This window comes from Staurois parvus, unplaced genomic scaffold (genome assembly GCF_062004578.1).
Source record: "Staurois parvus isolate SC_StPar_1 unplaced genomic scaffold, SC_StPar_1.0 ptg000147l, whole genome shotgun sequence".
NCBI lineage: Eukaryota > Metazoa > Chordata > Amphibia > Anura > Ranidae > Staurois > Staurois parvus.
This window is the reverse complement of record NW_028317943.1, coordinates 23,207,026-23,339,161: the sequence shown is the minus strand read 5'-3', so window position 1 is coordinate 23,339,161 and position 132,136 is coordinate 23,207,026. Positions and strand designations below refer to the sequence as shown.

The window sequence follows — 132,136 nt, the reverse complement described above, 5'->3', positions numbered from 1 at the left end:
TCCTGTCACCGCAGAGCACCTTCCGAGTCCTCCCAAACCCCCCCTCCCTATCCTTCTCCTCCTTCGAGGCCCACTGCGTCCGACTATTCTCCCCAACCCCCCTGAAGATTGCTGTGATATACCAGCCTCCTGGATCCATACCCCGCTTCCTGGATGACTTCTCCTCCTGGCTACCCTTCTTCCTCTCCTCTGAGCTACCCACCATAATTCTTGGGGATTTTAACATCCCTGTCAACCTCGACATCCCTGTCAACCTCGACAACCCGGACACAGCCCGTCTCCTCCACCTAACCTCCTCCTTTGCACTTGCACAGTGCATACAATCCACCACCCACTCCGACGGAAATATCCTTGATCTTGTCTTCTCCAACCGATGCGCTCCCCACAACCTCACTAACACCCCCTTCCCTCTCTCTGACCACAACCTGATCACCTTCTCTATCTCCTCGTCCTCCAACGCCTACCCCTCCAAATGTCACACTACTACCAGCCGTAACCTCCGCAACCTTAACCCTGCCTCCCTCCACTCTGCAGCTGATCAACTCCACGACCGCATCCTCCCCCTGTCCTGCCCCGACTTGGCTTTGACCGCCTACAACAATGCGCTCTCAACAGCCCTTGACTCACTAGCGCCTTTAACCACACGCAACACCAGACCCCGACCGCTCCAGCCCTGGCAGACTGATCACACCAAAACCCTCAAACGACAAAGTCGTGCCCTAGAGCGACTATGGCGCAAAACCAAATCCAAACAAGCCTTCACCCGCTACAAATCTGCCTTCCGCACCTACACCTCCTCCCTCCATGCTGCCAAACAGGCCTACTTCTTGACCCTCATCAAGGCCCTCTCCTCCAATCCTCGCCGACTCTTCTCTGCCTTCAACTCTCTACTCTCTCCACCCCCACCTCCACCCAGCACCTCACTCACTGCCCTTGAGATTGCCAATCACTTCAAAAACAAAATTGACACAATTCGCAAGGACATTGCCGCAACTCACACGCCCTCTCAACCTGTCCCCTCTCACACAGCTACCCCCTTATCCCCCCTCCCCCTCGACATAACCCGCAGGGACTTCGTCGCTGCTCAAACTCTCTCCAACCCCCTTCACCCTCACTCAGCTACCCCCTCATCACCCCTCTCCCACGGCCCCACCACTGCTCTGACCTCCTCTTCCACCCCACCCTACATTCCTCATACTGAAGCTCCCCCAACACTCCACACCTTTGACCTTACTACCATCGAGGAAGTCTCCAAGACCCTCTCTGATGCCCGCCTCACCACCTGCCCCCTCGACCCTATCCCCTCACAACTCCTACGACCTTCCTCCTCCTCCATCCTACGCTCCCTCACCCACATCTTCAATCTCTCCCTCTCCTCAGGCACCTTCCCCTCCCCTCTGAAACATGCACACATCACCCCCATACTTAAAAAGCCCTCCCTGGACCCCAATGACCCGAACAACCTCAGACCCATCTCCCTGCTCCCATTTACATCTAAACTCCTCGAGCGCCTAGTCTACACCCGCCTATGCTCTCACCTCAACGACAACAACCTCCTCGATCCCCTACAGTCCGGCTTCCGTCCCCTACACTCCACCGAAACTGCCTTACTCAAACTCTCCAACGACCTGCTAACCGCCAAAGCTAATGGACACTATTCAGTGCTCCTACTCCTTGACCTCTCTGCGGCCTTCGACACAGTCGACCACCCCCTCCTCCTCAAAAAACTACACTCCCTCGGCCTCAGAGATTCTGCTCTCTCCTGGATCTCATCCTACCTGTCACAACGCTCTTTCAGCGTTACCTATAATGCTACCACCTCCCCCTCACTCCCCCGTCCTCGGGCCCCTTCTCTTCTCCATCTATACCTCCTCCCTTGGTCAACTCATACACTCTCACGGCTTCAACTACCACCTCTATGCCGACAACACACAAATCTATCTCTCAACCCCCCACCTCACCCCCTTGGTCTCAGCCCGAATCACACACCTACTGAGCGACATATCAGACTGGATGTCGCTCCACTTCCTTAAATTGAACCTCTCCAAAACCGAGTTTCTTGTCTTCCCCCCAGCCCGGACACCACCCCCCATTGATTTCTCCGTCACATCCAACAACGCTACCATCAAACCCGCCCTGCAGGCCAGAGTACTGGGTGTCATTCTGGACTCCAACCTATCCTTCCAGCCCCAAGTCCAATCTTTAACAAACTCGTGCAGACTCCACCTCCGCAACATCGCCAAAATCCGCACGTTCCTAACCCCAGAAACCACTAAACAGCTCATCCACTCCCTCATCATATCACGACTCGACTACTGCAACTCCCTCCTCACTGGCCTGCCTCGCCGCTGGCTATCCCCTCTTCAGTCCATCCTGAACACGGCTGCCAGACTCATTCACCTTTCCAACCGCTCTGTCTCCGCCACCCCCCTCTGCCAATCCCTCCACTGGCTTCCGATTGCGCAACGGATCAAATTCAAAATCCTAACGCTGACATACAAAGCTGTCCACCATACTGCCCCGAACTACATCACTGACCTAATATCCAAGTACCGCCCAGCACGCACACTCCGCTCCTCACAAGACCTCCTTCTCTCTAGTTCCCTGGTCTCCTCCTCCCATGCCCGCCTCCAGGACTTCTCCAGGGTGTCACCCATCCTCTGGAACTCCCTGCCCCAACCCATCAGATTATCACCTACTCTCCTCTCCTTTAGGCGCACCCTGAAAACCCATCTCTTCAGGGAAGCCTACCCCACCCCCTGCTAACTTGCCTCCCTCCTCCACTCTTCCTACCACTCCATCCCCCACAGCTATCTCCTCCTGTGCCACCACCCCCTCCCTCCTAGATTGTAAGCTTGAAAGAGCAGGGCCCTTGATCCCCTCATGTTTTGCATTGTATTGGTATTGTTCTGTCACATGTTCTGTCTCCCTTTGTAATGTACAGCGCTGAGCGAACTATTGGCGCTTTATAAATACTGTATAATAATAATAATAATGTCCTCCGGACTAAAGAGGAAAGGAAACATTCCAGCTTGCTATCAGTTCTCAGTTCAAAAGGCTGCAGCTCTGAGGGTATGGGGGTGTATTATAGTGCTTGCACAGCTGGAAAGGCACTAGCAATGCTGAAAGATATATCCAAGTTTTAAAGCAGCACATGCTCCCATCCAGACAATGTCTTATTCAAGGAAGGCCTTTAATAGTTCAGCAGGACAAAGCTAATCTGCACCTCTGACAACAGCATAGCTTCACAGTAGAAGAAAACCAAAATATATGTATATAATACTCCTGCACAACCTGGTAATGAAAAAAAGCTAATGCAATGAAAGCTCATGCTGGCAACTGATGTGTCACGCTGATGCATGTATATCAATTATTGTGAAAATACAAGTATTGTGAAAATTTATTACCCAAATGGATAAAGTATAAGGCTCCATGCACACGGGGTGTTTTAATAACACTGCTAACATTAGCTGTGTAAAGTCGCATTAAAAGCGTGAGGTTTTTCAGCGTATTTTAATAGTTTTTGCATTAGTGTTTACCACGTTTGCTTTTTTTTTTTTAAAACATTATTTAGCGTTTTGCCAAAAAAAAACTTTGGTGTGTCACGTTTTTACAGCTAAAGAAACTCCTTCAGAAACCCACTAGATCTGGGTTTTTTTCAGGCCAAAAAAAAAAAACATTAATTACACTCTGTGTGTGCATGAACACAAAGGATACCATGCTGGGGGGTTTACTGGCTGTAGAAAAAAATGCCAAAAACAGCTGTAAAAACATCCAGTGTACATGAGGACTAAATATAATTACTCTAGTAAGATATACTAACATGTATAAATTGGTAAAACATACATAAACAAGTGAACCACAAATAAAATGTGATCTTCCACTCAATGTGCCATTCAAAAGCGAACAAAAAAAAAAAAAACTTGTATTGTTCTCCAGTGCTGTACACCAATGCTCAGAAATACACATGCTCTACCTCAGTTAAACTATTGCCCTCACCTGCAGACTATGGCCCACACCAAATAGGTCCTAAAGCACATAAGGACACTTCCAGGGGTACCAAAATCAGGGATGTTGAATTATATATCACCCAATACATGTAGTTCCAGGTGCATACTGCCGGGAAGGCAGTATTTTGTTTTCGTTAACCCTTGCAGGCAAGCAGCAGGGCTCACCTGTCAGGTGAAAGCATTCGGGCGGCCGCGTTGCTGCCCGATTGCTTCCACACAGCCTACACCCCACCCCCCACACGTAAACCCTTCCCACCCACTATGTCTCTGGGGCTCGGCTTACCCATCTGCAGGCTCAGGCCTAGTTCCTTCCGTCAGCTAGAGGGGATGGAGGGGAGGGGAGCGGACACATTTGCTCCCCTCCCCTTCTTGTCCTGACATGGAATGACGTTATGATGTCACGTCCGGGTCCCCATTGAAAGATTTCCCGGGAAAGAAAGTAATGGGGTGCGATGTGCAGTATAGTACAAAGTGACAGGTTCAGTGTAGTACAAAGTTAAAGAGAACCTGTCACCAAAAATCATCACATAGGGAACAAGGAAAAAAAAAGTTAAAAACTTTTTTTGAACTTGTAAAGAATTTAAAGCATATAACATCCCCTCGGAAAAAAAAAATTGAGGCCCCACCCACCCCTCCATATATGCACATAAAAGTACACAATGTGGAGCCTATGCATGAAAACGTCAATTGTGATACACGTTACATATTGCCACACCCGCCAGAATGAGAGCAATAATTCTAGCACATCCTCCGTAACAGTATATTGATGACCTATAAGCCTTAGTTCACACTAATGTGGTGCAGCACATCACATGTGATTGTCACAGGAATGCGGTGCGGTTCCTGTGCAAATCACATGCGATCTCTGTGCAGTGTGATTTGAGCCATACACCAAATCGCATCGCATCCACACCAAGGTGCAGGACCCTTTATTTCCCCTGCACCTGATTCGCATCGCATGGGTGTTCACACCCATGTGATGCAAATTCTGGCAATCGCACTGCATTTCGTGATCTGATTTGGGGTGTCTTTAATTTAACATTGATACCCGTACCAGATTGCAATGCTGTGTGGGAAACGCACAAGATTTGCTGCGTTTCCAGTACCGCATTAGTGTGAAGCAAGGCCGAGGGGCTTTAAAAGTGTCGACCTATAGAAAATATAGGGTAGTGAAGTTCGTTGCCATTTCACAGGTGCACGCAACTTTAAGGTTTGACGTGTTGGATATCTATTTACTCGGTGCAACCTCATCTTTAATATTTTACAAAAAAAAAGTTAATTTATTGCTTTTATGTGCCCTAAAATTACGTAAGTGTATTTTTTACTGAAATATCGTGTGACATAAAAAATTGAAACTACCAATATTTTATTTTCTAGGGTCTCAGATTTCAGTAAATATATCATGTTTTGGAGTTTTGTGTAATCTTCAGGCCTAAAATTATTTTTAAACTTGTGCAAAAACGGCCCTGGCAGCGAAAGGGATAAAGGACAAGCCTGACTCTCCCCTTTCCTGAGGAGCACCAAATTGGTGCTCATTACAGTGTAAGGTCTCTCTGCTCCCTGCTAGACCCCGGGTGCGGTGCTGGAGCCACGCAGGGAGGGGAAGAGGAGATAAACAGCACAATGTTAAAAAAAAAATAAACTTTTAAGTCGCCCTAAAGCCCCTTTTGTTTTTAAAAGCCCCAGACATTCCTAAAAGCACTTTAGATTTAAATGTTTTTTTTTTTATCTGGACAAGTACATTGTCATGAGGGACAAGTAGATTGAAACGCAAGTTTAGTCCCTGGACAAGTAGTTTTTAAAAAAAATTTCAACACCCCTGAAAAATGCCTCACATGTGGGGCATATGTGTTTCTGAGCATTGGTGTGCAGCACTGGAGGTGTGCTAACACATTATTATTATACAGGATTTATATAGCGTCAACAGTTTGCTCAGCACTTTACAACACATCATGTAAAGGAGGGAAGAGTCTTATTTATGTGTTGGACTTTATTATTCACTTTTGAATGAGAAGATCACATTTTAATTGTGGTTCACATGATACCACTTGATTTCTATTTATTTATAAAAGAGTCTGGGTGCTTAACTGTCTCAGTCCAGACTTTTCACCAACGCAAAAAATATCTTGAAGAAAAAAAAAACACCCCCAAAAAAAACAGGGTGGTTGGGAGGAAACCCCTCCCGCTGTCTGTAAAAGTCACCCAGCAGCTAATACATGATTTGGCATCAAGTGGTTAAAAATTAATTAAAAAAAAAAAAAAAAAAAAAAAAAAACACACCACAAGTGTTAACCCCTTCCTACCTTAGGCCTCATGCACACTGGGCATTTTTGCAGCCACTTTTAGGGGCAATCAGCATTTTTTTTTTTCGTCTTTTCTACAGCCTCCAAATGCCCCACCATGTTATCTTATGTGTCCAAGCATACATAGACTTTTAGAAGCTTTTAGTGGCAGAGGCTTTTAGGAGCTGTAAAAAAACCAAACACTGCCAGTGCATCCAGGAGCAGCAGCGTTTTGGCAGAAAAACATTTGACACGTCTAAATGCTAAACGAGAGAGAGACCCGGTCCAGTAGGGCCACATATACGCATACAGTGGGTAAATATCACTTTAACCAAGGACAAGATAGTGTTGAGGTCCAGAACCTTCTACCTTTCACCTCAACCAGGACATCATTAATCCATCCCTTTGTTTGGCTCCAATTTATTGGGAGATTTCTCTGCATTGCCTGGACATAGCTCATGTTCGTTTATCGTGCAATCACTGCTTTCTTCAGAACATTCTGTCATTCCCGACCCCATAAGCATAAACAAGCTTCTCATTTCACTATTTCTCAGTAGCTCAGACAGGTTATCAGTCAGGCTTACTGTTTTCAGAGTCAGGTCTCCCCTCTGTCAAGGCACACTCAGATAGATCAACAAGTGCCTCTTGAAATCTTTGGCATGAGGCCACTGTCTCTCAGAGTTGCAAGGTTGCCACCTGATCTTCTGTACACATTCCCTAAGTTTTACCTGGTGGATATTTAGGCTTCATCTGCTGCCAGCTTTGGACAGAAGGTCCTATGTGCTGCTCTTCGAGCTACAGGTAGTTCCAAGTTTATGCCCATAAGCATTTTGGATGCTGGTGCTCAGCCATCAGTTGGATTGTCTTTGGACATCTTGAATGTACAGATTTCCCGTTTCTCTCAATGAACGATAAAGAAAATAAAGAGTTTTGTACTCACTGTAAGATCCTTGAGTCCATTGAGGGAATCATTATGCTATTGCAGGAGTCAGCAATCACTAGATCGCAATCTACTGGTAGATCACTGTCTGGACTTGCTGACCTGCCATCCCAGAGCATCAGAGTGCAGAGAGACTACTTATAAAGTTGGAGCTGTAGTAGGGAACAAGAGCTGCATAAGCCGATGTCTCCTCTGTAGTGCTGGTTACTACGACCTGTCATGGTTGGTGGGTGTAGCACCTGCCAAACATGACCCATTCAAGTGAATGAGGCCACTCTGCAAGTGCCCTGCAACCATTTACTTGAATGGGTCTCAACTGACAGGCTGTAGCACTCACCAAATACAACAGGGAGTGTAATTACTGCAGCAGCATGTTTACACCTTTGGCTGCTCCCTCAGCAGCTAAAGAGGGTAGGGATTGTGGGTGGTAAAACCAGTACTCAACCACAGGGTTTTACCACCCCCAACTTTACATGAGAACGAGTCCTAAGAGTGCCGCTGCCGGATGCAACTAAGGGATCATTCACAAGTGCAGATGGGACTGCTGCTCCTCTGAAAAGCGATCAAAGTCTGTATTGATTTTTGTAAAAATAAAGATTGAAAAAGAAGAAAAGCAATCCAAGTGTGTTTGACCAGTGGTGAGGAGGCGATATGTTGCCTCCTCTCCACTTGATTTAAACCCATGATTGCCCTGCAATGCACGTGATTGTGACACAGTAGTTCGCCAATTAGTGGTTTCAATCAGGTGTGAGGAGGTGACACTGTGCCCGGTGACCTTTGACTTCTCCCATGCTTGTTCAGGTAGATCTCCACCTCTTTAAGATTGCCTACCCCTGTGCTATTGGTTAAGCTTTGCTACAAATTGGAGGCATAGTGGGAGTGGGGGTTATCTTGGTCTGACATACGACTGCCAGTATACAATCCACCTGTGGGTGGAAGTATAACCTGACAGCCTGACCATCAAGACTTTGTGTCTTTTGATGAGGGCCAACAAAAAGATTTTACAGCAAGTACAGAATTTGTTTATTCTGAAAGGTTGTTTTTCCTTATTCTTATAGTTATTAGCAGCTTGGTATAAAATTTTAAAGCAATATATACACACACATGCTCGTTGCAATCATGATGCTCCCATGTCTTCATATATTCTACATCCCTCATCTGGAAAAAATAAAGCCCACTCTGAAGTGGCAGCCTGCCTATTTTTCTCAGTACAGGTCTCCCTTACAGTCTACTGGCACTGCATAGACTGTCCAAAGTAATGTTTTTGTCAGTCATCCTCATGGTAAGGTATAATTAGGTTAAGTATTTATACAATGCATTTAACATATACAAGTTACATAACAGCTTATCCTTATATCCACCTTGTAAAACTTTACACCTTGAAAACATTAAATATATCCCTAAAATAGCCTTTAAAATATTTTCAGGAATTATATTTAAACTTAGAGAACAGTCTAAAATGGTCATGAAAATAAGTCCAAAAACGAATAAACTTTTCTTTTATAAACATCTGAACAAGTACATTTTGTTACACCCACTTGATCTGAACACATGATGATGCATATGTCACTAGATCAAAGAATGTTGAAAACCCATTAGTCAATAACATTTGCATTTGATAGATTCCTGATTCACACAGTAACTGCCTGAGTTAATCTGTGCTCACACTTGAGCGACTTGTAGCTTGAAGCTCAAAAAAAGGTCAAACTTAAAAAATCAATTGTCCTCTATGGTGCCTGTTCACACTTGATCATGTGAACAGGCACCATACAGAACAATTGATTTTTGGAGCGTTTTTGAAGCTTCATGCTACAAATCACTTGAGTGTGAATACAGTTTTAGACCTAAATGAGAATCTGGAAAACCTACACACAGCCATTCAGCAAAGGAGACTTCAACTCCCTTGTAAACAGAGGATTTTGGATTCAAAAAGTCAAATTTATTGGTTTATCTTTTTTTTTTTTCGCTTTAAAAAAAACCAAAAAAAAACCCCCACGTTTCCAAGGAGTTAAAATGCAATGCTAGCATCTGCAGAAACTAGTTCAAGAAACTTGTGCTAATATATTTGAATATAAATACTTCGAAAGCATCTCATATGCAAAATATTTTAAACATGAAATTTAGCATAATTAGCATTCCCCTGAACCAGCGAGCTGAAGAAATACTCTGTTTTAAAAGGTCTGAAAGTTAGCCTTGCCCAATGTTAGTAAAGCTATGCCTTTAATCCACATTTATTCCAATTTGATGTGCGGACATTAGGAAATCACTTCTCCCAATTATTCTTACAATATGCTCCCACAGAAGCCATATTTAGAGACAGGCAGCAGCAAATTCAACATCAGCTTTAATAGTCATCTCCTCGGCTCACAACTTCCTTGCAGGTTGGGCGCAATAGAATGGTATGTTCAAACTGTGCTGTATAGGAGCCTTTGATATCACAGAGGGGTGGGTAGGGGTCCACTATACCCAAATCACACAGGTTCTTAAGTGCCATCAGATACTTGCTCTCTCCAAGTCGATCCAGCCATCGGCGACAAAAAGCAAGAGTGCCGAAGTTCTCATTGATGACATTTAACAAGTGTTTAGCTCTTGGAAGTCTGAAAAAGGGGGGAAAAAACACAAGTAAAAAAAAAAAAAAAGCAACACTGAAATATCAGTTGGAATGAAGTTTAGCACTACAGTTGGATAATAAATCTCAACCTATGAGCTTAAATGTCACTTCTTTTATTTCTTCTAAATTTTAGCTTCCCAATGTACCAATATACCATTAATGTATAGTACCTCTGTTGCAGAAAAGAAAAAGTTGTCCCTATGTTCTGAAGCAGGCTCCCACCTCAGCTTTCTTCTATATAAAAGTCCTGCACAACTTCCTGGTATCCTTCCTGCAGGATATCAGAGTCCTTAGTGGGTCGAGGAAACTCTTCAGCAGTTGACCTAATTAACACACCATGCTCCTGCCCTCCCCCTCTAGAATATTGCTCCCGTCCATCTCTCTACTACCTTCGTTCAACCCAGTGCTTTCTGAAATGTGGTCCAGAGAGGTAACTCATGCCCTATTCTGCAGTAAAGCAGCACATGATTGGATATGAAGTTTCTTAGTTGGTCACATGATGCTACAGGAAGTCTGGTTCAGAATGTATTTTTTTTTTTTTTTAATTTTGAAAAGAGTACAGATTCAAGGCAGCCATTGACTAGATAAGTGAGAGATCAGCACATTAGGATGGCTTGGGCAGAAATGACATTAGAAAAGGCTTCTATTATGAAAATTCGGCTTTAACCACAAACCTACAGGGCACTTATATTTCCTTCCTGCCCAGGCCAATTTCCAGCATTCAGCGCTGTTGCACTTTGAATGACAATTGCGGTCATGCAACACTGTACCCATACAAAATTTTTATCTTTTTTTGCGACAGAGAGCTTTATTGCGGTGGTATTTAATCACCTCTGGGTTTTTTATTTTTTGTTAAGCCAAAAACCACTGAATATTTTGAGAAAAAAAAATGTTTTTTCTTAGTTTTTGTTATAAAATCTTGTAAATAAGTGATTTTTCTCCTTCACTGAAGTGCGCTAATGAGGCTGCACTGATGGACACTGATAGGTGGCACTGATGAGGAGGCACTGACAGGCATTACTGATGGGCACTGAAAGGCACATTGATATATGGTACTGATAGGCGGCACTGACGGGCACTGATAGGTGGCACTGACTGGCACTGATGGGTGACAGTGGCAGCTCAGATGGGCACTGATATGTGGCATTGATGTGCACTGGTAGGAACTGATATGTGGCACTGATGGGCACTGGCACGAGGTAGTGATGGACACTGACAGGTGGCACTGCTGGGGCTACACTGATCATCAGGGCACACTGATCATCATGATCAGTGTACATGTCCCCTCCGTGGAAAGCCGATTACCGGCTCTCCTCTCGAGCGGTCAGCGTGAGAGCTCGAGAGGAGAGAAATGCCAATAACCGGCATTTCCCTGTTTACATGTGATCAGCTGTGATTGGACACAGCTGACCACATGACCGAGCCGACATCTTCAGCTCTTTCCGTGATCGGTGATCTGCTGTGTCCGAGAGACACAGCGCACCGCTGATCACCGCGCACTCCCACTCCCTGAGCCACGCATGCGTGATGAGAATGGGAGGACATCATATGACGTTCTCCCAGAATGTGAGAACCACCCTGCGTCCGTCTTTTTACTATATGGCGGGTGGGAGGTGGTTAAAAAGGTGAATTCAGCCTTTAACGAGACACAGGTAATTCCGTAATTATCAATGCTAGCTGCTTAGATGTGTTATAGACAGTGAAAGTGAGCAGTGCATCTCTGCCTTTCCTTTTTCAAATAAACTTCATTTAGAATGTATCTTACATCCAGCAAACCATCAGATCAAAACCACAGCCAGTGGAGGTATCTAGAGTGATACAGCTTCTGCATAGGAGGTAGTATGTTCCCCTCACTGGAAACCCTAGGTTTTACTGCCCTCTTTCTTTTCAGCGCACCCTCCACAAGTCTACAACATTAAAGGATAAGTTCACCTTTTGGACAAAAATAATAAATGCACATTTTTTGCAGGTAAAAAAATGTGCATTTTATTATTTTTGTCCAAAGGAGCCTGGAAAGCATTAGAGCAGCGATCAGTAGATTGCTGATGCCTTGCAGGTCTCCTGCAGACCTGTCAGAATATCTGCTAGCCGTACTTGATGTACAGCCAAGCAGATATTCTGACAGGAAGCTTGCATGAACTAGCATGGTGCTCTACAGCGCCCCTTGTGATTCCATCTAACTTGAGAGATACTAACCCTTCAGCATTCCACAGTCTTCCTTATGAGTGTGAGGGCTCACTGCGCAGGCAATACCAGCATTTAGATATAAGCACCAAAACAGGCTGTGGGCTCTGGGGGAGGGGGATGTATGTGTAATTGTAATGGGGGAAAGAAGAAAGCTTCCCACTTTTTGCCTATGCTGTATAAAAAGAAAAAATGGCAGTGGGAAAAAGCAATACATCCTAAGCGTTTGATCTCAGGAAGGGCACACATACACCAGAATATTTGTGTTCATTGTTAGCAGAAAGGTAGCATCCTTGTAGCCATTCTTTTTTTCCCCACATAAAATAAAAGCTTTGTTCATCGCATTTCATTTAATAAACACTGAACACTGGTCAGAAAGATTTGGAAGACTACAAAGATGTAAAGATACTAAAATAAAAAAAACCTTTAGCATTGCTGCACAACAGTATTTTTATTTAAACACATCAAAATTCGGAAGAGACTCCTACCTAATTGGCACATGCCCGACATCAAAGTTTTTCATGTAGTGAGAACATTCCATGTCGTCGTGAACCACTCCCTTCCCAGTGCTACCGAAAGTCTCTATTGCATACACTTCACCCTCCTGAAAAAATAATTTTTGTCATTTTCTTTTCAGAATATTTTAATGAGAAAAGATAAAAAGTGCCATCAACTGCAAAAATGTACCTCCATTCGTGTTGCTTCACCACCTTTCACAATGGGCACAGTTTTTCCACCATGTATTCTATAAGGGCCAATAGAATGACCATTCAGATTTCGAATGGGTTTCACTTAATAAAAAGAAAAAAAGTCAAGTTACAAAAAGTTAAGAGACATAACAAATACACACATTATCCAAACTGTGAGACAGAAAAAAAAAAAAAAGCAGCAGTACAGAGGTATACATATTTTGTGCACAGTGCAGCAAAAATGATTCCCCTCACCCAAATCACGTTCGGTGAACATTATTGGTGCCAAACATAAGCTATACAAGTGAATGGGGCCACACAGCAAACATTATGTTCATGACGTGGTATTTTCATAGGAAAAAATCCATTCAGCGGTCATATAAACCAGGCATTCAAGGGGCGGCAGTATGGCCCCCTGCACGTCTGCTGCCCAGTTGCAGCACCGTGCAAGAGATCCACCATGGATTGCTTTTCACAGACAACACAAAGGTAAACAAGCCCTAAGGGCTAGTGTTGCCCTACAGGAAGGACAAATAAAAAAAAAAAAACTAATTCCAGATAAAAGGCATATACAAGAAACCCTTACAAAGTATAGAAATTTGGCTTATAGAAAAGACATTTTCCAAAGCTTAAAGTGTATATAAACTAACCATAATTCTGTGAGCTGATAACTTTGTGTTCTCTGCCTCTGGACTGTATATAAAATGTATAAATGGCACAGTTTCCTGCTTATGTGGAATACATGTTCCACTGTCATGTACTCTTTATCCTAAGGTGACATCACTGCTCAGTACCGCTGGAAGTTTAGGACAGGAGTGTGTTGTTGATGGCAAGATTACCATTTAATCTTCTTCCAGTAATAAGATTATTTACCTGAAATAAAACCTTCTATAACTCTCATGCTTTAATATGAAATAGATATAAATAGAAGAATCAATGATGGTTTATTAACAAGCACCCTACAGTATTCAGACCACTGTTAATTTTTACATCAAATTTCAATTTAGTTTTAGTCCTAAGCCTTTGACTAAAGTGCCATTTTAATTTTAGTTATATTTTAAGTAATGTGAATTATTTTAGTTATATTTTAGTCAACTAAAATCTCTAGTACTCGATCGGCAAGCTGAACTCGCTGAGAGATGCAGTCACCCTCTGTCAGTTGCCTGGGAGGTAATGGAACAATGCCCTGCAAACCACAGATGAGGAACTTCTGTGACGTGGTTTGTGTTTCCCCTCCCAGCAAGGTAGCAGTGCTTAGCACTATGTAAAATAACAGCCTCCCCAGACCATCCAGTTCTCTGCCCTGTCCACGCCCTCATTCCCACTTACTTACCCACCCCCACTTACAGGTCACCTCACCATCAACAAAACGCAGTTATTTACCTGTTAACTGTATTTCCAGGAATCTTCTAGGACAGCTCACTTGAGAGATAGGCTCCTCCCAGGAAACACCCGCTCCACCTTTTTCCTCTATAAGTAGCCTCTCTCCCAGGGGACCCTCAGTATAAGAATATGACCGAAGGCCTAGGAGAAAGCATAAAAATGGTAGTAGAGACACAATGACGATTTCAAGCATGACGAAACCCTAGTACATAATCACACAGCAATCGGGAGGGAGTTACGCTGTCCTAGAAGATTCCTGGAAATACAGTTAACAGGTAAATAACTGCGTTTTCCCGAGTCATCTTCTAGGACAGCTCACTTGAGAGGAGTAGAATAGAAATACATGCTCTAGGGTGGGCCCTTTGTCCGTAGGACCTTCCTGCCGAACACCTGGTCCTTGCTGCCGATTAGGTCAAATCTGGAGTGTCTAGCGAAGGTGGCGAAACTGGACCATGTTGCGGCATTGCCGATCTGTCCAGGGGAGGCCCCTGCCTTTTCCGCCCAGGTGGCTGCGGTGGCCCTGGTCGAATGCGCCTTTAGGCTGGCCGGTGGTGACAGACGCAGCTCTATAACCTTCAGAAATGGCCTCTCCTACCCATCTTGTGATGGTGCCTTTGGAGGCACTGTCCCCCTTCCTTGGATCATCAATTCTGCTGTAGTCTCCCTCCAGGGATGGTATTATTTCTTCCTGCGACTTATGAGAATGTGACGCAACCTTAGGTAGAAACGCCGGATCCGTGCGGAGGATGGTTCTGTCCCGCAGGCTAGTGCAGTATGGTTCTATTACCAACCGATCTTGCAGTTCGCTGACTCTGCGGGCAGACGTAATTGCTACAAGCAGGATGGTTTTAGGAGTCAAAAAGTCTAAAGGAGCACACCTCCAAAGGCTCAAAAAGGTTCTTGCTGAAAAAACTCGTCAGAACTGTGCCCAGGTCCCATGTAGGGTGCTTCGGCGTGGGCAGGACTCGGCGCCTAGAGATAGCTCTCAGGGACCTGATTACTAATGGGTCTGCCGCCAATCCTAATTCCAGAAAGTTTGATAGTGCTGCTACCTGCACCTTAAGGGAATTTGCAGCCAGGTTCTTATCTACCCCGGCTTGGAGGAATTCCCATGCTGTATTCAAGATGGGAGCCCCCGGCGACCCATTCCTATCTTTCCAGGCGGAGAACTTCTTCCAAGTTAATCATATACGGTGTTTGTCGATTTCTTCCTTCTGTCTAAGATGGTGGCGACCACTTTCTCTGACAGGCCTTTCCTGGCTAGCCTGTCCCACTCAGAAGCCACGCTGCTAGGGAGAGTTCTCCTGGGTGAGGGTGTAGCACCTCCCCTTGCCCCCCGTAAATCGTGTGAGGGCGGTATCATCCATGGGTCCGTTGAGCTTACTTCCTTCAGCTGGGCAAACCATGGCCCTTTGGGCCAAAACGGTACAATCAGGATGACTTTGGCTTGGGATGACTGAATCTTCTGCATCACTTCCGGCAACAGTCTGAACGGAGGAAACCCATAGAGAAGGTCTCCCTCCCAATGCGGGGCTAATGCATCTCTCCCTGCACTCCTGGGGTCCTTCTGCAGGCTGCAGTACCTCCCCAGTTTTGTATTTTGGCTGTTGGTGAAGAGATCCGCGGAGGGAGTGCCCCATCTGGCGCAGGTTTGATTGAATGCTGTACGGCTGAGGCACCACTCTGTCTGAGTGACCTCTCTCCGGCTCATTTGGTCCGCCAACTGTTTGAGATAGCCTTTCAGATGCGCTGCTATGATGGACTCTAGGTTTGTCTCTGCCCAGCTCAGGAGGGTTTCTGCCAGATCCATCAGTCTCGGGGCCCTCGTGCCCCCCCTATCTGTTTAAGTACGTGACAACCGTTGTGTTGTCGGATAAGATCTGAACTTCCTTCCCCTCTCGTACCCTGGAAAGCCAAGAATTCCTTGTAGTTTGATGATCTGTCCGAGATTTCCGCGTCCCACCTGCCCTGGGCCAGGCGGTCTTCCATGTGAGCACCCCACTCAGACATACTCACATCTGTGGTGATTCTTTCCGGGCTGACCTGCAGCCATTTTCTCCCAGCCTCTAAGGTGTGGATGTTCTCCCCCCCCCCCCTTTAGCGAATTCCTCATGCGTGTGAGGCGGATCCTGGAATCTAAGGCTGCTTGGCTGCCATCCCAGTGGGAGAGGACATGGTCCTGCAGTATTCTGGAGTGAAACTGTGCCCATTGCACTCCGGGTATGGCAGCTGTCATGCGCCCCACTAACCTCATTGCAGCACTGGCATACTAGGGCCAATTAACCTACCAGCATGTCTTCGGAGTGTGGGAGTAAACCCACGCAGTCACAGGGAGAACATGCAAACTCCAGGCAGGTGGTGCTGTGGCTGGGATTTGAACCAACGACCCGAGTACTGTCAGGCGGAAGTTCTAACCATTTAGCCACTGTGCTGCCCATCCGTGCAGGTCGCCATCCCCCGTTAGGTATAAGCAGGTATTCTTGGAATCCAGGGCATACCTCAGATACGTGATCCTTCTGGGAGGCATTAGCTGGGATATTCCCCCCCCTATTGATTAGCCATCCCAAGGACTCTGGGAAGGAATTTGTGCACCGTACGTGGGATTCCACACCCCTCTCTGTATTTGCAAATAAAAGTAGCGGTTCTGCTCGGACATTAGACCGCAGGGGAGTGCATGAAAATGGGAGTACCCAGAGGAAACCCCTGCAAGCGCGGGCGAACACTCAAACTCCATGCAGGGGGCGCCACGGTCGGGGACCGAACCCACAACCCATACACCGCAAGGCAGACGCGCCAACCACTATGGCTCAGGAGAGACCAGTACTCCTGGACTCAAACAGTCTGAGAGTCTCTGCCACCAAAGGAGCTGGGATTACAGATGCACGCCCCTGCATGCTGCCTCCGTTGAACTGAAATAGAATTGTTGCCCCTGCGCCTTCCAGCGCAACCCTGAGAACCTTCTCTGATTCCTCCCTTATCGGGACATGCAGATATGTGTCCTTCAAATCCATCTAAGCCATAAATACGCCCTGGTGGCAGTAGTTCTGTTCACTGTGTGTATGGTCTCCTTGCAAAACTTTTTTTTTTTTTTTTTTTTTTTTTTTTTGTTTTTGGTCCCACGAACTCGTTCCCCTTTTTCAGGTTGAGTATCATTCCGCAGGTTCCCAACGCCTTCCTTCTAAGGAAGAAATGGGAGTAGAAAACCACTCCCCCTCTCTTCCTCCTCCAGCTGGCAAATTACATTCTGCCCGAGCATCCCATCCAGGAGGTCTACTAACATGTCCGCTTTTCCCCTGTCCCTTGGCAGGGGTGTTGCGAAGAACCTTTGGGGGGGGGTCTTGAGAACTCTATTCTGTAGCCATTCGGAATGCATCTAAGATAAAGTGTTCCGAGTGATTTTTAACCCCTGTATGTGGAAGTGTCCCAGCCTTCCTCCCACTTGGCTCCTCCGGTCACTTGGACCGGTTCCTGGATCTATTCTGGTTGGGGTTGAAGAGGAAGTCTTCCATTCCCCTTGACTAATCCTTGATCCCCAGCCTGTGCCTAGTCTCCTTTTGTCGTATTTAGAGGCAAGATCCCCCTGCCAAGATTCTAACCAGATAGCTCTTCTGGCAGAATTTACAAGCGCAGTAGACTTTTGCTTGTAAATCAAATAGCTTCCATCGATGCGTCTGCAGTGAAAGCCACAGTTTCCCCTAAGACCGGCAGCGACTCCTGGATCTCTCCCGCCGAGGCGCCTTGTTCTAGAAAGAGGAGCATCTGGCCTTGGGCAAGTTAAGAGTAGATTTTGTGCCTGAGCCTGGGTTTGAACCTGGGCCTTTTTGCAGTGATAGACTAAGTTGCTTCACTCTGAGCCACACGGAATGCTGTCCCCACGGTGCAGCATCTTCTTCCTTTAATGGGAATCTCCACTTGAGGTATTTGGGAAAGAGCCTCCTTTTCCGGCTCTTCCCATTCCCTTCTGATGGAGGACCATAAAGTAGAATACGCATGGACTGCGTGGCCGCTCTTCCCTTTTTTTTTTTTTTTTTAAGACCTGCATACAGCTGGTCATGGAGGGAGAGATCCGGTTGTTCCTCCTCCAGGTCATCTCCCTGAGGTGCCTGGTTGGGGCTTTGTCCTGGGCGGAACCCGGACTCTTAGCAATCAATGCATGTACAGGGAGAGCATGCAAACCATGCAAAGCATGCAGGAGGTGTCACAGTCGGGAATCAAACCCACAACCCATTCACTGCAAGGCAGACATGCTAACCACCAAGCCTCTGTGCCACCCCCCTGTGGGCCCACCTGGGGATGAGGAACATAGGGCGCCCATCCGCCGTGCAGCCCCCTTGGGGCCCCTACGTGGCCCCCCAGCACCCAGAAAGCCCCTAGGTAGTGTAGGGAAGGAGGGCAGGGGGGAATGAGAGGGCGGGCGGGGTGGTTGTGGCAGCCAAAAAGGCCCTTACCTGCTGCAGGCCTCCCCCAGCCTTGACAGATCTGCCTCCATCCTTGCCGCGAACTCCCCCTTGGTGCGGCTGTTTTGCAGGGCTTAGCGGGCTCCGCCCTCTCCCTGGGGTCCTCATGCGCCGGCCTCCCTCTCACGGCCGCCGGTGGAAGAAGCGGCCGTGGTGTGAGCGAGTTCTACGGCCCGCCGCCCATAATCCACATGGCGGCAGCGCCGCTTCCTGTTCCTGCGCCGGAAGTGACGTCACTTCCCGGCGCCCGGAAATGACGCGACTCCGGCGTCCTCCCGACCACCGTCCATGCTGCAGAGATCCCGGAAAAGGTAAGCTCACCTCAGCCCAAGGGAAAGGCAATCCTGCCCAGGTCGGCGTAGCGGGCTCTGCCCCCCTGGAGAGCCCTGCTAGGACCATTTGGGGTCTGTCACCCCCACCCCAGAGGGGTTTACACGAAGGGGACCTGACTGAAGCCCCCTCACAAGGCCCCTGCCTTGCTTAGAAAAGGAGGAAAGGGGGGCCTCAGCCAGGGGGCCTCTGTACCTCGCCAGGTGGCCCTAGAAAAATAACAAAACGGGCGTAGCTCACTCCTGGCCTGAGGAAACACTAATACTGAGGGTCCCCTGGGAGAGAGGCTACTTATAGAGGAAAAAGGTGGAGCGGGTGTTTCCTGGGAGGAGCCTATCTCTCAAGTGAGCTGTCCTAGAAGATGACTCGGGAAAGTATAATGTACCCTGCCCTGTGTACTCCCTCACTCCCACTTACAACTTGGCAATACAGCCTATAGAGTTTGGTTGTATTTATAAAGACGCTACGTACACACACACACATTTTATTTATATATATATATATATATATATATATATATATATATATATATATATATATATATATATATATATATATATATATATATATATATATATATATATATATACACATACACACACACACACACTGATGTTACATCGCGTAAACAGATACCAAACAGGTCACACTGTAAAATTGTGCACGCCTGTGGAACGGCGACAGACGATGTAAATATTATCCATAGGCGAAGCGTTAAAAGCCTCCATAGGTTACCACGTTAGATTTCCAGAGGTCTGGTGCTAGAATTACTGCCCATGATCTGACGATTTACTATTTAATGGAACAGAACAAAGCTGGCTGTTCGATAGGCAATCCTGGTGGGATGGTAGCTCCTGTTAAAGCTGTGGAAGGCAGGAGCAGGAGGGAGGGTTGATGTCCCCTCCCGCTGCTTGTAATAGCAGTCGAGCAGCTTTGATTGCTATTACAAAAAAGCTTACTGTCGACCCTAAACATCATCCTAGCACATTCACTTGAAAACCGGTGATGTACCAGGTATGTGACTGGCCGGCAATGGTTAAAACATTCTTCATAACAACAAAAACTAGGGTTGCAACGATACTTGTGCAAATCTGAGTACTGAGTACGGATATCAGTACTCATGCAAATGCACCAATACCTGAAACCGATACCTTCAGGTTTGGTTCTTTCAGCTGTCAGCGGGACTCCCCTGCTGACAGTTGAAATATAAACAAAAGAATGCCTGCAATTATCAGTTGTCAACACCTAAGGGTAAAGCAAATCTTAACGCCGAAGCACAATTTTGCAACTTTGATATGTGTTAGCAAAACTGTACATATCACAACTACTTTTTGTGCATTCACGTGGGTTTTACCTTGTTTTTTTTTTTTTCAGGAAAAATTGGGCTTTCATTTGGTGGTAAATGGTAACAGATATCCTGAATGTTTTTTTTTTATCAAAAGAAAAACTGATTCAAAATAGTAAAATAAAAATAAAATAAATGTTTTTTTAAATGTATTTATATATTTCTTGCTACTACCATAACCAACCACCAAAGAACAACCCAAAATCATCTCTCCTGCTCCTGACAATCACAGCGATACCACATATGTATGTTAGGTATGTTAGTACCCATAGTACGGGTCCAGAAACAATATTGCACATTTTGCTTTTTTTTTTGCTTTTTTTTTTTTTTTTTTAATCTTGCAACTGACACTGATGCTAAATCTAAAAACGGATACGGATACTAAACTAAACATATCCTGGCCAAAAAAAATACTGACCCTGACCCAAACACTAACCCTGGCAAGGACCTAGATCAAACCTTGATCTAGGTATTTTTATTATATTATTTTATATTTTATTTTTTGTAAAACACTTTTTCTCTGAAAAGGACAGAGATACAATGCATCTCTCTCCTCCATTCAGAGAGAAAACAAAGGGAGCAGGCTTCGCAGTAACTGATCACTGATATCCAATTTAGAGGCTTTCACACAGGTCATGTGACCCGGAATCGGGAGTTCCGGGTCCCAAACTTTACAACCAGACCTGGGGCGCTCACTGACAACCCGCTCTTTGTGCTGGGAGCGTTCCAAGAACAAAGACAGGTACGCAAATTAGCGGCCCCACGGAAAAAAGCCCAGTCCAGTGGAGCCGCTAATTTGCATGAGTTTGGCCCCAAGGGGTTAAGGAACAGGCCACCCTGTCCTTAACAACCAATGAGTTATTCAGCTGTCCCGTGCTGACAACGGAATTGTAAACAAAACTAGGGTGGCTGTCAGTGTGTGTGAAGGAGCTGAATCTTCACCTGTGGAGTCTGCCGTGCATGGAGGGAGTAACAGTCTGGATGTATCACCAAGAGAGTGTGGGTATGCAGGAATGCCTTCCAGAAGAACTTCAATTCTTCCTTCATCAGCTTTGCTCAGCCCACCAGGTGAAGAATGTCTTCTCTCTCGGCGGTGTGCTCAGAGGTCCCCTCCTCCCTCATCTCTGCAGTGTGTGCAGACAGGCAAAACATTTTTTTGCTGGAGCCTGCAGTCCTACAGAAGAGCCCCTCGTTACCCCATGTGTTGCCTGCCGGGAGAGGTGCCCACTGCTGACTGGCTAAATGAGGAAGTCTGGGGTCTAAAAGACATCAGATCTCCCCATAAACAGGATCTGTCACGGCCATGCTATCACAAGGGATGTTGGTCATCCCTTGTGATGGCAATGAATTTGATCCAAAAAAATATATGAAAAAAGGCACAGTGTTTAAAAATTGTTTAATTTATTTTACTGTATTTTTAAGCACCCCTGACCCCCTGTGCAAATGTGAACGCACATGTAGGTCTCCCACACATATGTAAACGGTAATCGCACCACACGTGTGAGACATCACTGTGAATGTCAGAGTAAGAGCAATAATTCTAGCACCTCCTGTGCAACGCTAAACTGGGAACCTGTAAAGGCTATTAAAATACCCTAGTTTGATGCTGTTTCACAGGTATTTGCAATTTTAAAGCGTGACATGTTGGGTATTTACTTGGATTGACATCTTTTATATCCCCCCCCCCCCCCCCAAAATTGGGTAATATATTGTGTTTACCACAAATTATTAACATGCATTTTTCTAAAAAAAATCTGTTTGAAAAACCACTGTGCAAATACCGTGACATAAAAAATTTAAACATCCACTACTTTATTCTCCAGGGTCTATATTGGGGTAGAGAACACTGCCTCCTACACTTCAAATTATACTTTAGCAAATATATGTGGATTAAATGTCAAACAGAAGAAATAACACATTATAGCGTCATGCAATTGCAAGTACTAATAAAAAGTACTAAAAGTGTTAAATATAAAACAAAAAAAAAAAGGTCATAAGTGTTCAGGTATAAAAAAAAAATATTAATGGAACTAGCAAAGCTGGGTAGAGGGAGTTTTGAATCAATTAGCAACAATACAGATTTATTCTAGTTAATAAATAACCCCAAAAAGTGACCAAGTAGAAAATAATAGTCATAGATTGTAAAGAATATCCAGTACCTCCTAAAAATAAATGGACATATCTGCATATACTGTAGCACTATTTTTTTATTCTCTCAGGTTTACACTAGCAAGAAAGATCTAAAAGCAAAAGATAAAATGTAGCAGATTTTGAGCTTGTACACATCTGATGGTTCTGCTCTATGCTAAATAGATTCTGGACTGGTCCAGCCTGGACCATTGTATCTATGCATATACCGTACCTCACCTATCCCCCTGGAAGCTGGATATAACTGAGAAAGACAACGCTACTCCAATGAACCCCAATTGCTTCCAGATCCCAGGCCTGATGTGTTCTGAATACAAGAGGTCGGCAGCTCAGTACAGACACCATTAATTTCCTCAATAAAAGCAAAGATTCTCTGATTGGACAAGGTGTAGAGTCAGGACAGTGACATCTTTCTCTCCACCTCGTCCAAATGCAAAGCATTCTCCAAATGTCACCCATTCTGAGCGGCCAGTTACTTGTATTTAGAATGCATCAGGCCCGGCCGCTCAGCACAGGACCCAGAAGCAAGTGAACAAGTAGGAGGTCACTGGAGAATCGGTGCCTACTTCAGCGATTTCCAGCTTCTAGGGGCATCAGCCAGGTATGTTATATACAGAGTTACATTGGTCCAAGCCAATGGAAACTGCTATGAGTAAGCACAAATCAGCAGGCTTATCCTGCTCCTCTGCTGCCATTTCTTTGATTTTACAGTGCTTGGCAAACCTGGGAGCGGTGTTTTCTCTTTTTTTCAGATATATAGCATATACAGAGGTGAACTGGTCCAATCTGGACCAGTGTTACTATGTAAAAATAACATGCTTGAAATGCTTCATTAACATGTACCCAAGTCACTTGCTCCTTCACTTAAAACCTCCCTCACTAAAATCCAGTTCAAATTGGCCACCTTTGAACTAATGGCAATCAATCTACTGAAGTTAACCAGCGCACTAACCTGGTCTTTATCAATAAAAAATTCAGTAGACACCCACATAAATTCATAACTGTTTGGAATCCATGCATCATCATCTGATGGCCTACATTCCTTATGACATACCAGTTTGGAAAATAAAATGTAGGGGATTTCGAAGCCTTCCCTCTCCAACTACTACGCTTCTACCTTAATCCTCTAATCCTACCCTTCCTTCTCCCCCACTTCATGCAAAAAGTTCCCCCCCTTCCCCCCTCTCTCTCCTTTTGCGTTCTAGTTAGTATTTTCTCTGCTGATGATCCACACTTGTACCCAATTGACTCCTTTATCAAAGTTCACCTCTATATAGGCAACACAATCTCTATTTTTAAAATGCAAGAGGAATTGCAGATGATCTTGAAGACGTTTGGGGTTTCAAGAAAAAATATATATACTCACCTCTATGCTGGAGCATCAGTGCGAAGCTGCAGCTGTCCTACGTTGGCTATAAGACCGAGAACTGAGTGATCACATGACCGCTGACTGCTCAAGTTCTCAGTCTACTCGGAGTAAAGAGCAGCGGCTGCCAGTCACCGCTTTCCACTCCAATCCTGCAGCGCTCACTGGAGCACCAGGCAGGAGAGGCGTTGGGTGCAGCTGGCTACAGCTCCCAGCTATGCACTGAGAGCCAGAACTAGCTGTCAGGCAGTTGGATGGTCCCTTGCAATGGGATCTACCTAGAGAAAGAAGCGGCCCACCACATCAGAGGACAGTGAGCTATAGCATGCAGTCAACTGATTCTGGGTCACTGGAGAGCAAAAGTAAGTGTGACCCCGTGTCCCAAAAGAGAATTATGGCCAAAAAAATCTTTGGCCATACTTTTCCTTTTACGGAATTCTCTGCTATTGTCTATGGTACACGGTTATTATGACTACGTTACCCACTGTACATAATCAGAAAAGGTAAGCGGCAACCTAATTTATGTCAGTGTTACATGCATACCTTGATATGTTTTGCCATCAATTTCAACCTCATATGATTCCATAACTTCCTGGATTGCTTCACCAACATCGCAAAGGCGGACATCAATACCGGAACACTGAAGGTGGCAAATCAAAATTCAGAACTGATTCAACATCCTTGAGATGAAAATTCAAAAGGTCTTTATGAAACATACCCGTACTCCAGTGTTTGTCGCATCTTTGACAGCTTCCAGCAACTTGTCATACTTTGAATTGAATGTGACTGTGAAAGCACAGTCAATTATACGTCCTGAGATAAAAAAAAAAAGCCAAGAAGAAACATTTAGTTACGATGGGCCTCTTAATTACTGTGCAAATATTGCATACAAATATGAATCACGGCACCTTACCATTGATGTGTGTTCCGAAATCAATTTTGCAAACATCATCATACTGTAACACTGTGGGATCCCCAGCATTAGGAGTGTAGTGGGCTGCACAGTTATTCAAGGAACAGCCTGTAGGAAAAGCAAGCCCAGCATACAGGCCATTTTCTTTAATAAGCTTGCGAGAACAGTCCTCTAGTTTCTCACTGAAAACATTGAATAAAAAAAAAAATTAGCAACATTTCTACCAATCAGAAAGTTTTTTTTAATTGCAGCATTACAATGTGAAAAGGCCTTTTTTGCAAAGTTATGTATTAGCGTATTGTACACAGATGTTCAGTGTGTATACAATGCCTACAAAATTTGAAGAGGCAGACAAAAAGGACAATAACTAAAGGGATTATTTTCTGATATCTATAATTAAATGTCAAGAGATCCTTCACCAACATGCCGAACTAAAAGCTTACCAGATTTCAATCATGGTCATTCCTGGCTTTATCCAGCTCATAACATACTTCCTTACTTGTCTATGAGCTTCAGCAGCTTGTCTAAAATCAAGCCATATTTCCTCACTGGCCTGGTCCAGAGCTTTCTTCTCTTCACTGGTTGTCCTCCAAGCAGCAGACCGTCTGAAAAGTAAGCAAATATTTTCATGAAGGCATACTTAAACCTAGAAAATGACATGAAATGGTAGCTCTTCATCAGCAATTACAGAAAAGTAGAAATGGTTGGGCGACAGTCCACTAATATTTAAAGCCTAACTGCAGCTGTTTCTTTTCTTTAAAATGAGGAAATGTAAAAATTTGTGTCAGGTTTTTATTGCCTTACCACTTCAATACCAGGCATTCAGCATTGTCGCATTCTGAATGACAAATGCACGGTCATGCAAAACTGTACGCATACCACATTTTTATAATTTTTTCACACAAATAGAGCTTTCCTTTGGTGGTATTTATTCACCACTGAGTTTTTTTTTTATTTTTTGCTAAAAAAAAAAAAAAAAAAAAAAAAAAACACGAAACCTTTAAAGAAAAAAAAAATAAACCAAAATTAGTGTACCGTATTTGCCGGCGTATAAGACAACTTTTTTGCCCTGAAAAACATGCCTCCAAGTGGGGGGGTCGTCTTATACGCCGGGTGCACTTCAGTTGGGATAGACATAGCTGCCATAGTGGCCTTCCAATACTCGCCCGGTGCCCATAGTGGCCTCCCGATGCCCGCCCGCCCACCTCATTCTACATACTAGCCGTGGCGGGTCATCAGCGTGGCTGCGGCGAGCATCAGCAGCAATACAGGGGTGCCAACCTTTTCGGCGTGACCGGCCCGTTCTGCTCGGCGGGAAGCAGCGGCGCTCCGGCCCGCCCCTTGTCTACGCAGAGCTCGCACATGCGGACTTGCGCACTAGTGCCAATTACAGGGAGATGCAGGGACATGGTAGTGACATGGAGACAGAGAGGGCAGACAGGGAGCAGGGACCAATCCAATCAGGCTTTGTATACAGCCAACCACAGTACTGCACCATTGTACAGTACAATACAGCATAGAAAATGTCCAGCAGTCAAACCCCTATCAACCCTATCATGGCACCAGCAAAAAGAAAGAGGGGGTAGTCTTATACGGCGAGTATATAACAAACTCTATATTTTGAGTGGAAATGTTGGGGGTCGTCTTATACGCCGGCAAATACGGTATATTAATTTAGTCTGTAGGAAATTATAGAGTCTATATATATATATATATATATATATATCAAAAAATCAATCAGTCCTGGTGTACTGATGGCCAATCTCATTTCTTAAGGCCCGCAAAACGTCAGGATAGTACAAAATACCCCTCAAATGACCCATTTTTGGAAAATGGACAGTCCAAGGTATCTAGTAAGAGGCATGCCGTGTTTTCCCAAGTTGTAATGTTTTGTGAATATTTTTGGAAAAACTTTTTTTTTTTTTTTTTTTTTTTAACTTTTAACATATGGTCACCAGGCCAGTGCAGTGTTATCATATAACTGGTGTGGTGGTGATCAAGAGACACTGACTGTTGACAGTATGTAAAAAAAAAAAAGAAAAAAGAAAATTCTTTTTTTATATTACTTTTTTCCAACACACTGTGTCCACAGCAATACAATATCACCATAGTAACATTGTATTACTCTGGGCAAGTGATCAAGATTTTTTTTTTTTAATTTACGATTGCTCATACCAATGTACGTCATTGATATTGGCAACCATTTTTACTGAATAAAACCAATTCAGTCTTTTGTTGTGATTAGCTGTGACTGGACAAAACTTATGACACGATCCAGATGGGCTGTGATTGGCCCTGAATATCATGTGACTGTTGTGACCATTCACAGCTAACAACATAATTGTATATAATGGATTGCATGAAAGGAAGCCATCTATTGTATACAATTGTCATATGATCTGATGTAATTGGTCATAAAGTTCACATGACACTGGTAGCGGGCTGGTGCAGCAATATGTCATCGGTTGTAACACAGCCGCTGACAGATCACACCGCTGTGCAGCCCCACAGCCATGTGAGCGATGCATTCTTACTTTATTAAATTATTTTTTTGTCTACTCTTTCAAAAAGATTTGCCACAGCTTCCTTTCAGAAAAGAAAGTGATCATGAACATATTGTTTGGAGTCAAGTTTCAAAGCTCAACAACATACAATCATGGCGAACCTATCTTGTTTTGCAGCCCCTGGAGAGTATCTACTGAATACTAAAATTAGTTCCATAAAAAGTGTCTAAATGGTAATCCATCCCTCACCAGCAAAGTAAACTGCAAAATATATAGGAAGCCAGATATTACACTGTAGGAACAGACTTCTATACATTTGACAAATGCTTTTTTTAAATAAGCGTTAAAGTGGTTGTAAATGCTTCTACACAAGTTGTACCTGTTTATCTATAGCATCTTTCCCCTACATCCATTCAAAGCGCAGAATGTACATGGGATCTTTCAGCTCTGAAAAGCAGGGGGCAGAGAGCTGAAGTTACATCAGTGAGGAGAGCTCTGAGAACTTATTGGAGGGACAGGACCCCCCCCCCACAAAGCTCACCAGAACAGAGCTGAGGCTGTCGATCTGCTCCATCCCCTGTAACCTTTTTTTCTCTTGGTGTTAAGAAAATTCATCAGAAAGTGACTCATGCTTATAGCAGGGGAAGGACACAGCAGTCAGAAATTACAGTGCTTTGAGCTAAGACAAGCACACACTATAGAGGGATATGCTTTGTTCATATTTCATCTGAGGTTTACAACCACTTTAAAGGAAAAGCTCACCTTTCATAACATGGTACACCCATATTCAGGGTGTAACATGTTATGAATACACCGGCCCCCGCTTCCCCACACTTTGACAGCTAGCAGGGGGCCTTCTCTCCCCACAGTAGCGGTCAAATTAGGGAAAAAAAAAACGTGGCCATGTGGGGCTCCGCCCACCAGGTCACATCACTCAGTCACAGTCCTCTGTGAATAAGAAACTACAAGTCCCAACAGCCTTAGCGGCTGTCAGCTTGTAGTCCTCAATTAACTGATTCTTCATGTCAGTATATCCCGTACGGGCAAGCAGATCTGCTGACAGATTTGCAGGAGATCTGCATGGCACCAGTGATCTACTGATTCCTGGTGCATTGGTTTCCAGGCTCCTGCAACCAAAAATAATAAATGCACATTTTAGACTTACTGGTAACCCCATTAGACTTACTGGTAACAGCATTTCTACGAATCTTCCAGGACAGCACACCTGAGGGGCTCCTCCCTACAGGAAATACAACCAATTTACAACTGTTATAAGTCTCCTCCCTTCCCCTTGCCATCCAGTTTGTAATGAAGTAACTACTGAAACCGGTCCACAAGAGGAATCACTATACAGAGACACTCACCGATTACTACTTTTAGGGATTTCCTTTACTAGGGTGGGAAGTAGGCCTGCCATCCTGGAAGGTTCGTAGAAATGCCGTTACCGGTATGTCCAACGGTTGGTTTCCTCCAATCACCTTCCAGGACGGCACACCTGAGAGGATAATCAAGTAACCGCAGGCCTACCTTAATGTGGGACCACAGCCTGTAGCACATTCCGGGTGAAGGCCAAGTCTTGCTGTGACAGTACTTCAATACAGTAATGTTTCAAGGTGTCTTGACTGGACCAGGTGGCTGCACTGCAAATCTGTTCCTAGGAGGCCTCCGCTCTTTCTGCCCAGGATGTGGCCATAGCCCTGGTTGCATGAGCTTTTACTTTTGCTGGTGCAGGGATTCCGGAACTCTCAGCCATAAGGCCATAACTTGTCTGATCCACCTGGAGACCGAAGTCTTAGATGTTTGAAGCCCCTTCCTTGGTCTAGCATAAGAAATTAACAGATGGCCGGACCTCCTAAAATCTTTGGCCCTATGCAAATAAGTGAGGAGACATCTAAGCACTTCAAGATGGTGGAAGTTCTCTTTTGCATTCCTAGGATTATCACAGAAGGAAGGCAAAGTTAATTCCTGTGTTTTATTAGATAAGGAAGCTACCTTGGGCAGGCACATTGGATCTGCCCTAAGGGTGACCCTATCTGGCAAGATCAACAAAAAGGGTTCTTTGGCCGACAAATTTTGTAGGTCTCAAACCCTTCTAGCTGTGGTGATAGCCAACCAAAAAAGCTAATTTTTAACATCAAAAACGGAGAGAATTTTTAGGGTCGCGAACCACGCCCTCCTTGGCCACCAATGCGCAATTAGGAGGAGCTGGCCCAACGACTGTCTGAGCTTCTGGAGGACCAACGGGATTAACGCCGGGGGGGGGGGGTGGGAGGCATATGCCAGCTTGAACAGCCAGATCTGCGACAAAGCATCTAGGCCGCCTTGACGCTCTCTCAGGACATTGAAAAGAAACTCCTTACTGCTCTGTTCTTGCCATTGGCAAAAAGGTCTATTTTTGGCCTGCTGACCTGTCACACCAAGGCCTGAAAGGCCTTCTGGTTCAGCTCCCAATCCCCGTCTTATCGGCTGGCGACTAAGGAAGTCTGCCTCCAGGTTGCTTGTCCCTTTTATATGAACCGCTGCTAGGGAAAGAACTTTCCCTTCAGCCCAACTCAGGATTTCCCTGGATAGGTCCAGAAGATGTCTAGATTTGATTCCACCCTGACTGTTCAGGTAGGCCACCGTGGTGGCATTGTCGGAGCGAATTTGAACCTCCCTGCCCAAGATATTGTTCTTGAAAGCCTTCAGGGCTTTGCCTAGCGCTCTGAGCTCCCTGGGAAGACTGGGAAATCGCCCTGTTTCAAGGACCTTGGGCTTTGGCTTCCCCCAGAAGCTTGCATCTGTGACCACTTTTAGGGGTCCTCACTGTGCCCAGGGCAATCTGCGTCCCTGGAGATTGCTGGGGGTTATTCACCATTCTAGTGAGGATTTTACCTGTGGAGTGAGGACCAGATTTTTGTCCAGGGATTCCATAATCATGTCCCCGCAGGACAGAAGGAAGAACTGCAGGTTTCGAGTGAAATTGTGCCCACACTATGGCCTGGACAGCTGCTGATATCAGTCCCAGCACCCTCAAGACCTTCCTTGGGGAGCCTGAAGGCCAATCTTTCATTCCAAAAGTCTGCATTTCTGGCAATAAAGATTGCAACTAGAGCTGAGGCCATGGCAGATGTGTTAGCATCCAATGCCTTCCCTTAGGAGGGATTCAGACCTTTGGTCCATCAAATTCTTAATGCTCCCTGAATCCTCGAAGGAATGATCAGACCTCTTGGTAACTTGAGACATCACAGCATCCAACCTGAGAAGCTTGAAGAATCTATCTTCCTCCTCCTCTTTAAAGAGGAACCTTAATTTCCAAGTCTTAGGTCTGACCATTCTCCTTTCAGGATCCTTCTAGTCCTGTAGGGTTAAATCCTTTAAGGATTGATGGAAGGGGAGCACCCTAGTATGGGCCTTTACTAGTCCCCTATACATTTTGTCTTGCGCTGAGGTCTCTCTGGGGGATTCTGGGATTTCTTTGGTGGCGTAAACTGCCTGAAGGAGTCCCTCCAGGTCTTCCAGTAGAAAGAGGTGCCTGCCAGGCTTAACCTCACGTGCCTCATTACCCAGATCTAGGTCCACCTCCTCCCCTGAGCAGTGGTCTGATTTAGGCAGACTAATCAGCTCTCCCTTACTCACCTCATACCTGGCTTGGGCTGGAGAAAGTATCTGGGAAGATGGGAGGAATAAACTGGGGCCCCCTCTAGAATTAAGGCTTTCCTGTGAAGACAGGCTTTCCTTAGGAGTTACCCTGCAGCTGTGCCACTGAGGTTCAAAAAGACTGGATGGTCACTACCATCTCCACTTGCATAGATGCTAAGAAATCTTTCATCAAGCCTGAAGCCTCTTTCCCTTCCAGCTTGTTAATGCATGTATAGTAAAATGGTTTAAGATGGGACCTAGCTAGCTTATCCTCACAATAACCACATTTCCTGGAGAAGCTAGAGCCTGCGAGTACAGGAGGGCAGTCTATCAGGGGCCTCCTGGGTTCCGCTGAGGGATTCTGAAAGAGAGCAGAGGAACACCAATTGCTAGTCTTTCTATCCCTCTCCGGCTGCCAGGTTTTAGCATATTGGGGGGCGGGGGGACCAGGCTGACCCGCCATGGTCCATCTGGGCCCCCCCTCTCCTCTTAGCACTCACCAAGACCCGACTTGGACTTGCCCGCAGTCACAAGTGCTGCCATCCCTTCCTCTTTCTCCATAAGCTGGTTCGGCTCTGTCTCCACTGTAAAAGCCAGGTGTGCCATCCTGTAATGTCAGCTGACCGCTCTCAGCCGCCCTGCTGTCGTCCTCACTCCCCGGCATCTCTCAGCCCTCTTGCGGTCTGCGCCATGTACCTGGTTCCGCCTACTTCCGGTCACACAGCTGGAAGATCCTGTGGAGCCAGAGGGGGGCTTGGAGAGCCATTGCAAGCCGATGGGTACTGAAGACCATGGGGGGGGAAGACAGCAGCTGGGTGGCATTTTTGTGGTTCACATTTTCCTGTGACTGGAACAATGGTGCCAAGTGGGGGCAACCTGTGAGAAGGAACAAGCCTGCAGGTTAGTTCAGTCCTCCCCGGCCTCCCTATGCCTGCCTAACAGGGGTAGCAACGTACCGCCCCCAGTCTTCTGGTCACAGAAAACAAAAAACGTTCCGATGTAGGGAGAAACACAATCAATACTGGAGGGCAAGGGGAAGGGAGGGGACTAACAGTTAATTGATTGTGTTTCTTGTAGGGAGAAGCCCATCATCTCTCAGGTGTGCCATCCTGGAAGGTGATAGGAGGAAATGGTTATTATTTTTAGTAAAAAGGTGAACTTATCCTTTAAAGTACAATGTGTATAAAAAGCCATAATCTTCAGTGCTCTCATATACATACCCATCTTGTGTTGCTGGATACTCGCACTCCTGTCCTTTTGGGAAAACACCACTTGGATACAGTTCACAAATAGGAATAGAAGGTGGATCTGTCTGAGATTTGGCTGCAAGAAAATCAAGATTTTGTACAGAACACATTCATGAAACCATGTAAATAAATTTGAACTCCAGGATAATGACATTATGCTCATAGACCCTTTTCTCCACGAGCAGTAAAACTGCTAATAATAGCTTACTTTTAAAATAAAGGATTTTCTTTATTGTGCCATCATCGCTCCTTTTGTAAAATACACTGCGCCCAGGCACTGAAGGGAGGATCTCTGCAGAACCCCACATCACATCCAATCTGTTAAGGACTACATTTCTCATAATACAATGAGAATATACTGGCACATGGGCCAATCAACTGTGGGAAGGTCGCCACTAGGTGCTATGCAGATTGTGGCAGCCCACAGAAGTAGCAACGGCATGCCACCGTTCTCCTTAAAAATACCACTGAGGAGGAAACGTGACCTGGAGCTACTTCTTCCTAGGGAGAAGATAGATGCCCAGTTGCACAAATCAGAAGTTACTATAAATATGGTGGCATATGAGACCTGTTCGGGGTGATTAAAACACTGGAAAAACAAACTGCAAAAAAAAAAAAAAAAATGGAGGAGGGTTTTTACAGAAGGTAAGCAAGTACCTTGCTAATTAAATTATTTTACTCCTGCTTGGAGTTTAGCTTTAATAGTACTTTTTTTTCATATTAAAAAAAAAAAACATACACCTATTCTCCCTACCAATAAATCTGCTCTTATTCAGTCACTCTTCTCTTATGTTGGCACAGAGATGAAAACAACTGGATGAAGGCAAGCAGGTACCTTAGTAGTTTAGGCCATCATATAAATATTTCCTATTTTGTAAAATGTTTCCAACAAATTGATGCCACCTTAAAAAGGTTCACCTTTCCCAAAAAACTGCCTATGCAGATAAGAGGCAAACTGCAGCTTTGAATAGTGCCTTTGCTATAGGTGTAGGCCATTTATGTACCTCATGAAGCCTGACCTGAAAACTTCCAGAAAATTGCCAAGTGAGGCCCAGCTATTACTGCTTCCCTTCACCATCACAGAAGTGAGCTCTCAAACACTGAGAGCTACTGTATCAGGGGAGAGAGAGTGCATGTGATGAGGTGTGAATCAAAGAAAATCTTCACTCCCGTGATGGTGAAAGTGAATAGCAATAGCTGGGCCTCGGTTAACAATATCCTAGCAACGTCATGGGAGTTTTTAGTTCACATTTCATGGAGGTATGTAAATGGCCTACACCTATCGCAAGGGCATTATTCAATTTTGGTCAAAGCTGCACAGCCAGACATCCCATATCTGCATAGGCAGTTTCTGGTACCTTTTTTTTTTATATTACTACTAGAGGAAAAATGGAAAAAAAGACTTTCCTAAAAGATAGCAAATCTTTTCTGTGGTTTATATTGAGACCCATCGAATGAATTTGCCTACATTTTTCCAAATCATTCATATCATTCTAACATATATCACATCATTCTTTCCTGTCAAGAAGCTGGAAAAGCTATTTGACATTTCTTTAAAAACAAGCCATTAAACCTAAGAGATTATTCTATTTAAAATGGAACTATAAAAAAATTCATGTGTGTATGATTGTACTTGCCAAAGGAGCTCTGTAAATCCACTCTTGTACACCACAGTTCACAAAAATTATTAATTTTGATAACCTCCCAGTTTATTAGAAAGAGCGGATATGTGGAGTCACTGCCAATGAGCAGTCTGGAAGCACAGATATGACTTGGTAAGGTCTGCTATGCTATTCATATAATTGCCATGGCCCCCCCTTTTTTTTTTTTTTTAATAAAAATACTTCTTTTCACCTTTTTACATCTTTAATTTAAAACATTTTTAAAAACTAGTGTAAATCCTCAGCAAGCTGATTTTATATCTATTGTGCATCTTATTATATATACTGCGCATCCTATTATGATATATACTGTACATCCACCAGCAGTTTAAAATGATGTAATAGCAGCACTAATAGACAGAAATACGCATATATGTAGCAACAGTGAGGTTGGGCCTTACTGCACAGCCGCTGCATATATGTGTCTTATTCTGCTCCATTGGAGCCCCCAGAACTGCGACTGATCACGGACGGCTTACAGTCATCCACGGAGAATCAGGAGCCAGTAGGATGGGCTCGTGATGACACTAGCAATGTGCAGTCAATCAATGCCACATGATCAGGAGTCCCTACTAGGCTCGGGTATCTCACCCCATTTTAAAGCACCAGCTCCCTTTAATTAGGCAAGACATGTATAGGAACAGACTTTAAAGTTTAGAAAAGATTTTGGAGATTGTTTTTTAAATCTCCTTTAAGACAAGCTTACCCCCTTTTTTCTTCTTCTTTTTCTTCTTCTTCCCTGCTGCTCCGTCTCCTTTACCATCACCATCTTAACACAGAAGGTAGAACGGTATAAATTTAGGCCAAACTTATTAAACTTAAAAAAAAAAAAAGATGAGGACAAGCAGATTTTTTCATGGGTCATGTGTCACTACAGTCAGACAGATAGTCAGTTTAGATCTATAGTCCTAATTGCACTGTATACATATAGTTTTGTTATGCATACCAAATAGCTGAAATTTAAATTCTCAAGAACTAGTTTGTGGTACTTTGTGGTTTGTTGAAAGGCACTGCTGGAAATATATCCAAGATGTGCAGATTGATTTAGTACAAAATTAGAAACCACTAGGGTGTCAGACTGCTAAATGTCAATCCCTTCAACAGTTAGACATTTAGATAATACAAGATGCACTCACCTTCTTCCTCTTCATCTTTATTTTCCAATGATTGTTTCTCCAATTGTTTTGTCACATCAACTACAATCTGGGCTGCTTCTGCTTCTCCTCCTTTCTCAGGTTCTTGTCCTAAAATAAAGAACTGAAGTATTGAAGGGTATTCAAGTAACCCATATCTAATAATGCTGTTCAAGTTAGGTAAACAAGTTCTGCTCAGGCACAGGTATCAATATTCACAAGAGGAATTTATTGCCAATTGCTTGGAATTTACTGTAAACCAATGCTATCCAGACTGAAAGATCAAGGATGAAGACTGCTATAATAGACTGCTATAATACAGCCAGTGCAGCTGTAAATGTCCCAGTTGTGTGTGTCTATTTTCCAATGAGACAATAAAAAAAAACTTATAGTTTCCCGCATTCCTAAAGTCTAAAGCTAGCCATACATGAATCAAAATTTAGCCGTTCCAGGAGGTATTTCAATCCATGTATGGGTAGGGTGGTTGTACAGAAGTCAATCTACTGATTACTGTAAACTAGCAGCACTGATCAGTGTATTCTGTACACTTTGAATGAAAATTGCGCGGTCATACAACACTGTACCCAAACTAAAATTTTATCATTTTCTTCACACAACTAGAGCTTTCTTTTGGTGGTATTTAATCACTGCGGGGGTTTTTATTTTTTGCTAAATTAACAAAAAAAGACCAAACATTTTGAAAAAAAAACACATTTTTCTTTGTTTCTGTTATAAAAGTTTACAAATAAATAATTGTTCTTCATAAATTTAGGCCGAGATGTATTCTGCTACATGTCTTTGGTGAAAATAACCCAAATTAAGATGTATTTTTTAGTTTGTAGGAAAGTTATAGAGTTCACAATTTATGGTATAGATCTGAAAATTGATCAATCCTGAAGTACTGACGGCCAATCTAATTTCTTGAGGTCCAAGAATGTCAGAATAGTACAGATATCCCCAAATGACCCCTTTTTGCAGAGTAGGCAGTCCGACGTACTTCATAAGAGGCATGGCGAGTTTTTTGAAGTTGTATTTTTTTGTCATAATTTTTCGGAAAATTAAAAAATTAAAAAAATTATTTTCACTATTTTTTTTTTTTTACATACTGTCACCAGTGCAGTACAGCGTCATCATATAACTGGCATGGCGGTGAAAAGGGACACTGACTGGTGACAGTATGACAAAAATATATATATATTTTTTTTAATTTTTTTTTTTTTTATTATATTTAATTTTTTATTACATTTTTTTTTATTTTTTTTAAGATTTTTTTTCATATTTTACTATGACCAAAGTAGTACAATGTTACCATAGTAACATTGTACTACTTTGGGGAAGTGATCAGTATTTATTTTTTTTTTTGCACAATTTGCTTATAGCAAAGAATTACTTTGCTATAAGCAAGCATTTACCTGAATGAAATCGATTCATTCAGCTTTTTTTTTTTTTTTTTTTGTGCTTAGCTGTGATTTGGTCACAGCTAATCACATGACATGTGCATGTGATTAGCTGTGACCATTCACAGCTAGGCACTAGTATACAATGGATGGCATCATGAATGAAGCCATCCATTGTATACAACTGTCATGTGACCTGCTGTGATTGGTCACAGCAGGTCACATGGTACCAGCAACGGGAGCCGGTACTCGGATCTGTCATCGGCCGTGTCCGAGGTGCACGGCCGGTGACAGATCGCACTGCTGCGCCGCTCTGCATTAGCGCAAACGGCACATGTGCGGGAAATGGCGTGCACCCGGAATGCAGGGACACATTTGAAGCCGCCAAACGGCCATTGGCCGGGTCGCTAATGGTTAAACAACTAGCTTATTGAAATTTCATATATTTATGAAACATATATACAAAAGGTGCAGAGCTACGTTACGATCTATGTGAAAAATACAAATATGTGAACGAATATCCAATAATGATATAACATGAATAATAAAGTGATTCAACAATAATGTGTGAATCAATGGCGATCAACAAAGTGAAGGTGACATCTGTGAAGGGTACATCTGTGACAATCCTCCACCACTATGCACTCACCAGAAACAAGAAATAAACATGCTCTGTACAGAAATCCCTCCAAGAGATGTAACCTTTCCACTGCAGGAAGTAGATATATGGCCAAATAACATCCACTGCGACTGGGCTCTATATGGGCATTACTGAAGATGGATCTCCCCTACATCGGTCAGCAATCAATCCAGATGTGGCAAATCCTAAAAAGAGCTATGGCACAGCACTGTTCCTGGCTCTGAGACCTGTGGTGGGTTTGGGCCAGTAGGTAGGCACGGCCAAATGCTGCACGGAGATTTTGGTGGGTACCTCCTCTCGCCCAGTTCGGTTCTGAAAATGCGGTGCCTCCAAACAAAAAGCTCCACTCTGTCGCCATCAAGGCCACGCACTGTGTCCACCTGTGTGTAATTTATTCTCATTATAAATACAGCTGTACTGTGAAGCCCTCAGGAGGTTTGTTGGAGAACATTGGTAAACAAACAGCATCATGAAGGTAAAGGAACACACCAGACAGGTTTGAGATAAAGTTGTAAAGAAGTTTAACCACTTCAAGTCCGGACACTTTCACCCCATTCCAGTCCAGGCCAATTTTCAGCTTTCGGCGCTATTACAATTTGAATGCCAATTGCACGGTCATGCAACACTGTACCCATATGACATTTTTAGCATTTTTTAGAGACAGATAAAACTTTCTTTTGGTGGTATTTATTCCCCACTGGGATTTTCATTGTTTTGGTATATAAATGAAAAAGACCAAAAATTAAAAAAAAAAAAAAAAGTTTTCTTATAAAATTTTGCAAATAATCTTTCTTCATAACTCTTGGCCAAAATGTATTCAGCTATCTTTTTGAATTTAAAAAAAAAAAATTAGTTTATTAAAAAAAGAAATTTCAAACATTTATTTTTACATTTTAATTGTATTATTTTTTATATACTGTCACCCTAGCAGTACAGTGTCACTATAGTGACACTGTACTTACTTGTGGGGGTGATGAAGTTGTTGTTTTTTGTTTTTTTATTTTAAACGGATTGCTTTTTCACCCATAAAGGCTGTAAAAGCAATCATTTCTCTCTCTGGCTGCATTCCTGCAGCCATTGAGAAATACTGTGAGCTGTGATTGATCACAGCTTGTCACATGGTACAAGGCTGTGCCTTGTGCTATGTGATCATTCACAGATTTCACAAGTAGTAAACAATGTCGTCAGGAAGTGACATCTTGTTTACCATTCATGTGATTACGGATTGGCCAATCAGTGATCACATGAATCGGGACATCACACAGAGGTCCCGTACAGCGATCTGCGTTCTGCTGTGGACACAGCGGGCACAGATCATGTCGCTGTGCACTCCCAGGGAGTGGACGCAGGCAATGGATGCGGAGGGACATTTAGAAACCCCCCCCCCCCCCACATCAGCAGCGCTCCCGTCCGGCCATTTATCGGCATGCGCTGAACGGGAAGAGATTAAAGCAGGGTTAGATTAGAATAAAATATCCCAAGCCTTGAACTTCTCATGGAGTACCGTTTAATCCAGTAACCGAAAAAGAAAAAGAGTATGGCACAACTGCAAACTTACCTAGACATGGCTGTCCACCTAAACTGACAGGCCGGGCAAGGAAAGCATTAATCAGAGAAGCAGCCAAGAGGCCCATGGTAACTCTGGAGGAGCTGCAGAGATCCACAGCTCAGGTGGGGGAATCTGTCCACAGGACAACTATTAGTTGTGCACTCCACAAATCTGGCCTTTATGGAAGGGTTACAAGAAAGCCATTGTTAAAAGAAAGCCGTAAGAAGTCCCGTTTGCGAGATGTGATGTGGGAATCACAGCAAACATGTGGAAGAAGGTGCTCTGGTCAGATGAGACCAAAATTGAACTTATTGGCCTAAAAGCAAAACACTATGTGTGGCGGAAAACGAACACTGCACATCACCCTGAACACACCATCCCCACTGTGAAACATGCTGGTGGCATCATCATGTTATGGAGAAGCTTTTCTTCAGCAGGGAAAGTGAAGCTGGTTAGAGTTGATAGGAAGATGGATGGAGCCAAATACAGGGCAATCTTAGAAGAAAACCTGTTAGAGTCTGCAAAAGACTTGAGACTGGGGAGGAAGTTCATACAGCCAGAGCTACAATAAAATGGTTTAGATCTAAGCATACTCATGTGTTAGAATGGCCCAGTCAAAGTCCAGACCCAAATTCAATTGAGAATCTGTGGCAAGACTTGAAAATTGCTGTTCACAGATGCTCTCCATCCAATCTGACAGAGCTTGAGCTATTTTGCAAAGAAGAATGGGCAAACATTTCTAGATGTGCAAAGCTGGTAGAGACATACCCAAAAAGACAAGCAGCTGTAATTGCAGCAAAAGGTGGTTCTACAAAGCATTGACTCGGGGGGGCTGAATACAAATGCCCGCCACACTTTTCACATATTTGTAAAAAAATCTGAAAACCATTTATCATTTTCCTTCCACTTCACAATTATACACCACTTTTGTTGGTCTATCACATAAAACCCCAATAAAATACATTTACATTTTTGGTTGTAACATGACAAAAATGTGGAAAATTTCAAGGGGTATGAATACTTTTAAGATACTGTACATTTTCACTTGAAGGGACCAGGCTAAAAAGGTATAGCAAACAAACCTCTATACATATGGATAGATACCTGAAAAACCTTCAGCTGACCTACAGACACATACGATCAGAGGACGCTAGGAATCACAATGTTTCAGAGTAGAAAGTCCTTTCTCAAGTGAGATCCACCTTTAGTATATCAGGAATGGCAGGTACCATAATTCAATCCTCATTTTAAATTAGAAATACAGTAAAAAGTGTTTTTGCTTTGGAAAGAATATGGGAGGTTAACACTCCTGTTAGGCAGAATGGGAGAAACGTGAGAGCCTCAATCAGCTTTTTCTTTTATTACCCAACTTTAGAACACCAAGTCTAGCATGATATATAGCAAGGATTTTGTCTGCTGTCAGACTGGGGTGTTGAAGCAGCTGCAATGCTATAGAGTTTCCAGGAAGTGTTGGAGGTGATTAAACTGCAAGTTTCAACATACTGTCAAATAAAGTATTCAACGGGGCTGCTCGCTCTCCCCACTTTTATTTGCCCTGGTGCTGGAACACTTCATGCACATGGTTAGACGTAATAGTGACATCAGGGGTGTTAGTATTGGCTCTAGAGAACATAAGCTTTCTACTTAGTCAGATGAGGTTTTTTTTTTTATATCACTTAGCCACTTACTACACTCCTGGCCCTCCTGCAGGAACTGAATAACTTTGGCCAGTTTTCCATTTTTCGGATTAATTCTAATAAATCTGTGATATTACCACTTAATGTGCTTTTCCTTTTGTGTGGCGTGCAGGGTCATTACCCTAACTTGGGGATCCACATCACGGACTATAGTAGCTTAATGCTATGAACTACGGGACTCTGCTGGACAGGGTGAATGCTGATTTCTGAGCCTGGTGGGGTTACTTTAACCTGGTTTGGTCAGATCAATGTCATTAAGATGAAAATCCTTCCTAGGATCATCTACCTATTACATACCATCCCAATTACTCTCCCACATGGAGGCTTTTTACTGCTTTTGTGTGGCACAATAAGCACCCCAGACTAGCCTACATGCTGTTACATAGGGCAAAGATAGATGGTGGGACGTGCCTCCCTGATGTTGCCATATATTATAAAGTTGTGACTTTGGTTTGTATACTGAACTGGTGCCATATAGTTACAGACAAGCTTTGGGTGCCTTTAGAAAAAACAATGGCAGGCGGTAATTTGACAGGTGCCCCTTGGATACCAGCATCCTGACAGGGGTTTGTGACTGAACCTCACCCCTTACAGCTGCGATACTGAAGGTCTGAGATGGATTGATGGCTGGTGGGATCATAACACCAGATATTTCACCCCTAAACTCCCTTGGGGGGTTTCCCCTGGGTTGCACCAGGAGATGATGTAAACCTTTTTTTTTGTGCATGGAGATACTACTTGTGTTAGGTTGGCCACCACTGGATCTCTCCTTCTGAAAGTCTTAAGAAGTAATTATAGCTCATTCCCACTGGACTATTGGAGACACCGGCAGCTCACTGACTTTTTTGCAAACACTCTCTCTAAATTGAGAGCTAGTTCTACTCTTACTGCATTTCAATCATTTTGCTCTTCACTCCCGGAGTAAGGTCATCTTCTGTCCTGAATGTACAGACTGCTCATGAGTTCCTGTCACTCACCTTCCCTATTTTATTAAGGAATGGGAATGTGAACTTAATGTGGAGTTTTCCCCACCCCAACTCCAGAAAATTATAAGACTCACTCATGCCTCCTCTGTATGTTCTAGAGTACAGGAGTCCTGTTACACATTTTTTCCAGGTGGTATAAAACCCCACCACAAATCACACACATTTTTCCTGTTACAGATGCAAAATATTGCAGTGTGACACCGCATTTATTCAATGCTGCTAAGTGTGCGATTCCACGTTTTTGGAAACTGGTGTCCTGCCTGACCCTTGCTGATTGGAGGAGGGAGGTGGATTAGATTATGGAGGCTGGACACTGGGTCCATGCAACACAATTATCTAGAGAGGTTTCATGATGTTTGGGCTGGGTGGATTTACTACTCCCATGATCTTCTAGATCAGTGGTTCTCAACCTTTCTAACGCCGCGACCCCTTAATACAGTTCCTCATGTTGTGGTGACCCCCAACCATAAAATTATTTTCGTTGCTACTTCAGAACTGTAATTTTGCAGTGGGAGGAATAGCGCCCCATCGTCGGTGTCAGTGGGGGGAGGAATAGCGCCCCATCGTCGGTGTCAGTGGGGGGAGGAATAGCGCCCCATCGTCGGTGTCAGTGGGGGGAGGAATAGCGCCCCATCGTCGGTGTCAGTGGGGGGAGGAATAGCGCCCCATCGTCGGTGTCAGTGGGGGGAGGAATAGCGCCCCATCGTCGGTGTCAGTGGGGGGAGGAATAGCGCCCCATCGTCGGTGTCAGTGGGGGGAGGAATAGCGCCCCATCGTCGGTGTCAGTGGGGGGAGGAATAGCGCCCCATCGTCGGTGTCAGTGGGGGGAGGAATAGCGCCCCATCGTCGGTGTCAGTGGGGGGAGGAATAGCGCCCCATCGTCGGTGTCAGTGGGGGGAGGAATAGCGCCCCATCGTCGGTGTCAGTGGGGGGAGGAATAGCGCCCCATCGTCGGTGTCAGTGGGGGGAGGAATAGTGCCCCATCGTCGGTGTCAGTGGGGGGAGGAATAGTGCCCCATCGTCGGTGTCAGTGGGGGGAGGAATAGTGCCCCATCGTCGGTGTCAGTGGGGGGAGGAATAGTGCCCCATCGTCGGTGTCAGTGGGGGGAGGAATAGTGCCCCATCGTCGGTGTCAGTGGGGGGAGGAATAGTGCCCCATCGTTGGTGTCAGTGGGGGGAGGAATAGTGCCCCATCGTTGGTGTCAGTGGGGGGAGGAATAGTGCCCCATCGTTGGTGTCAGTGGGGGGAGGAATAGTGCCCCATCGTTGGTGTCAGTGGGGGGAGGAATAGTGCCCCATCGTTGGTGTCAGTGGGGGGAGGAATAGTGCCTATCATTGGTGTCAGTGGGGGGAGGAATAGTGCCCCATCGTTGGTGTCAGTGGGGGGAGGAATAGTGCCCCATCGTTGGTATTAGTGACACAAATGATGGGGCACTATTCCTCCCACTGACACCAATGATACTTACCTTGCTGACCCCTGCTCCAGCCTGGGCTCGCTCTCTCCCTCTCCCATCTACAGCCTGCAGAAGCAAAATTTGCACTTACCTGTCAGCTGTCTTCCTTCTCTGGCCTCTCTCCTCTTCACTCGGTCCTGCAGCTCCCTCGATCTTCTTCGATCTGCGCGCTCTGCCGCTCGGCTCCTCCTCTCCAAGCTCCACCTCCTCGCCGGTGATTGGCCGCCTGTGTGCCTCTCCTGAGCTACAGTTTCGGTGGCCAATCAGCGACGAGGAGGCGGAGCTGTTGAGTGATCCTGGAGGTGTGGCCAGGTTACAGGGGCAGCATATCATCCCGCCCACAGATCGCGAGACAGAGCAGCGGTGTCTCGGTTCCTAAGACCATCGGAAATATGTGTTTTCCGATGGTCTTAGGCGACCCCTGGGAAATGGTCGTACGACCCCCAGGTTGAGAACCGCTGTTCTAGATGAGTAGAATTTTACAGACAGGTGGGGTTCTTTGAATTTTGCATAAACCCTGCAATGGCTTTGGGAAAAATATTCCAGTTAGTGAAAAACTGTACCCAGATTAATGCCTTCAGGATTTTGAGATTGGTATTGTGGTTAGGTTTGATGCACACTCGCCCACCTGACTAATGTGAATGTTTGTTGTTGTTGTTCACTCCTTGTTTACTTTTTGGGGTTTTTGTCTCTTTTGCTTATTTGTAGGTCTATACTCCTCTACTGTATTGCCATAATATCGGTCCAGCAGCTCTCCGCTCCTAAATGCGCTAGGGAGCAGTGTGGTGCACAATTCAGAGCATCACATGGCTTTTTTTTTTTTGGACAAACTTTGACAAGTACACTCTATTCATGGCGCTATGCAGCAGTGCAATGTACTGCTGTACAGTGCCATGTGATAAAATGCAGCGTGTTTGCATTTTAGCACAGCCCGGGCTGTGTTGCAGTGTGTTCTTGCGGTGACAGACATTTTACAATGCAGTAAAACATTTGCTGTCGCATGATGTGTGAACTAGCCCTAACACAGTGGCAACAACTATCCACTCTGACATACTACAAGCCAAAGCCCAAAGATGCAAAAATCTAACACAGACCCACATAAGGTTTTGTGGCTCCTGCACTGGGGTGATGGAGTCCCTTTTATTCCCACCTCCTCACCCCCAACCTGCTATCCTATTATTTATTACAGGTACTTACATAGCATCATCAATTTATGCAGCGCTTTACATATATATTGTACAGTCACATCAGTCCCTAACCATCAAAGGGTGTACAGTCTAAAGTCCCTAACGTACATACATACGCAAACTAGGCCAACTTAGACAGGAGCCAATTAGCCTACCAGCATGTCTTTGGAGTGTGGGAGGAACCTAGAGTACCCGGAGGAAACCCATGCAAACACAGGGAGAACATGAAAACTCCAGGCAGGTGGTGCCATGGTTGGGATACGAACCAATGACCCGAGTACTGTCAGGCGGAAGTGCTAATCATTTAGGCGATCATCCTAAAAGCCCTCCAGTACCTTCCCCTCCTTTCTATTCTCACACACCTAATCCACGCTCCACACAGTTGGCAGCTCCCTCCCTATTCCCTTCTTCCCAAAGATTGCCATAGTAAAACATCCATACCCTCCTTCTCTCCTAGACTTTACCCAAGCCTTCCCTGGCAGCCTCTTACACATACTCTACAAAATCCTGCATCCCCACATCAACTCCTTTTGGAGGACTAGGGAATGGGGAAAGAAAAAAAAAAAAAAAAAAACACAATGGGCATCATTACCATACCGGTAACAGAAACATTAGCACATGAAGAAACCCAACTGCCACTGCAGTCTACTCCAGCATTTCCTTTGAAGCTCTGGAAGCCTGAGACAAACATACCTATCACATTCAAGCTTACTCCAGTGCCTTGCGTCGACTCTTACTGGCTGGTCCCCTTCACTCTTCTCGGTTGGGCATCAGATCTCTTCTGGTTCCTTAAAGGACTCCTACCTCTGGTTGGCCAATGAGGATTGCCAACATCACACAGGAAGTAAACCGTGAGAAGTACCCACTGCTGGGAAATTAGATGGCCATGGGATTTACAGTTTGTCAACCCAGTGATCAGACAGGGAATGGGGGGGGGGGGGGGGGGGTTACATTTATCATGAAGTTGGGCTTTAAAGTGGAATCCCCTCCCCCCCATTTCTTTTACCAATCTCCTGCTTCGGCCTCGAGCTCACAAACACTTGGTTTCACAGGCATTGTATTTTTTTTTCACTCTCCAATCGCCCCTCCACGTTAGCCTATGTGACCATGAGCATATCAGCGTTTACAGGAGTTCAGAGGCAGAAAAAAAAATCAACTGTGCATTCAAGAGAGGAGCATCTTGGCTGGGAAAAAAAAGCATCTAATGGTTGACCTGGATGGAATTTTGTCTTTTTTCAGCCAGACTAACTATGTAAATGCTTGTAGACATATTAAGCGATATTATGGCGTTTGGAATGAAAAAAAAAAAACGTTCTAAGTTAAATATTCTGGCCAATGAAATCGATAACTGCCCAGGCACTTGGAACCCAGCGGCTTAGACATGTTTTGGAAGCTTCTTTTCTCCTGTCAATAGAAGAGAGTTTCCAAAAGCCCAAGTGTGTGTGAGGCCTCACCTAGTTTGCTGGAATCCTGTAACGACCCTTTGCTCTCTCCTGGGCACACACCACCATCTTGTACTGTGATGTCACGCATGCGCCGCATCATCGGGGGGGGGGGGGGCAGCTACAAGAACTAGGAAGAGGCAGCAGGCCATGTGCAATTGTGATTGCTGACATGAGGCCTCCTACGATGCATGACGTGCTGATAAAATGCATTTATTATTTTGGGGAATTGGTGAAAGGTGAGGGAAGGATTCTTAACAGGGAAAGCAGGTGTGTGGAGTAATGGTGAAAAGTCACTTGTACTGTACTACTCCCCCAGGAAACATGTGAGGAAGCCTGCCAGGTGCACGAGTCTTCCCTGTGTCCATGACTGGGGCTGGACATCACCAGTGCACTAGGCTATGGAAGCAGGAGATCTGCCACAGTCACCTCTCCTGTACACGGCCCGGGGCCCCTAGCAGGGAGCACACGCGACCCGGGCCCCCGAGCACACACGACGCCCCTTCTCTCACCCGCTTTGGTCTTCTTCTTTTTCTTCCTCTTCTTCTTGCCCGCAGCACTGTCCCCCACGGTCGTCAACTCGTCCTCGTCCAGCTCCCCGTTGACATGGCGCTCGCCTTCCTCTTCCTCCACCCCGGGGCTCTCTCGTTGCACCTCAACGCCCGCCATCTTACCAGAGAGAGGAAGGCAGCGAGCCGCCTGTCTCCGGGACTTCTGTGTGGGGGGAGGAGCGCACCGGTGCATGCTGGGACGGACGGTGGAGGACTCAGCTGCCTGCACTGACCTGCCTACAGCAGCCTCCAGTACTTTCCTTCTGGTATGGTGTGAGGAAAGTGTGGAGCTGCGTTCGTATGCATTCCTGCAATGTAGTATTGTACACATGGGCCCTTCTTGTGTATATAGGTAGTATTATGAAATATTTCCACAGAAAGTTTGGAGTTCAGCTCCATTTACCACAACAAAGAAAGATGGGGCCCTCTTATGTTTTGTAGGGCCCTTTTATGTTTATTTCAGGTACTTACATAGCGCTGTCAATTTATATAGCGCTTTACATATATATTGTACATTCCCATCAGTCCCTAACCTTCAAGGGGTGTACAATCTAAGCTCCCTAACTTACATTCACATACTAGGGCCAATTTAGACAGGAGCCAATTAACCTACCAGCATGTCTTTGAAGTGTAGGAGGAAACCAGAGTACCCGGAGAAAACCGACGCAGGCACAGGGAGAACATGCAAACTCCAGGCAGGTGGTGCTGTGGGTGGGATTTGAACCAACGACGCCAGTACTGCCAGGCGGAAGTGCTAACCATTTAGCTAATATTGGTAATACATTAACCACTTGCCCTCCAGAGGATTTACCTCCTTCCTGACCAGGCCATTTTTTGCGGTACGGCGCTGCATTACTTTAACTGACAATTGTGCGGTCATGCAACACTGCACCAAAATTAAATGTCCTTTTTTCCCACAAATGGAGCTTTCTTTCGGTGGTATTTGATTGCCTGTATTTTTCATTTTTTGCGTTATAAACAAAAAGAGACCGTCAATTTTGGAAAAAAAAACTATATTTTTGACTTTTTGCTATAAAACGTATCCAGTAAAAAAAGTACATTTCTTCATAAATTTAGGCCAAAATGTATTCCGCTACATGTCTTTGCTAAAAAAGATCCCAATATGTGCAAACTAATTGGTTTACATGAAAGTTGTACATATACAAGAATTTATTTTTTATATTATTAATGGTGGCAATCAGCGACTTATAGCAGGACTGCTGCGGGCATTCTGACACTGGGGGGGAACTGACTGTCACTGTCATCTCCAGTGACACTAATACAGTGATCAGTGCTATTAAAAAGCACTGACACTGTACTAATGACACTGGGCAGGAAGGGGTTAACATCTGGGGCGATCAAAGGGTTAACTGTGTGCTGTGTGTGTTTTACTAGGGACTGTTGTATTGCTCTGCTATGCAGAACAATACAAAGCAGCATGCTGATGCTGACAAGGGAGAGATCTTTATTGTTTACATAACGACCTCTCCCCCGTCAGTGTTCCTTGGCGAACGCTGGGTGCTGGCGGAGAATCTCTGGCTGGGACCTGGTGATCAACAGCTGTAGCCGCCAAAAGCGTTGTGGGTAGGGCGCGCACACCCCCTACCTGGAAATACAAAATCACGTATATATACGTGATTTTTCGCAGCCCTGCCGCCCTGAAGTAGTAGTTCTGAAGTGATTAAAATAGAGCTAAAGGGAAAACTTTTTTTAATTTTGGATAGAGTAAGGGAATGGTATAGCCCCATGAGTCCCGCCCCCCCCCCCCCCCCCCATTGCGGAAATTAAAAAAAAAAATAAAATGTTGGCGTCAAGGTGAACAAAAAAATGTCTTCTTTATTTTATGCAAGGAGTAAAATATTCAACAGAGCAGCCAACGCTAACACGTTACAGTCAAGAAAAGGCCTTATTCATAGGCTATGAGTAAGGTCTTTTCTTGACAGTGACACCTTAGCGTTGGCTGCTCTATGGAAAATTTTACTCCTTGCATACAATAAAGAAGGCATTTTTTTATTTCACCTTGTTCCGTTTATGCAGAGTGGACACAGGCACAGCCCGCTGTCCTCTACCTCCTGTCCGTTTACATCCGACTGTCATCCGATCCACTAGACGGATGGTGAACAGATCCCACATCCATCTGTTTTCAGCATATCTGATGCAGGTGGAGGTAAATGGACATATGTCTGTTTACCTCCGCTGCTTCATTGTCACATACCTGGTTTGGGAGCCTAACGTGGAGAGAGGGCATCCTCTTACAACTATCGCTCGAAGCCACTGAAAGTGGGAACAGAGGCGCAGAGCCAGGAGTGGCAGGAGTGCCGTGTAGATCTTGAAGCTGACGGCAGGTAGCTGGGGACCCAGGAGATCCGGACACACTGCAGGTGCAGGAACGTAGGTGCAACAGCAGGCAGGTGTGGCGGCAATCAGGATGCGGATTTGGGACCGGTCACCGGTGCATGGATTCAGTGGCAGACAGGTATGGCGGTGATCCGGATGCAGGCCAGATGCAGAACCGTGGATGCAGTGGCAGGTGAGTATGATAGCCGACAAGATGCAGGTCAGGTGCAGGTGTAGGTGGCAGGATAATGTAGCAGAGTCAGACAAGCCGGGTCAGTATCAAGCGAGCAGATAAAGTACAAAAGGAGCAGGCAAGCGAATGGTCAGGGATAGCCTGGGGTCAGTGCAGGCGGAGTTCTTTCTTAGGTAATGCAGAATACAGGTATCAGGATCAGAAATATATGCAAGAACGTTGTAGACCAGAAGGCAATGATTTTACTACTAAGCAGGTTTAAATAGTCCGCCTGACGTGATGTGTGTGCTTACTGCGCATGCGCAAGTTTTCTGCGCTACCGCGCATGCGCGGCCACGCGCTCCCACACCTGCGCACTCGCACCGCCGTGACTTGAGGGGATCCATCGCCGTCGCACCGCTGCAGGGCGACAGGATCCGTGACATTCATAGAGGGCAATGGATGGTACAATCGGGTCTGCCTGAAAAACGGACAGGCAGACCCGATCAGTCCACCCAAGTGAAAATGGCCTTAAAGTTATATTAAATGCACAGGTTTTTGTTTTTTTAAAGTAAGAAATATGCTTACTGTGCAATGGTTTTGCAGGGAGCAGCCTCAATCCACGTCTTCTCAGGTCCCCACTGGTGCTGTTGCCCCGAGGAGGAAATTACAGTTCCCAGAAAGTTTTGCAGCCAGGGGGAGAGGCAGAGATAAAATCAAACTGTTCGGCTCTAGAAGGTTCTGCAAAGAGAGGGCAAGAGCAGAGGAGAGAGAAGACGTGTGAACCTGGAGGTCTGAGTTTGCGGGACACTCTTTCCCTCCAGCAAGGCCTATGTCTCTAAATTGGGAGTCTCTGGTACCTCCAGCCAGAACAGCTAGTTATTTGGGATGTTATGAGTCACCTCAGATAAGTCTCCCGTAAGAGACCTCAGACACGCATTCTGCCAGCACCTCAGACAAGGCTTCAGCCGGTCACCTCAGACAAACATTCAGCCAGTCACCTCAGACAAGGCTTCAGCCGGTCACCTCAGACAAACATTCAGCCAGTCACCTCAGACAAGGCTTCAGCTGGTCACTTTAATCATGTCTCCTGCCAGACACCTCAGACCTTCATTCTGCCACTTACCTGAGACAAAGCTTCAGAGGATCACCTCACACAAACATGCAGCCAGTCACTTCAGACAAATGTTCAGCTGGTCACTTTAATCAAGTCTCCCACCAGACACCTCAGACCTGCATTCTGCCAGTCACCTTAGACAAAGCTTTGGCCGGTCACATCAGACAAACATTCAGCTGGTCACAATCACCTCAGACATCACCAGCATCAACTCAGGATATCCTTATCTCATCTATCCTAGTTCAACCTACTGAATAAAAAAAAAGTTATTTACAAATTGAAGCTGTCTTCACCACCAGTTTACCACTGGAAAGGGTCCCAACTAAGCCATCAAAAGTAACCATCTGAGACTACTCCATCTTGCCTTATCATGCTGGAATTTGTCGCACCCTTTATATTGTTGAGGGTTGCTCTATTTCTAACAACAAAGCACTGCAGGGAAATTTGGGCTTATCAGGACCACCTTGAAGTCTTAAGGACAGCCTAGTCATTTTTTTTTTTTTTTTGCTGCCTTGGCTATACTCTTGGTGGTCTTGTCATAGCTCAAATCAGACACCTTTAGGGTTACTCTCCAAAGTCAAGATTGTTATATGACAAAATTGTATTGTAACAGTTTGTTTTAAGTTCTTTATCGCAAACCTGTACACCAGAACTGGGGAACTGAAACTGAGGTGAAGAAAAATGGCAGCAGGTGCTCTAGACTGAGGATTCAAAATTTGAAATATTTGGCTGCAACGGGAGGCAGTTTGTTTGTGAAGGGCTGGAGAACGGTACAGAAACGACTGCCTGCAGGCAACAGTGAAGCCTGGTGGAGGTTCCTTGCAAGTTTAGGGTTGCATCTCTTCAAATGGAGTTGGAGATTTTGTCAGGATCAATGGTGTCCTCAATGCTGAGAATACAGGAAGATACTTATCCATCGTGCCATAACATCAGGGAGGCATGTGGGTGGCCCCAAATTTATTCTGCAGCAGAACGACAACCCTTAACATACAGCCAGAGTAATTAAGAAGTATCCTCAGCGTAAAGAAGAACAAAGATTTCTGGAAGTGATGGTGTGGCTCCCACAGAGCCCTGATCTCATCAAGTCTGTCTGGGATTGCATGAATAGACAGAAGGATTTGAGGCAGCCTACATCCACAGAAGATCTGTGGTTAGTTCTCCAAGATGTTTGGAACAACCTACCTGCTGAGTTCCTTCATAAACTGTGTGCAAGTGTACCTAGAAGAAATGATACTATTTTGATGGCAAAGGGTGGTCACACCAAATATTGAGTTGACTTGGATTTCTCTTCTCATTTACTTTCCATTTTGTTAATTGATATAAATAAACTATTAACACTTATATTTCTGAAAGCATTCTTCATTTACAGCATTTTTTCACACCTGCTTAAGACTTTTGCACAGTGGTATATGTATTCAAAGATATATAATTTTTTTTTTGCTTGTTATTTTAGAAGAAAAAATCTTTCTTGACCCCTTTCTATCACTGCCCCCTGACTTGTTAAGAGAATCTAAATGCCAGGAGGAGGAGCTCTGTCTGCTGCCCATATTATTCTTTGTAGGCTGCTTTGCTAGGCATAGGAAAGCAGCAAAAATATACCTAAATTTCTAATGCCAGTGTTAACAGGGCCAAACTTTGTCAGTGGTCACATAATTGTGAGCTCCCAATTGCAAGTATGCATCAGGAAGGACATTTTAGTTACTATGCTGGGAAGGCACAGTAAGCACACTCTCAGCACAGAAAACCGTTCCCCGTGGACGCATATATGCGGCTGCTCAGCATTAAAGTCCACCCGCCCAGCAGCTGCATATAAGCACATGGCTGGCGGGAACAGGTTAATGATCTGAAATCATTTTTTGTGAGGAAGCCCTCATGATGTCACTACAACAGTATCTACAGGTCAGTGTATCTCGACTGGGGTGCAGCTTTCCCTAGATTAGCATCGTGAATTGACCTAATGCAAACAGGCCAGTCTCTAGCACCATAATGATCAATGACACTCTAGGGACATGATACACAATGTCATTCCTTACTATGGTGTTGGGGGCCAGCCCACCCTTACAATAGCAACAGATGATGGATCCAGGGCAGGTGGTATGCAGTCCTACCCCAGCATCCAGAAAAGGACTGAAGTCCAACTCCTCCAGACCTGCTCCACCTCCCACCCTCTGTTGTGTTTTTACAGCCAAAAATTAGGCCTCTGATGTTAAGAGGGGATCGTGTGATTGGACAGCTCTGTGTTGGGGACTGTGTAATTGATGGGCTATCTGAAGGGGGGACTGTGTGATTGGTGGGCCTTGTGATGGGGGGATGTATGACTGGGGAGCTCTGTGATGGGGGACTATGTGATTTCTGGGCTTAGTAATTGGGGAGCCTCTGATGTTATTAGAGGACACTAGGTTAGGGGGACTCAGGTGGTGGGGTACTCTAATGTATAAGGAGGTCTCTGATGAGATGGGCTCTGATGTAATGATGTGGGTCTGATGTTACTTTCATTAAGTTGATTTATTTTTACATCATCCCAGGCTCAGGTTTCCCACTGATAAATAACATTTACATTTTTTATATTTTAGTCTGGGGTGCCTTGATATTTTAAATACTTTTAAGGGTTTCACGTGACTAACACTGCTACAGATAACAACTCCTTCTATGTAATGCAGAAACTAAATCCACAGCTGAAAGAATGCATCTGGTAACTAGGCAACCAGCCTTCAGACAGTGCTCAACACTGAAAGAAAGGCGACTGCTTTCTCCAGCGAACACACACACACCTCTTCACCTTCAAACAAACTCACCTTCACAGTGTAAGTTCTATATTTTTGTGATTTTGTAGTATTCATATTTTTTCAAGAGAAAGTAAAATGTACCTTACTATAAATGTGCTGTTTTGCTCTCTTCTATTTAGTTCTCACTCTCTCAACTTTTTATTTCTCTTGTTTATAACTTGATTGCATTCACATTGTGTTAGTGTAGATTTATTGTCAACTCATTTTGATCAACTCTGTAACTGCTACTGCAACGCATTAAGTTAGTAAGCAAGTTGACAGTATCAAATGTTTTGCATGCTGCAAAATAATAGAAATGTAATAATCAGTTTTCATTTTTTTTGATTGTATCCCATTTAGTCATAAAATTATTTCTGCAAAACAGCCTTTTTTTAAACAAAAATATGTTCTGTTTTTGCATTTTCATATACCATTGTTACAGCATTGTGGGGGTTTAAAGAAATACAGCCAAAGTTCGTTTGGCTGTATTTCTCCTGAGGATCACAGGAGCGCATTTTGTTGTGCACTCCTGTGACCCATTTAACGTCCTGTCACGTCACAGAGGTAGTCCAGGCTCAGGAAAGATCCTGACCATGTGGTCAGGATCCAACCAGGAGCCAGGGCCAGCACCTAGCTCTGCCTCTCAGCAGGTCCCTGAGAACCAGAGGCAGCCGTCCCCTCCCCTCTACAGCCTAGCAATCCAGTGAGCACTGGGGGGGGCAGAGCAGACAGTGGTAACTGACAGTCATGGCTCTCTACTCAGAGTGGAGGAGACAACTGAAAAAAAACACAGTGTATGAGAGTCGGCAAAGGACAGATGCAGCAATGGATCGATCCCTCTAGGCAAGAATGTTTAAAAAAAACAAAAAAAAAACATTACTTCTCTTTTAACATTCTAACCCTGGTTCACACAGTGCGACTTCAGGAACGACTTGCGATTTACAAATGATACCTGAAGTTTGTAATATCTACGTATTTCTATGGCACTGTCTTAGTCAGTGCAATTTGAAATAGCGTAATTCCAAAAATAGTTCCTGCACTAATTTTTTTCTCCAATTTCATTGCGAATTACATTGACTTCTGTTAAATGAGGTTGCAAGCCGCAGTAAAATTGGAGGTATAAATCACACTGATCTACGCCTTTGAAATCACACTACTTCCAGTGAAGTAGTGCGATTTCAAAGTCGCATTCAGTGTGAACCAGGGCTAAATATATACACAAGGTAGAGCATGAAAAAAATGTTTTAAGTGATTTATGTTTTCTAGCAATAGCTTTTTCTAAATTTTGGTAGTAATTCATTTTTTGGATAAGGATATGAGATATGATAGCTGTAAAATAACATGAACTTGTTACTTTACATTGCTGTCTACAGTTTACCAGGGGCAGACCATACATACAGTTGCAAGAAAAAGTATGTGAAACCCTTGGGATTACGTGGAGTTTTGCATGAATTGGGCATAAAATGTGCCCTGAACGTCATCTAAGTCACAACAATAGAAAAACACAGTCTGCTGAACATAATACTACACAAACATTAGATGTTGCCATGGTTTAATTGCACATAACATATAAACATTCACAGTGCAGGGAGGAAAAAGTATGTGAACCTTTGGACTTAATAACTGGTTGACCCTCCTTTGACAGCAATAACCTCAACCAAACGTTTCCTGTAGTTGCAGATCAGACCTGCACAACGATCTGGAGTAATTTTGGACCACTCCTCTTCACAAAACTGTTTCAGTGTAGCAATATTCTTGGGATGTCTGGTGTGAATCGCTCTCTTAAGGTCATGCCACAGCATTTCAATCGGGTTGAGGTCAGGACTCTGACTGGGCCACTCCAGAAGGCGTATTCTGTGCTGTTGCAGCCATTGATTTGCTGAATTACTTGTATGCTTTGGGTCATTGTCCTGTTGCATCACCGATCCTCTGCGGAGCTTCAGTTGGCGGTCAGATGGTCGTACGTTTTCCTGCAAAATGTCTTGATAAACTCTGGAATTCATTTTCCCATCAATGACAACAATCCGTCCAGGCCCTGAGGCAGCAAAGCAGCCCCAAACCATGATGCTCCCTCCGCCATGTTTTACAGTGGGGATGAGGTTTTGATGTTGGTGTGCTGTGCTTTTTTTTCTCCACACATAGTGTTGTGTGTTCTTCCCAAACAACTCAATCTTGGTTTCATCTGTCCTCAGTATATTTTGCCAGTAGTGCTGTGGAACATCCAGGTGCTCTTTTGCAAACTTCAAATGTGCTGCAATATTCTTTTTGGACAGCAATGGCTTCCTCCGTGGTGTGCTCCCATGTACTCCATTCTTGTTTAATGTTTTCCTTATTGTAGATGTGTCAACAAAAATGTTAGCATGTGCCAGAGATTTCTGTAGGTCTTTAGCTGACACTCTGGGATTCTTCTTTACCTCATGCAGCATTCTGCGCTGTGCTCTTGCAGTCATTTTTACAGGACAACCACGCCTAGGGAGAGTAGCAACAGTGCTAAACTTTCTCCATTTGTAGACAGTCTGTCTTACCGTGGACACATGAACATCAAGGCTTTTGGAGATACTTTCGTAACCCTTTCCAGCTTCATGCAAGTCAACAATTTTTGATCGTAGGTCTTCTGAGAGCTCTTTTCTGCGAGGCATGGTTCACATCAGACAGTGCTTCTTGAAACCAGTAAACCCAAAACAGGTGTGTGTTTTTTAAGGGCAGGACAGCTGTCAGCAACACATCCAATATCATCACACTGATTGGAGTCAAGGTTGGCTCACTCCTGGCTCCAATTAGCTCTGGGAGAAGTCATTAAGCTAGGGCCTCACATACTTTTTCCTCCCTGCACTGTGAATGTTCACATGTTATGTGCAATTAAACCATGGCAACATCTAATGTTTGTGTAGTATTATGTTCAGCAGACTGTGTTCTTTTATTGTTGTGACTTAGGTGACGATCAGAGCACATTTTATGCCCAATTCATGCAAAACTCCACGTAATCCCAAGGGGTTCACATACTTTTTCTTGCAACTGTACTTTTATTGCAGCCATTCTCAACCAGGGTTCCCTGAGCAGTACTCCATTTACCTCCCTTTTAATGATACCTGCTTAGTTTCGCCACTTGGCAGAGCTAGCTGGGTTACACTAATGATCTCTTTAGAAAGTCTGTAAGGGTGGCATTGTTGTGACCAACATTTGTAGTGGGGTATTTTTACAAACGGCCACCAGTGTAAGCGGAGTTGGCTCCACTGACACCAATTAATTGGTTTTAGCAGGGATTCCCCAAGACCGGAAAACTGTGTAAAGGTTTCTTCTGGGGCAGCTTATGATGGTAAATGAATATTACATTAAAAAAAAGATGTGAACTGGTCCCAAGAGTTATGGTTAAAAATAAACAACTTCTCCTGAAAAGTAATATAAAAAGTATAATAATAATGTCAGTGAAGTTGTAGCAATGGCTCTGCATTAAACAAGCATATTCTCTACAATGCTCATTTATCCTGGTGCAGGGTATGCATCTAACAATGTGAGTGGGCATTGTGGAAATGGTTTTTATAAAATAAACTTTTTTAAAGATTTCACACTATGGTAGTCTCCCTCCATCTCTCCCTACATGTTGTGTAAGACATTTAAAAGGAAAGAATGTAGATGGTCCAAGAAGGCTGATGGTGGTTATCCATGATCCTAAGCGCTGTATGACTCACCTGTGATAGGTAGTCATATCAATCTGGTGTGTGTTCTGTGTTTATGGTGGAGGATTTCAGGAATACTGTGGCACTGATTGTTGGAAATGGAGCACTTTTTTGAGCATGGACACTTTAATAAGTTTGAAAGCATTGTGCATTATACTGTGAATGACTGAAAGCACTTGGACACTTTATATGTGCAGAGAGACTTTATTGTAGTACAATTGACACTTCATTGAATCATGTTTAATTCGTATTTGAGGATATGAGCATTGTAGAGAATGTGCTTGTTTATTGCACATGTTTAAACACAAACCAATAGCTCTGTATAAAAGACAGCGTATATATAAGGGCTGATACAATTAGTATAGCATTTGGTACAGTAGCTGTGATGAATTAAGGGATCACATCCAAAGCACTGGTTAACATTATTTAAATGGCTCTGCATTGTTTGTTGGAGAAAGTAAGGTAAAATATCCATTTTACAGAGAGCTAAGAAACATGTGGTATATTTGTACTAGTAAAATTGCTAATAGCTATTGTTGTGTACTTTTTTGTTTTGAATGGACTGAGAAAGGGCTGGAATCTTTGCCAAATTTGTATTGCTATCTGTGTCCTTGGGGTGAGTCATTTTTTTTCATTTCCTGTCCTAGATATAACAAAAAAAGTTTCTACATAAATAAGAAGACCCTTGTTTGAGGGCTGTCACCCGAAAAGGTGCCCCTATTGGAAGTTTTTCCAGCTATTCCTGTTCTGGTTGCAGCTATTAGTTTGGATTTATCCTCACTTTGGGACCCCCTGACAGCTGTTACCCCTATGGGAACACAGACAGCAATAATAATTGAATGGACATTCCAACCCTTTCCTATTCCATATCTGAAACTTAAAATAAATTGTTTTGACTGGTCTTTGGATTTAAAGGGAACCTGTCAGCATAGAAACATAGGAGCTGACATTGCTACCTTGTTTTTAAAGATATAGACAATTGGGCTGTCATCTTTATGTAGCACTCCCCTGATCCCCAGGCAAGGTGGGTTAACATTTACCCCAGGGCTGAGTCCATGGGTAGTAATAAGGAATCAGGAAACATTGGGCGCCAGTGACTGTAGAGTTTTCAAAGGTTTTAGTATTTTGGCAACTCACAGGAAGAGTAAGGGCTGCAGATACCTATAGCAACGCTTAAAGACTCCGAATCCACTTTCAGCTGGTACAGTGTAAAGCAGTGTTTCTCAACCTTTTTTTCAGTGAAGGCACCCTTTAAAATTCTGCACAATCTCAAGGCACCCCATTCTAAAATGTAAAAAACTATTCTACACACATCCAGTACACCTAATGTTAGAGGTGCTTTATTCTTACAAAGCATATATACCTTTGCCCACTGGTACCGACTAGTATTCTAGTATGTCACTCTGTTTCTCTCCCTCACTCTGCTAATGTGACTCCAGTGCTGACGGAGAGGGGCAAACAAGGATGATGTGCATGCACCCCACGTCCTCCTTATCAACTAATGATGTCATTGGTTGTTAGGATGCAGGCAGCTATAAGGTCATAAAAGTGCACAATGAAAACCTGTGGCTTTTTGTACTAAAAGGCAGGATTTTTTTATTTTTTTTTTTTAAGTCCGCAAACGTGCAAACTACAACGAAAAACCCGTAAGTGATCACAAAAAATGTGCAAGTGCGAACACCACACGAAAAAGTGCACTTAGGGGTGTGTTTGTCCTACCCCCGAAAGGGTTGGATCGTTCACCCGATCCCCCGGGGCACGAAGCTCCTGACAGGGACAAGGTTCCCATTTGGTCCTCCTGGCCAAAAGGCCTGGTGGACCACCGTTCCTTATGCCCAGCCGAAGCCGGACATCCAGTACTAGGCAAGGGGGTTCTCCCGAAGAGAAAACCCCCTAGGGATCAGGGGAGGAAGGAACCGTAGGGCCACACATCCTCCCCCTAGACTTCAGGTAAAGCCCGAGGACCCACACCCTCCATCCGTGAAAAACACACACATAAGTAAAGTAAAAAGTGACAAAACGTGGGAGTGCATAATAAATAGGGTAAAGATAAAGTAAAGAAAAAAAATTAAAAAATGGTACCGTGCCGAATTGTGCACAGACCAGGCCCTGAGGCCCGTAGCAAAAATTGCCCTGGACTTAGCCAAAAGACCTGGTCCTTAGGGCGCTGTGCAAAAAGAGGTGAAAAACAGTGACCATGTGTCATCTTCACACCGTGGGGTCCCACACCCAAGTGTTACTAGTGACACCCCTGAGAGCGTCTTCCCCAGGGGGCACTTCCCCAGGGGGCACTAAAAGGCAGGATTGATCCACCTGCTGGCTTGTATACAATTTTTGAGCATTTTGCCAAGGCACCCCTGAAAAAGCCTGACGGCACACCAGGGTGCCTGGGTACCCTTGTTGAGAATGGCTGGTGTAAAGGACTGACACCGGCACACTATAAATAGCACACTCCAGGTGGCCTTCAGACTGCTCTGTGCTTCCTCCCAAGGGAGTCACCAGGCCTCTGCTATGATCCAGCTTCCATTCTGCTCCTTCCTCCAACAGAGTCTTCATCCCTGGCTTTCAGTCTTGGGTCAGCTTTCCCCTTCTTCCAGGTGGGACAGCTTCTGCCAGCTCCTGGCCTCAATTAGTAAGCATGTTAGGCCCTCCTAGGGGGTCAGACAACTTGACAGCACACCTCCCGAGGGACAAAGCTTGGAGGAAAGAGACTCTCAAGAGGTCAGTCCCCAGACATTTATGTCCTCCCCTTCATGTGCCACTGGTAACAAACACCTTAGTGGTTTTCCAGAGGGAGCATAGATATTCATTAAAGTGGCCTCTCAGTCTATTGCCAGAGATACCAGGGAAACCTACTGACAGGAGGCAGAAAAACAGCAATCTAAAGCATTGGGGAAAACCAAATGAGTACAGACTACAAATCAGCTTGGGTTATTTACCTCCCAGCAATTAATTTAGTCATTCCTGTTTAGGGCAGAGGGGTCAATTCACTAAGATATAAATACTGCATGAATTAACTATGCGTTATTTACCGAATACATTAAATATTTATGTTTTGCGATATTTAGCACTTCAATTTTGCGTTATTTTTGGTGTTGTTTTTTCACAATTTTTTTTTTGCAGGCTTTAAAATTGCACCAGAATGCACACAGCAATACTGTGAAACTATGAAAACGTAGTGTGCTTTCATTCACAGAATGATCTCCCATTAATTAAATGTTACAATTTATTTTCATTCCTGAGCTCAGAGAAGAACATTTACACACTGATACATTGTATAATTTTCACTTTCTGGCCTGTGCAGAATTCCTCTATTTGTTATTTTGTACATTTCTAAAATACCGCCAACAACACCTTCTGATAAATAACGAATGTGTGTGTTTTTTAATTAATTGAATTTAATGATTTATCTAATTTTTTTTGCAGTATTTATCCTACTATATTATTAAATAAGTGGTATTTACCTCACATTCAATATTTTATTTGATGAATTGACTCTTTTATTATCTCATGTGATAATTTATGCAAACTGTGTTATCGCATGCGGTAACCTTTAGTGAATTGACCCCAGAATGGCTACAGTTATGTTTGGATTCTAGCTGTAATTTAGGATATCGGTGGCTGTACAATATCAGTAGCATACACTGACAGTTTCAGCAAAAAATGTATGTAAGAAATGACAGTGATAAAAAAATGTATTTTTGTAATGTTCCCTAATATACCAGACACTACACAGAAGCAATGTCATCGATGCTGCAAACAGGACCAGTATACTTCTATGACCAGGTTAGTTTCACAACCTTGAGCAGTTATATTATACAGTAAATTAGTTCAGTGATAATAAAATATATTTGACAAGAAGGTTTTATATTGTTAAGTATGAATTTGTTTATGGCTATCCAATTTTCCAATTTAAGAGTAGGTAATGTTAAGATCAATGGATAGGGAGCTAAGTAATAGGTTAAAGGAGAAGCTCTTTTGATCAATACTGCTTTTGTAGATCACAGGAGTGTGCTTAGTTTTACATTCCTGTGATCCAGATTCAGCCGACAGTGGGTTAAAGTTCATTGTTGGCTGATGTCACGGAGTTGGTCCAGGCTCTGCAGGGATCCTGACAATAATGTCGGGATCCGCCCAGATGCCTAACTGACAGCTGGCTCAGTCTCTCAACGTGCCGCTAGAAGACTGGGCCAGTCACTCCTGCCACCTCCATAGCCCGGAACTTCAGTGAGGCCCCATTAACACCTCAGCGATTTTCTACTGGAAGCTTGTAGAAAGCTTCTAAAATGCTCAACATGCCAAATCCCATATATTTCAATGGCCCCTGTTCACATATGAGCATTCTGTCGCCTTAAACAAAACGCCTGTCACTCAAAAAAGTGCATGAGCTTCTTTCTGGCAAATTACAAGCGTTTTGGGCCCCATAGACTTCAATAGAAACACATGAAAATGTGTGACTTGAGCATATGAATAAACATTTTCTGCTAAAAAAAAGCAGCTCTCCACCCCTAATTTCCTCCCTCCCTCTCTCCTCCCTCTAGTGCTTTCTATTGGCTAAACATAAAAACCTGAAGCTGTAAAATACTTGTAATACGCTTCTAAAACACTTGTAATACACTAACACTAACAATCACCACTCTGTGCTCAGAGTGGAATGAGAACTGAGAGATCAGCAGTCTTTGATCACTTGCTTGTAGAGCCCACGGAGGACATCTGCAGCTTTGATCCATGCTGTAGCCATCTAGGTGAGTATTGTGTGTTTGTTTGATTCCCTCACTTTTCTTTTAAATGTCATGGTGCAGGTTAGGTTTCATGGACTAGTGTTAAAGCTGAATTCCAGGCAGATATAAATGGCACAGAATGCAACTGTATTTATGTGCATTATGCTTCACGAAATGTATAGTTTAAATGCAAGCCATGTAAGAACCTGGACTGACCTGGTTTCAGACTTTGCAGTCTATGTTACAGCAAAGCTGAGATGGGGAGGGGGAAGCAACAGGGGCCAATTATATGTACTGCAGTGCAGGGAGCCTGCTGATAGAAGGAGAGAGCAGAGAGACGAGCACAACAGTCTGCTGCTTCACCACTGTTCAATCACAGACCATGGGTGGATAGGAGATCTGTAAGTGAAGGTGAAGCTGAGGCAGAGAAAGATCAGGTCCTCACCCTGGCTAGACAGGACCCAGGATATCCCAGGACTGAATAGATGGTAATTGAAATACTTTGGCAGGTAAAGCACCTATCTTATATTTATTTGTTTTCTGTTATTTTACTGTTCGCCTGATGTTCAGCTTTATTGCTGGCCTCAATCATGACATTTTTTAGGCAATTCTAACAAGTTTTCATTAGAAAAATATAACCCATGTAGCAAACCTACTACAACACTCTGATCAAGACCCTCTCATCCAACCCTCATCAACTCTTTTTTACCCTTAATTCCTTACTCCACCCCCCACTGCCTCCACCCACCAACTTTCTTACTGCACAGGAGATTGCCAGTCACTTCAAGAAGAAGATCGACACAATTCGTGATGAGACATCCAGTGTCAAGCTTCCTCCTTCAACCAACATACCAGGCCCAACACCACACTCAACACTCTCCTCCCTAGACCCTGTTACCACTGAGGAAGTTACCGAACTCCTTTCCAAGGCCCACTTCACCACCTGTCCCCTGGATCCTGTCCCCACACGACTGTTACAGCCTCCTTCCTGCTCTATCCTAAACTCTCTAACCCACATCTTCAACCTTTCACTCTCCATGGGCACCTTTCCCTCCCCGCTCAAACATGCACTGATTACCCCCATACTCAAAAAACCCTCGCTGGACCCCACCTGTTTGAATAACTTAAGACCCATCTCCTTGCTCCCCTTGCCTCCAAGCTTCTCGAACGCCTTGTTCACAACCGTATGAACTGCTACCTCACCGACAACAACCTTCTTGATCCCCAACAGTCTGGCTTCCGCCCACAACATTCCACTGAAACTGCCCTACTAAAATTCACTAACGACCTACTAACTGCTAAAACCAATGGCCATTACTCCATACTTATACTCCTTGACCTTTCTGCTGCCTTTGACACAGTCGACCACCCTCTCCTCCTCAGTAAACTCCACTCCATTGGCCTGCATGACTCTGCTCTCTCCTGGTTCTCCCCTTACCTTTTTCAGCGCACTTTCAGTGTCATATACAACGCCTCCTCCTCCGCTCCTCTTCCTCTTTCTGTTGGGGTACCCCAAGGTTCTGTCCTTGGGCCTCTCCTTTTCTCTCTCTACACATCCTCCCTGGGCCAACTGATAACTTCCCATGGCTTCCAATACCACCTCTATGCTGATGACACCCAGATCTATCTCTCCACTTCTCAGCTCACCCCCTCAATCTCCTTACATATCACAAACCTACTAAGTGACATATCAGCATGGATGTCACACCACTACCTTTAACTCAATCTTTCCAAAACCGAACTTGTAATATTTCCTCCCCCCCAATCCTCCACTCACGACTTTACCATTAAGATCAACAGCACAACCATTGGTCTTTCCTCTCATGCCAGGGTGCTAGATGTAATCCTTGACTCTGACCTCTCCCTTTGGTCCCACAACCAATCACTGGCTAAATCCTGCTGCCTCAACCTTCCGGAACATTTCCAGAATCTGCCCCTTTCTGACCAGTGACACCACAAAACAATTTATCCATGCTTTGGTTTTATCCCGCCTTGATTACTGCAACTCCATTCTCACTGGTCTACCGTTACACAGGCTGTCCCCCCTTCAGTCTATTATGAATGCTGCTGCTAGACTCATACACCTTACCAACTGATCAGCGACTGCTGCCCCTCCCTGCCAGTCCCTTCACTGTCTTCCACTAACCCAACATATAAAATTCAAAATACTAACCACAGCTTAAAAGCACAACACTGCCCTTAGCTACATCACCAACCTCATCTGCAGATATCGCCCAAATCGCCCACTCCGCTCCTCCCAAGATATCTTCCTCTCCAGCTCCCTCATCACCTCCTCCCACGCTCGCCTCCAGGATTTCTCCAGAGCCTCTCCCATTCTCTGGAAGTCCCTACCATAGTACGTCCGGTCAGCCCCCACCCTGTCTGCCTTTAGGCGATCTTTGAAAACTCACTTCTTCAGGGAATCCTACCCCACCTCCACCTAAGAACTGTAATTGAATCACCTCCACCAGGTCATCCCCCGCAGCTATCACCTTTTGTATCATCTCCCCCTTCCTTTAGATTGTAAGCTCCACAAGCAGGGCCCTCATATTCCTTCTGTACTGAAATGTATTGTAATTGTACTGTCTCCCTTATATTGTAAAGCGCTGTGCAAACTGTTGGCGCTATATAAATCCTGTATAATAATAATAAAGAATTTTAAACACTTTCCATTAACAAGGAATCCCATCTATGAGCACATGTAATTGACAAAATCTAAGCAATGTACCACCCACAAGTTTGATTAACAATCAACATTTGATTGACTCAGTGATTGATAGATTATGTGAAACAGAGCAATAAACTGACAGCTTTAATACAATTTGTTGACAGATCTAGTCAAACATGAAAAAAACTGCCCAGGTCTATTTTGCTAAAGCAATTTGATTTTTCCAACAATTCCAATTCCATCTCCTTGTGGTAGATGGAATTGGACTATTCGACTGCTCTATCAATTTTCCACGAGTATGGCCAATTTTCAGGGTTAAGTTAAAATGACACTGTAAGGCAAAAAAAATCAGAATGAAGGTTCAACCAGAATCACTAGCCCTGACCTAGGAGGAAGTACCTATGATTTAGTTTGAACACACAAAAAGCTTCCTACTGCTATATAGAAATAGTAACTGAACTGAAAACGATTAGTTGTAACATCAGCGAGAAGGATCTTCATTTTTTTTCCCATCTGTCATATTGATCATTGCTAATGTTCATATTATAATTATTATAATATAGGATTTTTATATCACCAACAGTTTGCTCTGCGCTTTACAATATAAAAAATAACTGTTATCATTATATGAAGCACATATGACTGTCTGCTGACTTCCATCATCCAATCACATGCGAGCAAAAATGCTGGTTTTCTTTTTTCCTTGCACGTGATTGGGTATACTCTGAAAGTTAAATTTATCTACATTTGCTAATCTCTGGAGAAAATTAATTTGCGGTGCAATTTCCCTTACAAAGTGAACAGCCTATTTGTCTGTTGTAAATTAACCCTTATATGTTTAAAAAAAATCTGAATCTAGAAGAGACTGTATGTACTTGAAGTTTTTCCAGTTCTTTAATGTAGAAGAAACATCCTTTTCTTTGTATTAGCTAAAAACCAGGGCAGTTAAGCGACGTAAGAAGATTCCTGAAGAATTACCATCTGATATGAAGTACCTAAACATTAATCCTCGCCTTGCCAACTTCATTAACAGGTAAGAAATTACTTACAGTTCTCAGCCAAACTCAGCTCTATCCATATGCACAGTAGAGCCTGCCATAAATGGATCGAAGTTTTTTTATGTTGATCTATCTATGAGCAGGCCGGTTGTACTGAAGTTTATCGATCAACTTCAGTACAAGCAGCCTGTGGTTTTTATTTTTTTATGCAATCATAGCCGCATGCAGTGATCATTGTATTCTGATGCCTGGGAAGCCTCCCACTGTCAGAATACAGGAGGGATTCCACCATCAACACTGACTGTGTTGATGGGGCAATCAAGCAATTTACTTTCCTTCAACCCATGGTTGAAGGAAAGAAAATTGCATAATCTATGGCCAGCCCTAAATCCTGACCTTACATTGTTAAAGTGGTTCTGTCACTACATGGTCACTACTAAGCAAAAACCCCCTTCTCGTACAAAAATGCCCCTATATATTCCTTTCCAGCAGCTTGTGTCTCCAAACTCCACTGTTCTGCTGTAGGTATTGGACACTTCCAGCTGTTCCAAATGCCTCCTCCTCCTATGCTGTGGTTCCTCCTGCTGGCTCATATGACATGTAGTGATGTAGGAGATGGCCAACATGCAGTAGGGGGAACAGGTTTGACATACTTGGAAGTGTTGAATATCTGGAGAATCAAAAAAGATTTTCAGATAATAACTATTCTACAAGTTGGAAAATTTACTCTGTCCAGTATCCCTTATTTCTGTTTATCATCGACAATCAGTTTTGTACTTTGAATATCGGAAATTACCAAATTTTCATCTAATCTTGAAAATCTGTCCATACATTAGAACAGCTCCTTGTTTGTTATTAACTGGATTTTCTGACCCAAGAACCATGGCAGCTGTAAGTGTGAGAGATTCTGGCGCTTTAGTTTGACAGTCTGAACATTAAAGCAGTATTAAAACCAAAAATATAATATATTGCAGCTTACCAATCCCTGGGTGCAGGGGCGGACTGACAACTCATGGGGCCCCCGGGCAACAGGGGATCATAGGGCCCCTATGTCCTCGCCCACACTCAAACTACACCCAAAAAAGCCTATGAAAGGTACCAGGGGCATCTCATGGGGCCCCCTGCTGATCCTTGGGCCCTCGGGTTGTGCCTGAGTGCCCGAATGGTCAGTCCACCCCTGCTTGGATGTGGATGTGGTGGCTGCATTGTTTTTCTTTTTTTGAAGGCTTTTCCCTCTGTTTTTACATGGTGATCTAGCCAGTAACACACCTCATGTATTAGAGTGCCCACACTCTGGATGAAGGAGAAATAGAGAAATCTTTGGAGAGAAACATTACAAGTATTGGGGGAGGGTAGTATTTGATGTACTAGCAGATTTAAATACACTAATACATTGAAGACAAACTCCATCTAACACTTTTTAAGCAGCTACAGCAAACATTTTTTTTTCTTTTGGGATAAAGACTTTACATAAATAAATAAACACTGACCATTGTAAGCACCCCTGTCAGTAGTAAATAGTTTGTCTCAACCCTCTAACTGCTATATCTATGGGGCAGCTTGTTCTGTTGATAAAGAGACTTACTGGCAGGATCACCTTGTGAAAATTAAAGAAAGAAAGCCTAAAAAAGAAAACGAATGTAGCCATAATATCTAAGAATTGGTAAGATGCAATATAATAAATGTCTGCTTTTGGATTTATTACTACTTTATCTGCAGCACAAATAGCATTTCCTCATGCTTCAAAAGATCTTTCAATTGGCCTGTACTGTGATTATGCAGTGTTTTGTTGCTTTATGTTCAGCTTGAACAGGAATAAAAAGGGAGGTCCTACTCAAGCCGAAAGGAAGCAAAATGCACTGCCCAAGGATGAGAAAATGCGCAAAGAAAAATATTCAGTATTACCAGAAATCGGCAGCTCTACTTTACAAAAGAACGGTGTGGAGAACAGTAACCAGAAACTCAACCAAGTCATCACCGATGAAGAACACTTCATGAACCCCTTTGATGATTATAAATATGTTGCTCCAACACTTTTATATGAGCTTGGGAAACTACTGCATTTTTTCTCTCAGTATGAGATAATTTTTCCTCTGGGCGTTGTAAATGTGCTCAACTATAGCTGGCAGGAGCTCATTGAGGGTGCGGTTTATACAAAGAAATATTGTCAGTCCTCCAAGAAGATGACAACAGACACAAGTATGGTCCCTGAGGAGAGTGACTACAAAGCACCTGGAGCCAGCACCGTACCCCCTGAGACTGTAGACAATGTGAAGCATAATAAAAATAAGGCTAATGCCACCCTTCTGGAGCACAGCAAGGAGAAAGCAGGACACGAATTTACACAGTCCAAGCCTACAGGAAACAGATGTGAGTTTGTAATCACAAAGCAAACATTTCATTTGATTCTGATTGCTTTTTTATGATGAACATTTTATTTCTTTTGTGTCAATGCTCTATACACTCACCAGCCACTTTATAAGGTACACCTTGCTAGTAGTAGGTAGGACCCCCTTTTGTCTTCAGAATTGCCTTAATTCTTCGTGTCATAGATTCAACAAGGTGTTGGAAATATTCCACAGAGATTTTGGTCCATATTGCTATGAGTAACTGTTGCCTTTCTATCATCTTAAACCAGTCTGCCCATTCTCCTTTGACCTCTGATATCAACAAGGCATTTTCATCCACACAACTGCCGCTCACTGGATATTTTCTCTTTTTTGGACCATTCTTTGTAAACCCTAGAGATGGTTGTGTGTGAAAATCACAGTAGATCAGCAGTTTTTTAAATATTCAGACCAGCCTGTCTGGCCCCAACAACCAAGCGATGTTCAAAGTTACTTAAATGCCCTTTCTTCCCAATTCTGATGCTCTGTTTTAACTTCAGCAAGTCGTCTTCACCGCATCTAGATGCCTAAATTTATTGAGTTGCTGCCATGTGATTGGCTGATTAGCAATTTGTGTTGCCAAGCAATTGAACAGGTGTAGGCAATAAAGTGTTCGGTGTGTGTATTTTAAAATCTAGTTTACAGAAACAGAGCATTAAGGTGAACCCATAGCTCCCAAGTGTCCCCAATTTGGTAACGCTGTCTCTCTTTTGGAGCCAAATCCCTCTGTCATTTTTTCCTCCACATTTGTCCCTTTTTTGGTCTGATGAATAGACCTCTATAAAGAATAGTACTATTTAGTTACAAGAAGTGTGATACTGCAGTAAGCTGTACATTCAGCCACTAAATAATTTAATTTGTTAGTCTACAAGAGCAGCATAAAGAAAAAGTAGTGGTGAAAAAAACAATAATTTTTTATATCAACTCTTCATGTTCCATGTACTTAGTGCATCACAGGAATGTGTTCTTTGCCCCCACACTAAAAGGTGTCCCTTTTTCTTATTTCAAAAAGTTGTGAGGTATTGTGAACCTTTTTTGCTGTTAATGGAAATTCTAGTTGCCCAGTCCGACTTAGTATTTTTTTTCCAGGACTAGTATTCATATCAGGAAAGTCAATGATTAGGTATCCTGAGTTGCATACTTGTTCTGTGTTACTCACTCAAAGTATTAAAGCCAGAGACACATGAATACTGACACAGTTTGATGTTTTGAAGAATAGTAATTATACATGAAACATGCACGTGCTCATTGAAAGCATCACAATGCAAATATATACAGTTGTGTTCAAAATAATAGCAGTGTGTTGAAAAAAGTGAATAAAGCTCAAAATCCTTCTAATAGCTTTTATTTCCATACACAGAAATGCATTGGGAACACTACACATTCTATTCCAAATCAAAACATGAAGAAAAATATATCAAATTTGTGTTGTTCCTCTAAAAAGATTGAAGAAAAGTGAATATTAGACTGTTCAAAAAAATAGCAGTGTTTGTATTCTTCTTTACAAACTCAAACATTCACTATATAAACTGAAAAATGTTTGAAGATTTTGCTTTTCTTTGAATCACTTAATATTTAGTTGTATAAGCACTGTTTCTGAGAACTGCTGTACATCTGTGTTTCATGGAGTCAACCAACTTCTGGCACCTGTGAACAGGTATTCCAGCCCAGGATGATTGGACTACATTCCACAGTTCTTCTCTATTTCTTGGTTTTGCCTCAGAAACTGCATTTTTGATGTCACCCCACAAGTTTTCTATTGGATTAAGATCTGGGGATTGGGCTGGCCACTCCATAACGTCAATCTTGTTGGTCTGGAATAAAGATGTTGCACGTTTACTGGTGTGTTTGGGGTCGTTGTCTTGTTGGAACACCCATTTCAAGGGCATTTCCTCTTCAGCATAAGGCAGCATGACCTCTTCAAGTATTCTGATGTATTCAAACTGATCCATGATCCCTGGTATGCGATAAATAGGCCCAACACCGTAGTATGAGAAACATCCCCATATCATGATGCTTGCGCAACCATGCTTCACTGTCTTCACGGTGTACTGTGGCTTGAATTCAGTGTTTGGGGGTCATCTGACAAACTGTCTCCGGCCACTAGACCCAAAAAGAACAATCTTACTTTCATCAGTCCACAAAATGTTGCGACATTTCTCTTAGGCCAGTCAATGTGCTCTTTGGCAAATTGTAACCTCTTCAGTACGTCTTTTTTTCAACAGTGGGACTTTGCAGGGGCTTCTTGCAGATAGCTTGGCTTCACATAGGCGTCTTCTAATTTTAACAGTACTCACAGGTCTAACTTTAGATCTTCTTTGATCTTCCTGGAGCTGATTGTTGGCTGAGTCCTTGCCATTTTGGCTATTCTATCCATTTGAATGGTAGTTTTTCGCTTTCTCCCACGTCTTTTAGGTTTTGGTTGCTATTTTAAAGCATTTGCGATCATTTTAGCTGAGCAGCCTATCATTTTCTGCACTTCTTTATATGTTTTCCCCTCTCCAATCAACTTTTTAATCAAGGTACGCTGTTCTTCTGAACAATGTCTGGAACGACCCATTTTCCTCAGAATTTCAGAGAGAAATGCACTGTAACCAGCATGTCCAACATTTGCTGCCTTCCTTCCTTAAATAAGGGCAATAATTGCCACCTGTTTTTCAAAGAATGAATGACCTCACTAATAGAACTCCACACTGCTATTATTTTGAACATGCCCCTTTCAATTAGTGATTCAATTACACAGAATCAGCAGCATGCATGTCATGACTGTTGGGTCTGTTGGATTTCTATTACTCTACTACACCTGCTAGTAAATTATTTGCCATGTAGAAATATAATTTCTACCAAAAACAGTGATTGATCAGGTTAGTGATGTCTGACTGCTATTATTTTGAACACAACTGTACAATATTATGCAAAAGTTTTAGGCAGGTGCGAACAAATGCTGTAAATTAAGAAAGCTTTCACAAATAGAAGTGTTAATAGTTTATTTTTATCAATTGGCAAAATGAGTAAAAGAAAAGTACATGAACAGAAGGGAAATCCAAATATTTGGAGTGACCACCCTTTGCCTTCAAAACAGCATCAATTCTTCTAGGTACACAGTTTTTGAAGCCAGGTAGGTTGTTACATCTTGGAGAACTAACCAAAGATCTTCTGTGGATGTAGGCTGCCTCAGATCCTTCTGTCTCTTCATGTAATCCCAGACAGAACCAATTATATTAAGATCAGGACTCTGTGGGGGCCAATCCATCACTTCCGGGACTACTTATCTTTACACTGAAGATAGTTCTTAATGACATTGGCTGTACGTTTGGAGTCATTGTCATGCTGCAGAATACATTTGAGGCCAATCACACGCCTCCCTGATGGTATGGCATGATGGATAATTATCTGCTTGTATTTCTCAGCATTGAGGACACCAATGGATGGGCAACGTTGAGGACTGTAGACACAATGGTCAGCCAAGGAAACTTAATGCAGCAGAAGAAAGATATCTCATGCTTTTTTCCCTTAAACATTGGAAGAGGTCCAGCAGTGCCATCAGCACAGAACTGGCAGAAACCAGTGGGACCCATGTACACCCATCTACTATCCAGAGATGTTTGGCCAGAAGTGGTCTTCATGGAAGAATTGCAGCCAGAAAGCCATACCTCCAATTTGGCAACAAGGCTAAGTGACTCAATTAAGCATGAAAACATGAAAAATGGCAGTAGGTGCTCTGGACTGAAGAGTCAAAATGTTAAATATTTGGCTGTAGCAAAAGGTAGTTTGTTTGTGAAGGGTTAGGGAGCGATACAATAATAATGAATGTCTGCAGACAACAGTGAATTATGGTGTAAGTTCCTTGCAAGGTTGGGGCTGCATTTCTGCAAAAGGAGTTGGAGATTTGGGCAGGATCAATGGTTTCCTGATTGCTGAGAATACCGGCAGATATTTATCCATCATGCTATATCATCAAGCAGGCGTGTGATTGGCCCTGAATTTATTCTGCAGCAGGACAATGACCCTAATCATACAGCCAATGTCATTAAGGACTATCTTTATCTTAAAGAAGAACAATTTGTCCTGGAAGTGATGGTTTGGCTGCCACAGAGCCCTGATCTCAACATAATCGAGTCTGTCTGGGATGACATGAAGAGACACAAGGATTTGAGGCAGCCTACATCCACAGATATGTTGTTTGTTCTCCAAGATGTTAGGGACAATCTACCTGCCAAGTTCCTTCAAAAATGTTGTGCAAGTGTACCTAGAAGAATTGATTTGGATTTCTCTGTGCATTTGTTAAATTATAAAAATAAACTATTAACACATCTATTTCTGAAATCATTCTTAATTTACAGAATTCTTTCACACCTGCCTAAAACATTTGCACATTAATATATAGTATGGGTTAATCAGTTACATAATTATTATGAGCCTACTCCTATGAGTCATGAAATTATAATTCAGCCATAAGAGAGATTTAAACATGGAATTACTTTTTAAATCTTCAAAAGAAAGTTATGTAAAGTATTTAATTATACTACCTTAGTCAGAAAATGAGAAATAGTTTTTAGTGATATTTATGTTCAATGTGGTTTTTTTTCTTTCCTTTAAGCTCCTCAGAACTTTGTATCACATCTACCAGTCACCATTAGTTTCTCTCTGTCATCAAGAGTATGTGAAGATAAAGGTAAAGGAAACTCAAACTTCAGTTATGAGAGAATGATTGAAATATAATGGTTTGAAAAAAAAAAACATTCAGGGGAATTTAATAAAAAAAAAAAACTTATGACACTTTTCTGGCAGTATACCCTTAAAAATAGGTCCCTATTGCTAGTTTCAGTAGCTTTACTGCCATGTGCAGCAGATTCAATGGTTCTTTATGTACAAATTGATATGACTGCACTAAATTTCAAAAAGAATTACCTCCAGTTCATAGAAAATGAGAGTGAAAGTATTTTGGACCAGCTCTAAGTTGGTGTACAGAGACAGGCAGAGTGACTGTCCGTGTATGCTGTGTAGCGGGGCGACTTATTTGCCACTGCTACCCACCTTCCCTACTTGCCAATGGTTGTTAAGGATGCTGTCAACCAACAGGCTTCTACCACCTAGTGATGGTGACAGTAGGTAGGCCCTGATGTGGAAGCTGAGGAACTAGCTGTCAATTTAGTTTGTGATTGACACCAGTCACTGGGCGTCCAGTAGCAGACTGTCTATTGGCTAAGGAGTCAACCAATTGCCAATCAATCACAAGGGGAGGGGATCTGATGGGGAACTAGTGTTTGGGAATCTTCAAAACTCCTCAGCTGCTATGCTGTCTGTTGGACAGGTACAGCAGTGGAGGTGAGCTTGTCAATATGAACACTCCAGCCTTAGTGTGTCTCCAGACATGGTACTTGCCCCAAATTTATGTACCCGTTTCCAATAGGTGCAAAAATCTATCGCCTGCACTGATATTTGTCAAGCAGAGGCACAATAGAATTTGAAACAGTGTCATAGACTGTGAATTCCCCTGATTGTATCCAGATATGCCTTATAACATAAATGTATGTTAAACATAACTAGCATATACAATACAGTACATCTGAATTTTTATATTAGCTTATTTTGATCATTTGCACAGCAGACTGGGATGGAAAGGTCATTATTTTGAGCAAACCAGGATCTGCCAGTCTAACACATGGAAGATTCTTAAAGGTTAGGAAAGTAGTAAAGTAGGGATGTTCTCATTCTGCTCCTACATTGTCCATTCACAATGCGTTGAACCCAGCTGCACTGCTTAGCTGCAGTGTAGTCTGCAGGGAGTTATAGATTATGACTGCGCTGCCTGGCAGGACTTACCTAGTCACAAAACTGGCAGAGCAGACTTGCAAATCCTTTACAAGGTAAAATAGTTCATATATATATGAATATCAACTGTTTATTAGGGTACAATCACACCAGCTGCTGTACGTGATAGGATGCAATGGCATGAGAGTAGTGCTGATCCTTTGGTCCTGACACTTTACATTGTTTTTTTAACAAACTTTATTGAAATTTTACACAGTTCTGTTGGGCGCCACATGGTGTGGGGCAGTGGATTGCCTTGCACCGTACTGCACTAGAAAAAAGTACAACTTGCTGTAGTTTGTTTCAGCGCACACCACAGCATTTTGCTTTGTTTTGTTGTGGGACTGCTCTGGAATAGCCACCCACCACAATTCTACCAAACCTGTGTGAATTTACTCTTAGGCTTCATGCACACTGGCTTAAAAATTGCTGCTTCTACAGGAGTTTTGCGTTTTGCCTGTGGAAGCAGCTCAATGTTATCCTATGTGTCCATGCACATTAGGACGATTAGAGGCATATTTTAAGCTCTGCGTTTAGAGGCAGGAAAAAATTCTTTCTGGTTTGTGTTTTTGATAGGAGCTTTCTGGTAGAAAAAATGCTAAGTTCTCCTAAACTTGCCTAAACTGTGTACACAAAAGCTCTATATCAGCGTTTTTTTCTGCCAATGGAACTTTATTTTTAAGCTCAGTGTGCATGGAGCCTTAAACCTTTAAATATTTATTTATTATTAATATTTATTACAGGTACTTATATAGCGCCAAACATATGTACACAACTATTGTTGAGCCACACAATTAGTACAAAATGAGATTTGGAGTTTTAATCTGCACTCACACTTTAGCGCTTCATGAACACGGGTAAAGTCACTTGATTTTGCAATGTTTACAAAATGCCCAAACAAAAGCCTGATGCATTGCCATTCATTATTAGTGGCACCTCAACTGGCAAAAAAGAGATTAGTTTTTTACACACAAAAAAAATACACGAAAAAATGCATAGTTAAAAAACTTGATATGCTGCAATTTTTTCTGCCAGAACTTGGTAGAAACAAATGCCTCAAATGTTGCATATATATATATATATATATATATATATATAAAATTTATTATGGCCATTGGAATACATTTACACTCATGTGCTTGAGTTTACATCCATAACTATGCTTGAAACCTCCTCTCCCAAAGCAGCTTTTGGTGTGTTTTTTTATGCCTCTAAACACTTCTTAATATACTGTGCTAAATGTCTGATGTGCATGGCCACATAGGCTTACATTGAACTGTGTTTAGAGGCAAGACAATTTACTGTATGCCTGTAAAAGCAGCGTTTGTCTGTGTGCATAAGGCCTAACCATACAAATGAGATCTGACAGCAAACTATCACTTGCACATACAGCATTAGGCTATAGACACATACGTTTTGTTTTGTTACAATTCGTTTTTCAGACAAAAATTAAATTTTTGGAGATTAGGATGTATACAAATCTCCGAATGGAGAGTTGTAATGAAATTAATGAATGCATTTGTTTCATTGTTTCGGAGGACGTCACATGATGCGATAGTAGTTCAGGCCAATGGGGAAATTAATTCATTTTTTAAATTAGTTCTATAGATCAGATTCATATGACAAATGGATCTGAATTTCGTTCCATTCGTTAATTCGGATGCACATGACACCAATCGATATTGTTCAATCAGCTCTTGCCATTTCTCTTGGTGGCTTGGACTAGCGTCCGAAAATAGTGAATCCTTCCAGTTCAATTCCATCAGATTCAATAAAATATCAAATATATGGTAATCTTCTAGAAAAACTGCCAAATTTTTTAAGTCCAGACCAATGAATATACGAAACGAATGCCAAACTCAAATATGACAAAACGAAATTCTTCAATGAACGAATGCATCCAAAACAAAGCGAAAATTTCTGGCATGCACATGTTTATTAGGCTATGTATGGTGGGCTAATCTGTTCCCTTTTGAACTTATTACCAATACATGTGCAATGGAAGTGTTACAAGCTATTTCTGATAGTTATTTGAATTTAAGTGGCCAAAGTTTAATGTTTTAAGTTGCATGATTTGTGCACTTTAAACTGGTGTCTGACATATATCTGTTTTGTTAAGGGTGGATTTCTGAAACAAAGGACTCTAAATCTGAAGAAATGGAGTGGAGAGGTTTAATTGCCTGGGCGCTAGAGAGACTGCAGCTTGCACAGATCCAAATGTACGTTCTCAACACTGTTATGAATTCAATAATCCATACAGTCTATGTAGGGCCAGTTTTTTTTTTTAAACTTAGTTTATTGAAAGAAAATTGCACACACCCTATGAATACATGCTATTGCACGAAACGCGGAAGGGAGGAGCTACAGCATCAGGACGCTATGCCGCTGGCACCACGTTGGTCCCGGCGGCATCTTGGAATATCACTACTGCTCAGTGTGATTTGTTTTACTTCAGTTTGGTTGCAATAAATAACCCCCTTTTTAAACGATATCACGCTATTGGCCTCCTCTTTTCGGGGCTCCCTGTGAGCTTACACCATCCACAGAGCACGGGCACCAATACTGGCAGCGGATGTCAGAGAGTGAGGGATACCAAGCCTGGCCAGACCCTGAAGGGATCTCCAGTTCTCTGAGATTGATATCTCTAAATGCGCAGATTGATTGCGTATCTGGTGAGTGCGCAATCTTTATACCTTGAAATTTATCACCATCCTATTTGGATCAGATTACTGGATCCTGAAGATCGTCATGATCTCCCACGCACCTTAATATTGGACTTTCATCTGGTACTTTGCACATTATTAGTCACTGCATAGTGACACATTAGATCACTGTTTCATCACTTTATTTATTGATGTGCTAATATTATACTGTATCATGTTTACTCATCCTTTAGCTGGTTTTATCTGAGGTGTTTACATGCAATAATGACACGTTTCTTATGCTATTTTTAAGTTATTTATACTTATTCATTGGATTTTGATATTTTCGGATTTCACCCATTTTATCATATCTCAATTGTATGAGCTTGTCCCTAGCAGAGATTACAGTATCAAGATATGAGGCATACACCTCCCTCCAGTCACCTGGGGAGAGGTCTGCGATGTTGATCAACCACCTTTAGTTATCTGGGCAGAAGGTCTGTCCAGTAGTAAGGAGTAATAAGTAGAAATAAGTTGTGTGTGATTAGATGAAAGAATTGCACGCTCCAGTTTAAAATTACTTAAACAAACCTCCCGGAGTCCCACTACTATGTGGCATAATTGTAAGTAGCTGAAGTGCCAGGGAGATATGTAATTCTCACTGCAAGTGTATAAAAGTTTGAAATACACCCCCTTGAAATAAATTGATGAAGATAGGTTAAACCATACCTAGCCCAGTGCAGACTATCTGGTAGGTCATAGAAGTCTGGCAAACGGGGATTAAACCATAATGGCTGGTTGGGGGGACAGAGGTGCTTGGCTTCATCTAAAATATTTAAGAAGTGGTTGTAAATTCACAGAGAGGCGTTTAGAGTTACCGTCCCTGTCGTAGTGTTAAGTGTTCATCTGTAAATAAGATTTCCCAAAGTCTCAAATGAGGAGACCACTGCCGCTTCAGCCACAGTGGCTGCATTGGTCTGTTGGAGGCAAAGCCACCAATGGATATAAACCAATTGCGCGGTAAATAATAGAGATGCAAAATAGGCATGTAGGGCCAGTTTAGTGCAGCAGGGATAAGCTGCCTCACAAAGCAGACCTTAAAAGGCCACATAATAGAAACTATATACTGTTCTCTAGCTAGTTTATTCAACTATTTGTAATACATTTCTGTATGAATATGTAAATGTTCCTGGAGATTATTAGAATATATGTAAAATTAAAGTGACTTTGTTGAGAAAGATTTAATTTATACAGTTTACCTAATTCCAAACCTGCAGTCCTGTAGCAGAAATCTACCAGATGTTAGCCCATAAGGCTAACATGGCAGCTAACATAGCACAACAGGCAGTGAGCAATGTTATATCAATAACATATACAGTAGTTTAACCCCTTGCCCACCGGGCACTTTTCCCCCCTTCCTGCCCAGGTCAATTTTCAGCTTTCACTGCTGTCGCACTTTGAATGACAATTGCGCGGTCATGAAACACTGTACCCAAACAAAATTGTTATCATTTTTTTGAGACAGATAGAGCTTTCTTTTGGTGGTATTTAATCACCACTTGGGTTTTTATTTTTTGCTAAACAAACTAAAAAAGACTGAAAAGTTTGAAAAAAAAATTTTTTTTTATTAGTTTCGGTTATAAAAGTTTATAAATAAGTAATTTTTCTCCTTCACTGATGTGCACTAATGAGGCTGCAGTGATGGGCACTAATAGGCAGCACTGATGAGGAGGCACTGATAGGTGGCACGGATGGGCATGGACAGGCATCACTTTTGGGCATTGACAGGCATCACTGATGGGCATTGAAAGGCAGCACTCATATATGGAACTGATAGGTGGCACTGACTGGCACTAATAGGTGGCACTGATTGGAACTGTTAGGCGGCACTGACAGGCACTGATAGGCATCACTGATGGACACTGATAGGTGGCACTGACGGGTACTGATAGGCAGCACTGATAGGCGGAACCGACTGGCACTGACAGGTGGCACTGACTGGCACTGATAGGCGGCACTGAAAGGCAGCTCTGATATGTGGCATTAATGTGCACTGGTGGGCACTGGTATGTGGCATTTATTGGCACTTACAGGTGGCATTGATGGGCACTGACAGGTGACACTGATGGGGCTACACTGATCATCAGGGCACTGATCATCAGGGCACTGATGATCAGTATAGATGTCCGCTCTGAGTAATGCCGATTACCGGCTCTCCTCTCCTCATAAGCTGTCAGCGGTAGGAGAGGACTACCGATAACCGGCATTTCCTATTTACATTTGATCAGCTGTGATTGGACAGAGCTGATCACATGACAGACCTGGCGTCATTGGCTCTTTACAGCGTTCGGTGAACTGCTCCCAGGGACACAGCGCACCACCAATCGCCTCACGCAGTTAGAGTGGGAGGACGCCATATGACGACCTCCCAGAACAAGAGAACCACCGCCCTCCTGTCATTACCTTGTATGGCGGGGAGGAGGTGGTTAATTTCTGTATAGGTATATATTTGTGAGTGATATTGGCAAATAACTATAGGATTGTTTCTCAGGAGAAAAATATAGAGGCAGCCATTAATGACCTGTCCTTCTAGAAATACTAGTTGCTTGGCTTTCACACTAATGATTTGGCTTCAATACTTTCTCAGTCATTGACGTAGTAGTATATAGTATACATTTACAGTATATTGCCAAAAGTATTGGGACACCCCTCCAAATCATTGGATTCAAGTTTTCCAATCACCTTCATGGCCATAGGTGTATAAAATCAAGCACCTAGGCAGACAGACTGCTTCTACAAACATTTGTGAAAGAATGAGTTGCTCTCAGGAGCTCAGGGAATTCAAGCGTGGTACCGTGATAGGTTGCCACCTGTGCAATGAGTCCATTCGTGAAATTTTCTTGCCACTAAATAATTCACAGTCAGCTATTAGTGGTATTATAACAAAGTAGAAGCAACTGGGAACAACAGCAACTCAGCCACAAAGTGGTAGGCCATGTAAAATGACAGAGCAGGGTCAGCACATGCTGAAGCACACAGTGCATAGAAGTCGCCAACTGTCTGCAGAGTCAATAGCTAAAGACCTCCAAACTTCATGTGGTCTTCAGATTAGCACAACAGTGCGTAGAGAGCTTCATTGAATGGGTTTCCATGGCTGAGCAGCTGCATCCAAGCCTTACATTACCAAGTGCAATGCAAAGCGTCAGATGCAGTGGTGTAAAGCATGCCACCACTGGACTCTAGAGCAGTGGGGACATGTTCTCTGTAGTGATGAATCACATTTCTCTGTCTGGCAATCTGATAGACGTGTCTGGGTACTGCCAGAACAGTACTTGCCTGACTGCATTGTGCCAAGTGTAAAGTTTGATGGAGGGGAGGGATTATGGTGTGAGGTTGTCTTTCACGGGTTGGGCTTGGCCCCTTAGTTCCAGTGAAGGAAACTCTTAAGGCGTCAACATACCAAGACATTTTGGACAATTTCATGCTCCCCTGGGGATTTGGGGATGGCCCCTTCCTGTTCCAACATGACTGCGCACCAGTGCACAAAGCAAGGTCCATAAGGACATGGATGAGAGAGTTTGGGGTGGAGGAACTTGACTGGCCTGCACAGAGTCCTGACCTCAACCCAATAGAACACATTTGAGATGAATTAGAGCAGAGACTGCGAGCCAGGCCTTCTCGTCGGACATCAGTGCCTGACCTCACAAATGCGCTTCTGGAAAAAAGTTGTCAAACATTCCCATAGACACACTTTTAAACCTTGTGGACATCCTTCCAAGAAGAGTTGAAGCTGTTATAGTTGCAAAGGGTGGGCCAGCTCAATATTGAAACCTACGGACTAAGACTGGGATGTCATTAAAGTTCATATGCATGTAAAGGCAGGCGTCCCAATACTTTTGGCAAAATAGTATATATCTTTCAGCTCAAAAATAACATTTTTTAAAATTCTTTATTATTTTTTTATTACAGAAACAAACAATTATCAAATTTAAATGAAAAAGGTTTCAACAAGCCAGTTATTCTTCGACACTATGATGGTTCTAAAAAGGATCCTATACTGAAACAAAAGAAGAATAACAAACCTCCTGTATTTCTACTTATGAATGGAAAACCACATATTCCAGAGATCAAGTGGGAAAATCCATCTCTGCAAAAACTCCATTATGCTCTGACAGATGGCTCCTCAATAGTTTAGTATCCTCTATGAAAAACAAAGAAAATCTAACTTACTATCTACAAGACCATAACAGGTAGTTTTTGACTGTAGGTCAGGGGCCTCCAAACTCTTCATCTCATCTCTCATATCATGAAGTTTCATATTTTTTTAACCCCTCAATATTTGTGATATAAAAATAATTCAATAAAATCGAATACGAATTCAAATAATGGTACTATGAATATTAATAATAATATTTTTGAGCACTGTCGACACTTCTACTTGGTCTCAGCTGCCATTATGGTTGTTACAATGATGAATTATAGAAAATGCACAGTTTTTAGAGCCACTTCTATTGCTGTGCTTATATCCTTTATGAATGGAGAAAGGTGAAAAGTTATAGATACCCAAAGTAAAGCAAACTGATAAAGAAGATCAGTAACAATATACATTTGACAGAGATAATACAAAGTAGAACTCAACTTAAATGGTGAAGTTTTGCTATGTTATAGGGAAAATGTAAAATTCTTAATTTTCCCAAACAGGACCCTAAAATATATATTTATACCTCTGGAGTTCCTTCAGACATAGCAGTGCACTTTCTGGCATGTGAGGGTGCCTAGGAACTCCTATGCCTACAGCCTAATAACTATATATCAGCAGTATAGGATCATCTAAGGCACTGCTGCCTTTGACTGCTGGTCTCAGGACATTTGGTGATTTAACTACCAACTAACTGCTAACTGATCTCCATGGTAGAGGCTTGGACATGAAAAAAACATGTAAAACCATGCCTCAACTAAAGTTGTTTTTAGTATGGATTTCAAGTGGTGCAGGGACAGGAAAACAAGAGGGACACAATTTGTGGAATGTCTTTTTGTCTATATATTTTATGTATTTAATTCATAAGTCTAAAGTATGATCAAAAACATTCTCTTAACTTACTGTACATTTATCCAACTGGGCAACTGGCTGTGTGCCAAAGCTACTCAGGCCTTTCATATGGAGGACTTTACACTAACATCTTCTCCCCAGATGAGGATATTCTGGGTACATTCACTCCATTTGGACATGGCAGTGTTTCTTTACCTGAAAGGTTAGTGCTACATTTAAAATATAATTTCACTAGTAAATCATGTAACCATAATTTTTAATTTTATAGCTATTTTGGATAAAAAATATGCACTAGAACTGGACTAGATGATGTGCACCATGAAAGTGGAATTACCATTCTGACATAATTATTATTATTATACGGGATTTATATAGCGCCAATAATTTGCTCATCGCTGTATAATATAAAGGGAGACAATACAGCACCAATACAGTTCAATACAAGAGGAATAGGAGGGTCCTGCTCCTTGGAGCTTACAATAATGGGATTGATTTATAATAACTGGTAGAAACAAAGAGAGAGGTGTCAAAATAATCCAGTCAGATGTTTATGTTTTTTTTAGATTTAATTATGCAATGAACATCACTTAAGACAACATTTGAAAAACAAACAAATCAGACACCTGTGACTAACACAGTTGATACTCCTGCTGAAAAAGCTGGAAATAATACGATCAATCCCAGAGGGCCCATGTAGCCCAAATTTATATGTCTCATCTTTTGGTTTAATGTTCCTTACAAACTCAGGGTTCAACAATCCTGGTATATGGAAAGTATCCAACAAACCACAGCAGGTTTGGGTGAAAGGTTTGGGGATTAACTTTAGTCCTATAGCGAGGTGCTGTAAAGTTGATATTCTTTCCTATTTACCGCATAAATTACTTATCAATCAGATTTCATTTTTATTGCCATTATGTAATAAAAAGTAAAAGTTCATTTAAATATCTAGTTGGTTGTGAGATTACTTATTTTGTCCTTTCTAAGAAGAAAACAGAGTCTGCAAAAATAGAGAGTTTGTCTGCCTTATTAAGCCTAATAAACCTGTACTGAGATAGATAGTTTGTCATTACTAACCTCCTCTCCAGAAAGTCCAGGCTGTCTGGCTCTAATGCTGATCCATTATCTTTGGTACTTTGTAGGTAACTAATCTGGGATAAGTATGCAGATCAGGTACTCTGTCTTCACTGTAACCAACTTGCTGGTAGTCAGTGATGTTCAGGGGTGCGCTAAACAGAGTGCAGAGTTCAAGCCTCTTCCACAGCTGCTTACCTCTGCATCCCTTATCCACATCTCACTCTCACCACTTTTCAGCTCTGACCTCTGCACACAACCCTCCCTCCACTGCCCTCATCTTCTACCTCCTCAAAAGCTCTACCATCTTCCACGTATCTTACTTTTGTAGCTGAAGCACCCAGCCAGCTCCAGTACCTCTCCACATAATAGGGAAAAAATGGAGATCATGGAGCCCCCTCCCGCCCATGTCTGCACTGCACCCCTGGCACCTGCACCTGGCACCCTTATCTCTGTCCTGCTCAGGAGATCCAATATGTGGGAGTTGTTGGGAGACAAGCTATCACTTGTAAACATAGAAGTGGGACTTCTGTGTTTACAAGTGATAATGGTGAGCAGGAAGAAGAGGCCGAGCCAAGTTCCATCTAAAAAAAATCCCTGATTAAAACTAGAAACAAGTATTTTCTGGAGATCAGCAATTTGTCTCCATATTTCTTTCACTGTTGGCAGGAACTTAAAATCTAAAGTAAGCCTTCCAGTATAGCAAAAGCAAAGGAATTACTATTTTAAATCATGGGAAAAATAATGCAAAGTATTTTGTACATCCAACAAACTTTTTTATTCATTTAATTACAACTTATTATATTTGTTTTATTGTTTATGTAGCAATTGTTACATACTGCACTATAATCAGACTGGTGGAGTAATGAGTGACAAACAAGGAGAGACTATAAAGGAATGGGACTGGCCGAAAAAAGGAAAATTACCTGATCCCATTACATTACAGGTAAATTTATTGGTTTTCAATTAAAGAGACAAGATTTATTAACCTAGTAACAGTTTCCATTAAACTAGTTCTCATGTCATTGAGAATACACAAATGCTTTCTAACACAGTCTCCTGATTGCCAACGGTTTGTTTTGGTGAAGTCTTTTACAATTACATAGATCATGATTTTGGTTTCTGAACCTTTGAAATAACTGGTATGTGTCGACTTCTCTCGAATACCTTAAAACTTTCCCTTTTTTCTCTAGGTCAATGAATACCTCTCTATTAAGATTTCTGGGCAGTTTGCCATTAGTTTGACTTACAAATGGCAGCATGAGTTGGTACGTTTATCTCTCTCACCACTTCAGGATATCCCTCCTCCACAGGCTGAAGATCTGGTAAGCTCTTCCAAAGACCAACATTTTTTTGACCTCATGCACTCTGGGCATTTGCCCAGCTTTTCTGAACTCCTTTTCTCCTGGTAGGAGAAAAGCAGTGTTAAAAACACATCTAAAGCCGCATTTTGCAAACAAGTTTAGGCGCATTCAGGCACGTCAGGCATTTGGGCATTCATTCATTTCATTGGCCAGAATAGTAATTTATTCTGGTCATTAAAATAAATGAAGGCTCAAGCACTAAATGTGCCTAGTGCTTAGGCGCATTTGGATGTATTTACACGTGTTCATGCACGTTCTACAGTTTTTTCTGCTCTTATAAGTTGCATTTTTGGTGCCCAGTATGCATGAAGCCTTAGTCTTCTGGGTATAGCTGTTTAAACACCAGTTTTTCTTTTATTTTAGGGTCAACTTATGACGAATGAAAATTTTCTATCAAGAACTGCGAAAGAAATGGCCAAGGGGAACAGAAAAAAAGCCAAGGAGAAGGATGTAAAGAGAAGTACAAAGAAAACTGTAAGTAATAGTATTTGAGCAGGCAAAACAGGTTCTTATGACTTTTAAACCACAGTACTTGTTCAGAAACATCAGCAGTGTTGTACATGAATTACTAAAAGTCTTGGAAATCCTATGTGAACAAAAAATTAGGTTAGCTGATGAAATCCTTCCTGTATCTTACTGGTTTTTCTGTCCTAACTATATATCAGCAAGTGATGAAGCTTGATAAGAAACTCATCAAGGTCTAAGAGGGAAAGCCTTTTCATGACCTACACAACTGCAGACTTCCATCAGCAAGCATTAAATGGAAAACCACTAATCCTAAATGAGATAGATTAAGGAGAAGGAGAGTGTTATCCATGTTGCTATAAGTTCCTCATTATTAGGAATTTGTTAACCTATGAAGTGGATCCAGCTGATCATGGCAATTGGAGGATGAGCAGAGGGGAATGTGATAATATCCATTTTGACTGATCTCCTTCCCATTTGGATCCACTTTATAATCGATTTTAGCCAACCATGAGAATGGTAGGCATGGCTATCCGGTGAGTGCACACCCAAAAGGGGGAACGCCAGCTTTATTGCACATGGTGATTGTCACGAACGTGCGCACCAGAGGCAGGACGCAGCCTCCATTTTGTTAAGAATCTCCATTTTCTCCCCTCACTCCCTCCCCCTCCCTCTCTGAGACGCACAGAGACATTTGGCCAGTGTGCCTGTGCTGGTTGTGTGTCACTGGCAGGCTAGGGCACAGCAGGGAACCCCAGAGCTATAAAACATTTTTGAGCTAGGTGCCTGGCTGTCTGGGCGAGCTGTACCATATAACACCTCGTATAAGATAAGGCAAGCTTTCCCAGGAGTTCAAAGCATTCCAATGAAGCACGAATCAGATAAACAATCTTCAAAATCCATTTTTTCCTATGTCTCATATCTTGGAATATGAGAGACTTACATAAAAACCAGACATATCGTCAGATTGGCTAAGAGGAGATGAACAATTTGATGGGTCACTCTCCTTGTCTCGAATACATAGGAAAGCAGAAAAGTAGATCTCGGGAACCATTCAGTGTATAATTTCATAATTCATATCTACTCAATCCTCAGACGTGTCTACATAATAATCTACCCGCGGGTGGAATGTCACTTATGCATATGGAAAGTTATGAGCCAAAATATGAGTATGAGAGATTTTGGCTCTAGTTGAGGTATCCGCCCGATGACCCCTCTCTAAACGGGGCATTGGTCCTGGACTTCAGAGACACCCCCTGCTAGGGAACTACAAAATGGGCTGTCAGGCCTAAGAGAGAAAAGTTGAAGAATTCTCCCATTGACCATCGAAACAGAGGGAGATCAAAGCACCCTTCTGCTCTGAAACTTGATCTGCTAACCCAGGACTTTGGCAAGTACTTTAACCCCTTAACCTCCTTTATATTATCTCTTTGCTGTGCTGTTGTTTTCTGTATATTTATATATATATTGGTTACATCTTTGTTCTGTAAATATGTTATTGTACCCCCCTTTTGACTTTTCAGTAATAAATCTTTCCTTCTGAAAGTGTTGAACTGTTTCAATAGCTCTTAATTGCAATTTACGAATTCCTGCCTCTAAAGAGAATGCTACTGTGTTTGTTTAACCCTCTGTATAACCGGCCTGCGGTGACCGTGTTAGGCAGATGATTATCTCAATCATTATAGTGTTATTGCTGGTATAGCCGGGTTTCCTCTTTCTCTGTACAAAAAGGAGGTGGTGGCAGTGTGAAGGGTTAATTGCATAATTAACCTGATCCAGTAACAATCGCTCAGGCTGCTGGTACATAGATTGTGGTCCAATAAGCTGGAAAATCGTTGTGCAGGGTGCAGCTGGGTGTGGCATTGTTACGCACGTGACATCGTGGTTTTAGATTGGCTAGTCCTTTGGTCACGAGTTTAGTGAGAAGGGCTGGGGTCTGACGCTGCGGTCGTCACATATTGGTGACAGCGATCGTAGGATCGTTGCATATTGGTGGCAGCGATCCCGCGTTCGTGATCTTTTGGGAATTAGAAGATTCATTTGGTGGAAAAGATTTTTTATGGACTTTCAGTTTTTCACATTTTAATGATTACTCATTTATTTATTTATATGCACATATATATTTCATTGTACTACTGAATCACTTTGAAGGTTCTTTTTGTTGATCATATGTATTTGTATAGAAGTGGCAGCATTTATTATAATTTATAATTATTCTTGATTTAGATTTTATCACGCATCTAGCGCAAAAGACTTTTTGTTTTGTATACTCACAACTATTGTCTGTTAATTAAATAATTCTGCCTCAAATGACTTACCTTTCGATGGTCAAAACACAGCTTTAAAGCTTTCTGCTTTAAAGTAGAAGTCTAGTCAAATACTAACTATACGTATATGTGTTCCAACCCCCATTCTAAGCTTATTATAATGTAACTATCCAGTAAAAGAAAGATGTCTATTCTTTCCGATTCTAAGGGCACACTGGTTCAGTCACATGATCGTCCCCCTGCACCGGCTTCAGTGTAGAGGAGGGATACCCAACAATGGATGCCTCATAGTAAGCCTATGGATGAAGTCACCACATAGGCATTGCAGCTGTTGTCAGCAGTCTCTCCTCTTCATTGAAGTCGGCCACTGGAGAGATCCTGTGACTGGACTAGAGCGCCCTCAGAATAGGTAAGTATACATATCTTTACTCTACAGGGTAGTTAGAATAGGCTTAGAATGAGAGTGGGAGCACGTTTAAGTATACTTAGTATATGATTGGACTTCTGCTTTAATTCCTTGGGTTTAGTTTCACACTGTATGTTTTGTTGTTTTTTGTTTTTTTTTAGCTTGATAAATTAAAGTGTTACTAAACTCAAAACAGTAAAATCAGTCTGTATATGCAGTAAAGCATGCTTGTTATACTCACTGTGGAAGGGGTTAATCTTCTCCATTGTTTAAAAAATTCTGTTTGATCCTGACTTCACTGATCCTCCCCTTCTTCCAGTGTCCCCCTCTTATCTCCTGATAAAACATATCGTGTAGAGACACTCTGCACATGCTAACTTTGGTGTGTATTGCTAGAGAGGTTTTTTTTCTTGAGAGAGTGCATCTGATCAGCACAGGGTCAATCAGCACTGTCTAGACAGAGGTCAGCGGTTTTGCATCCTCCTAGAGCAGAAAGAAAACTCCTCCTACAAGCTTTAACATGTGCTCTGCTGGACACTGATATACGTCACATGACTGCTCTAACTGCTGATGAGAAAAGGTATTTTAGCAGTTTATATTTACTAAAATAATTACATTTCCATGTTCTGTGTACTGTGGGAGAACAGATAAAATGCAGGTTCCTGGGTTTATTAACAATTTAAGGCTTTTACTACAAAGCGCTTCACTATGTTAAAACACATTGTGGGCACTTTTCTCCAGTTCTGTTTTTGTTTAGTAACGCCAAGAGAAACAAAATCTCTTTTTATTTTCTTATGATAGTATACATTTCCAACTAGTGACATATCTCCTTAGCTCCCAGTCTTGTCTGGGTATCTGTCCTCCCATCTTGCACATGCTCTAGCTCCCCATATTTGTGCTGTTATTTATAATCTATATGCTATCACTCTCCAATGATCAGCTGATTTTGTGCTTGGATGAAATATCAAATGGCACCCCTTCCAAACATGCCCATAACTCAATATGGGTCCAAATCCATGAATTAACTGTTTTTCAGTGGTGACAGTTGGGGTTTGTCCCATTTTTTTGAAACTGCCTGTAGTATTTTTTTTTTTATTGGAATGCAGGCAAGTTACAACACAAGCCTACATTTTTTTAAACTAGCTAACCTATCATCCTACTCCCAGACCTGCTAAGCTAAACTACACTAACCCCCCAGTACCACCACCATCACCACCCCAACTGCATACTTACCTCTATTTTAAAGCTACAGCCAGTAGCGTGTTTACCTCCTCTACAGCTAAATTCTCTTCAGCTCTGGCTGTGCCTGTACACTGCGTCCTCATAGATTTGAATGGGCCGTATACTGAGGCTGGATATCCTTAGTATTCAAGCATATAACACAACCAGAAATTAAAAGAATGCTGTCATAGAGGGGGTAAACACTGAAGTGGGGAGGTGCTAGTGCACATTAGTTTAGAAGGGCTAGCTCTGCTTGATATATTAGTTGATATAAAATGAAACTTTCCTTTAAAATAACACTTTAATTTAAAAAAAAAAAGAAAAGTAAAGCCTTCTGCTATATCTTTGAGCCCCCTACGTAGGGAATATTTCACTTACTATTTACATTATTTATGCGACTAATAAATGTTTGTAATACTTTTGTATTATACATTTATAAAAATGCATGATTTTGAAGTTTTAGCTTTCGCTGAAAATGACAGTCAGGTCATATCACTTTAATAACCCTCTACTATGCAGAATGTCTGTATTCATTGAGGATAATATTACTGACAGTGTACCCATGTCTCATACATTATAAATCACAGCTATTGTTTTGAATTCTATTTTTATTAAATGCAATCATTCATCCGCAAAATACAAACTACTCATGAAAGCTCAACTTTTTCTCACAACATTGTATTTTTCATCTCCTTTATTGTCATCAAGAGACACAAGGGTAGTATAAGAGCAGTTTTTCCCAATGAGCTGCTACCTGGAATCATGCAGCAGAGGAGGGTTTTACATATTAGCTTTTCAATAATTTTACATTCCTAGAATCGTTGCGTTTATAGTCAGAATCCTGTCTTTGGCACAACTGCAAAAGTATAATATATTATAAAAAATGTTATCTGTAATAAAGATAAACCTAACAAATATGCTCTTAACATCTTTATACTCTAAATAGTCCAGACTGGAAGCTGTAACAAAATACTGAGTATCCCACATAACAAACCCAGTGCACAGAATAAATTCAGGCCCAGAATGGCATCATCACAATTTTTGAAAACAGTACCAGCATTGGATAATTTTATACTATTATACCTATCACTGCTTATTTAATTTAACCAACATGTTTTGGAATTCCCAAGTAATTATATCAGTGCGTGCCTCAGTATGCTGTGTAATATAATGTCCTTAACATATAAATGTACCCCACACAATTTAGAGTTGGATTTCATTTATGCAAACAAACTTTTGTTAGAACTGTAGTAGTAGCATAAAATAGCTATTATTCCTATGGGGTCAGTTCTTGCACTGATTAGTTACAGCATAACAAAATTGAAACAACTGATGCATGCATGCTCCCATTCTTTATGTACAAAATCTTAGCAGATCTACATACAGTATATAGATTGGTTGATGTGACAGAGTCCCAACATGCATGTATCCATTTTTATTTTTTAATGCAGACAATTTTATCAGAGCTGGTAAAAACATTGGAAATTCCCGAGGACCATATCAGCCCTTTAAATGACGTAAATGCAGCAACTGAACTCCGGAGATTACAACGAAAGATCAGAAATATTGCAGAGGATTGGATGGAGCATTATAGGTTGGCTTCTGGTGAGTCTCATCTACTGTCACATGAAATGGAAATGTAATTGACAAGACATGACTTGTTCTGTTCTGTGACAGCCCTTTGCTTGGTAACTGGAATGAGGAAACTGTCATGTTATTTACACAGTTCAGTTCTTATGGTAGCTCACAACTGCATTCCACCAGTTGTTTTTTCACAAAAGAGGAAAAGTATTTATTTTGTTGCATCAGTGCAATCCTAGAGCGATGAGACAGATTTACTGAAACCGCAGGCCAATTCAAAATTCCCAGCCTGTTACTTAAGAGTAGCACTGTGCCAAATTAATGAATGCCCCTGTCCTATTTGCCCTGACTGCTACAAGTTCAGGGATAAGTCACTGAATGTCCTTGTCAGGGCTGCTGTTAGAAACCATGGGGCCCCATACAGCCAACCTTATATGGCCCTCCCCCTTTACTATGCTTCAGTTATTTTATTTATTTCAGGTACTTATATAGCGCCATCAATTTACGCAGCGCTTTACATATATATTGTACATTCACATCAGTCCCTAACCCTCAAGGGGCATACAATCTAAGTACAGATCACTCATTATGTTCATTGAGGAAAGGAAGGGGCTGGTAAATGTGACATATTTACCTGGTCTTTCCCCCACTCTGCATCCTGAAGGATCCTATTATGTGCTTGCAACTGTCGGTGGGAAGGAGAGGAGGGAAGCCCAAAGCACTGCAGGCGTGGGAGCACACAGAGGGGCAGCAGGGGGAAATGTATAGTGCATCAGGGGGGCAATTACTGGAACTGATCCCCTGTATGGCTCTCTCTGCAGCAGCTGAAAGCCAGCAGGAGAGAGAGGAGAAGAAGCCAGCTTTCAGCTGCTGCAGAGAGACCTATACATGGGATTGACCCCCCCCACCCCCACCGCTGTGCTGATCATCCTCCCTGTCGACATCTGATTCTCCCAGCTGCCTGGGCCCTCTGCTGGCCTGGGCCCCATACAGGAGGCCTGGTGGTACCACCTTGTCTATGGCCCTGGTCTTTGTACAGAGAAAGAAGGCAGAAAGGCAGAGGGTAAGTATCTGTAATACTTAAAGAGACCCTGTCCAACACAGAAAGTATCAGTAGTATTAATGTTGTGCTTGTAACCAACAAAGAATATTCTTACCTATCCTGCTGCTCACACCTCCAAACAAAGATTTCTGAGAAATCCTGAAATCTGAAGTCTACTGCAGGAGCCAACATTTCCTTCCCAAAGTGCCGATCCCCTGGTCCCCCCCCCCCCCCCCATGTTCTGTGGTTCCTCCCGTCAACCCCCACATCACTAAAGGACACAGTGGTGACTTGAAAGTCGGTGGGAGGAACCAGTGAGTACAGTAGGGTACCAGGAGATCGACACTTCAAAAATCATTAGTTCCTGCAGTAGGCTTCCGAGGAAGATTTCCCAGGATCGGAGTGGCATTCAGCAGTGCAGGCATCAGGTAAGGTAAATATATGGTGCAGGTAAAGCATTAATGGCATTTTTGCTTTGAGATAGGGTACTTTAATCTGGTTTCTTGCATTAAAAAAAAACTGTCAACTTAAAATAAGTGTTTAAAAAAATTATATTCAAAATGTTTTGTATTAGCTTTCAAATTCTGAATTAAATTATTCATTTATAGCAGTTCTTTCTTTTGCCAATATTTACAGAAACCACCACTATATATGAACAAAATGGCTTATAAATACATTTATGGTGCATAATAAGTAAATAAAAATTGTTCCAGTCTTCCTTCAGAGACTCAGTTATTGCCCTGTTGGGTACTTCCATCTTACCTCTTGCACAGCATAGGGAAGGTGAAACCAGGCTGTCAATTGCAGCTTGCATATCAAAGCAAATCTGCCCTTCTTGTGAAAGCCATGTGTCACCGATCTATGCATATACAGTATATCAGCGAAAGGGAGAGTGGTTAGCAATGGAGATAAGAGCTTAGCTGTTGACATTTCCATATCACTAACAGGGCTGTTTAGTTTGCATAGGCTACACATCTGGGAAAGTAGGGATTACAGGGAATTTGATGGAACAGATTATGAAGGCACCTCTATGTTTGTATACTTGAGGAATGCATAGGTTTAATTTCAGTCAAAGCATTTACTGTCAGCCATGTAACCCACATATGACTGATAATATATAACTAAATGGCATGGTATTATGGTTGGAAAGTGGAACACAGTGTAATGCTCCATCAAGTTATACAGGGCAGGATCTAGGGGGTTGCTGGGGTGGGCTGTGCCCCCCCAGATTTTACATGTGACCCCCCCTCCCCAGGTCTCTGAGAGTGCATTCACTGATCCATGAGCCAGTCTGATGCAGACAGTTGATGTAAGGGGACACTCTCCTGACAACAAGCGATGCAAGGAGGGGCTGTATTAGGGACACTGATATAAGGGACACCTAACATAAAGGGGCATGCTGATGGTCACACCTGATGTAAGGGGGCACTCTGATGGGAACCTGATGTAGAGGGGGACTCTGATGAGTTGTCATAATGTAAAGAAAGACTCTGATGAGGACTCCTGATATAAAAAGGAACTCTGATAGGACATCTGGTATAAGGGGGCACATATTTTGTTTAATCACCCTAATCTAATGACACTCTAATACATAATAATGTTTCCCATTTCATGACTCTGTGGGGTTTATTTACTAAAGCTGGAGAGTGCAAAATCAGGCTCACTTCTGCATAGCAACCAATCAGCTTCCAGGTTTTATTGCCAAAGCTTCATTGAACAAGCTGAGGTTAGAATCGGATTCGTTTCTATGCAGAAGTGAACTCTTCAGCTTTAGTAAATAAACCCCTAAGTGACAGACTGTCAGTGACTCCCACACAGTGTTGACATTCTGTCCCCTGACTTTTTTTTACTGCACTCCCAGGTCAGATAGGCTAGATTCGGTCCTGAAGATATATGAACTTGTAGGTTTAAATGCTTTTATGTTAAGCAGATGTATTTTGTATACAGTGGACCATGCAATATCAGCCCAGGGGATGTCAGATGTTCTTCATTGATATCAGATTAAAAGTATTACATGTGAGACCTTTATAAGTTTTTCAAGATTCAAAGGTTCAGTTCTTGACATCAGTCTAATTTTGCAGGACTTGATTCACCTCACATACAGAGGATGTCGGACGCACCTCCCAAAACATCACGTAAAAGGAAAGTCCAATCTGCAACTTCTTTCCCAATAACTACACCTGTGCCAAATACTCAGCCTGTCATAGAAACAGAAACTAGGAATATACCAAGAAAAGACGGTTGTCAGCCATATGGACGTTTCCTGTCAGCACCTGTCCATGCTCATTTTACACGCTGGGATACATCCCTAAGCTCTGCTTCCCCCAGGTATAAGAATTTGTATATTTATACACTAAATTATGTATATTATGAAACAGGGGGCGGGGATTTACCAAAGCTGAAGAAGATAGAATCTGAAGCAGCTGTGCACAGTAACCAATCAGCTTCTAACTTTAACTTGTTTGGTTAAGCTATGAAAATGAAAACTAGAGGCTGATTGGTTGCCATGCACAACTTCTCCAAATTCTGGCTGCTACAGTTATACACCTCATGGTGTCTGGCAGTTGAGCGCATACCTGTAATACAATTAAAACATTATAATACATGTAGCACTACCCTTGTGAGGGCCACTGTAGAATGACGGTCCCCTTAGGTTGCCCTGACCTTGCAATCCTCCTTACACCTCTGACACCCTGGGTTCAGACATAATGCACAAATAGTCAAGACCTCAAAGACACCAAATTGCAGTAAACAACTGAGTATTTACTAATGGTTCTTAAGTTGCAGACAGTTAAAGCAAATACTTCTTAACCACTTGCCCTCCAGAGGATTTACCCCCCTTCTCCCATTTTTTGCGTTCTGGCACTGACAATTACGCGGTTGTGCAACGCTGCACCCAAATGAAATTTATGTCCTTTTTTCCCACAAATTGAGCTTTATTTCGGTGGTATTTGATCAGCTGTGCGTTTTTTATTTTTTGCTCTATAAATAAAAAAAGACCGACAATTTTCAGAAAAAAACTATATTTGGACTTTTTTGCTATTAAACATGTCCAGTAAAATAATTTAAAAAATCAAATTTCATCAGAAATTTACGCCAAAATGTATTTTGCTTTATGTCTTTGCTAAAAAAAAGTCCCAATACGTGTAAATTAATTGGTTTACGTGAAAGTTATAGCATTTACAAATGGAGGTATGTATACTGGGATTTTTTTTAAATTTTTTATTTTTACTAGTAATGGTGGCGATCAGCGACTTATAGCGGGACTGAGGCGGACATTCTGTCGCTGGGGAGGAACTGACTTGGTGTCACTGACATCCCCAGTGACACCAATACATTGATCAGTGCTAAAAAAAAGCACTGACAATGTACTAACGGCACTCTATGCCTCTCAACCATATATGTCACTATCACAGTTAAAGAGGGAGCGCTAGTTCAGCATAGTTCTTATCATGAATATCTTGCTGCCAGCCAGCACTGGGCTGCATCCAGTATTTCCTAAGTTGTTTGTCTGGTGTTAAGCTCTAATAAACATATATGTAATAAATACTGTAGGTATATTAGAGAGGAACTAAAGGCATTTTTTTTTTTTTCATTTTGGATAAATTAAGGGAGGGTTCTAACCCCTGTCCATTTTTTTTTTTTTTTTGTAATCTGTCACATTGGGGAGATTTTCCTTCACCTCCTGTCCAGGGCGGACTGACAACTCATGTGGCTCCCAGGCAATAGGGCATCATGGGGCCCCTGTGTCCTTGCCCACACTCAAACCACACCCAAAAAAGCCTATGAGAGGTACCAGGGACATCTCATGAGGGCCCCCTACTGACCCTGGGTCCTTGGGCAGTGCCCGAGTTCCCCAATGGTCAGTCTGCCCCTGCTCCTGTCCCATAGCCACAACAGGAAGTGACAGGAAATCCTTCCAAACTGAAGTAACACCTGGTAGTCACCAAAATCTATATGAGTTAATTGTGCTGATAACAAGGCAGCACCACATATGAATTAAAAATATCTTTTCTTATATAAAAAAGAATAGATTTTCAGGTGCCACATTGTGTAAACATTAAAATACACTTATAATTCATAGAAAATATAAAACCAAGCATATTAAACAATTTAACCCCCCCCGTCACAGATAAGTATGTTCCAAGTATCTAAAAGAATGACAGTGTCACTTCAAAAGTACTGCTCGTGGGGTATCCAAGCGGAAAGGGTAAACTCTCTACACATTTCGCAGGTGAACCCTGTTTCATCAGGAGTGAGGGTAACTATAAAAAGAAACCACAGAAAAAAAACACATATGCATAATAAACATAAATTAAAATAATCATGTAGTAAATGTACACATAGGGTAATATTGGCTTACTGACACTGCATCTAAAGAGAGGGCCAGGGCCAAATTTGACCAGGGAACTCCAGAAGGCTCCCATTACCAGCAGGCATACACAAGGGCTAGGTCACTGCGATAAATTAGGGAGGGAGGGAAAGAAGCCTGGCAAAATTTCCATCAATGAGGATTGTAAAACGAGACAAAAGAAGATACTGTGACCCTAATCCACCACTACATAAGCCAACAGGGAGGGGGTAGGGGAAAGAAAAAATTAAGGACAATATACATATAAAAGGTACATTTTTTTAACCCAAAAGAACTGCATATGATGTGTTAACAATCCCTGAGGTTCCTTGTTATTCAAATATTTTAACTTCCTCATACATCCTGTCCTATAAATTCCAACCATGCACCACTAAGGTCACCAGAAGTAGTGTCCCCCTTGTTAGATTTCCTCTCTATTCCTGTTCTAGCGACAAACCAAATTTTGGGATTTTCTTTCACTTTGGGTGATAATGCTCACCAGGACAAATAGAGAGGGTCTCCTTAACAGGGGCACTGACAACAATAAAAACCTAACAGGTGTTTTACTTCCTCTCCACTCTACCCAAAAACTAAAAAATCATTTTGCTTATAGTTATACTGCAATTACGTCCTGACAATATATGTACAAAAAGTAAAGTAATATGTATTCGCTGCTTGAATATACTGCAACTGATGCATCAGTATTTTTTCTTACTGTTTCAGACCTTCTTCATTGTCAAGCACAAAAAAAGAGCACACATCTGCTGATCCAAGCTTTAGTAAAAATGTATCCGGCTTAAACATTGTTAGTAAGTCAGGGTAAGTAATAGTAAGTTTACTTCAAGTTAAAGAATGCTTATTCGGGACCATTAGGAATTTTTTGAACTTCTGTATGAAGGCTCCAAACATCTGTTCTGTTTTTTCATCTATATCAAAATAATAAATGCCGACAGTCTTGTTCAGGCTTACTTGCACATACCTGAAACAGCCTCCCAAACTTTTTTTCACAGATGAATACTCGGTTGTTCTGACAGGTAAAGCTCCAACATGTTGGTAGTGCCAGGCTTGTTACTAAGCTCCACCACTTACATTACTACTGGCCTATTACTATGATGCACAACCTCGAGGGCCTATACATGTGTACATGAGGCTATAAGAAACTCAAATATATCTGAGGAGGTTATCACTTGGTAAAAACCACCTGGATGTTCCACATCTCTACTGGACCAATGTTCTGTGGATAGATGGGACAAAAGTTTTAGTGTACTATAAAGCACAGCGATAGAAGTGTAATCGTATGGAGCCTATGATCATATAGGGTCAACGAATTCCAAACTGCATGAGAAAAAACTATACAGCAGATATCCAAAGTTGGGTCATGTAACCTGATAGTGATTCACAACACAAAAATAATTCAACAACAGATTTGTTCTGACAGAAGAAATCGTGAGGTGAATTTACACAATGGGAGATCTACTAAAACTGAACAGCCAGAATGTGGAGCAGCTGGAAATGGCAAACAATCAGCTCCTAGCTGTCATTTTCAAAGCTTAACCATCCCAATTGAATTTAGAATCTGATTTGTTGATATGCACATCTGCTCCAGATTCTGTGCTACAGTTTTAGTAGATTCATCACTGTGTGTGAGATGGTTGTTAAAGCTGAACTGCAAGGATTATATATTTGGCATACATACACTGGGCCAGCTTGGCACAATGTAAGTATGCATATGTGATGTCCTTGTAGCCCGAGCTATTATAGTGATGGCCTTGGTCTTCTGGGTGCTGTGTATAGTAATATAGTAATTTAGGCTGATCAAGTATCACATATGCATATTACGTTCTGCCAAGCTGGCCCAAGGTTAGCACAGTATGCAAAATACTGTATATCATCCCTGGAGTTCAGACATAATTTTAGCTATATACAGTTGTGTTCAAAATAATAGCAGTCAGACATCACTAACCTGATCAATCACCGTTTTTGGTAGAAATGATATTTCTACATGGCAAATAATTTACTAGCAGGTGTAGTAGAGTAATAGATATCCAACAGACCCAACAGTCATGACATGCATGCTGCTGATTCTGTGTAATTGAATTACTAATTGAAAGGGGCATGTTCAAAATAATAGCAGTGTGGAGTTCTATTAGTGAGGTCATTCATTCTTTGAAAAACAGGTGGCAATTATTGCCCTTATTTAAGGAAGGAAAGCAGCAAATGTTGTACATGCTGGTTACAGTGCATTTCTGAGGAAAATGGGTCGTTCCAGACATTGTTCAGAAGAACAGCGTACCTTGATTAAAAAGTTGATTGGAGAGGGGAAAACATATAAAGAAGTGCAGAAAATGATAGGCTGCTCAGCTAAAATGATCGCAAATGCTTTAAAATGGCAACCAAAACCTGAAAGACGTGGAAGAAAGCAAAAAACTACCGTTCGAATGGATAGACGAATAGCCAAAATGGCAAGGACTCAGCCAGCAATCAGCTCCAGGAAGATCAAAGAAGGTCTAAAGTTACCTGTGAGTACTGTTACACTTAGAATATGCCTATGTGAAGCCAAGCTATCTGCAAGAAGCCCCTGCAAAGTCCCACTGTTGAAAAAAAGACATGTGCTGAAGAGGTTACAATTTGCCAAAGAGCACATTGACTGGCCTAAAGAGAAATGGCGTAACATTTTGTGGACTGATGAAAGTAAGATTGTTCTTTTTGGGTCTAGTGGCCGGAGACAGTTTGTCAGACGACCCCCAAACACTGAATTCAAGCCACAGTACACAGTGAAGACAGTGAGGCATGGTTGCGCAAGCATCATGATATGGGAATGTTTCTCATACTATGGTGTTGGGCCGATTTATCGCATACCAGGGATCATGGATCAGTTTGAATACATCAGAATACTTGAAGAGGTCATGCTGCCTTATGCTGAAGAGGAAATGCCCTTGAAATGGGTGTTCCAACAAGACAACGACCCCAAAAACACCAGTATACGTGCAACATCTTGGTTCCAGACCAACAAGATTGACGGTATGGAGTGGCCAGCCCAATCCCCGGATCTTAATCCAATAGAAAACGTGTGGGGTTACATAAAAAATGCAGTTTCTGAGGCAAAATCAAGAAATAGAGAAGAACTGTGGAATGCAGTCCAATCATCCTGGGCTGGAATACCTGTTCATAGGTGCCAGAAGTTGGTTGACTCCATGCAACACAGATGTACACAGTTCTCAGAAATAGTGGTTATACAACTAAATATTAATTAAGTGATTCAAAGGAAAGCAAAATCTTCAAACATTTTTCAGTTTATATAGTGAATGTTTGAGTTTGTAAAGAAGAATACAAACACTGCTATTTTTTTGAACAGTCTAATATTCACTTTTCTTCAATTGTTTTAGAGGAACAACACAAATTTGATATATTTTTCTTCATGTTTTGATTTGGAATAGAATGTGTAATGTTCCCAATGCATTTGTGTGTATGGAAATAAAAGCTATTAGAAGGATTTTGAGGTTTATTCACCTTTTTTAACATACTGCTATTATTTTGAACACAACTGTATATGTCAAGATACGAAAAAGATCAGATCACCTTCACTAATCTTTTCTCAGAACTCTCTCCTGCTAACATTTTCAATTTTGGATGGCTTTGCCTGACCCAGAGATAATTCATATAATTTGAAATGTTACATAAACATTCAATGGTGCTTTTTTTTTTTGAGGATTCTACACCAGTCAAGGAACTTTTCAGGGCGAGTCTGGATTACTATCATTGTTACTAGCACAATAGCATCCATGTGTGCAACTATGTGAATTAGTTTGATCTACTTTGTGACAATATATACGCCAATGATGTAGATGTGTACACCAACTGAATGTCCCTTTGTCTTTTTTCCCCCCTGTTGTAGGCCTGAAACAGCACTCTCAGTTCCTGTAGGTATTCTTGAACAAGAATCTGAAAAGCTATGGCACACATCACACTACACCTGCCCTGTGGTCTTACAGAAAGTCCTGTTGGGTGAGGAAGGTGGGATATGTAGGTGTAGTAATCACCAGATCCCCTATGTTACAGACCTGGAGTTTGACGAGGTTGTTAACAATAAATTGTTGCCTTCAGAGCAACTTACTGTTATATGTGTTGTGTCTTCTCTGGAAGTCGAAGAACATCACAGACCAGATGTGCTTGATCAATTGTATGAAAAAAAGAACAAATACAGAAGTATGCCATGCATGCAGGTATGTATAGAGACACAATGGTGCTACTAGTCTGTTTCCCAGCAGGCTACGCAGTCCAGTCTTTCTATTATTATTCTTTACAAATGCCAATCTGATATCATCTCTGAAAAACTTCCTATGGGGTATGCTGAATACCTTACTCAAATTGCATCTCTCGATTGTTAAGGGGTTCATAAACATTAGCCTAGGTTGCCATTAGTGCTGCTGCATAACCACACAGTTTTTAGTCCATTTTTGTAGCACATTTCACACATTTCAATGCATTTTCATGCATCATGCATTTTTTGTATAAAAGGAGACTAGATAGTAAGCACAAAACGCTACCCAAAAATGCATCAAAATGAATGTACATGTGTTTTTCATGTGCTCTCTCTTTTCAACAATCACACTATACCATGCTGCATTGATGTGATCAGGAACCATATAGAATAATGTGTTGTACAGTTGCAAGAAAAAGTATGTGAACCCCTTGGGATTACGTGGAGTTTTGCATGAATTGGGCATAAAATGTGCTCTGAACGTCATCTAAGGGGTTCACATACTTTTTCTTGCAACTGTACATTGCAGTGCGGTGGCAGACTATGAGTAATTGCACTACTTTGAACAAGGTCTTAGATGACAATCTTCCAAAGTGTCTGGAATCAAGCCAGTACGTGAGGAAGTGCACAGAGTTCCCAAATGAACATTTTTAGAAAAGGAACCTATCAAGCAGTTTAGAATATGGCTCAATTGCTACTCTTTTTTATCTGTGCATGGTTCTTCCTCCACTGGCCCACACAATAGTGCTCACCCAACTAGAGTACTTATGGTCAGGAGAGACGTTGGCAAAGAGGCCGCTATTAAATGGTGGATGGTGCATGAACATGCAACTAATGTCTATGACCAGTCTAATGCTCACTAGACACTATATAATCTGGCTGTACAATCCCCTTTAGATCTAATAGCTACCAAGTGCAAGGGTCTGGATTCAAAGTGATAGGATTGTTAGGGTTAATAATTTTGCATGGTTTTAGTACATTTTTAAAAGATTTACAGAGATTTTACAACCAGAATGTAATGTACTATAATGTGTTGTCATACTCTCCACATCGGCCAATCAGAGAATGCGTTGCATTTATTAAGAAAATACCTAGTACAGTGATTTTCAGCTTCTAGAGCAGTGGTTCTCAACCTTTCTAATGCCGCGACCCCCTAATACAGTTCCTCATGTTGTGGTGACCCCCAACCATAAAATTATTTTCGTTGCTACTTCATAACTGTAATTTTGCAGTGGGAGGAATAGTGCCACGTCATTGGTGTCAGTGGGAGGAATAGTGTCCCATCACTGATGTCAATGGGAGGAATAGTGCACCATCATTGGTGTCAGTGGGAGGAATAGTGCCCCATCATTGGTGTCAGTGGGAGGAATAGTGCCCCATCATTGGTGTCAGTGGGTGGAATAGTGCCCCATCATTGGTGTCAGTGGGAGGAATAGTGCCACGTCATTGGTGTCAGTGGGAGGAATAGTGTCCCATCACTGATGTCAATGGGAGGAATAGTGCACCATCATTGGTGTCAGTGGGAGGAATACTGCCCCATCATTGGTGTCAGTGGGAGGAATAGTGCCCCATCATTGGTGTCAGTGGGTGGAATAGTGCCCCATCATTGGTGTCAGTGGGAGGAATAGTGCCCCATCATTGGTGTCAGTGGGAGGAATAGTGCCCCATCATAGGTGTCAGTGGGAGGAATAGTGCCCCATCATTGGTGTCAGTGGGAGGAATAGTGCCCCATCATAGGTGTCAGTGGGGGGAATAGTGCCCCATCATTGGTGTCAGTGGGGGGAATAGTGCCCCATCATTGGTGTCAGTGGGGGGAATAGTGCCCCTTCATTGGTATCAGTGGGAGGAATAGTGCCCCATCGTTGGTGTCAGTGGGGGAGGAATAGTGCCCCATCATTGGTATTAGTGACACCAATGATGGGGCGCTATTCCTCCCACTGACACCAATGATACTTACCTTGCTGACCCCTGCTCCAGCCTGGGCTCGCTCGCTCCCTCCCTCTCCCATGGTACACACTTACCGGTCAGATGTCTTCCTTCTCCGGCCGCTCTCCTCCTCTTCACTCGCTCGATGTTCGCGGTGCCGCTCGGTTCCTCCTTTCCAAGCTCCACCTCCTCGCCGGTGATTGGCCGCCTGTGTGCCTCTCCTGAGCTACAGTTCCGGCGGCCAATCACCGACGAGGAAGGATTGATCCCGGGGGTGTGTCCAGATGACAGGGACGGCATGTCATCCCGCCCACACCTGGAGACGGATCAAGGAGCGGTGTCTCGGTTCCTAAGGCCATCGGAAATATGTGTTTTCCGATGGTCTTAGGCGACCCCTGGGAAAGTGTCGTTCGACCCCCAAAGGGGTCGCGACCCCCAGGTTGAGAACCGCTGTTCTAGAGGGATCCCCCAGGTATGGTATATACATAGTTTTATTGGCCCATTTAATAATATCCATATCTGGAAATTTTCTTTAGGTGCAACAACCCATTACAGAACCTCCTTTTATCTGCTTGTACTGGCAGTTGTGTTCTTTGCTTATACACTATATTATGGAGTCTAGCAATTGCACCAACCTGAACTTGTAGCTGTAATAAATTTAAAACATTATAATACAGTATTTTCTAAGCTAATTTGTTCGAATTTCCAAAGTAGTAATTTGTCTGATGTTAAATTTTAATAAACATATCTGTATTTAATGGGAGTATTAAAGTAGAATTAAAGGCAAAACTGTTTTAATTTTGGATAGAGTAGGGGAGCGTTCGGTTTTTCTTTTCATCTGTGTCTCACCACTTCCCCCCCGCCCTATGGCAGAAGTACTGCTACAGGGTGGCACGGATGCGCAAAAATCACATATATATATACGCGATTTTCATTTCTGGGAAGGGGGCATGCGTGCTCCCCACCCTACCCCAGCTGCTATTGACCGCTGAACATGTCAATCACTGGGTTCCGCCTGGCGATTCTCAACCGGGACTCGGCTATCGTCAGCAGAGCACAAACAACACAGGTCTCTCTCCTGTCAGCATAGACATGTGGCTTTGTATTTCTGTGCACAACAGGGAAATACAAAGCAGCATGTCTCCTTAGTAAAACACATAACATAATGTAAAACACACACAGCATACAGTTAACCCTTTGATCGCTCTAGATGCTAACCGCTTCTTGCCCAGTGTCAGTAGTGTCAGTGCTTTTTATTAGCACTGATCACTGTATTAGCAGTCCCGCTATAAGTCGCTGATCGCCACCATTACTAGTATAGAAAAAAAAAATAATAATAAAAATTCCAGTATATACATACCGACATTTGTAGACATAACTTTCACGTAAACCAATTAATATACACTTATTGGTATTGTTTTTTAGCAAAGACATGTAGCAGAATACATTTTGGCATAAATTTATGAAGAAATTTTATTATTTTAAATTTTTTACTGGACATGTTTTATAGCAAAAATTCAACAATATTGTTTTTTTTCCAAAATTGTCGGCCTTTTTTTGTTTGTAGCTCAAAAAATAAAAAATGCAGAGGTGATCAAATACCACCAAAGAAATGACTAGATAATTTCATTTATGTACAGCGTTGCATGACCGCTCAATTGTCAGTTAAAGTAATGCAGCACCGTATCGCAAAAAATGGCCTGGTCAGGAAGGGGGGTAAATCCTCTGGAGGGCAAGTGGTTAAGAAGATTTCCCTTCACTTCCTGTCTGATAGTCAAAACAGAAAATGAGAAGAAACCCCTCCAAACTGAGGGAATTCCTGGTTGTCACCAGGGTCACTCAAACTGGCGTCTCCATTGGACGATTTCCCCTTTATTCCTGTTCTGAGGAAAACCCAAAATTTGGCATTTTCTTTTACCTTCACTTTTGATGTGAACAGTAAGCATGACAAATAGAGATGGTGAAACTCCTTAACAGGGACACAGACAGCAATGAAATCCAGACAGGTGATCCCTCTCCACTCTATCCACAACAACAAAACATTTGCCTTTAGTTATTCTTTAAGATAGAAAAAGAAAAAATAGGACTAATTTGCTTCTACAAACAACATTTTTTAAACATCTATTTGTAGATTATATTTTTATGATTGTATCTGAATATAGGTGCTATATTACATTTTGATATATTATGCTTTCCTGTTGCATTCTAATTGTACTAAAATATATTTTGTGCACGTTCCCTTTAGGGCTCATGTACACTGCAGCTCCTAAACGGACGTTCAGGTGCTGTTCAGCGGTTTTTTTCAGCAGCCCCTGAACTCTCCCTAATGATTTCCTATGTGTCCATGTACACATCGTCATTTACAGTCATTTACAGGCAGTTGAGTTTACAGTCATTTTTTTTAACGCACCAAACTTGTGTTTAGGAGTAGATTTTACTGGTGTTTCAAACGGCAAACATTTGTAAACGCATGTAAATGCTTGTTTAGAAGCGTTTTTTAACTGTTCCATGTCCAGATGCTGTCCAGAACCTTTTTTCATAATCAGAAATGCATGCAAAGCGTTTTCCATGTATTCAAATGTACCTAGTACACCAGCGCAGTGAGTTCCAAGTTTTGCTTGAAGGAAAAAATGGTAGAACGTGCTTCATTATGCTCATGATTGGATCAATAGTGAATACAACCAGAAAAGACAGGTAAACCCATACTGCTCTCTCTGCTTCTGCTCTCTCTATTCCTCTGAAAATGTCTGAAATAGTTAATTTTTTACTATTTTTCAGTGCATTCTGGGCATTTGGGAAGGTCTCCTGAGGTTATCTTTTAAAAACGCTTCTAAATGCAAACACACATAGACACGCATAAACTCGGTGTGCAAATGCAGCTAAACTGACGTTTTTTAACCTACATTTTCCAGCCGTCAGTTTCCATCGTTCAGAAGAGTTTTCCAAACGCCCCGTGTACATGGGCCCTTAAACTCACGCATTCTAGAAAATGCTTCAGTGAACTAATAGAGCAGATGTTCTGTATCCAAACATTTCTTTTAATTGACACAGTTAAATACTTCTTATCCTGTATTACAGAGCCGACTAGACTCCTTCCGCCTCTTGAAGTACAACATTAACACTTGCAATCTGTACACTGGACAGAAGGATCCTTTGCTTGTTCAGCGGCATAATGCAGCACCTGGAATGTTCCTGGTATGATCTAAGTATACCTTTTAGCCAATTCCTAATAATATTGGGATAGAGGGATGGTGGTTATGTAATTTGAATACATTACATAGGAGAGTTGTGATCTAAAAACATGCAGGTAAAAATTGAAAGGAAATGTGCAGCATGACATATTTTGTACAATGCCATTGTTGACCTCCTTTTGAAATTCCCTAGCTGTCTGCAGCTTCAATGCTTTCTGGGTCACAAAGTTGGAATAGGTGTGCAGCAAACTAAGTCTGAGTGAAGTGAGCAAGCTGCATACTTGTTTGAAGTTATTTACTCAAATAGTATTAAAGTTGAAAATTCCCAATACTCATCAACTTTTTGATATTTTTCATCCTTAGTAGAGAGATTTTACTCATTAGTTTGTATTCATGATTTATATCCCAGAATGGACTAAAACATTTAATGTGAAAATGGCTTAATGTAGCTTAACGTGTAATAAACTGTCTAAATCTTAATCAATTGACTTGAAACTTTGCACAGCCCAAGTTCTCAACGCCCCAAACATGTCCTAGAAGTTTCATAGATTTCAGCCTTCCACAAAGAAAATGGGGGACATTAAGCTTGTTTTTTGGGGAGCTTAATGTAGCTTAACGTACAAAAAAGAGCTTAGATGTTGACCAATCTCCCCCAAACTTCACACATTAGAAGACTATCTATGTCAACATATTCTGAAAATTGCAAGTCATTTGGTAAATCACACCAAACGTTATTCACATTAAGCTATATTTTACAGTGCTAAAACATTTAATGTAAAGAGCTTAATGTAAAAAGAGCTTAACGTACCATAATGTGCCTGAACCTCAATAAATTGACTTGAAACTTTGCACAGCCCATGTTCTCAACGTCCCAAACATGTCCTAGAAGTTTCATAGATTTCTGCCTTCCACAAAGAAAATGGGGGACATTAAGCTTGTTTTTTGGGGAGCTTAATGTAGCTTAACGTACAAAAAACAGCTTAGATGTTTACCAATCTCTCCCAAACTTCACATAGTAGAAGACTCTATCTATAGCAACATATTCTGAAAATTTCAGGTCATTTGGTAAATCACACCAAAAGTTATTCACATTAAGCTATATTTTACAGTGCTAAAACATTTAATGTGAACAGCTTAATGTAAAAAGAGCTTAACGTACCATAATGTGCCTAAACCTCAATTGACTTGACACTTAGCACAGCCCAAGTTCTCAACGTCCCAAACATGTCCTAGAAGTGTCAAAGATTTCAGCCTTCCACAAAGAAAATGGGGGACAATAAGCTTGTTTTTTGGGGAGCTTAACGTAGCTTAACATACAAAAAAGAGCTTAGATGTTGATCAATCTCCCCCCAAACTTCACACATTAGAAGACCCTATCTATGGCAACAAATTCTGAAAATTGACCTCAATCAATTGACTTGAAACTTTGCACATCCCAAGTTCTCAACTTCCCAAACATTTCCTAGAAGTTTCATAGATTTTGAACTTCCACAAAGCAAGTGAGTGACATTAAACTTGTGTAGCCCTTACCACCTTGTGTAGTGGCCGTAGCGTGGGACAGCCAATAGGGGAATATTATGAGTGTGTGTTTGTAGCTCACCAGCCAATCACTGGGGATTTCTGGCTTGTGGTGCATGCTTGGGAAGTGCATTCTTCCAAGTTCCAAATACCAGTCATTTTTGGCACAAAACCTTCAGGCTTCTGCTAGAAAGCTGAACATGAAGAGGAACTTCATCTTTCAGCATGACAACGACCCAAAGCATACATCCAAATCAACAAAGGAATGGCTTCACCAGAAGATGATTAAAGTTTTAGAATGGCCCAGCCAGAGCCCAGACCTGAATCTGATTGAAAATCTGTGGGGTGATGTGAAGAGGGCTGTGCACATGAGATGCCTTCGCAATCTGACAGAGTTGAAGAGTTTTTGCAAGGAAGAGTGGGCAAATATTGCAAAGTCAAGATGTGTCATGCTGATAGACTCATACCCAAAAAGACTGAGTGATGTAATAACATGAAAAGGTGCTTCAACAAAGTATTAGTTTAAGGGGGTGCACACTTATGCAACCATATTATTTTAGTCTTTTATTTTTACTTCCCTCCACCAAAAAGATTTCAATATGTTTTTCAACTGAGTTGTACAGTTTATAGGTCACATTAAAGGTAGAAATTTTTCTGAAATTATTTTTCTTTGTCTCATTTTCTTACATCACAAAAACCTGACTTTTTTAATAGTGGCAGGTCGACTTTTTATATCCACTGTATATATTCATGAGAATTGCTATGTGCTCAATCTTAGTACAGTCTACCTCCAGGCTTGGCCTGGGGAGGTAATGCTTATGTGCGGGAAAGGTTTGACTAGGCCTCAAGCCTAGAAGGGACCTCACATGCTGATTGAGGAGGAGAATGAGAGAAGCTGGATGGTTACTGGAGGTACCTGGTACTAGAATGGACCTAAGGGGCAAGTCTGTCTGACCTATTGAAGATCACATGACTATCCATATTTAGCTGTTCCTCTAATAACCAGTGCCGGCTTGTGCTCCTATTGATTCTGCACTGTGAAATACTGAAAGGGTCTGGTGAGTCTGGAGTTCTTTTCTAATATAGTTTTGACATGAATGTTCTAAACCCTGAACGTCCTATCTCCCAGTTATGGAGTTCCCCAATAAAGAATTCAAATATGTACTTAAACTGACTGGCGCCTAACTTTTCTTTGATCACACATCCCTTCACAGACCTAGGATCTGCATGAAAACAAAATGTCAGCCTTCCCTGCCTTTGAGGGTCCACGCTATGCCTCTGGGGGTCAAGGGGGGTGCTGTACTTATTTTTAGGGGAACTAATTGTGGCTTAAAGTACAAAATAGAGCTTGGATGTTATCCAATTTCTTCAAAATGTATACAATAGAAGACTCTATCTATGCCAACATATTATAAAAATCTCAGATTGTTTGGTAAAACAGACTAAAGATTATTAACATTTAAAGGAGAACTCTGGGCAAAATCTTTTTTTACATGTTCTTGTTGCTTATCTCCTGCCTTCCCTGAATATGTAATCCATATTCTTGTTATCTGAGTAGTTGTTCTAGTAAGACCGATCACTGCTATGCCTCCTATTCCCACAGACACTGGTCTTGGTACATCCCATCTGTAGTTCTGTTCTCCAGCAAGCAGGGATGTAATTCCATCCCTGCTTGTTATAGTGGGCGGACCAGGATACACAGACTGCCGGTCTGTACCGTCCATGGAGGTGGTGTCCTAGGAATGACAGCCCCCCCGGGCTGTTCTGAAGGCTGCATCCAAGGGAGTCTGTAACCCATGCTGCCTGCACATTGGGGTAGCATAACAGCTGGCTCAAAATCCTCTGTTTGCTGTACCATCCAAAGACCAAAGACCAGCTTTCTGGTTCTGGTAGCTGCTGCCCAATGTCCCCCAGTGAAATCACTGGTTGCTAGGACCGCCTGGTATCTAGCAACCAGTGATGTATATACAAAGCCACAAAGTTCACAGCCAGGAGGCTCCAACTTTATTCTATTGAGCTGCTCCACCTCCTCCATTGTCTGCCCTGCTTACCATGACTACGGAAGAGTCTGAGAGCTGTGAGTGATTAGGGGAGCCAGGAAGAGAGAGACAGAGGATGGCATTCTGTGCTGGAGGAACAAGAGAGTGTAACTAGAGATGGGGGACAGAGCAAGCAGCTGGAGGAACAAGAGGGTGTAACTAGAGATGGGGGGGGGGCAGAGCAAGCAGCTGGAGGAACAAGAGGGTGTAACTAGAGATGGGTGGGGGGGCAGAACAAGCAGCTGGAGAAAGCAGCTGAACATTTTTAAACTGTGAGACCTGCAATATCCTCCATGAAAATTCTGCCTCTGCTGCTGTTCTGCACCAACAGCCCTTCTCTGACTTTACTGACAACTGAGAGTACGGGAAAGGCTGACGGGCTTTAGTGATCACTTTGCTTCGTCTCCTTGTGCTGTGAGCTGAGCAATTGGAGCCAGTCAAGCCTTGATATGTAGTGGCATTGAGAGTCTCGTTCCCCCCCCCCCTCCTTCTTTCTCTCTCCCTTTCTCTCCCTCTCTGAATAACTTTTGGCATGTTTTATGAAACAACCTGAAATTTTCACAATTTGTTGGTACATGTAGAACAGGATTCACTAAATGGCGGACTGCGGTCTGTACACAGACCAAGTGATAGTGATAGTTCAGTCCAGACCTCAGCCGCACCACCCAGCAGCCTGAGCGGACTCCTTTCCTCCCACCACTGCAGATGTTAAGGATTACCGTCCTGCAGAGGGTGGGAGGAATGGCAAGGTGGATGGGGACCTGGACCCCCCCATGCACCCGCCCTCTGCAGCAGAGCGGGCGGAAGGAATGGAAGGTCTACAGGGGGAGCAGCAGTTGCCCGACCCCTCCCCCTGAATACACTTGTCGCCACTGAACCCACAGCAAGGAGGACCCGAATCCTCTCCCCCCACATTCACTCACCTGCCACCGCTGTTGAAGTCACAGCAGAGTGGGCTGGAGGAAAGGAAGGTCTACAGGAGTATGCCCAACCTCTTCCCCCCAATGCACTCGTCCACCATTGAACCCCCAGTAAGGAGGAGGGCGGAAGGCACGGAGCCTAGTGGCAGCAGCAGGTGTGCACACCCAGAAGAGGGGTCTACCCTGCCACTCGCCCCGCCCTCCACAACACTGAGTTAAGCTAGGGGGAGATTATGGGGGGGCTGTGATGTCAGAGAGGGAGCTGTGATATGGGGGGCTGGGAAGTGAGGGGGGGGAGCTGTGAGGGGTGAGCTCTGATATGAGTGGCTGTGAGAGAGGGGAATTGTAATACTTGGGGAGCTGTGAGGTGATAGGGAGAATCTGTGATATGGGGGCTGTGATGTTATATAGGGGGCTGTGATGTGAGAATGGGGAGCCATGATATAAGGGGCTGTGATGAGAATGGGGGGGGGGGGGCGCTGTAATATAAAGTTTTGTGAGAGTGGGGCAATAATGTGAGAGGGAGAAGCTGTGGTATGGGGGGCTGTGATGTGAGAAGGGGAAGCTGTGATGTGGGAGGGGGAGCTGTGATATGGTGGGCTGTGATGTAAGAAGGGGGAGCTGTGATATGGTGGGCTGTGATATGAGAAGGGGGAGCTTTGATGCGAGATGTGGAGCTGTGATATGGCGGGCTGTGATGTAAGATGGGGGAGCTGTGATGCGGGAGGGGAGCTGTGATGTAAGATGGGGGAGCTGTGATATGGCGGGCTGTGATGTAAGATGGAGGAGCTGTATTATGGGTGGGCTGTGATGTGATGTGGGTGGCTGTAATGTGAAAGGGGGGCTGTGATATGAAGGGTTTGTGATGTGAGGAGGAGGGCTGTGATGTCAAGAGGGGGTGAGCTGTTATGTGGGGGGTTGTGATTGCAAAGGCGACTGTGATGTGAAGGAGGGGTCTATGATTGCAAGGGGATGTGATGTAAGTGTGGCTGTAATGTTGGGGGCTCTGATGTGAAAGGGAGTTGTGATATATAGAGGGGTGTGATTGGAAAAGGGGGGCTGAGGACATTAATTGAAAAGGGTCTGTGACAATAATGACCTGAGTCATAGAATAAAAATGAGATTCGGAACTCTGCAGAAAAAAAGGATTAAAAACTGGACCTCCATGAATTTTAATTCAGTACCCGTGATGTAGATTCTTGTATTTTGTGAAGTTTGGGGGAAATTGGTCAACATCTAAGCTCTTTTTTGGACGTTAAGCCACATTAAGCTCCCCAAAAAACAAGCTTAATGTCCCCCATTTTCTTTGTGGAAGGCTGAAATCTATGAAACGTCTAGGACATGTTTGGTAAGTCAGGAACTTGGGCTGTGCAAAGTTTCAGGTCAATTGATTGAGGTTTCGGCACATTATGGTACGTTAAGCTCTTTTTACATTAAGCTGTTCACATTAAATGTTTTAGCACTGTAAAATATAGCTGAATGTGAATAACTTTTGGTGTGATTTACCAAATGACCTGAAATTTTCAGAATATGTTGCCATAGATAGAGTCTTCTACTGTGTGAAGTTTGGGAGAGATTGGTCAACATCTAAGCTCTTTTTTGTACGTTAAGCCACATTAAGCTCCCCAAAAAACAAGCTTAATGTCCCCCATTTTTTTTTGTGGAAGGCAGAAATCTATGAAACGTCTAGGAAATGTTTGGGGTGTTGTGAACTTGGGCTGTGCAAAGTGTCAAGTCAATCAATTGAGGTTTAGGCACATTATGGTACGTTAAGCTCTTTTTACATTAAGCTGTTCACATTAAACGTTTTAGCACTGTAAAATATAGCTTAATGTGAATAACTTTTGGTGTGATTTACCAAATGGTCTGAAATTTTCAGAATGTGTTGCCATAGATAGAGTCTTCTAATGTGTGAAGTTTGGTGGAAATTGGTCAACATCTAAGCTCTTTTTTGTACGTTAAGCCACATTAAGCCCCCCAAAAAACAAGCTTAATGTCCCCCATTTTCTTTGTGGAAGTTCAAAATCTATGAAACTTCTAGGACATGTTTGGGACATTGAGAACTTGGACTGCGTGAAGTTTCAAGTCAATTGATTGAGGTTTAGGCACATTATGGTACGTTAAGCTACATTAAGCCATTTTCACATTAAATGTTTTAGTCTGTCCCCTTTTTTTCTGATCAAACATTAACCCCTGACCATATTGATTTCTTGGTGCTCCGACTTTCCCAAATGCCACCTAAATCAACTAAGTGGATATTAAAAGAGACCCAATTGCAAGGATTAAAATGTTACCCAAACCAATGACCCTGCATTCACTATATCTGATCTCCTACAGTACACAGAACATGGAAATGCAATTATATTAGTAAATATAAACTGCTAAATACCTTTTCAGCAGTTAGAGCAGTCTTGTGACTTCTATCAGTGTCCAGCCTAGCACTGGTTAAAGCTTGTAGGAGGAGTTTTCATTTTGCTTTAGGGCAGGGGTCTCCAAACTGTGGCCCAAGGGCCGGATGTGGCCCTTTGCTACCCTTTATCCGGCCCTTGGGGCACTATTCCTTCCGCTGAGACCAACAAAGGGGCAGTACTTCTTCCATTGAAACCAATGATGGGGCACTATTCTTCCCACTAAGATCAATGATGGGGCACTACTCCTACTGACCATCTACCCTGCAGCCATGTTTATTCTCATTAAATGCTGGAGCCAGGACATTTTCTATCCTTGCTGGCCCTAATCCAGCCCTCCTAAAGTCTAAAGCAGTGTTTCTCAACCTTTTTTCAGTCAAGGCACCCTTTAACATTATGGATAATCTCAAGGCACCCTTTAAATTCTGCACAATCTCAAGGCACCTCATTCTAAAATGTAAAAAACTATTCTACACACATCTAGTGCACCCAGAATTAGAGGTGATTTATTCTTCCAAAGCAAATATACCTTTGCACACTGGTACCAACTAGTATTCCAGTATGTCACTCTGTTTCTCTCCCTCACTCACTGCTAATGTGACTCCAGTGCTGACAGAGAGGGGCAAACAAGGAATTTGTGCATGCACCCCACGTCCTCCTGATGTCATTGGTTGTTAGGATGCAGGCAGCTATAAGGTCATAAACCTGTGGCTTTGTGTACTAAAAGGCAGAATTGATCCACTTGCTGGTTTGTATACAATTTTTGGGCATTTTGCCAAGGCACCCTGAAGAAGCCTGAAGGCACACCAAGGTGCCTGGGCACCCTGGTTGAGAAAGGCTGGTCTAAAGGACAGTATACTGGCCTTTTATTTGAAAAATTTGGAGACCCCTGCTCTAGGAGGATGCAGAATCCCTGACCTGTCTGAACAGTGCTGATTGGCCCTGTGCTGTTCACATGCATTCTCCCAAGAAAAGAAAAAAACTCTCTAGCAATACACACCAAAATGAGCATGTGCAGAGTGAATTCACACAAAATGTCTTATCAGGAGATAAGAGGCAGGCACTGGAAGAAGGGGAGGATCAGAGAAGTTAGGATCAAACAGTGGTTTTACACAATGCAGAGGATTAACCCCTTAGGTTCCACAGTGAGCATAACAAGCATGCTTATACACATGCATATACAGACTGATTTTACTGTTGTGGGTTTAATAACACTTTAGGGTAAGTTCACCTTTATCAAAAATCACATTATGCTGTCCCATATGGGCATAGCAGCATTGGGGTTGATTAACTAAAACTGGGCAGTGCAAAATCTGGTGCTGCTGTGCATAGTGGCCAATCAGCTTCTAACTTCAGCTTGCTAAATTAAGCTTTGACAAAAAAAACTGGAAGATGATTGATTTCTATGCAGAGCTGCACCAGATTTTGTACTCTCCAGTCTTAGTAAATAATCCCCATAGTGTGCTACACCTACCTTCCAGCTAGGGCTTCCTTTCTGTTCAAAGAGTGTAGGCCAACACCACAATGAATGGAAGTCTTCTGAAAAATCTTCAGCCTGTGATGGCTTTGTCCTGAGTTACTGTAGGGCTAGAGCAGCCATTGGGACCAGCAGGAGGGAGTGCAGTCCTGTTCTTTTGGGCCACACATGTGCATTGTGTACACCTGTTGCAGCTATTGAGCTCATCATAGGTGAAAGGAGAGAATACACGCTACGCAGCATGAAGGAACTGGATGGCACTAGGGGTCCCAATGGCTGCTTCATCTCTACAGTAACTCAGGATGGAGCAATCACAGGCTGTAGTAGATTTTAAGAAGTCTTCTTTTGAAAATAGTTTTGGCCTACATTCTTTGAGCTGGAAGGAAGCCCTGCCTGGAAGGTAGGTTCAGCACACTATGCTGCTATACCCATATGGGACAGCATAGTGTGCTTTTTGGTGAAGATTAACTAGAATTACCCTTTTCTACTCACCTTAGAATTAGATTCTTTCTTTGCCATGAACAAAGGCTCAGAAGACAATCCCATCAGCTTGTGAGCCTCACCTAAATGCTATATTCATTGCACACTTATAAAATACATCCATTAATTCAAAAAGGCTGGAGCACTATGAAAACCAACTAACTCAAAACAAGTGAAAGCTGAAATAGTTTAGGACACACTCACTATACAATTCCAAATGTACCTCGATGAGGAACAGATGAAAAGAAAAGTATTTAAATCTCTACCAGCATGACAGGTAGGTAAATTGCATTTCCACAAGCAAAAGTCAGCAGTAGTAACCTTCATATTTCAGATGCTGTGTTACAAAAGATTCATTATACTGTCCACTCGGTGGCAGTATGAGCCTTCTGTACTACCATTCTAGAAGCATGACCCTCTTATGTCGCTGTGTCACCTCCAGCAGGGACACGCTCTACTTTATTTCCTTTTCTTCATGTTTTGGCCAATAAATGTTTCATTTTTCATTTAAAAGGACAACACTGGGACTAATAAAATATAGGGGCTGAATGGAGATTGCCTGGCATTGTCAGCAATCTGCACTTACTTCCTCACATATCCATAGAAATACTTTCTTCAATACATGATGTCATATTTGGCAGTGCTGCAAAAAAAAAAAAAAAAAAAGACTTGACAACATTGTTTACTGTACACAGATGAGAGGAATTTAGCTGTGCCAGCTTATATTCTAGCACATTTTGCTGCTCTAGAGCAGACAACCTAAACTTTAATTGAACATTTTCAGAGACCTGCTTTTACAGCAAATTATGTACATATGGTTCAATATATTGTTTTTCCAATTACCTATAAGGCTACATGTACACTAGGGTTTTAGCCTGTGTCCATCCAATCCCAGCGTATTAGTACACCCAGGAGGCACAGCTGCAGCGACCAGACCTGCTGCCAGGAGCCTGTCAAAGTCTATGGCAGACTGAAATACACTGCGGCTAGATGGGGCTGAATACTGCATTGCGTTTAAGGTTGTTTTCTTTGAAGTCATATGTCCGTAGTGTGCATGCCTAGTGTGCATGTGGCCTAAAACAGCTTTGAAAAGTGCTCTGTGAATGGAGGAAGCCAACCTTTCATTCATCCACTCTTCGTTTTTCATTGATGGAAGCTATAGTACAGCTCCTTTTAATGGAGGAGGTGGGCAGAAAGGGCAGGTATATTCAGCACTTTTAACGAGTGCTTATGACAGAGCCAGCAGTTTGTATTAACCCCCGTAGTACTAGAAAATTATCACTCTGGGGGATATGGGGGAGGGGGGGGGGGGGACTAAAGATTTAAATGAGTGACCACCAGCACAGGGGACACTTCTCATTCAGTTTAAGTATGTCCCTGGTGCTGATTTAAAAAACAAATATATATATACAGTATATATATATAAGCTTGAAAGCTGAACTCCAGGCATTTAGCAATCTGTAAAATGTGCTGTCATATTATGAGTTACGTCCAATGAGGTGCATGCCACCTCATGGGCTTATCTTTTTAATTTACATAGACGTTTTAGAGAGCTCCGGGAATACAGCTATTCACTTCTGGAGCTCTGACAGGATAGACGGTGTCCTTGCACACTGCATCTCTGCCTGCCCCTCCCATCTGCTGTTCATTCACAGAAGCCTTTGTATTCTGTGAATGAGTTCACTTAATATAAAGTGCTCTGTGATTGGACAGGAGGAGGGGAGGGGTGGACATAGAGGCTGCATACGATTCTGCAGCCACAGGAGCTAAGACCAGAGGGTTCAGTATTGGAGCACCAGAAGCATAGACATAATTATGCTTTTGGTGCTCAGAAAAAATGTAAACTGTGAATTAAAGAAATAGTCGAAGAGGTGGCAAAGGAATTTCTGAAATTACCTTAAAGAGGAGCTCCAGTCAAATTGGTGTTTATTAAACGTCAGTAGCAACAAAAACTGTAGCTGCTGACTTTAACCGCTTCCCGACCGCCCTATAGCAGAACTACTGCTACAGAGCGGCAGGGCTGTGCAAAATCATGTATATATATTCGGGTAGGGGGCGTACGTGCTGTTCGATCACTGGGTCCTGGCCGGAGATGCCCTGCTGGCACTGACAGGGGGGAGGTCTGTGTGTAAACAATACAGATCTCTCCCCTGTCAGCACCAGCATGCTGCTTTGTATTGCTCTGCATAGCACAGGAAAACACAGCACACAGTTAACCCTTTGATCACCCCAGATGTTAACCCCTTCCTGCCCAGTGTCATTAGTACAGTGTCCGTTATTAGCACTGATCACTGTATTAGTGTCACTGGGGATGTCGTGTCGGGATGTCAGTGACAGTTAGTTCCCCCCCGGTGTCAGAATGCCCACTGCAGTCCCACTATAAGTCACTGATTGCCACCATTACTAGTATAAAAAAAATAAAAAATTCTAGTAAATACAATATACTGCCATTTGTAAACGCTATAATTTTCACGTAAACCAATTAATTTACATGTGTTGGGATTTTTTTTTAGCAAAGACATGTAGCAGAACACATTTTGGCCTAAATTTATGACAAAATTAGATTTTTAAAATTTTTTCACTGATGTTTTATAGCAAAAAGTCAAAATATTTTTTTTTTCAACATTGTTGGTCTTATTATTATTATTATACAGTATTTATAAAGCGCCAATGGTTCGCTCAGCGCTGTACATTAAAAGGGGGACAGAACATGTGACAGAACAATACCAATACAATGCAAAACATGAGGGGATCGAGGGCCCTGTCTTATTTTGTTTATAGCACAAACATTTTTAAATGCACAGGCGAGCAAATACCATCGAAAGGAAGCTCCATTTTTGAGGAAAAAATAAGGACATAAGTTTAATTTAGGTGCAGCGTTGTATGACCACGCAATTGCCAGTCAAGGTAATGCAGCACCGTATCGCAAAAAATGGCCTGGTCAGGAAGGGGGGGTTAATCCTCTGGAGGGCAAGTGGTTAAATAAACAGACACCCACCTGTCCCAGGATCCAGCAATGTGCTCACTCGAGCTGTTCTTTACATTACTGTCCTGTCCCTGATGCCAGCATCTCAACTGAGGGCACCCGACTGTGACACCTTGCAGCACTGCACATGCACGAGCCACGATGTGCTTTGTGAATGGTCCTGCAGTCTTCTGGGATTTGTCATGTGTCCCAGAAGACTGTGGGGGGAGAGAACTTCCACTCCAATCACCTAGGCAGTTGGAGAAGAAATGGAAGCGGGTACCTGTCAAAACCAGATACCTGCCCCCCCCCCCCCCTCCTCCCAAAAAAAAGTGCCATTAAGTAAAGAGGAGGGGGAAAGGAGGCCTTAAAGCAGAACTTCCCCTTTTGGATAGAGCTCTGCTTTAAAGCCTGATTCCACTTTAAATAGTTGGTTTTGGCTAAGCTAGTCCTAACAAACTATTTCCTTCGCTAAGAAATTCGCCCTCTCTCAGTGCAGTATAAAGCATATGTAGCATCAGCTACATACAGTATACTGCTGTTCCCAGGTCAAAATCAAGTCTGGCTGAGCTGCTGCTCCGCTATTCACAGGAAGCTTTGTATTATATGAATGAAGCTTTGTGTTTTTATAAATGAATACAAGATTTCCTCTGATTGGCTGAGGTGAAGATTGTGATGTCATCACTTTGCCTTTGCACCTCAGCCAATCAGAGAGAGCCTAGTATCCATTCATAAAAACACAAAGCTTTCTGTGAGTGGCTTAGTAGTGCTCAGCCCGACTTGATTTTTTTCCCCAGGATTAGGATGGGAAGTTTGCAAACCACTGCCAGAGCTGTATACCGTATGTAGCTAATGGGACATACAGTTCATACAGCACTAACAGCTGCCACATTTCTTAGTGAAGGAAATAATTTGTTTAGACCAGGGGTGTCCAAACTTTTTTCAAAGAGGGCCAGATTGGATGAAGTGAACATGGTGGAGGGCCGAACATTTTTTTCCGAACATTCTTTGAACCATTCCAATTAAATGCAAATAAATTATTTTATGCCAAGTTAATTGCAAACGACATACTTTTCATTTCATAACATTAAGATCAACTGACAGCTGAGTTTTCACAATGTATTGAAAATAAATTTTAAAAAAAACTTACCTGCACTAATGTGAAGGGTGAAAAAGGTAGCAGGAGCGGAAGTCACTGCTCGGCAGCCGGGAGGGGAAGAGAAACACACTTCACGCTGGAAGCCCGGCCCTGACGTCACCGCCCTCTGTCACTCCCAGCACAGCGCAGTCACGCATGTGCACTGCTCTCAAGCAGAAGACTGTCTGCCACAGAAGGGAGGGCCGTGCGACAGCCGCATTTACACAGACCAGGGAGAACGCGCCGCAGTCAGGCATGCGCATTGCCCTCTGCTCTCAAGCAGAAGACTGTCTGCCATAGAAGGGAGGGCCGTGGGAGGGCCACATTACACAGAGCAGGGAGGGCTGTTGGAGGGCCGTATTAAACCGACCCCCGGGCCGTAAATGGCCCGCGGGCCGGACTTTGGACATGCCTGGTTTAGACCAAACAAACTATTCAAAGTGATAGCAAAGTCAGAGTAAGACTTTAACATGTCAACGCTTTTATGGGTTTTTACTGACTGGGTTTACATATACATATAGTGGAATTATTAGTAAATACAGATGACAATGCAGTATTATAATTATATTTTATTCTGTATCTTTTCCTTCTAGATGTACATTTGTGGGAAGCTGATGTTTGCCAACTATATTTTAAATGGCTATAGCAGATCCATAAAAGATCTTCAGAAACAAATAGTGAAAACTAGGAGTGACTATCAGACAGGAATTCATTTACCCAGCGACTTTAAGTTTGGGTAATTATGTCTTTCTCCACAAAAGTGTCTTTGAAAGTGTGATGTGTATTATTAAAGTGATTTTGTGCGCTCAGTAAATTTGGCTAGAGATGAAAATCTAAAGTATAACTAAAGGCAAAACTGTTTTATTTAGTTTGAATAGTGTGGAGAGGGCAGTGGAGATCCTCATTTCTAGCAACCTGCTTGTAGGTGGGCTCACCTCCCTCGGGCCCCTCCCAGGCTCCTCACTCTAGCCTTCCTTAATTCATCTTCCAACCATCACTGCACACCTCCCTCCAGGCTCTGCTACATTTCAGGGTTGCCCAAGTCACCATGCCCAGCCTCCTGCCAGGGGACTGGCCAGAGCTCCTCAAACATGCAGATATGGCCTCCTCCCCTCTTTCAGAAAGCTCTCAGGTTTCTGGAAAGGTGGAAGGACTCCAGAAGACCTGATCTGTTAGAGCCTCCCAGCCTGTCCTGAGGTAACCTCGCTGACTCATCCCCAGGCTTCTATTCCACCTCTAACTAACAAAGTAGAGGGTGTTACACACAGGAACAGCGGCTCCAGCAAAAACTTTTTTTTTTCTTGCTTTTGGGTAGAGTAGGGGAAGGGTTTATTCCCCTGTTATATATTTATTGAGGCCTGTGGTTTTCTTGTGGAAATTTCCACTCTTTTCCTTTTTCACGGACAGTGTTGTCAAAGAGAGAGTTGAAGAGAGAAGTGTGGGGCTTGCAGTGGGGGGGGGGAGTAGTTGAGCAAAAAGCAGCAGATGGGGGTGTACATATACCAATGTTGCAATACTTGGCATTGCGTATCTGCACAAAATTACCCCCAGTGTCACGCTCAATGGGCCATGCCTTAACCACCCCGCAACCTGTTGTGCATTGGTGTGGGCTTTCAGGGGTTAAAACAGGCAGTGATGTGACATAATGTCTCCTCACTTGCTGTCAAACACCCTCTGAAAGGCAAGGCAATGTGGACTGCTCTTCAGAGGGTGACACTAGTATAAATGAACCCTAAGTTTGTCTAGGGTATAGTATATGTATGCATTTTCTTCTTATTGATCAATTATGGAAGAGTAATAGCCATAAGTTGCTCTGTTTCCATTTCCAGGAGACAAAGGTGTCACTGTGGTAGGAAGTGATGTAAAACATCTCTAATAGGGCCCTAGGTACTAATGAAAACCAGAGGCTTTAAATCATTTCCCAATCTATAGAAAAAAAACATTGTTGGGTTCAATTTCCACTTTAATTTCATGTCCTGTGATGTGTGAGATGTATAGTGCAGTTCAGACCCTGTTCACAAAGCTTGTTAATCACATACAAATACTAGAATTCTGAATGGTTACACACCCTGTTGTTTTTTAGTCTGCATTTTCTCTGTGTTTATTTATATCATTATGTTTTGACTGTATCCATGAATATCCCATCATAGTTCATGCCAGTGTGTCTATTTAAAGTACAACTAATGGCAAATTTTCTGTTAGTTTTGGATAGAGTGGAGAAGGATTAGAACACCTGTCAAGTTTTTATTTCTGTCTGTGCCCCCATTAGGGAGATTCACCCTCTCTGTTTGTCCTATTTACCTGTTTCATTGAGTGCAGTAAAAGAAAATCCCACTTTTTGGGTTGTCACCAGTACAGGTATAGAAGGAAGTTCTTCCAATGGGGATACTAGTTCTGATGACCACCAGTGATTCCCTCATTTTGGAGGGATTTCCCCTCACTTACCTTTTGGCCATGGGACAGTGAAAGGAAATCTGCCCAATAGGACACAAATGGCAAAGAAAAAACTGGCAGGGTTATAACTTTCCCTTACTCTATCCAAAATTAAGAAAAAAAGTTTTTCATTTAGTTCTACCTTGAACTTCATTCCTTCTCTGTTTCTGTGAGTTTATGACTTGTCCTAGGCTAGGTTCTTTTTGATTACTTACTACTGATGCATACCTGACCTGATTACAAATAATTACTTTTACCTGCCCTGACCTGTGCTAGATTTGGTGTATTGTTCAACTACAACTATGTTGAGTCATATAACCATACTGTATCATTGCAGTCTTTGACTTTTGCAGCCTGATTAAAAATTGTGATTACAGGTAATTCATTGACCAGTGTCAGTGTGCAGAAAGGGAAAAGGTTTTTTAAAGTCTAGCCACCTGTACAACATTATTTACTGATTTTGAATATCTATTAAGACACTGCATTCAACATTAACACTTGTCATAATACAATGACCATCACAATTGTAATGTAAATCTGCCAAAGAATTGGTTGTACAGAAAGGAGTACCAAACCAAAACCAAATGAAAGAGTCCAAGATAATTTTAAGGCCTCATGCACACAGGGCATTTTTTCAGCCACTTTTAGGGGCATCAAGTATTTTTTTACTGCTTCCAAATGGCCCTCCATGTTATCCTATGCGCCCATGCATACCTAGACTTTTAGAAGCTTTATGTAGCATTAGCCTTTACTAGAAGGAAAAAAAAAACCCAGGGCCAGTGCGTCCAGGAGCAGCAGCATTTGGGGAGAAAAAACACTTGATGCGCCTAAAGGCGTCTAAACGCTAGTCGCATTTAGCGCTTGAGTGTTAATTCATTTCAGTGGCTATAATAAATGTATCATTCTGGCCAATGACATGGCCTAATGCTCAAGTGCTTGACGCTCCTAAATGCGCCTAAACGCTTGTAAAAGTATTAGATACTTTTCAAGCATCCGGTGTTTTTTCTGCAAAAACGGTTTTGCCAGGAGGTCAGCTTCTAGGAGAGTTTTTTTTAATGTCCTGTGTGCATGAGGCCTAATTGTTGGTAAAAAAATAAATAATAAAAATTGCATTTCAGAGGCAACACCACTCTCACTTAATCATGACTCAACATAGGATAACACTAGGATGGACTCACAGAAACCAGTGACTAGTGACTATATTAAAACCAGTATTGAAATCTCCACATGGAGTAACATCCTGACAGCAGTTACTGAGCATCAATGGCGGATTGTGTTGCATTGGATGTTTATATATGACTTTTTTTTTATCAACAATTAAAATTATCTTCAACAGTTTCATCCGGTTTTTGTCTGGCACTCCTTTTCGGGCTCTGTTACACTTATAGTTCTGTTTACATGTTGTTTTTGCTTTGCATCAAAAATTATACTCCACATGGCTTTCACAGTGCTTTGACGCATCTTAACCTCCACAGAAGTCTATGACAAAGCTTACTAAAAGCACCTGCAGATTTTATTCAGCTTTAGCTTCGCTTTATTTTGGAGGTATTGCAGGTATGAGATACACTATATTGCCAAAAGGTATTGGGACACCCCTCCAAATTGTTGAATCCAGGTGTTCCAATCACCTCAATGGCCACAGGTGTATAAAATCAAGCACCTAGGCATGCAGACTGCTTCTACAAACATTTGTGAAAGAATGGGTCGCTCTTGGAAGCTCAGTGAATTCCAGGGTGGTACTGAGATAGGTTGCCACCTGTGCAATAAGATCATCCGTGAAATTTCCTTGCTACTAAATATTCCACAGTCAACTGTTAGTAGTTATATAACACAGTGGAAGCAACTTGGAACAACAGCAACTTAGCCACGAAGTGGTAGGCCACGTAAAATGACAGAACGGGGTCAGCACATGCTGAAGCTCACAGTGTGCATAATTCACCAACTATTGGCACAGTCAATAGCTAAAGACCTCCTAACTTTGTGTGGCCTTCAGATTAGCGCAACAACAGTGCATAGAACTTCATGGAATGGGTTTCCATGGACGAGCGGCTGCATCCAAGCCTTACATTACCAAGTGCAATGCAAAGCGTAGGATTCAGTGGTGTAAAGCATGTTGCCACTGGACTCTAGAGCAGTGGAGATGTGTTCTCTGGAGTGAAGAATCATGCTTCTCTGTCTGGAAATCCGATGGACGTGTCTGAGTTTGGCGGTTGTCAGAACGGTACTTGCCTGACTGCATTGTGCCAAGTGTAAAGTTTGGTGGAGGGATTATGGTGTGGGGTTGTTTTGGGCTTGGCCACTTTGCTCAAGTGAAGGGAACTCTTAAGGCGTCAGCATACCAAGACAGTTTGGATAATTTCATGCTCCCAGCTTTGTGGGAACAGTTTGGGGGATGGCCCCTTCCTGTTCCAACATGACTGCGCACCAAGCAAGGTCCATAAAGACATGGATGAGCGAGTTTGGGGTGGAGGAAATTGATTGGCCTGCACAGAGTCCTGACCTCAACCCTATAGAACACCTTTGGGATGAATTAGAGCAGAGACCGCAAGCCAGGCCTTCTCGTCCGACATCAGTGCCTGACCTCACAAATGCGCTTCTAGAAGAATGGTCAAACATCCCCATAGACACACTCCTAAACGTTGTGGACAGCCTTCCCAGAAGAGGTGAAGCTATTATAGCTGCAAAGGGGGGGCCAACTCAATATTGAACTCTATGGACTAAGACTGGAATGCCATTAAAGTTCATGTGCGTGTGAAGGCAGGCGTCCCAATAGTTTTGGCAATATAGTGTATTTCCAGGATGCACTGGGAAACCAATAAGTGAACAAGAAAGACATCATCAGCAGTCACTTCTGGTTAATATGTATATATTCTGGAAGTGTCTGGTGCAGATGTCATATTTGGTGTGCAGCATGGAGCAGCAGGAAGGTGAGCGGGGCAACTAACAGATGGCACACATGTGTACAACATGGGAATGCTACAGCAGAAGGTGAGCATGGACTGGAGAGAGAGGACTGAGCAGCAGAGGATCAGCAGAGCTGGCAGACCAGAGCAGGAGAAACTAGAAATGTCACAAATGGTGAGCGGCATGAGAGCAATATAACGTGAGGTTAGTGAGAACTGGAGAGAAAGGAGGATCAGCAGAGCCGCTGGTTACTACTGAGTGAGGGACCAGCAGAGCTGGGGGTACTACTGAGCAGGGGATCTGCTGAGTGAGGGTACTAATAGGCTGGGGATCTGCTAAATGAGGGTACCAATGCTGAGGATCTGCTAAGTGGGGGTTCTACTGGTCCCCTTTAAAACAAATAGAAAATCAACACACACACACAGGGCATCTGACAAGCTTCATTTAAGCTTAAAAAAAGCAGCATTGAAGCATCAAAAACACATTAAAAAAGCATGTTGAAGCCAGTGTAAATGAGCCTTTCTACATTTTTAATGTTTGAGATGCTGTTAGGTGCCTATTGAGGGAAGCCTTGCTGTGTGGGAGCTGCCTTGCCAGAGCTATTGAGCTTGTTTGCATTTTTCTTTCCTCTGATTGCATATACAAGTCTAAAAGTTCCCAGCTCCTCTTTGAGTATGCTGTACTGGAGATAATTAGTTATAACCTCTTTGAACCAGGTAAAAGAAATGTTTCACTTCCCATAGTACAATGGGAGCTTTCCCAGTTCTGTTTCTTCAGTATCTTACAGTGTTGGGCAGAGTGAACATATACAGTAATTATGGAAATGTTTTCTGATTTATTTTTTTACAGTTATGAAGGATATTTGAGCGTTTCATCAATCAATGCAATGTAGACATAATGAGATAATACTGTCCTTGAAAATGCCTCTCCCAGATAATATTGAATAATGCAGGACAAAGACACCCATGGCCCACGTACTGGTGTGTGAAGAAGAAAGCACTGTGTTTTTATATGTAAAGCGTATTCTGAAACATACGTATAAAATAACACATATACCAGATGTTCTTCCTGCTTAGTTACTAAGATCTCAACATCCACCTAACCATGATGCAGAGTAAAAACTTTGTCAATGTTGACTCAACTATGCGGTATTATTCTGGCACTGTGTGTATTGGGTGTGGGAAAGTCCACATTAATTTCATAATGCACTTAAACGTGCTGTACAAGGCAGACACTATATTCCCAGTACTGCCTAGACATGTCACTTACTAATATTCAAGCACTAATAACTGTGCTTAAAATGTATGTACAGCCAAACTTTTTTTTTTCTAGAGGACTGAGAAAGGCTGGAAACCCTTTTCATTGATATCTGTACAACTGCTACAGACACTCACCCCCTCTACGTCTGCTGGTGATCACCATTTACTTTTGTCAGCAGAACGGGAGGTGAGGGCAAATCTTCCAATGGAGGCATCAGGGCTCATTTAAAACAATGCATTGCACGTAGTTGTAGGTTTGTCACATATTGGGTGGTATACTTTCTGCAGCGGTCACAGCATGTGTACGACCCTGGCTGCTGCTTCTGCAGCTAAGGGGGAGCAGTTAGGGATGGTGAAAATGCGGCTCAACCACTTGGTTTTACCATTCCCCAACCTCACATGTGAAAAAACCCTTGGTTCACATCTGTGTGACTGTGTGCCGCACGTAAAGCAGTCCATTCATTTCAGTGGGCTTCCCTACCAGCAAAAACACAGGGAAAGAAGTCCCTGACCCTAATTTAAAATCACGCTGAACCAAAAAAGCACTGCAATGGCCAATGCCTGGAGGTACCATTAAGAATGAATGACAAACATACATGTTTGCTAAACAGCAGTGTGTTTGTGTGTCAGGAACACGTGTAATTTTGCACACGTTCCCCATAGCACAGTAATGTTAACCAAATATTTTTCAAGGTCACCCCGACTGGAAAAAGGTTGAGAAACATTCTCCTAGCCACATAAATCTTGGAAGACAGCGTCCTGAAAAATTTAGTTCCAGCATTTTTTAACTCTGTAGTAGCAGCCTCAAAAATAATGCTGGTAAAATAGGGGACAGCCGGTGAATCATTAACCCTATGTAAGCAGTCACACTCCTTGAGCAGCAACTTCTGGTGTCCCAACCTCAATAAGTACTTCCATACCTGGAGCAGGGGCTGACTGACCATTGGGGAACTCGGGCACTGCACGAGGCCTGGGGTCAGTAGGGGGCCCCAGGAGATGTCCCTGGCACCTTTCATAGGCTTCTTTGGGTGTGATTTGAGTGTGGGCAAGGACACAGGGGCCCCATGATCCCCTATTGCCCAGGGGCCCCATGAGTTGTCAGTCCGCCCCTGACCTGGAGCTACAGGAGAAGGTCCCACCTCTCTGAGGCCTAGTAGCAAGCAGCTTCTCTGGAACACACACATGCTTCTTCCAAGGAAGATGCCCCAGGGGAGAAAGCTGTGATCAGATCCTTCCAAATATTTATCTTCTCCCCAGCCACTGCTTCTGGGTCAGCCTTCCAGGGATTGGCTATACTCTAAATTTAACCAGCCCAGGTGTTTTTATTTAAATAACAATTGTAAGAAACATGATTGGGAATGTTTTGTAATTTAAGTATCTGTCTGGTCCAGGGTTGCTCATCAGTCTCTAACCACAGGTAACTGCTGGGTGTGTGGAAACATTCAAACAGTGACTGCTCCCCTAAGCTTATGATTTCTTTGTACAGGCTGAGTAGCTGCAGCTGTTCGCATACACGAGTGATCCTAGCTGCAATAATTCACTGATTCTTACTGCTGGAATCTTCTATTTTCAGATAAACGCCCATGTACAGGAGGCTGTATCTATTTCTATGTCCGGTGTGGGCCGGTACAAGGTCATCCAGTGCCCGGGGCGAAGATGCCAAATTGCGCCCTGCTCACGATGTGCAAGCTTACGGGATCCTGTTCCCAGCAGCCACTCGTTTGTCAAAATCACTGCTGCTGTCACTCCCCCTGTCAGCCTTGTAACAGAAGGAAGGTTCCCCATCCCTACAGTAAACTACTGCACCCAGGGCAGCCGCCCTTCCTGCCCAACCCTTGTCCTGGCCCTGATGGCAGATATACAGTAAATGCAGAAGTGTAGTGCCCCATGTCAAATTATTTAAAACTGACAAAAAGGTAAATTTGCATTTTAAAGGCATATATGTGAAATGTCTTACTTGCCAAATTAGTTGTAATTCTGTTCAGTCACTCTTGTGATCCTGGCAACCCTCCTAGACAGCACAGTCAGATCAATTACTTTATTTTTCTTCTTTACAATTAGTCAATACTTGCTTGATCAGTAACACTTTCTCCTTCTGTGTCTACTCCTTCTGTTTGGACAGTAAAGAAAGACCAGCACACTGATCAGGGAAACCCGATGCTCATTTGTTCTTTCAGTGTGAATATAGTATGTGGGGTTAGCTCAGGTGGGGGATCTCCTTCCCTGGGACAAAGGTAGACCGCACAGCAGGCTTTCGTCAAAATCTGACTGGATGTCAGTTTTATTAAAAAGGTTTGCAAGAAATATCAAAATAAACAAAACATCAAAATAAACCCTTGCCATCCAGGCACTAACTAAACAGCAGATGATTCCTCTCTCAGAGGTGAAGGGCTTCTCCCTGTCACCAAAACAAAGTAACGGCAAACCTTTTCTTGCAGGTATAGTCCATACACACAGCTCTCTCAGAATACCTCTCTGAGTCCCAGGCCACGAGCGACTCCTTGCTCCAGCCCTGCCCTTTTTATATCACCTGTTGGTGGTCATCAGTGGAGCCCAAACTCTGGTCCGGACTCACCTGCTTAACTGTGGCCCCGAAAACCCGGAGTGGACTCCACCTAAACTGTCAGGTATGAGCATATGCGAGGTGACACATAGCGTCCCTCTATCACCTCGCCGTTCATCCTGTCACATATCCCCCCCCTCTGCTCAAGCCCCTGCGGCTGAGCAACCGTCCCAACCAGGCAATGGACCCGGGAAAGGGCATCTACATTACTTTGCAGTTTCCCCGCTCTGTGTTCCACCGTAAATTTGAACACTTTTAGCGCAAGAAACCACCTTGTCACTCGACTGTTTTTCTCCTTATTATCACACATCCATTTGAGCGGGGCATGATCAGTAACCAACTTGAACGGTCTTAAGGTAATATTTCAGGGCCTCCAAGGCCCATTTGATGGCCAAACATTCCTTCTCCACAATGGCATAGTTTCTCTCATGTTTGTTGAGCTTTCTACTTAGGAAGACCACAGGGTGCTCATCCCCTTCTCTGATTTGGGACAGGACAGCACCTAGTCCCACATCAGAGGCATCAGTCTGTACCACAAACTCTGTTGTGAAATCTGGGGTCACAAGCACAGGTTGAGCACAGAGAGCTTGTTTCAGCCTTTGAAATGCGGTCTCCGCCTCAGGATTCCACTTAATCATGACCGACCCCCTACCTTTTGTCAGATCTGTCAGTGGGGCTGCAATGGTGGCAAAATTGGGGATAAACCGCCTGTAGTATCCCGTAATTCCAAGAAATGCCCGGACTTGCTTTTTATTTACAGGTTGGGGCCACTTTTGAATTGCCTCAATTTTATTGATCTGAGGCCTAATGAGACCTCGACCAATGATGTAGCCAAGATATTTGGCCTCCTCTAAGCCTATGGCACACTTTCTGGGGTTGGCGGTAAGACCTGCTTCCCGCAGCGAATCTACGACCGCTTGCAAGCGGGACAAATGAGATTCCCAGTCTGGACTGTGGATGACGACATCGTCCAAATAGGCAGCTGCATATTGGCGATGTGGTCTCAACGTCTTGTCCATCATCCTTTGGAATGATGCAGGAGCCCCATGCAAACCAAACGGCATCCGCTTATACTGAAAGGACCCCTCGGGGGTGGAGAATGCCGTCTTTTCTTTTGCAGCTTCCGTTAAAGGAATCTGCCAATAGCCTTTGGTCAGATCTAAGGTGGTTATGTACCGAGCCGTTCCCAACCTGTCAATGAGCTCATCCACCCGAGGCATCGGGTATGCATCAAACTTAGACACACTGTTCAGTTTCCTGAAATCATTACAGAAATGAATGGTTCCATCTGGTTTTGGGACCAACACTATGGGACTCGACCCGAACGAGTGGCATGACAGCTGCGATTCTATCCTGCATCTGTGAGATAGGCCTCCACATCATCCGCAGGTGTCATCTTCTGCAAAACATATCTGGCCCGCGCCATTTTCTGCTCCACTGGCAGTGGATCTGCAGATTCCTTCTTTAATTCTAATAGGTGTTGGGCCACCTGCTTAAGGAGCTCTCAGTCTGCTTCTTGGGCCTCCGCAAACTGGCGATTTGTCTCCCGTTGTGCTGCATTGGCCTGCAGCAAGGCTCTTATTATTTCCTCCATCTTCCCACTTGCTCAGGAAGTGCCCACCAAATCCACCATATGTGGGGTTAGCTCAGGTGGGGGATCTCCTTCCCTGGGACAAAGGTAGACCGCACAGCAGGCTTTCGTCAAAATCTGACTGGATGTCAGTTTTATTAAAAAGGTTTGCAAGAAATATCAAAATAAACAAAACATCAAAATAAACCCTTGCCATCCAGGCACTAACTAAACAGCAGATGATTCCTCTCTCAGAGGTGAAGGGCTTCTCCCTGTCACCAAAACAAAGTAACAGCAAACCTTTTCTTGTAGGTATAGTCCATACACAGCTCTCTCAGAATACCTCTCTGAGTCCCAGGCCACGAGCGACTCCTTGCTCCAGCCCTGCCCTTTTTATATCACCTGTTGGTGGTCATCAGTGGAGCCCAAACTCTGGTCCGGACCCACCTGCTTAACTGTGGCCCCGAAAACGTGGAGTGGACTCCACCTAAACTGTCAGGTATGAGCATATGCGAAGTGACACATAGCGTCCCTCTATCACCTCGCCGTTCATCCTGTCACAAGTGTTAGACTGACAGCACTGTGAAAACTAATAGAACCCTTTTGGATCAGAATGCTGATGCTCCCTAACTGCAAGCAATTACAAGAAACTAACTTAGACATTTTCAGGTACATACAGTACATAAATTGATAAAATTGTGTTTTTATATACCTACTTAATTTCTGCTTTAGGTTCTTCACCTCATTTTACTCAGCTAAAAATACCTAAAAAGCATTTTTATTTTAAGCCATGTGTGAAGATTATGAAGCATGACAGTCCAGCTCTAGTTCCTGTCAAATCATACAAGGAGAAAAATATTGCACAACAGAAATATTTATAGCATCATTGCTGATTAGCTTGAACAAGATTGTCACTGATTTCCTCAGAAACTTGAGCAATATGCGATCATTACTTACTGAATCATAAACCACAAGATAAACTTCTCTTTTGTATCCTCATGACAAGTTGGTTTAGTAAATTAGTGGAATTGACAGTTGCTACTTATAGAAGCTACACATCAAGTGACAATATCGCAAACCTGTCTCAAACCTTGGCAATTCAAAATGAGCATATAATTAAAAATTGCATAGGCATAGGTTACCCTAATTTAACACTGTATAAACGGCTGAATTGTATGTAAACATTATTATTAACATTATATAGGATTTATATAGTGCCAACAGTTTGCTTAGCGCTTTACAATATAAACTTTGATGTTCCTGTACAAGTAAAGCTTGGCCCCACCTCCTACTACCTCTCCACCTCTTTCGTGGTCTCTGAGATTGCCTGTTACATTACAGGACTAATAAGGGAGGGTTTGGGGTGGTGTTAAACACAACTATATTTGCATATATCTATGGATTCATTGATTGAACAGCCAGAACACAGGAACACTTACCTAGTAGTCTTTGCTTCTGGTGTGGATAAAATACAGTATTGCAGTAATGTAGCTCCTATATGTGGACGTGTGGTGTCAGCTCCAATCTCTTTCCACTTTCTCCTTCTGAGGTTTTTAAGTCACCCCACCTGAGATATGAAGTGCCAATACATAATTATGCATAACACTGTGTTAGTAACAGCTAACAGTAGAAGGCAGCAGATCCCTACACTCCCATTGAGAATTAAGAGACTGCAGATGATACAGCACTGTAACTCGGAAAATTAGAATATCCTGCAAAAGTTCATTTATTTCAGTAATGCAACTGAAAAGGTGAAACTAATATATGAGATAGACTCATTACATGCAAAGCAAGATAGTTCAAGACGCGATTTGTCATAATTGTGATGATTATGGCTTACAGCTCATGAAAACCCCAAATCCACAATCTCAGAAAATTAGAATATTACATGCAATCAATAAAACAAGGATTGTACATAGAACAATATCAGACCTCTGAAAAGTATAAGCATGCATATGTACTCAGTACTTGGTTTGGGCGCCTTTTGCAGCAATTACTGCCTCCATGCGGCGTGGCATGGAAGCTATCAGCCTGTGGCACTGCTGAGGTGTTATGGAAGACCAGGATGCTTCAATAGCGGCCTTCAGCTCTTCTGCATTGTTCGTCTCATGTCTCTCATCTCTCTCTTGGCAATGCCCCATAGATTCTCTATGGGGTTCAGGTCAGTCGAGTTTGCTGTTTAATCAAGCACAGTAATCCCACGGTCATTGAACCAGGTTTTGGTGCTTTTGGCAGTGTGGGCAGGTGCCAAGTCCTGCTGTAAAATGAAGTCAGCATTCCCATAAAGCTTGTCTGCGGAAGGAAGCATGAAGTGCTCCAAAATCTCCTGGTAGATGGCTGCGTTGACCCTGGACTTAATGAAGCACAGTGGACCAAAACCAACAGATGACATGGCTTCCCAAATCAACACAGACTGTGGAAACTTCACACTGGACTTCAAGCATCTTGCAGTGTGTGCCTCTCCATTCTTCCTCCATACTCTGGGTCCTTGGTTTCCAAATGAGATGCAAAAGTTGCTCTCATTAGAAAAGAGGAATTTGGACCACTGAGCAACAGACCAGGTCTGTTTTTCTTTAGCCCAAGTAAGATGCTTCTGACGTTGTTTGTTATTCAGGAGCGGCTTGACAAGAGGAATACGACATTTGAAGCCCATGTCCAGGAACCGTCTGTGTGTGGTGGCTCTTGATGCACTGACTCCAGCCTCAGTCCACTCCTTGTGAAAGTCCCCAACACTTTTGAATGGCCTTTTCCTGACAGTCCTCTCCAGGCTGCGGTCATCCCTACTGCTTGTGCACCTTTTTCTTCCACACTTTTCCCTTCCACATAACTTTCTATTAATGTGCTTTGATACAGCACTTTGTGAACATCCAACTTCTTTTGCAATTACCTTTTGAGGCTTTCCCTCCTTATGGAGGGTGTCAATGATGGTTTTCTGCACAACTGTCAGGTCAGCAGTCTTTCCCATGATTGTGATTCCTACTGAACCAGACTGAGAGACCATTTAAGGGCTCAGGAACCCTTTGCAGGTGTTATGGCTTAATTAGCTGATTAGAGTGGGACACTTTGAGCCTAGAATATTGCACCTTTTCACAATATTCTAATTTTCTGAGATTGTGGATTTGGGTTTTCATGAGCTGTAAGCCATAACCATCACAATTATGACAAATCATGTCTTGAACTATCTTGCTTTGCATGTAATGAGTCTATCTCATATATTAGTTTCACCTTTTCAGTTGCATTACTGAAATAAATGACCTTTTGCACAATATTCTAATGTTTCAAGTTTCACCTGTACAACTGGCCAGTAGCAATGCATTTTTATAGCAGAAGTACGGCCAAAAGACTTTTGGCCCTACTTCTATGGATCACAGGAGTGCAGGTCATGCTGCACTCCTGTGACCCGTTTCCAGCTGACAGAAGGCTAAAGCCTGCTGTCAGTTGACATCACTAAGCTTGTCCAGGCTCTGAATTGATCTTGACTTTACAGTCGGGATCCACCCACATACCCAGACTGGCAGCTGGTTTAGCCTCTCAACGAGCCTGTAAGAGCCTGAGCCAGCTGCTTCAACCCCCTCCACAGCCCAGTACTACAATGAGCGCTGGAGGAGCAGAGCAGAGAGCCGGTGACCAACAGTCACAGGCTATCTGCTCACTGAAGACTGAGAACGGAGTGATCTTAGAATCAACAGAGGACGGATGCTGCATCCACTTAGGTAAGTGTGTGTTATTTATATATATATATATATATATATATATATATATATATATATATATATATAAATATTTTTATATATATATATATATATATTTTTTTTTTTTTTTAACCCATATTTCTATTTTAATGAGAATTGGCAGCCTGTCTGGCCAAGAAAGGGGGGGGAGGGGGGCATGCTCTCAACATAGGGAGAGTATCTTGTCTGGAGCATTGTGTAAATTCCTTTGGCAACGTAACGATGTAAAGGGGATTTTCTTAGTGTGTGGTTGTATACATCAGTATTGTAGTGCTAATAAAGTGTAAGCAACTACAATGGCTTTAGGTGGACATACAAGCTTAGGCTAAAGTTGTATTTATGAATTTCATTTACATTTGCAGTTTGGGGGTGGTAACACCCCATAGTTAAGATGTGTTTTTACCACCCCTGCCCCAACTGCACCCCTTTTAGCTGTAGTGGCCCACCCCGGACACATGTTGCAGCTGCAGCAGGAGTTATATGCCCTGTCATGGTTGATGGGTGTAGCACCTGCCAAGCATGAACCATTCAAGTGAATGAGGCCACTCTGCAAGTGCCCTGAAACCTTGTGCAGTACAGCAAACAAGGGGTTAAAGCAGGCAGCGTTATGTTGCTTTCTCACCACCTTTTTAACCTCTTGGACCCCGCAGAAGCATGTAGGTGCGGAGCACTTGCAGAGTAGCCCCATTTCCTTGAATGGATCGCGACTGATAGGCGGTAGCACCCACCAAAAGCAACAAGGGGCTTAATTCCTGCTGCAGCATGGGAATACGATTTGCTGCTGCCTCAGCAGCTAAAAGGGTTTTGCCACCCCCCAACTTTATGTATGAATGATACCCTAAGGGTGCCCCTGCCGAATGCAACTAAGGGCTCATTCACAACTGCAGAAAACACTGCTGGTCCTCTGAAAAGCGATCTGAGTGTATTTGACAGGTGGTGAGGAGCCAATATGTTGCCTCTTCAGCACCTGATTTAGGACCCATGATTGTCTTGCAATGCACGCAATTGGGATACAGTAGTATAGCAATTAGAGTTTTAAATCAGGTGTGAGGAGGGCGACACTGTGCCCAGTGATCTATGACTTCTCCCATGTTGTTCAGCTAGACCTCCACATCTTTAAGGTTATCTACTCCTGCTTTACACCCAACTACACTCTGAACTGATCCACCTACACAGAATAGGACAGGTCCCCTTCTGTTATTTTTAGCGGACCCAATCAGACTCGGAGGTAGGCAAGTGTAAACAGACACAAATCCATTTACACCTACCTGTCCATAGTCAAGTGTCACTTAAAGCAAAAATCCTTGTCCTTTTTTCTACCTACCCTTTGTATTAATCCTGTCAGGAACTATTACCTACATCCCTGCCTACTTGTGCACCAACTGGGCCCCAGCGAGTGCGCAAAAGAGTCCTCACTACACTTAAAGGGACATTGATTACCCTGGTCTAAGAGCTCTTTTACCTGGGGGCCCAAAGTGAGCTAGTCCCATTGTTGCTAGTTTCTATTGTT

The 132,136-nt window shown here is 42.8% G+C and overlaps 2 protein-coding genes across 2 annotated transcripts; one reads left to right on the top strand and one right to left on the bottom strand.

Moving 5' to 3' along the window:
• Positions 1 to 8,714: 8,714 nt before the first annotated feature.
• On the bottom strand, positions 8,715 to 45,893 carry METAP2 (methionyl aminopeptidase 2). Its single transcript, XM_089674128.1, has 11 exons — positions 45,689 to 45,893; positions 34,828 to 34,935; positions 34,398 to 34,460; positions 32,004 to 32,106; positions 25,102 to 25,263; positions 24,659 to 24,840; positions 24,464 to 24,558; positions 24,289 to 24,385; positions 12,715 to 12,818; positions 12,516 to 12,631; positions 8,715 to 9,829 (listed from the first exon to the last, which is right to left on the bottom strand). Exons 1-11 carry the CDS (start codon positions 45,843 to 45,845, stop codon positions 9,577 to 9,579), a joined length of 1,440 nt encoding a protein of 479 aa, XP_089530254.1. The 5' UTR covers positions 45,846 to 45,893; the 3' UTR covers positions 8,715 to 9,576.
• A 13,633-nt stretch (positions 45,894 to 59,526) lies between these two features.
• Positions 59,527 to 122,639, top strand: LOC149464819 (uncharacterized protein C3orf20-like). Its single transcript, XM_089674204.1, has 17 exons — positions 59,527 to 59,581; positions 64,114 to 64,217; positions 65,987 to 66,552; positions 71,170 to 71,244; positions 74,503 to 74,602; positions 78,995 to 79,219; positions 80,134 to 80,277; positions 81,972 to 82,092; positions 82,340 to 82,471; positions 82,874 to 82,984; positions 88,321 to 88,474; positions 91,574 to 91,820; positions 94,567 to 94,662; positions 97,739 to 98,066; positions 103,109 to 103,225; positions 116,760 to 116,902; positions 122,353 to 122,639. Exons 1-17 carry the CDS (start codon positions 59,537 to 59,539, stop codon positions 122,393 to 122,395), a joined length of 2,751 nt encoding a protein of 916 aa, XP_089530330.1. The 5' UTR covers positions 59,527 to 59,536; the 3' UTR covers positions 122,396 to 122,639.
• The last annotated feature ends 9,497 nt before the right edge of the window (positions 122,640 to 132,136 follow it).

Excerpts from the sequence above, each read along its gene's own strand:
- METAP2 (XM_089674128.1), bottom strand. The coding sequence starts at position 45,845 with ATGGCGGGCGTTGAGGTGCAACGAGAGAGCCCCGGGGTGGAGGAAGAG. Across the intron at positions 34,936-45,688 it reads AAAGAAGAAGACCAAAGCGG|GACAAGAACCTGAGAAAGGA; the intron begins GTGAGAGAAGGG and ends TCTTTATTTTAG. Across the intron at positions 12,632-12,714 it reads GTGAAGCAACACGAATGGAG|GAGGGTGAAGTGTATGCAAT; the intron begins GTACATTTTTGC and ends TTATTTTTTCAG.
- LOC149464819 (XM_089674204.1), top strand. The coding sequence starts at position 59,537 with ATGTCATCGATGCTGCAAACAGGACCAGTATACTTCTATGACCAG. Across the intron at positions 82,093-82,339 it reads CTGATCCCATTACATTACAG|GTCAATGAATACCTCTCTAT; the intron begins GTAAATTTATTG and ends TTTTTTCTCTAG. Across the intron at positions 94,663-97,738 it reads AACATTGTTAGTAAGTCAGG|GCCTGAAACAGCACTCTCAG; the intron begins GTAAGTAATAGT and ends CCCCTGTTGTAG.